The 144,179-nt window shown below is 35.9% G+C and overlaps 1 long non-coding RNA gene across 1 annotated transcript; it reads left to right on the forward strand.

The window, feature by feature from the left end:
- Window positions 1-19,874: 19,874 nt before the first annotated feature.
- On the forward strand, window positions 19,875-104,105 carry LOC132369762 (uncharacterized). The gene is made up of 3 exons (XR_009504473.1): window positions 19,875-19,962; window positions 96,936-97,027; window positions 103,815-104,105. It is a non-coding gene; the product is annotated as an uncharacterized LOC132369762 (long non-coding RNA).
- Window positions 104,106-144,179: the final 40,074 nt, after the last annotated feature.

Consider the following 144,179-nt stretch of genomic DNA (forward strand, 5'->3'; position numbering starts at 1 on the left):
TACTTCATGCATCTGGAGTTTCTTTCTTTATATTGCAGAATAGTATTCCATTATATAGATATGTCATATTGTTTGTTCATTCATCAATTGTTTCACATTTGGATTGTTATTGTTTTCAGGTTTTGGTGATATATATATTCGTGTATATTTATGTATATTCTTTCTGTAAACATGTTTTCTTTTAATTTGGGTAAATACCCAGAAGTGGAATTAGTAGGTCACATGGTAAATGTATGTTTACTTAAGAAAATTCCAAATTGATTCCAAAGTAGTTGTCTCATTTTACATTCTCATGAGTAATATATGTAACGTATGAAGGTTCTAGTTTCTCCTAAGTAGAACTCTAATTATGCCAATCTATAACTCTAGAATGGCATTGTCATTGTTTTTGATTGTAGATATTCTATTGAATGTACAATGGTATCTCATTTATTTTTCACTTTAAATTTGTTTTTTATTTTGAAATAATTTTAGGAAAACATAGACGTTGTAAAAAATATGCACTCATCCTCCTCAAATAAAACACCATACATAACTATGGCTCAACTAGGAAGGCCATGAAATTGACATTGGTTCAATACTATTAACTAATCTACTCATGTTATTTGGATATCACCAGGTTTATATGCACTCTTCTTTGGGAATGTTGTTCTATAAAATTTTATCACAACTGGAAACTAGTATAACCATCACTATAATCAGAAGACAGAACTCTTCCATCACCCCAAAGATGCTCTATCATGTTACCCTGTCACCCTCTTATATTTCCAAATAACTCTAACCCTTGGAAACCATTGATCTGCTCTCCATCACTATAATTTTGCCACTCCATAAATGTTCTGTAAATAGAATCATACGTTATGTACCCTTTTGAATTGGTCTTTTTCACTCAACATGATGCTCTCAAGATCTATGTAGGTTGTTACGTGTATCAGTGGTTCTACATTTTTCTTTTTTTGCTGAGTCCATTATATGAATATATCACAATAAACCATGAAAACATTGCAGAGCATTTGAGCTGCTTTCAGATTTTGGCTCTTATAAATAAAGCTGGTATAAATATTTATGTACAAAATTTCATGTGAATATAAGTTTTTATTTCTCTAGGGCATGAGTCAACAAACTGTGGCCTGCAGGAAAAATCTGACCCATGGCCTGTTTTTGTAAAACCTGTGAGGTTTGTGATACTGACACTCAGTAGAATATCTATAATGAAAAACAACAATAATGCCAAGTATTGAAGATGTTTAAGAGAAACTAGAACTCTCATACTTTCCATATGTTACTTACTGATGGGAATGTCAGGTGGAACTACTTTGGAATCCATCTGACAGTTTCTTAAATAAATATACATTTACCATGTGATTTACCAATTCCACTTCCAGATATTCATCCACATTAAATGAAAATATATGCTCATACAATTGTAAAAATGCTTTTAACGTTTTTAAAGGGTTGAAAAAATAAAATGAAGAATGTGTGATAGAGATGGAATTTGGCTTACAAAACTAAAAGTATTTACTGTCTGGCAATTTACAGAAAAAGTTTGCCAACCTCTGCTCTGGAGTAAACACCCGAGAGTGGGTTGCTGGATTATGTGATATATGCATATTTGATTTTATAAGAAAGAACCAAACTGTATTCCAGAGTGGCTATTACATTTTACATCCTCCTCAGCAGTGTATCAGAGATCCAGTTGCTCCACATTCTCATCAGCACTTAGTAAGAACTGTTATTGCAGCAATTCTAATAACAGGGACGTAGTGGTATCTCATTAAGCTTTCAATTTGCATTTCTTTAGTGCTTAATGGTGTTGATCATATTTTCATGTATTTATTTGTGATTCATATGTCCTTTTTTGGTGAAATGTCTGTTCAAGTATTTTGCTCATTTTCTGATTGAACTGTGTATTTTCTTACTGTTGCAATTACAGATTTCTTTATATAATCTGGATACAATTCCTTTGTTGGCCATGTGATCTTTAAATATTTTCTCCCAGTGTGTGGCTAGTTCTTTCTTTCTCTTAAGCTATTTTTTATCCAGTATATATTTTAATTTTGATGAATTCCTATTTATTGATATTTTCTTTTATGTATTTTGTTTTTGGTGTCATGTTTAAAAACTCTTCATCTAACTCTAGGTAATGGAGATTTTCTCCTGTGTTTTCTTCAAAAAGATTAATACTTTTACATTTTACATTTAGATCTAATAGTAGTGTGATTCCTATAATTATAGTCTTCTTTTTCAAAAAGGTTTTAGCTATTTGAATCTCTTCAGCATTCATATTTTAGGAAGAGGTTATCACTTTCAATAAAATGACACTGAAATTTAGATAGAGATTACATTGAATCTACATATATATTTGGAGACAAGTACATATGAAAATTATAAAATCTCCACATATAGTATTTTGCTCCAGTTTTTAATGCCCCTTTAATTTTGTAATCCATATTTTGAATTATTAAATGTGCAGGTATTTCACTTCCTTTGTTAGATATGTCAAGTATTTTTATTCTATATCAATGATAATTTGACTTTTGGATTTTTTGTAGTAGCATTTAGAATGAAATCAATTTTCTTGGATATTGATTGTATATTCTGTGACCTTACTAAGCTTGCTTATTTGTTTTAGTAGGATTTTGAATTTTGGTAGATCCCCTAGGTTTTTTTGCATATGAGATTATTTCAGCAGTGGATGAAGGCATTTTACTTATCCCTTTCCAGTCTTAGTGTTTTTGATTGGCTTTTTGCAGTGACTAGACCCTCTGGAAAAATGTTTAATTGAAATGGTAAAAACAGACATCCTTGCTCTGTTCCTGATCTTAGAGAGAAAACAATCAGTCAATTACTATCAAGTATGAAAGCAGCTGTAGGTTCTTGACCTTTTCAAAGAATCAGTTTTTGGTTTCATTAATTTTCTCTAATGTTTTTCTGGTTTATATTTTATTAATATCCCCTGTTGTTATTATGTCTAATAATAATTTCTAAATTATTTTTAATAATAATTTACACTCATTATATTTCCACCCTTATTATTATTTCTTTCCTTCAACTTACTTTGAGATTGATTTGCTCTATTTTTCTAGCTTCTTGAAGTAAAAGTTTAGAATATTGATTTAGATTTTTATTCTTTTCTAATATTGGTTTAAATCTATACATTTCCCTCTAAGCCTTGCTTAAAGCTTTAGCTGCATCCTACACATTTTGAATGTTGTGTTTTTTTAATTTAGTTCAGTTTTATTTTTTTTTAATTTTCCCTGTGATATCTTCTTGAACTCTTGCGTTATTTAGAAGCATGTTGTTCAATTTCCAAATATTTGGGAATTTCCTGCATTTCTTCCTGTCATTGATTTCTATGTCAATTCTATTGTAGTTTGAGAATATTTTTATTCTTTTCTGATTTTAATCTTTTTAAAGGTACTGAGAATATAACTTAACATATGGTTTATTCTGGAGAATAGTACATGTGTGCTTGGAAATAATGTGTATTCTGCTATTGTTGGGTATAGTGTTATATATAAACATTTTTCAGGTAAAGTTAGCTGTTTTTTTTTTTTCCTGTTTTGTTTTGTTTCCAATCTTCTCTGTTCTTTCTGTCTGTATATTCTTTTTCTATCAGTTAGTAAGAAAGGAGTATTAAATCTCCAATTATAATGAACAAATTGTCTATTTTTACTTTAAATTCAGTTAGTTTTTTTGTGTATTTTGAGCCCTGTTATTGGGTGCATACTTATTTATATTTGTTGTATCTTCCTGGTATATTTACCTTTTCATCATTATGAAACATTCTTGTTTGTCTTTAGTAACATTTCCTGTCTTAAAATCTTTTATATTTATATAGCTACTCCAGCTCTCTTTTGATTGCTGCTTTTGTGATGTATCTTTTTTATCATCATATTTTCAATCTACTGTGTCTTTAAACCTGAAGGTTGTCTCCTAGTTAAATGTGTTTTGTTTAGAGTGTTGTAACTTCCTTGTTCTAACTAAAAAAGTCTACCTTTTACCCATATATAACATAATAATTGTTATGTTTGGACTTACACCTTCCTTTTGCTCTGTTTTCCATATATCTCATATATATATATTTTTTGAAGAGGTGGGTTTCTCTGGTCTTCTTTTTGCCTTTTTTTCTTAAATCAATATTTTTAATATGGCATCTTAATTTTTCTGTTGAATTGTTAACTATCTTATGAAATATATAATCATTGATATAGGTATTAAAATATGCATATTATAACTTTTCACATTCTACTTCAAGTTAATACTGGCTTGATTCTGATAAAAATATAGCTACATTGCTCACATAAGCTCTATTTGCTTTTTTCCCTTTGTACTGTTTCACATATATTTCATCTATATATTATAAACCCAAGTATAGAATTTTATAATTATATTTTTAAAGGAATTTAAGAAATGAGAAAAGTATCTAAATGTATTTTATATTTATCATTTCCACTGCTCTCCATTCTAATTATTATAGTGTTGTTAGTGGATTGGTTGACAGTGTTTCTCGCCCAGCATTTTGTATGCCATTCTGCTGTCTCTGGCTTCCATTATTTTGATGAGAATTCTGCCATTAATTACATTGTTATTCATGTTTTATATGATAAATCATTTTCTTTTTGCTATTTTCAAGATTTTTCACTTCATCTTTTTTTTTTCAGCCTTTTGATTCTGATGATTTTAAGTGTAAATCTGTTTGTAATTATCTTAGTTTGGCATTTGTTGAGCTTTTTGGATGTATAGATTAATTTTTTAAATCAAATTCAGGAATGTTTTGGCCACAATTCTTCAAATGTTTACTTTGAACTTTTTTCTTCTTCCTTTTCTATTGGTATGTGATTACATATTTATTGGTATACTTGACATTGCCTCACAGATCCCTGAGGCTATGTTCATTTTTATCCAATATATTTTTCTTCCTGTTCTTTAGACTGGATAATATACTGGACTATCTTCAAGTTGACTGATATTTTCTCCTGCTATATGAAATCTTCTTTTGAGCTCATCCAGTGAGCTTTTATATTGGTGTTTATACTTTTTAACATAAAATTTTCATTTGATACTTTTTTATAATTATATTTCTCCATTGACATTAATATTTTGTCGAGTCCTCGTCATATTTCCTTTAGTTCTTTGAACCTATTAGAATAGCTATTTTGAAGTCATTGTCTGCTGAATCCAACCTCTTGGCCCACTGACAGATTTATTGGCTACATTTTTCCCTGGGTATAGATTACATTTTCCTTTTTTTTAAACTTCAGTTTTGTTTTTTGTATGTTTCATAATTTTTTAAATTAAATATTGGACACCGATAAGATGTATTGTAGTAAATCTAGATTCTGTTTTATTTTTGTAAGTTGTTTTTTGTTGTTGTTGTTTTGTTTTGTTATTCAGTCCTGTCTGTACTTATACTGAAGAATCGACTGTGGCTGCTAATGTTTATACAGAATTGTCATTATTACTTTGTTTTAGCCTTACTTCCAAGGGATCACCCTGATGTCTATATAACTTAACAGTAAGCCAAGTAAGGTGCTTTCAAACATCTCAAGTTCAAAGATTTTAAGGCTTCTGCCCTCTGCCAAATGATCTGTGTTGATTGGAAAACATATTAAAAACTGCAGTCAGTTTCTAAGTTTCTCCCTTAGCTTTTACTTCTCAATGAGCTCTTTATGGGTGTCTCTGAAATACACTTTGTTTCCCAGTCAGCCAGTATTTATGGAGAGCTTCAGCAGCCCTTTTCTGGCTCTTTAATTTCCTGAATCTCTCTTAAATTTCTGGTTTATCCATTGCTTGTCCCAACAAAACCTGCAACATCAGACTAGCAATGCTTGGGGTTTGTTTGTTTTCTATGGAATTAATTGGCTTTAGAGCAAAGCAAGGGTTTCACACCCTCTTCCTTCCCCAAATCAAGTCTGCTCCCACCAGCAACAAAGTTACTGGTTTTTGTGTCCAGACTCATGTGGTAAAAATGCAATTCTCAACAACTGAATCCAGTGCAGGGTTGGAGAGTTAGGGAGTGGGGAGAAAGAATAAGGATAGGAGTAGCTCCAGGCAAAATTATCATTAACTTCCACTCACCTGTAGCTCTAGTAGTTTATCAAGAATAAATACTTTTCAATCTTTTTCTGCCTTTGGTTTATCTACAGTGTCCTGTTGTAGTTTATACTTAGTTAATGATATCATTGTCAAAATACTCATCCAAGATCAAAACTTGTGAATTAATTTTGACTTTTTCCTCACATTTTTCATATTAAATTTGTTGCCAAATTCTGTTAATTTTTCTGCCATTGTTTCTCTTATATCCATAAACCTTTTTTCTCTACATTCTCACTATTGCTCCATTAATTTAGACTTCCATCTCTCCCCTTGATTACTGCAATGGTTTTCTAATTGGTCTTCAAAATTCTCCATCTCTAACCTTTATTTTATGCACTGGGAAATTTGAAGACCAAATTCCTAAGTGTAACTTTTTTCATTCTCCGTATTTGACCAAAGCCTAACTTTGTATCCTTGTCCCACATTTTATGCTATGCTAACAACTTCAACAATCAGACTGAAGTATTTGCTGCAGATATTTTCCCCTTCACCTGACAGAACCCTACTCTTTCTTCTTCCTATAACCTTCACAACATGGACAATTGGAAAGAGTCATTATCTCCTCTGAGTGTCCAACAAACTCATATTTGCTTTCCTTAAAGCAAATATGAGTTTCATTTTTGTATTTTACATATTTTGCATTATATATACTGGCAGTCTCCCTCCCACTTGGTGACAGATATCTTGTTGTAGCCATCTTTATACAATTAATGATGCCTAGGCACTTAAAAGGCATATGTCTTTGTAAGATAAGAATAGGCAATATTTTAGAGAAATAAGAAAAATTATACTGTCATGCATATTGAAGGAAAAAAGAACGGCTTTATATATTTTTAAAATAACTACCATCTGTCAGTTCTCAGGGGAACAATTCAACCTATTGAATACCTCCTTGACTTGTTTAATAATTTATTAAAGTAGATATTTTGTGTTGTTTATTCCTATTTCCAAAAAACGTGTATTCGTAAAGGCTTATTTTAGATCTCTGTCACAGACTATGCAGGTTTTCAGGACTTTTGAAAGGTATGTGCCTAGGAAAAATATACTTTAAGTAAAAAATCTTTTGACATTTTGGAATTGCCTTATGGAACTATTAAGTTGAATAATAAAGGATCATATTTTTATGTTTTATGTTTATGTTGAATACAAAATACTATTTTTTCACCTAAAGACTAAGATGGTTTATATAATTAACCTATTAATATTCTGAGAGTCTCCAAATGCACATTGTAATGCAAGATTTAATAAGCTTATATGTTCTTGTTTTTCTTCATATGGAACTGGAATTTAGAATACTTTTGAAAATAAGTTGCAGATATTGGCTCCAGCTTCATGAAGTATATTATTAAAACCACATCTATTTTGTGAATGACAGTCTTTTGAGAGGAAACATTGAATCAAACTTTCTAATTCAATAAAAAGCTTGCTTTCCTTTAAGAGGTTATGATAGATAAAGAAAAAAATGAGATAATTAATTCTTCTTGAATAAGTGCCATTTGTTAGACAGACATCTCTGAAGAATGTGGAATTTTGTTTCAATTTGTTTCCTCTTTATCATTAGTTTTCAAAAGTTCTTCCTGATCCAAAATAGCCCTTTACTGAATTGCAAATGACTGCCATGAGCAATAGAAAATTTTTGTTCAGAAGGCTTAGGAAAAATCAAAACCTGCCATGATAAAATTTATAAGTTGTTAGGCTTTTTACATAGCTATAAAAGTTGTCATTTATAAAAAAAAAATCCTATGAAATATATCTGGATACAAGGGCCAACTGTGGTGCCTCTCAGGCCATATGATAGTATTATGAGATTTATTTTGTCACAGGAGCCAACTCGGCATAGCCAGCTTTCTTACTGAGGTCTTCTATGCATTGTTACTGCTAATGGTAGAAAAGACAGCATTTTCAGCCATCTGAGCGCAAAGCTTAGATGGTAAAACCAGAATTATGCATTCTTTAAAAGATTAAATTCTCTCTAATAAAAGATTAAAGTCTCTCTAATAAACTCCTTGGTGTAAGAGTTATTCTCACCCTATCCCCAGTGCAGCACTGCTAAATATTACTTTTTCTAAGGTTTTAATGCCTTCTCAATCAAATCTCATGTATTACTCGTACCTATTCTAAGGGGACAATGTAAGAGAGGATATTTACAATATTTATTAACTGAAAGTGTTTATTATAAACCTAGAATATATAAAGTGCCTTTATAGACATGGAGGTATGATAGTGAGTAAAAAAGGCAAAAATCTCTGTCTTCACAGGTTTAAGACGACTCGTATTTTTCTATTTCTCTTTTCAGTCCTATCAGATTTTGCCTCAAGTATTTTGACATTAGATGCATACAACACATTTAGGATTATTTGGTCTTTTTTGGAAAATTGACTCCTTTATCATTGTGTAATGTCCCTTTTTATTCCTGATAATTTTCCTTGTTCTGAATTCTGCTTTGTGCTAAGTTAATATTGCTACTCCAGCTTTCTTTTGATTAGTGTTAGCATTTCTTCATGCCTTTACTTTAACATATCAGAAATTTTATATTTAAAGTGAGTTTCTTATGGATGAAAGATAATTGATATTGTCCCATAGTTCTTGGATGTTAATTTATAGAAGTTCTTTTTTCTATTTGCATATTAGTTTGAGAAGTTTCTGTTGACCTATCTTCAAGCTCACTGATATTTTTCCTTGGCTGTGTCCAGTCCACTGATGAACCTGTCAAAAACATTCTTCACTTTTGCCAGCTGTTTTTTTTTCCCTTAGAATTTGCATCTCTTTGCTTATATTATCCATCTGTTCTTTCATATTGTTTACTTTTTCCATTAGAGTCCTTAACTTATTCAATCATAGTTATTTAAAAATTCTTTGATAATTCCAACGTCTGTCTCATATCTAAGTCATCTTCCAATACATGTTTTGTCTCTTCTGACTTTGTTTTTTCTGTCCTTTTCACTTGCCTTGAAATTTTTGTTGACAGACAGACAGACATGTTGAATTGTCTAATAGGAATTGAGGTAAATAGGCTTCACTGTGAGGATTTTGTTAATCTGGTTAGGAGTTGGACTGCGTTTGTTGCACCTAAAGTACCAGAGTCTTCAAATTCCTTTAGTGTCTTTGTTTTTGTTTCCCCTCTTGGCTTTGGGACTTTTTTTACATGCTGCTCCCCAGAAAGCTGTGTCTTTCACCTCTTTAAGCTGTAACCTATTATTTTTGAAGGGCTTGTTGGTGTATTGGTAGGGATGGAGGGAGGGGAGGACATTCTGTAATGTTCTGATTAACTCGTAAGTTTTTAGTGTACCTGTGTCTTGGAGTCTTGGTTTTCACAAGGGTTTCTATCATTCCTGCAGTGGTTCAGCTTTTTCCCTTCCCCCTAACACCTTCCCTGGCTCCTAAATTTCCAATCTATCATTTTTGAAACAAAGACATACCTTCTGATGAGGCTGTCTTTATAGGGAAAACAATGTGATACAACACTAGGGACAAGGAGATGGAAATCTTTTGATATATGATTTTAAAGGACAAACTTTTTCATTACCAAACAAATTCATTTTAAATAAATGATTTTGTATCTAGACAGCTGACAGTCTCACCTGTAATGCCCCTCTACCAAAGCCTCTCCTATCTGGATTAAACATTTATTTACATAAAGGAATCATTTAGCTTCATTTTGTCTCTCGTATTATCATTCTTCTCTAATTTATAAAACATGCTTCCATTACTTATACAGGAGTTAGGTGTTAGGAGAACCTTGATGAGAGGAGAAGCCTCCACAATATTAAGAACCAACAGAAAGGCCTTCCAGTGAATCCTGAAAACAGTGCTTGTTGGACCCTGATGATGGGCCCTGATGATTCTACTGCAGAAATTTTATCCCCTGCTCTGAGACTAAGGAAACTGCTGCTTTACCTCCAGGATAGACAGTAGTGTGGTATTCAAGCTGGCAGTGTCTCAGATTATACTGTCTAAATCTCATCATTTTATAAATAAGGAAACTGAGGTTTAAAGAGGCTAAGTGACTGGAGTAACTAAAGATGAGAACTAGAGCAACAATTAAATCTCCTGGATAAATGATCAAATATTTACTGGGTATTGGGCATTGAACTAGGCACTAGGGTTTACAGAATTGAGTATGAAACTGAGGTTTGTCCCTTGAAGCTCAAGTTCTTGGGGGAGGAGAAATATAAATAGATGTTTACAATGCACTATGTGATGTACTTACTTTAAAATCATAGAGGCAGAAAGACAAATTAGAAGCTCAATTCTACTTCTTATTAGCTCTGCCACTGTATGATCGTGGCAAGTCACTTAGCCTCTGATATTAATTTTCTTGTCTGTTAAATGAGGGTAGTATTACTCATCTTAGATTTGTTATGCTACTCAATGCAGTAATTCAGTTAAAAGTTCTTTAAAAACTGTAAAGTTTAATAAAATGTAAATGATTATTATTTCTATTCTTGTACTTATTAATCAAACTGCAAACACACAATCATAACTATACTGCTTAATCTGGGTCCCACCCAATATAGGAGCAGGTAGATATAAAAAGTGATGCTACACAATTTTCATATTTTTCTTTGGATGGTTCTATTAGAAGATTAATTGATAAAATTCAATCACAGTTAAAAGGGATCTTTTGCAAAATTTCTTCTTTCCTGTTAAATAAATTAACAGAGAAATAGCTAATTCTCCTTTATTGAAAAATCAGCCTTTCATGCTCATCTTAATTAAATCTCATCATATTTCTGTGTGCTTTCTAAAGAATGATTTTTAACAATTAGTAGTTTTTTAATAATAAAAATTCTTTTAAGGATAAGTGAATGTATCAAATCATGTGGCAGCCTAATAAATCTACATAATCTCTCCAAGGCAGGATTTAGATGTACCCATGGTGACAAGAGAGGTTCTGTTGTAACTTGACTTCAGGAAATTATGAAATATAGCAAAATAGGAGCCTATCGAAGTGTAAGAGGAAAAAAGAGACCATGGGACAGATACAGGGAATGGTTAAGGAAACAATTTGTTTACTTCAGAGTATGTCATGATTTATAATAGTGGCTTTTATTTTGTGCCCATTATACAGCTATATTATATAATAATAGGCTCATTGTTCTCAAATATGATTTGCAGATGTGCTATGGAGCAAGAACTTTCATTCAGAAGGGCAAGAGCAAGCATCTGTTTCATCCAAGGATTTCCATAGACTATCTCATCTGAGTTTAGAAAATAGGAATTACCATCTCAGTTTACAGATGAGAAAACTAAGCCTCCGAGGGATTTTAGATAGTTGCTCAAGGTCACATTGCTTCTAAGTAGCATTGGGATTCTATCTAAAGCTACAGTCTTCTACTACCCACATTACTTTCCTTATGATAAACAATATGATAAACCTAGTTGTAAGAATAGATGATTCATTTAATTAGTGTTTTAATTAGTGGTGTTTATGATTAAGATCAGTATTTCCAAGGGTGACTATGTTCTTTCCAATGAAGAGCTTGGTCACTTCTTGGCAAGTGTAATTATTTTTCAGCTAACACAATTTAATACAACCACCATTTTTATGAAAAGCAGTATTCTAACTGAAATAGACAAGATGATCTTTCAGAGATAAATGAGACATTTTAAGAACTCCAATATATTATTTTTATTAAAATAACAAAATATTTTCTCATGATAAAAAAATTTCCCTTGATTTCTAGAAAAATCAAGGAATTCTACCAGGCTTCATTCTATATACTATGTGGCTTTATGAAGAGACCAATTCATGACATCAATACAAATATCTGGACTTACAGTAGGACACATCTTTCTAGCCAATCTCAGGATTCTCACCCATTCATAAAAAAGCTTTGATATATTACAAGAAAAATCATTAAACTCAGAATCAGAATTCCAGGTGCTAGGTCCAGCCCTGTCACTTCCAGTCATTTTTCTTGCAAAAAAAAAAAAGGGGTTTTTTTCCTCTTCCTGAACCTCACTGTCCTCATATGAAAACTGAGGGACCAAGATGTCATTATTTCTGAAGTGTTTTTTGGCTCTGATATCTTAAGAGTAACAAAAAACAAACAAAAATGAAAACCCACAAAACTTCTGTGAAGATAGTAAGGTGGGTAAATTCATGCCCAAACTAAGCTTTTCCCTATGGCATGCTTAGGCATATTAAAAAATGAGATACCTGATATAAAACAAGAACAAAACAGAGCAACAATAAAAACAAAGTCTTCCAAACAGATCAGATTTAGAATTCAGGGTAGATTGGAGGACTTTATAATGTATAATTAGACCAAGGGTTGCAAGTATGCAAATATTGTTATGTCTATATTAATAGCTAGTTATGTTACCAAACCAAACTTGGGTCTGCTTACCCACAAACAGGAAAGCTAACCTACCAACACCAGGTTGTGGTGAAGGAAAGTACAGTGTTTATTGCAGGGTGCCAAGCAAGGAGTCTAGGCAGCTAGTGCTTAAAAGACCCAAACTCCCCAGTGGCTTTCAGGAAAGGGTTTATAAAGACAGGGTGAGGGAGAGGGTTGTGGGGTGTGTGATCAGCTCACAGACATTCTTCTGATTGGTTGGTGGTGACGTAATCCAGAGTCAACATCATCAACCTTCTGGCTCCAACCAGTCTGTGGTCTACATTCCTGTGGTCAGCCTACAGTTAACTTCTTACACCTGGTGGGGATTTTAGTATCTGCAAACAGCTCAAAGGACATGGCTCAGAATATTATCTATAGCCCTTGAGGAGGAACTAAAGGTTCTTGACTTTGTTTAATGGCCAAACTATTATTATTTTGTCTTGATTGTTTTCTTTTGTTTCCACATTTTCTCACTTCTTTGGTTACATTTATTCTTTGGAACTCAGGGAAGGCCTAGGAGACTAAAGTTTTTCTAAAACAAGAGTCAGGTAGAGGCCATGTAGGTGGGTGGTCTGTCCTGGGAAGGCACCATGGGGTCCTGCTCTGTTAGAGTTACACTTACACTTTCCAATGTGTATGTGTATGTGTGTACACTTTGACTAACTTGTCATGAAAACAGCTGTGTTCCTAATTAATTAAAAAGGAGGAAAGACTAGCAAAACTTAGTTCTTTCATATTTAGCATAATATCATTTAGTCTCAATTTAGTTGAGTCCTCACCTTAGTTTGGTTTACTTATTGTCACTGTTTTTAGATATCTTACATATTTAAGGGCTTTTTTTGTGGCAAATGATTATAATAAGACTTATCCCTTATAACCTGGCACTTAACAGACATGGCATTGGATCATCACATGGGAAATTATGTAAATACTAGAAGAAGGAAGGCTGGGAGGGATGAGGGGATGAAGGAAGGAAGAAAAAAACCCAAATATACAGGAACAGAAGATAGAAGGGTTCAGAAAAAGAAAAATTAAGAAAGGATGGAAGGAGAAAGGAGAGACAAAAAAAAAGAAGGGAAAGAAGGAGAATGAAGAAAGGAGAAAGAAGCATTATTTGGCAGAAAAAGCATTATTTGGATAAGTCTAATCCAAAAGCAAAAATATCAATACCTAGAAACCTATACATCCCAGCCAAATGCCTATTTCTACTACAAGTTCCTGTGAATAAAGGAGACTACAGGCTAAAGGGGTTAATATCCAAAATATATAAAGAGCTTCTACAACTCAATAGCAAAAAACCACAAATAACCCAGTTAAAAAATGGACAATGAACTTGAGTAGAACTTTCTCCAAAGAAAACACACCTACACAGAAAATATTGCTTTGAAAAAGTTAATTTTCTCCTCCAGTTCTCACAGAGAAGCATACTCAAGGGAGAGAAAACATAGGAAGTCTTTAAAATTTTGTCTTAATTTGGTTATTAACCCACCCATTCCAACTACCAAGGCTGGGGTCCACTATCTGAGACCTTTACATTTATCCAGAAATTTGTCCCATCAAAGACAGTTGTGATATGTGCGATTAAATATCCAATATCTTGGAAGCAAAATCCCCAGCTCATAAAAGTTTGCTTTCTTTCTCTAGAAAGACTCTTCTGAAACAATTCTGTATTCCTTCAATCAGGTATATAACATGCACAGGGAGAAAGGCCAATTTTCCCATTATATTTTAGGTGATTTTTTTTTTTTTATCATTGACACAAGATTAATATAGGTAAAGGTAAAAACAAAACGAACAGACAAAAAGCTTTCTTCCAAAGTTCATGCAATAATTTATCCATTGAAATATAGTACTTTTAGCTTCTGGTATCGGGCAAATAACTAAGTGGAATAAGTCTGCAACAGCTTATCTGTCACACAGATCATGACTAAAACTCTGCACAAAACATAAAAGCCCGAGGACTGTGAGAAATTAACAATATCAGCCAGATTGAGAAGGGATGCCAAATCTTGAAGAATGGCATATTATGGGAGTAAGTTTCCTTATTTAAAAAAAATCACTTGTCTCCTGTCTTTGGCAAGAGGATGGCCCAAGCATAGAAATGCATTGCAGCAAGAAGGTCAGCAAATACCCCTGGAGAAATTCTGCCTTTTTGGCTATGGTAACTAGGAAAAGGGGACCCTAAGCCAGATTGTAAAGAAAATCCCATTATTACTGTTTAATTTTCTTTCTTTCTGCCTTTTTTTGGGTCTTCTTCAGCTCTGTCCATGAAAAAGGAGGAAAAGGTACTCTGTGGTACAAATCATGGAGAAACTCTATTTTTTATTCATTAGTTGAGAAAATGGGGTCCTTGGTTCAGAGAGAATGAGGGGGAAATATTGGAGGTGAGAAGGCTTAAGAAATGGATCCCCTAATCTTTTGCATGAACCAACACAAGCTCAGGCTCATACGTGAAGCAGACCCAAAGACAGCAGACACTTAATATAGAATTTTAATAGGACTCAATGTTTCACAGCATACTATTCAAAATGTTCAGGTTACAATTAAGAATTCCTCCACATAGAAAGAACCAGGAAAATCTAACCAATTCGCAGGGGGAAAGGGAATCAACAAATGCCAATCAAGAAAGAATACAAGTGATGGACTTATCAAGCAAAGATGTTAAAGCAGATATTTTTAGCATCCTTATGAGGTAAACGAAAGCACTATTGAAATGAATGCAAACATAGATGTTATCAGCAAATCCCAGAAACTATAAAATAAATCAAATAGAAATTTTAGAACTGAAAAATAAAATATCTGAAATGAAGCATTTACTTCTCAACTCAATAACAGAATGGAGATGAAAAGGAAAGAGCTTGAAGATAGGTCAATAGAAATTATCCAATTTGAAAAACAAAGAGTAAAAAGATAGAATTTGAATAGAGCCTCCACAGCCTATGAGACAATATCAAAGTATCTAAAATTTGTTATTGAAATTCCAGAAGGAGAAGAGAAAAATACAGTGAAGAAACAAATATTTGAAGAAATAGTTGCTGAAGTTGTTTCAAATTTGTTGAAGTACATGAATTTACAGACTTAAAAATTTCATCAAAACTAAAACAGGTAAAATCAAGGAAAATCATGCAAGGACAAACAATTATAATCAAACTGCTGAAAACCAAAGAAAAGAAACAAAATCTTGAAAGCAACCAGAGAAACGTGATCATTACATATAGGAAAACAAATTGAATGACTGCAGATTTCTAAGAAGCCATAAAGGCCATAGAACATTGGAACATTATTTTTCATATGCCCAAAGAGAAGAACTATCAACACACAACTCTATATCAAGAAAAAATATTCTTCAGAAGTGGTGGAAAAATAAAGATATTCTCAGATTAAGAAAAAAATAATAGATTTCATCACCAATAGACTAATATAGAAAGAAATGGTAACTTATGTTCTTTAGACTAGAGAAAAATATCAAAAAGAAACTTGGAGTTGGAGAAATTAAGAAAGGACAAATGGTAAACATCTAAGTAAATATAAGAGATTTTTTCCCCTCCATTTATATTTTTAAAGATAAGTACCACTGTTTTTTTTGCTTTAAGCAAAAAATATATAATATTGTCTTGTGGGGCTTTTAATAAATGTAAATGTAAATTTATGACAATTGCAACCTAAAGTTGGAAGGAATACAGACCTGTATATTTGTAAAACTTCTCTATTTTACTTGGAATGGTAGAATATTAACTCTAGGTAGACTGTAAAAGATTAGATATGTATATTTTAATCCCAGGAGCGGGTACTATAAATAACACAAAAAGATATAGCCAAAAAAATCAACAGATAAAATGAAATTCTAAAATATTATTCATTTAATCCAAAAGGCAAAGGGGGAGCAGAGAAGTAAGAAACTGACTAGAAAAGCAGATAATGAATTAAAAAATGTTCAACCTAAATCTGAACATATTAATTATTATTGAATACATTAAATGGAAATGGTCTAGGTTTCAAATTCCTGGTAAGATGTTTTAAGCACACTCTACCCTGTCTCTCCCATTGAATGTGATTATAAATCCTGAAAAAATGCATTGAGTAAAAAAAAAAAAAAAAAAAAAAATGCATTGAGTAACTATTTGAGAAAACTGAAAAGTAAAGCGTAGCAGGCAGATAAGGGAAGACATGAATTTATAATGCTACCAAACCAGCAGTGAGTTTACCACTTTTTCCTCTTCCAGTTCGCCTGGTCAGAGCTCAGTGCATTGGAAACCTGGACGTTCAATGCATTGGACACTTTTCTGTGATCTGCAAGTACCAGAGCACAGAAAATGTTCCAAGAGATTTACTCTATTTCTGGTTTAATGAATGAACAAGGGAATACCTAATGCTCAGAGGCAGTTTGGAATCTATCCCATTTTTCTCTTTCTTTTCTCTGTTCTCTTATTGTTCCATGGTAGTGATTGCAACTTGTGGCAGTGGCAGACTGCAGGAGCTGAAACTCTGATGGAGGAGAAACTTTCCTGGATTGTGGTTTGGTGTTTGACATTAATTTAGGGAATTCTCAGTCATTATATTTCAAATATTTCTTCTGTTCCTTTCTCTCTATTGTACTCCTTCCCATTGCATGTATGTTACCACAGTCCTTGGATATTCTGTTCTTTTTTTCTTTCAGTCTTTGTTCTATTTGCTTTTTGGTTTTCAAGGATTCTACTGATATATCCTCTAGCTTAGAGATCCTTTCTTCAGCCATGTCCAGCTTACTGATAAGCCCATCAAAAACATTCTTCATTTCTGTTACAGTGTTTTTTATCTCTAACATTTCTTTTTGTTTTTTTTCCTTAGGACTTCCATCTCTCTGCTTACATTGCCCATCTGTTCTTGCATGCTGTCTACATTATGCTTTAGAGTCTCTAGTATATTAATCACTGTTGTTTTAAATTCTTGTCTAATGATTCCAACATCCCTGCCATGTCTGGTTCTCATGTTCTGTCTCTCAAATTCCTTTTTTATTTCTTTTTTTTTTTTTGCCTTTTGTTATGCCTTGTGATTTTTTTTTCTTGAAAGCCAGATATGTGTCCTGGGTAAAAGGAACTGCTGTAAGTAGTCCTTAAATAATGTAGTGGTGAGGTGGGGGGTGGGGTGGGGAGGGGAAGCAGTCTATAGTCCTTTGATTAGGTCTCAGTTTTAGTGAGCCTACACCTCTGGAATTTTAAAATTGCAAGTGTTTCTCAGTTTTTTTTTCTTCCTCTCTTAGGTGGGACAGAGTGGCTAGAGTAGGCCAGGGTTCGATATTTGGATATTTCCTTGCCCTGGTCAGATAGGCTCTGATAATACCCAAGTAGGTTCGGTTGAGCTAATTAGTTTCTCCTGGAGGCAGACCTTATTAAGAAGATCAGAGTTCTCTGGTGTATTTCAAAATGATTCCTTTTCCCCTCGTCCTGCCAGAAGACTGAGGAGATTTTTCTCTGTTTTATAGCATGGGCAACTGGCTGAATTCACAGAGGTAAAAGTCATAGTATGTGGGGGATCCTCCTCTGATGAGGTGCCCCTGAAGTTTTACCCTCTCAAGAGTTGTTTGCACTGAGCCTCCAGCAATTTGTCAGCTACAGTTCAGGTTTTCCTACCCTTTACTGCTTCCTAAGGCACTTCCTGCTCATGCATCTCTGCTCTGGTGAGTGACAATTCCCTTTATTCACCTTTCTGTCTCTCTTATCTTGGGAGCAGTCAGCTGCCCTGTGTCTTCCCCCTCTCTTATGGATCTAAGAAGAATTGCTGACTTTTTTCAATCTGTTTAGCTTGTTGCTAGGGTGGAGTGGTGCCTTCAAACCTCCTTTCATTCAAAACCAGAAGCCAATAACCATCATTTCATTTTAAGAAGTGGACAGATGTGTTCTATTTGCCATGATTAATGAATACCCACGTATCCAGGGACTCACAATATTTTTCTCTTGATTTTCCATTTTATACTTTAAAAACTTACATATGGTGCCTACTTGTTTGTGACCTGTCTAGCCCTGTCAATAAAATCTACAACAGGGATTCATTTCTTTAGTTTTACTGTCTGTCATATGCTTCATTAAAGGAAAATATATAAAATAATTCCAGTTAAATAACAACTAACATTAACTTGCAAAAACATGAAAATTCTTACATGTAGATATTATTAGTTATTATTGTTTTCTTTTGATAAATAACAAGATTGGAGTACTGGCAACAAAATTCTAACAGCAGTTTCACTTGAAGTTAACCTTTTTTAGAAGCACACCATTAATCAAATCCAGAAGAATTCTTTTTCAGGACTAAAAAAAAAAAAATGGAGCTTGACTGGATACATAAAAAGCAATGAATTACTATAGTTTTAGGAATAATTTTGCAAAAGAGTTAGGGGGTGGAATAAAGAAGCACAGCCAGACTTACTTGATTGTAAACATGTGCATGTGAAGTGAACATCAGATTATGTATTGTATACAAAGATGTAAACATAGCATGGTTCTAGTTTTAATTCAACTCATTCCTCACTAAGGAATGGGTGAAATTGTCTAAGTGCGGCTAAGGCAATTGTAAAATTTTTTTTTTTTTTTTTTAATACTGCTTTCCCCAGTTTTGAGGCCCTAGCTGGAGTTCCTGTTCTTGAGCAGCAGTGGATTAAGTATACACTCCAACACCTCTCTTGTCAGGGCTGGGGCTCTCAGAATCAGGGAATGCTATGTACTAACCCTAATTGCCCCAGGACCAGATGTCAGATAACTAAGGACAGTTTCCTATGTCCCTCAGCCTGAAATTATTCACATTGGCCAGTCCACAGGGAGCCTGTGAAACCTCGCTAGCCCCACCCCATTTGCCATATATAAGCTGTGCCCTATAGCACAGCATGCTGTTACCCTGTCTGCAGAGACTACTCCCTGTGTGGCCCTGCCTGGAAGCCTTCTCTTGTTTGGAGCTCTAAGTAACAAAGAGTTCTGCCTTTCATCCATCTGAGTGTCATTGTGTTGTGCCCACCATCAAAAGGATCTTTAAATATTGTAAAAAAGAAATTCTCAGACTTTGTACTCTCTATCTACTTACTCATCTGCCAACCAGGCTCAGCATTTCATTTGTGTTCATTGAAATATCTGCTTCCTTTTCTCATCATTGAGGACAAACTCTGTGATCAATATGCCAGTGTACGATATATAGTGTGAGCAAGGAGCTCCAGGTAAAGAGTAGTAGGAAATGGGGTGGAGAAATTTTGGAACGGGGAAAATGAAAAGGGACTCTATGTTATATTACTGTCCAGAAATGCATATTTTAAGTGAGACACTGTGTTTCATCACTGAATTCTCATAATTGCTCTGTTAAAAAGAAATAACAGGCCCAAAATGAAGTTACTTGTGCTAAACCCCACATCAGCGAACCAAAATTTAATACCTAACCTAACTGCAGTTTCAACTTCTTCCAGGAATGTAAGCTTAAACAGTCATTCTGGAATTTCCTGGTCAGCAGTAGAGAGGTAACCTGCCTGACAGACCACTTCTATCCTCCAAAGAAGGATGAGGTAAATCCACTTTTTCCTTGTCCCTGTCTCCTTCCGTCTATAAAAACTTTCTATTTTGTATGGCTCCTCAGAACTCCTTTCTATTTGCTGGATGGGATGCTTCCAGATTCATGAATTGTTGAAAAAGCCAATTTGATCCTCAAATTTACTCAGTTGAATTTTGTTTTAAACGACCTGTTAGGTAGATGTTCTTATTTAACTTTTTTTTTTTAGATTAAGAAATTGAGGCATGGAAGGTTTAGGTAATATATTTAAGATCACAAAAATAAAAAGTACTGCAGCTGAGTTTTGAAACCGCATTGTTAGATATCAGAGTCTACCACTTAATCCCTGTGGTCATCGTTAGCCAGTCACAAACAATTCTGGAGCCCAGAATCGCTGTGACCCATTTAAATTAGGCCCAGACATGTGACTTTAGCCAAGGTAATGCAAGCAGCTGGGGCATGTATAACTTCACAGTAGAAACTTAAAGTTGTGCAGTTACTTGGGGCACACTTTTCCTATTTTAATAGTGATCTTGGATTAAGGTTAAAATTAAGCTTCTGTCAACTTTGTTCCTTGAGTGACTGTAATGGCTTATGTTGGGCAGGTAACAGGGATGAAAGATTAAATTTTGTTGCAATAAGTCTCTGAAATTGTGAAGTTGTTTGTTATTTCTACACAGCCTTGTCCACCTTGACTGACCAAACAACTCTGTAACATGTTTTTGTTACAATAAGAGAAGCTACTAGTAGAAATACCTTGGAAGTCTGGCAGGAGAAAAAGTAGAAGTGCCTCTCTGAGGGGAAAAAGAAAGGGAGCACATAGAAATCTTGAGAACATGAGGAATAAGAAAGATGAGGCAATTATCAATAAAATGAATTGTGTTCCACTCCAACTTACTACAATTAGTAGAAATGCGGGGATCTGAAATCAAGTCAAGTGACTAGAGTGGATAGCTGTTAAGGATTACCTTGTCCATAGATTTTAGAAGGTGGCTAACAGATTATAAATATATGGGATAAATCTGAAATAATTGTGTGATAGGGACTATATGTTAAACATACAGTTTCATTCTGTGCAGGAAAACAATAAAGCATTAGGATTTACAGGTGGGGTTTATGAATGGGTATATGAATAAAGTTTACTCAAGGCTTTGAAATTTCTTTATGAAATTTAGACAACTAAACTAGTGTTTGGTATGTTTGTGTCCATATGGGTTTATTAAAGTTAACTAACATTTTAAAATGTTACCACATAGAGGTTGCTTATCCTAAACTTCAGATATTCCCAGAAGTGCTAGTGAAGGAAGATTTGGATGTTGTGATTTGACATTTCAGGAAATTAATCGCCTGGAGAATTCATACAATGAATGCATTAAAGTGTTACCAAGTTTAACAGGAAAACTTACCTGAGAAGGATATTCACAGACAAATGTAGTATGTGTTTGAACATCAGATTAGATTGATTTTGCAAGTTGATTGTTGAGAAATCCTTGGGAACAGTGCTACAAATGAATGCTCTTTTGTCATTAAGATGGCCTCCTTAATGGATGACTTAGATAAACAAGACAAAAGATTGATTTACCTAGGGAAAAAATTGAGTACTGTGAAAGAATACAAAAAAAAAAAAAAAAATGCAGAACAGACTTCTGGTACTGCTTTTGTTGCTCATTCTGCTAACCTCACGACAGGCCAATAAATCGGGAGACAAGTTGTTGGGGCAAGGAATAATGACTTTATTTGGAAAGCCAGCAGACCAAGAAGATGGCAGACTAGTGTCCCAAAGAACCATCTTACCTCAGTTAGAGTTCAGGCTTCTTTTATACTAAAAAGGGGAAGGGGGGTGATGAGTTGTTGCAAAGTTCTTGGGCAGGAATCCTTGGTTCTTGCAGCTGTCCACAGAGGATAGGTCACATGTTCCTATAAACCTCCAACAAGACAAGTGTTATTCTCTGTTCTGCAACTTTTTATCTCCCTACGAATGGACTCTTCAAGATCAGAGCCCTAAGAATAGGCTGTCCTGTGTATTTCAGGCTGTAGGCAACATTCTTTTACAAAAGGTGCAGAGCCAGCATGACTAAGCACAGGTAACAGAGCACAAAGGTTAAAGAAAAACAAACAGATCCAACTTGCAGTCAGATTTTCTCTTCCCTATTACAACTTGAGAACAACTTACCTAAAATAAAAAATGTTTTGATAAAACTCCAAACTTAAAAAATTTAGAATTAGAAAGATGAAAAGCCTCCAGGAGCATGTTGGTCTCATCAAGCAGGTGACCACCGTTTTCCATGTATGCCCTACCAGGAGTACACTTTCTCTACCTGTGAGAATAACTCTGCTCAATTCAACTTCATAGGTAACATGGTTGTGGTGAGATGTTAAACCTAATGAACAGAATAGTTTTCAGAAACATATTTGAGGCTCAAGATGGTATGGTATTCAATTAGAAGTGAGCCATGGCAAAGTTTCGGAAGTCTATGATTACTTAAGGTTTGTAGAATAGAATATCCCGTGTAGCACTGAGATCGAAAATGTAGGATCAGGAGTTGGTTTTAGGGAAGATGTGAAAGTAAAGAGACCAAGTTATCTATCTCTCCTCAACACGGAATGATAGAGGAGGCCTAGAGTAATCATAATAAATATTCCTGCTTCAAAAGGGAAAACACAAAGGAGTCACTGATCCAAAACAATTTTAAAATCCAGCCATGAAAATGTTGGAAGATCCTTGACTATGTCCCAAGGCCTCAGCATTATACTGTACGGTTTTTTTCTCTACCCTGTGGGATATTTGATTAAAAATGATAAATATTCCTCCTTAGCCTGTGATAGTCTCCTTTTAATGCATTAATACTGCTATAAATGTTATTTTCCCCACACCTTTAAATGTCATTTATATTTCATAAATCATAGCATCTCCTCCACCAGTATTCCATTCCATTCCAGTTCACCTGAGGTGAAAATCTCAAAGATAGCACTTCTAGAACATGCCAGGACTTACCCATATTTTCCCTACTCCCGACAATGGGCTTTATTGCCATTCAGCCAGTGAGTGATCCAATTCCATGTTCTCTTCTTCAGAGTTGGCTTCCTGGGATTGAAGACTCCTAGATTTGGTCTCTAGTAGTTGAATCAGAGGATTTTCTTGTACCAGGAATTTATCAGGGAATGTCTCAATAGAAATTATTAAGGAAGCAAGGGCGACCAGATAGGGGAAGTAAAGAAATGAAGCTGTCAGGTCTGCAACATATATTGTACCACAGAGGTTTCTTTGTGTTTGTTTTTGTTGTATGTTGTTTTGCTTAGAGGAAAGAAAGAAGATTTGGGGGTCTTTTTTAGTATCCTCAATTAGACTGATCATTGATTATTGGTTAAGGAAGGTTGTGAGGCATAACCTTCCAGGCACCTCCAAGCAAGACATCACCTGCAGCTCAAGGGTATTGCTCTGGAGAGCCTGCAGGTGTGAGCTGCAATTTCCAGTTGCAGATATGTAAATAGCATGAGACACCAAAAATAGTATCTGGTACATGGCCAGAGGCATCCTAATTGATGTAGCTTTAAAATTATAATAAATTCTCATTTCTTTCTACCATAACAATTTCCTTTCAATTACAGCTGTAATCCTTCATAGTTATATGTTGTTTGAGGTGAGTATATCATGCATCCTTTATTACGTTTCCTGAAGTACACATTTTTTTCCTCGAATGCACACAATGGGAATTTATAAGTTTGGTTCTGAATGCCAAACCTCAAAAATCCTAAACATAGATATTTCAGATAGGAGAAAATATACATCCTAATTTTCATATCGATAGTTTTATTGACTACTGTAAATCCCAGGTCTGAAGATTTGCTTATTTAACAGAGATCTTTTAACTCAATCAGCTAGGAGTAAGTATCAGAGAAAAATCATTGTGTCTAGCCACTCGAAACCACTTTTCCTTGAATATATCAGGAAGGAAATGAGAGAAAGAGACACACATTTAAAATAATCTTCCTGAGATGAGATTGTGTCAAATTCTGTTGTACCCATTTTCAACTTTATCATCATCCCCACCACCACCATCATCATCATCATCATAGAAACTGTAATGCAATAGTAAGCAATGTGCAGATGTCAATGGAAGTAACTTGCAAAAATCAGGTCACAGTATCACAATCCCTACTGAACACACTGAGGAGTGGGAAAGAGTTTAGTTCTAGAAGGAAATTCATGTCTGGCATGCTCGGGGGATCATGTGCAGGGATGTGCTTTACACTAACTAGATCAACATAGTGAGAGATACAGAATTACGTCTCTATATCCTAAGGGAGGATAAACTGATTCACACTTCTTCAAACTGTTATATTTTTAGTACCTAGAGTGATAGGTGGCACATAGAATCTTTGCCTTAAATAAATGAGCAGATGGAACTTGGATCTCCTGAGTTCCATGGGTCACCATGTCTGTGACAGCAGAAAGAATTCCAGATCCTCTTTCAGCTTCCTTTTACCTCTTCAATGCCTCCTTGCTTGGTCAAAGAAGGGAAAGCAGAAGGAGCCAATATTTTTTCCATGCATGATCGGAGAAAAACAATGTGCTTCACTTGTTATATACATAATTTCATTTAATTTTCAGAATGATCATGCAAGATCAATACTGTAGTTTCTATTATAAAGATGAAGAACTGTACCCCAGAAATACGAGATGGACAAAATAGTAGCTCTCCATTACCATATGTATTTTTCCATGGGATTCACTAATACATAATTGTCACAGATTATTTTCAGTGTCCGTTATTTTAAAAAGGAGAGGAATGCTGATGCTGTGATTCTCACATGGAATGAAGCTTCTTATGCAAGAAACAAGATGAGTCCTCTTATACCAGAATCCGTGCTAGGGCAAACAGGGAAATAAAATTAATGCATACAAACACACACACACACACGTACACAAACTATGTTTCAAACTCAGATGTATCAGCTATGGAAACAGGTTCTGACATATAGCTAGTGCTGAAAAGAATTTGTACGGCAAGAAAAACGCTTCTTGGGCAGCAGACCAACCTAAATTTTAATATACTGAGTTCTCCTCTCTAGAGAAGCAGTGTTGGTAGGTGGCATACTGAATTATGTGTTCCAAGCATATGCTTGTATTTCCTACACCCGCTGATGTGGAGAGAGATATAGGGAAAAGTAAAACAAGAAGTTTCAGGAAGAGAGATATGTAATGTTGGCAAACATGACCTGAGAATCACGAGGAAAATAATTTTTGTAAATGATAAACAACTGTTTTGGAACTGTGATTATAATATCCATAAGTGTAGCATTGAGTTCAGACACAATAGAGAGATTTCCCAAAAAATTCAGAAAGGTCTGGTGTAACATGAGATAATCCCAGTGAAGGTCCTGTCTCTCAGAGGGGCTTGTATACCTGATGTCTCTGTATACCAGAATCTTACCTCTAATATTTAGTAAGTGCTCATTCATTGTATAGTCGTATAAATAAAATTTGGAGAAGTTCCTAAGTTAGGGGTTTATGAAGATAACCAGGATAGACTAAAAGTGGCTGAAGCCTCCCTGTGACTGAAGAAATGAATACAATTTATTATACATATGTTCATACAATGAAATATAAGATAAATTGTGGGTTCTGAAATGAATCCCGATGTTCTTCTCTGTGAAGAGCTAAGAATTCTTAACTATTGATGAGTATATAGTGTGGGTGAGGATGCATTCTATATCATTTTCTGGTCACTTTATGTTCTTCTTGTTCTGTGAACTATTCTCTGGAATGTCTTTTGTTTCATGGTCCTTAGTATTCTGTCTCCATTTGTGTGTTTGATCGGTCAGCAGTCGGCACATAAGAAAGTTATAAATCTCAGTGGATTTCAAAAATAAGTATTTCTTTCCATGCATCTCAGAGTCAGTTGGGAGAGCTCAGTAAACTTTTATCACTGTTTTGTTAGGATTTTTCATCCATAAGTATGCCCTCAAAAGGCCAACTTCCATCTTCACATGTTAATGGAAGTAGCTGGATGATTCTGCAGATCTCTGTCTCACTCTTCTCTATGTACTCGTGTATATATTCTTTCTTTTTGTTACTCTCTCTCACTAGGTAATAAGCATTGTGACAGCATTAATGACATTTTTTTTTGGTTGTTTGGGTTTTTTTTTGAAGTTTATTTATTTATTTTTATACAGCAGGTTCTAATTAGTCATCAGTTTTATACACATCAGTGTATACATGTCTATCCCAATCACCCAATTCATCACACCACCAGCCCCACTGCCCGCCACTTTCCCACCTTGGTGTCTATATGTTTGTTCTCTACATATGTGTCTCAGTTTCTGCCCTGCAAACCCGGTTCATCTGTACCATTTTTCTAGGTTCCACATATATGCATTAATATATGATATTTGTTTTTCTCTTTCTGACTTACTTCACTCTGCATGACAGTGTCTAGATCCATCCATGTCTCAACAAATAACCCAATTTCATTCCTTTTTATGGCTGAGTAATATTCCATTGTATATATGTACTACATCTTCTTCATCCATTCGTCTGTCAATGGGCATTTAGGTTGCTTCCATGACCTGGCTATTGTAAATAGTGCTGCAATGAACATTGGGGTGCATGTGTCTTTTTGAATTATGGTTTTCTCTGGGTATATGCCCAGTAGTGGGATTGCTGGATCATATGCTAATTCTATTTTTAGATTTTAAGGAACCTCCCTACTTTTCTCTATAGTGGCTGTATCAATTTATATTCCCACCAACAGTGCAAGAGGGTTCCTTTTCTCCACACCCTCTCCAGCATTTGTAGTTTGTAGATTTTCTGATGATGCCCATTCTAACTAGTGTGAGGTGATACCTCATTGTAGTTTTGATTGGCATTTCTCTAACATTTAGTGATGTTGAGCAGCTTTTCATGTGCTTCTTGGCCATCTGTATGTCTTCTTTGGAGAAATGTCTATTTAGGTCTTCTGCCCCTTTTTGGATTGGGTTGTTTGTTTTTTTAATATTGAGCTTCATGAGCTGTTTATATATTTTGGAGATTAATCCTTTGTCCGTTGATTCGTTTGCAAATATTTTCTCCCATTCTGAGGGTTGTCTTTTGTTTTGTTTATGGTTTCCTTTGCTGTGCAAAAGCTCTGAAGTTTCATTGGGTCCCATTTGTTTATTTTTGTTTTCATTTCCATTACTCTAGGAGGTGGATCAAAAAAGATCTTGCTGTGATTTATGTCAAAGAGTGTTCTTCCTATGTTTTCCTCTAAGAGTTTTATAGTGTCCAGTCTTACATTTAGGTCTCGAATCCATTTTGAGTTAATTTTTGTGTATGGTGTTAGGGAGTGTTCTAATTTCATTCTTTTACATATAGCTGTCCAGTTTTCCCAGCACCACTTATTGAAGAGACTGTCTTTTCTCCATTGTATATCCTTGCCTCCTTTGTCATAGATTAGTTGACCATAGGTGCACGGGTTTACCTCTGGACTTTCTATCCTGTTCCATTGATATATGTTTCTGTTTTTGTGCTAGTACCATATTGTCCTGATTGCTGTAGCTTTGTAGTATAGTCTGAAGTCAGGGAGTCTGATTCCTCCAGCTCCGTTTTTTTCCCTCAAGACTGCTTTGGCTATTTGGGGTCTTTTGTGTCTTCATACAAATTTTAAGATTTTTTGTTCTAGTTCTGCAAAAAAATGCCATTGGTAATTTGATAGGGATTGCATTGAATCTGTAGATTGCTTTGGGTAGTATAGTCATTTTCACAATATTGGTTCTTCCAATACAAGAACATGGTATATCTCTCCATCGGTTTGTATCATCTTTAATTTCTTTCATCAGTGTCTTATAGTTTTCTGCATACAGGCCTTTTGTCTCCCTAGGTAGGTTTATTCCTAGGTATTTTATTGTTTTGTTGAACTGGTAAATGCGAGTGTTTCCTTAATTTCTCTTTCAGATTTTTCATCATTAGTATATAGGAATGCAAGAGATTTCTGTGCATTAATTTTTTATCCTTCAATTTGACCAAATTCATTGATTAGCTCTAGTAGTTTTCTGGTGGCATCTTTAGGATTCTCTATGTATAGTATCATGTCATCTGCAAACAGTGACAGTTTTACTTCTTTTCCAATTTGTATTCTTTTTATTTCTTTTTCTTCTCTGATTGCCGTGGCTAGGACTTCCAAAACTACGTTGAATAACAGTGGTGAGAGTGGACATCCTTGTCTTGTTCCTGATCTTAGAGGAAATGCTTTCAGTTTTTCACCATTGAGAATGATGTTTGCTGTGGGTTTGTCATATATGGCCTGTATTATGTTAAGGTAGGTCCCCTCTATGCCCACTTTCTGGAGAGTTTTTATCATATATGGGTGTTGAATTTTGTCAAAAGCTTTTTCTGCATCTATTGAGATGATCATATGGTTTTTCTTCTTCAGTTTGTTAATATGGTTTATCACATTGATTGATTTGCGTATATTGAAGAATCCTTGCATCCCTGGGATAAATCCCACTTGATCATGGTGTATGATCCTTTTAATGTGTTGTTGGATTCTGTTTCCTAGTATTTTGTTGAGGATTTTTGCATCTATATTCATCAGTGATATTGGTCTGTAATTTTCTTTCTCTGTAGTATCTTTGTCTGGTTTTGGTATCACAGTGATGGTGGCCTCATAGAATGAGTTTGGGAGTGTTCCTTCCTCTGCAATTTTTTGGAAGAGTTTGAGAAGGACGGATGTTAGCTCTTCTCTAAATGTTTGATAGAATTCACCTGTGAAGCCATCTGGTGAAGAATACTCTGATATGAGTATTGCTACTCCAGCTTTCTTTTGATTTCCATTTGCATGGAATATCTTTCTCCATTCCCTCACTTTCAGTCTGTATGTGTCCCTAGGTCTGAAGTGGGTCTCTTGTAGACAGCTCATGTATGGGTCTTCTTTTTTGTATCCATTCAGCAAGCCTGTGTCTTTTGGTTAGACCATTTAATTCATTCACGTTTAAGGTAATTATCGATATGTATGTTCCTATGACCATTTTCTTAATTGTTTTGGGTTTGCTTTTGTAGGTCCTTTTCTTCTCTTGTGTTTCCTACTTAGAGAAGTTCCTTTAGCATTTGTTGTAGAGCTGGTTTGGTTGTGCTGAATTCTCTTAGCTTTTCCTTGTCTGTAAAGCTTTTGATTTCTCTATCGAATCTGAATGAGATTCTTACTGGGTAGAGTAATCTTGGTTGTAGGTTCTTCCCTTTCATCACTTTAAGTATATCATGCCACTCCCTTCTGGGTTGTAGAGTTTCTGCTGAGAAATCAGCTGTTAACCTTATGGGAGTTCCCTTGTATGTTATTTGTCATTTTTCCCTTGCTGCTTTCAATAATTTTTCTTTGTCTTTAATTTTTGCCAATTTGATTACTGTGTGTCTCGGCATGTTTCCCCTTGGGTTTATCCTGTATGGGACTCTCTGTGCTTCCTGGACTTAGGGGGCTATTTCTTTTCCCATGTTAGGGAAGTTTTCTCTGGTCCTTTCTCTCTCTCTTCTCCTTCTGGGACCCCTATAATGCGAATGTTCTTGTGTTTAATGTTGTCCCAGAGGTCTCTTAGGCTGTCTTCATTTCTTTTCATTCTTTTTTCTTTATTCTGTTCTGAGGCAGTGAATTCCACCATTCGGTCTTCCGGGTCACTTGTCTGTTCTTCTGCCTCAGTTATTCTGCTATTGATTCCTTCTAGTGTAGTTTTCATTTCAGTCATTGTATTGTTCATCTGTGTTTGTTTGTTCTTTAATTATTCTAGGTCTTTTTTAAACATTTCTTGCATCTTCTCGATCTTTGCCTCCATTCTTTTTCTGAGGTCCTGGATCATCTTCACTCTCATTATTCTGAATTCTTTTTCTGGAAGGTTGCCTAGCTCCACTTCATTTAGTTGTTTTTCTGGGGTTTTACCTTGTTCCTTCATCTGGTACATAGCCCTATGCCTTTTCATCTTGTCTATCTTTCTGTGAATGTGGTTTTTGTTCCACAGGCTGCAGGATTGTAGTTCTTCTTGCTTTTTCTGTCTGCCCTCTGGTGAATGAGGCTATCTATGAGGCTTTTGCAAGTTTTCTGATGGGAGGGACTGGTGGTGGGTAGAGCTGGGTGTTGCTCTGGTGGGCAGAGCTCAGTAAAACCTTCATCCGCTTGACTGCTGATGGGTGGGGCTGGGTTCCCTCCCTGTTGGTTTTTTGGCCCGAGGCGACCCAACACTGGAGCCTACCTGGGCTCTTTGCTGGGGCTAATGGCAGACTCTGGGAGGGCTCAAGCCAAGGAGTATTTCCCAGAACTTCTGCTGCCAGTGTCATTGTCCTCATAGTGAGACACAGCCACCCCCTGCCTCTGCAGGAGACCCTCCAATACTATCACGTAGGTCTGGTTCAGTCTCCCCTGGGGTCACTGCTCCTTCCCCTGGGTCCTGATGAGCACACTACTTTGTGTGTGCCCTCCAAGAGTGGAGTCTCTGTTTCCCCCAATCCTGTCAGAGTCCTGCAATCAAATCCCACTACCCTTCAAAGTCTGATTCTCTAGGAATTCCTCCTCCCTTTGCCAGATCCCCAGGTTGGGAAGCCTGACGTGGGGCTCAGAACCTTTACTCCAGTGGGTGGACTTCTGTGGTATAAGTGTTCTCCAGTTTGTGAGTCACCCACCCAGCAGTTATGGGATTTGATTTTATTGTGATTGCGCCCCTTCTACTGTCTCATTGTGGCTTCTCCTTTGTGTTTGGATGTGGGGTATCTTTTTTGGTGAGTTCCAGTGTCTTCCTGTCAGTGATTGTTCAGCAGTTAGTTGTGATTCTGGTGTTCTTGCAAGAGGGAGTGAGAGCACATCCTTCTACTCTGCCATCTTGGTCTAAATCCCTATGAATGACATTTTAAGTAATAGTTTTCCTTTTTCCTCTCCCTCACTTTACTTCCGTCAGAACCTGCATTCAGGTAAGGAATTAATATTGATCCTTCACCAATCATGCAGTAAAGTAACTATTGGCTTACTTGTTTATTACCTCCTCTGAACAATGAACTACTTTGCAGGAGGTGTTATGTATTAATTACCTTGTATTACCATTTTCATTGTCCAGGATAGTGCCTCTCAAATTTTCATATGCATAGAATCACCTGGGGTGTTGTTAAAGTGGAGAAATGGATTCAGTAGGTTGGGATTTGGGCCTGAGGTTCTGTGTTTCTTATAAGCATCCAGGTAGTAATGATGCTTCTGCTTCACAGACCACAATTTGAGACATAGTATCGAGTTGCGTTTCACAAATAACTGTAAAGAAATATGGTTCTTTCACCTGTCAGATTATCACTAATCTCACTATTATATTTTAAGATGTGTCACTTAAACGGAACATTTGGATCCTTGGTTAAATATATATTTTTTAAATTTATTTATTATTTATTTATTATTTATTTTTGGCTGTGTTGGGTCTTCGTTTCTATGCAAGGGCTTTCTCTAGTTGCGGCAAGCGGGGGCCACTCTTCATCGCAATGCGCAGGCCTCTCACTATCGCGGCCACTCTTGTTGCAGAGCACAGGCTCCAGACGCGCAGGCTCAGTAGTTGTGGATCACGGGCCTAGTCACTCCGCGGCATGTGGGATCTTCCCAGACCAGGGATCGAACCCGTGTCCCCTGCATTGGCAGGCAGACTGACTCCCAACCACTGCGCCACCAGGGAAGCCCCTTGATTAAATATTTAATGAGAATTTGTTAACATGTATTGGGGTGTGTGCAGAGGAGGTAAGTACAGCTCTGTCTCCTCCTTGTCCTCAAATCACAAAATGTAACATTCTTAGTCTACTGTGTTTGAAGGAGTCTTTCTAGAAGGAAAAGACTTACTACTCTTTTCCAGGGTCATTTTTTTTTTTATGAATGAGAAACTTAGTTATTTCTACAAGTTTTCTTACCCAAACCAAGGCTACTTAACATTAATGACACAAAATTTTGTTCTCTTTGGTCATATAAGTTGAGGAAACTTTGCATATTCTGCATAATTTGCATAATTAATCCTCTCTTATAGAGGATTTCTCAGTTCTGTGTTCATTACTTTTCTCAGTAAGCATAATATCTCAGCTTCTCTTATACCTAAGCCCATCAGAGACATAGCACCTTATTTCTCTGTGACTTATATGGTTTCCTTAACTTTTACGTATGATATAATCTCAGGGTAAAGGTAAATCAAGGGTGGCTATAAGAAAGACTCTTTGAGGCCTTTCAGATGGTACTTAGAACATCCTCTCAGTGGAAAAGGGTTTTAAAATTTTTTAAGGGCATCATCCTAGAAATCTAATCCCTAAAATAACTATGAGTAAGTCTAGAGATAAAACGGCTTGTCTCCTAAAATATTATAGGCTTGGATTTTGTTTAGTGAAGAGTTATATAATCTGATAGATAGAAAACCCACAAAGATTTAAGGGTATTTTTTTGGCCTGGACTAAAAGGTACTGGGATAGCTCAAATTACTTGGGGGTCTCTGGACTCTCAATTTTCTGTGGAATGCAACAGGCTGAGAAAGCTCCTTAGTGGCAATCATGGGCCATTTCTTACAGTCAAGGAAGAATATGTTAGAGGGTGGAATCAAGAATATTGGAGAACAATGGACAAGGGGATACTGGCAAGCAGCAGAACTGGGCCCTAATCAAATAATATTTTCTGCTCGTGGAAAAGGGTGATCCAGTAATATGTGTCCAGGTGGATTTCAGAAATTCTATGGACCAGTGATTGACATATGCTTGTTATTCCTCTCCTTTTAAATAAGCACATCCATTATTGTTATCTGCCACTGTCTCACCATAGTTTGCTGATTGTTTGCATATCATATAACTTGCCTTTCTAAGTTCAAGGTCTCTGGATCAGAGAAACTATAATCACAGGGCTGAGATATTGGAGTCCTTTATACATCTGGACTTAGAGGATTAGATCCTAGATTTCAATTCTGATGCAGTAATGGGAAATGACTTTTTGAGGTCCTGGAGTAGGAGTAAATATATTTTACATGTAGGAGGAATGTGAATAATTTGTGGCAGTGAAGTATACAGAACAATCCTTTGGTTTACAGTCAAGAACAATGATGCTACCTTATAGGATTATTGAATATATTATTTCTGTAGTATCTCACACATAGAGGATGCTTAAAATGAAGCAAGTATGATTACAGTAATTTGTGTTTATGACATCTCTATAACAACAGTGAAAGGTAAACTCATGGTCAGCATTTGGGAATTTAAAGTTTTAAGAGAAGGGAGGAGTCAAGATGGTGGAATAGGAGGATGTGGAATTCGTCACTCCTCACAGGTACATCAAGAATACATCTACAAATGGAACAATTCTCTCAGAGGACCTGCTGAACATTAGCTGAAGACTTTGGACACCCAGAATGACACGAAAAATCCCCTTGCAACCGGGTAGGACAAAAGAAAGAAAAACAGAAAAGAGGAATCAAAAAAGGGACCAACAATCCTGGCGGGAAGCTGAAGGTGAGGGGAGGTCCCCACACTCAGAAAAACTCCCTTAGAGTGGGGAAATCAGCTGGAACAAAAATGGACCTTCAGGGGATCAAAGGAGAACAGAGCCGATGGTCTGTGGAAGGCAGGACAAAGTAAGAACTGCATGCGTGATCTGCACCACAGCTCTTTGAATCCCAGCCTGACTCTTCGGTTTTGTATTTATCATTTGTCTTGGATTTGGTGTGTCTGTTTGTTTGTTTTCTTTCTTCTTTTGTTTTTTTCTTTTTATGTGTATGTGAATTGTGTTGTTGTTGCTTTTTGCTTCTTTTTGTTTTTGCTATTTGTCTTGGGTTTTGTTTATCTGTTTCCTTTTCCTTTTTTTTCTTTTCTTTGTTTTTTCACTGGCAATGCAGCACAGCTTGTGGGCTCTTGGTTCCCCAGCCAAGGCTTGGGCCTGGGTCTCCAGAGTGGGAGCACTGAGTGCAGGATGGTGGACCATGAGGCAGTTCCCAGGCCCAGGGAATATTAATCAGCATGTGCTCTCCTGGAGGTATCCATGTGAAACCAAGACCTGGCTCCACCCAACTGCCTGCAGGCTCCAGTGCTGGACATCTCATTCCAAACAACCAGTAAGACAGGAACACAGCCCCACTCATAGAAGACAGGCTGCCTAAAGTCATATTAAGCTCACAGACACCCCAAAACATGATACCTGACGTGGCCCTGCTCATCAGAGGGAAAAGACTCAGCTCCACCCACCAGAGTGCAGGTACCAGTCCCTCTCACCAGGAAGCCCACAGAAGACCCTGCACCAACCTCACCCACCAGGGGGCAGACAGAAGCAAGAGGAGCTATGACCTTGCAGCCTGTGGAAGGAGACCATAAACACAGTAAGTTAGACAAAATGAGGTGACAGAGAAATATGTTGCACACGAAGGAGCAAGGTAAAAACCCACAAGAGCAAATAAATGAAGAGGAAATAGGCAATCAACCTGAAAAAGAATTCAGAGTAATGATAGTAAAGATGATAGAAAACCTCAGAAATAGAATGGAGGCACAGATAGAGAAGATACAAGAAGGTTTAACAAGGACCTAGAAAAACTAAAGAACACACAATCAGTGATGAACAGCACAATAACTGAAATGAAAAATACACTAGAAGGAATCAACAGCAGAATAACTGAGGCAGAAGAACAGATAAGTGAGCTGGAAGAGGGGATGGTGGAAATAACTGCCATGGAGCAGAATTTAAAAAAAAAGAATGAAAAGAAATGAAGAAAGTCTCAGAGACATCTGGGACAACATTACACACAACAACATTCGAATTATAGGGGTCCCAGAAGAAGAAGAAAAAAGGGAAAGGGCCTGAGAAAATATTTGAGGAAATTATAGTTGAAAACTTTCCTAACATGGGAAAGGAAATAGCCAATCAGGTCCAAGAAGCACAGAGAGTCCCATACAGGATAAACCCAATGAGAAACATAACAAGACATATAGTAATCAAACTAACAAAAATTAAATACAAACAACAAATATTAAAAGCAGCAAGGGAAAAGCAACAAATAACATATGAGGGATTCCCTTGATAAGGTTATCAGTTGATTTTTCAGCAGAAACTCTGCAAGCCAGAAGAGAGTGGCAGGACATATTTAAAGTGATGAAAGGGAAAAGCCTACAATCAAACTTCTCTAAGCAGCAAGGATCTCATTCAGAGTCAGTGGAGAAATCAAAATCTTTACAAACAAGCAAAAGCTAAGAGGATTCATCACCACCAAACCAGGTTTATAGCAAATGCTAAGGGAACTTCTCTAGGTGGGAAGCACAATAAAAGAAAAAGAACTACAAAAACAAACCCAAAACAATTAAGAAAATGATAATAGGAACATACATATCGATAATTACCTTAAATATAAATGGATTAAATGCTTCAACCAAAAGACACAGAATGGCTGAATGGATACAAAAACAAGACCCATATATATGCTGTCTATAAGAGACCTGCTTCAGACCTAGGGACACATACAGACTGAAAGTGAGGGGATGGAAAAAGATATTCCATGCAAATGGAAATCAAAAGAAACCTGGAGTAGCAATACTCATATCAGACAAAAAAGACTTTAAAATAAAGACTACTACAAGAGACAGGACACTACAAAATGATCAAGGGAACAATCAAAGAAGAAGATATAACAACTGTAAATATTTATGCACCCAACATAGGAGCACCTCAATACATAAGGCAAATGCTAACAGCCATAAAAGGGGAAATCAACAGTAACACAATCATAGTAGAGGACTTTAACACCCCACTTTCACCAATGGACAGATCATCCAAAATGAAAATAAATAAGGAAACACAAGCTTTAAATGACACATTAAACAAGATGGACTTAATTGACATTTATAGGACATTCCATCCTAAAACAACAGAATACACTTTCTTCTCAAGTGCTCATGGAACATTCTCCAGGATAGATCATATCTTGGGTCACAAATCAAGCCTTGGTAAATTTAAGGAAATTGAAATCATATCAAGTATCTTTTTTGACCACAACGCTATGAGACTAGGTATCAATTACACGAAGAAAATCTGTAAGAAATACAAACACATGGAGGCTAAACAATACACTGCTAAATAACCAAGAGATCACTGAAGAAATCAAAAAATACTTAGAAACAAATGACAATAAAAACACGATGTCCCAAAACCTATGGGATGCAGCAAAGCAGTTCTAAGAGGGAAGTTTATAGCAATAAAATCCTACCTAAAGAAGCAAGAAAAATCTCAAAAAAACAACCCAACCTTACACCTAAAGCAATCAGAGAAAGTAGAACAAAAACGCCCAAAGTTAGCAGAAGGAAAGAAATCATAAAAATCACATCAGAAATAAATGAAAAAGAAATGAAGGAAACAATAGCAAAGATCAATAAAACTAAAAGCTGGTTCTTTGAGAAGATAAACAAAATTGATAAACCATTAGCCAGACTCATCAAGAAAAAAAGGGAAAAGACTCAAATCAATAGAATTAGAAAGGAAAAAGGAAAAGTAACAACAGACACTGCAGAAATACAAAGGATCATGAGAGATTACTACAAGAAACTATATGCCACTAAAATGGGCAACCTGGAAGAAATGGATAAATTCTTAGAAAAGCACAACCTTCCAAGACTGAAGCAGGAAGAAATAGAAAATATAAACAGACCAATCACAACCACAGAAATTGAGACTGTGATTAAAAATCTTCCAAACAAACAAAAGCCCAGGACCAGATGGATTCACAGGCGAATTCTATCAAACATCTAGAGAAGAGCTAACATCTAACCTTTTCAAACTCTTCCAAAATATAGCAGAAGGAGGAACACTCAAACTCCTTCTGTGAGACCACCATCACCCTGATATCAAAACCAGACAAAGATGTCACAAGGAAAGAAAACTACAGGCCAGTATCACTGATGAACATAGATACAAAAATCCTCAACAAAATATTAGCAAACAGAATCCAACAGCACACTAAAAGGATCATACACCATGATCAAGTGGGGTTTATCCCAGGAATGCAAGGATTCTTCAATATGCGCAAATCAATCAATGTGATACACCATATTAACAAGTTGAAGGGTAAAAACCATATGATCATCTCAATAGATGCAGAAAAAGTTTTCAACAAAATTCAACACCCATTTATGATAAAAAACCCTCCAGAAAGTAGGCATAGAAGGAACTTACCTCAACATAATAAAGGCCATATATGAGAAATCCACAGCCAACATCATCCTCAATGGTGAAAAACTGAAACCATTTCCACTAAAATCAGGAGCTAGACAAGGTTGCCCACTCTCACCACTATTATTCAACATAGTTTTGGAAGTTTTAGCCATAGCAATCAGAGAAGAAAAAGAAATAAAAGGAATCCAAATCGGAAAAGAAGAAATAAAACTGTAACTATTTGCAGATGACATGATGCTATACATAGAGAATCCTAAAGTTGCTACCAGAAAACTCCTAGGGCTAATCAATGAATTTGGTAAAGTAGCAGGATACAAAATTAATGCACAGAAATCTCTTGCAACCGTATACACTAATGATGAAAAATCTGAAAGAGAAATTAAGGAAACACTCCCATTTACCATTGCAACAAAAAGAATAAAATACCTAGGAATAAATTTACCTAAGGAGACAAAAGACCTGTATGCAGAAAACTATAAGATACTGATGAAAGAAATTAAAGATGTTACAAACAGATGGAGAGATATACCATGTTTCTGGATTGGAAGAATCAACATTGTGAAAATGACTATATTACCCAAAGCAATCTGCAGATTTAGTGCAATCCCTATCAAACTACCAATGGCATTTTTCACAGAACTAGAACAAAAACTTGCACAATTTATATGGAAACACAAAGGACCCCGAATAGCCAAAGCAATCTTGAGAAAGAAAAACGGAGCTGGAGGAATCAGGCTCCCTGACTTCAGACTATACTACAACGTTACAGTAATCAAGACAGTATGGTGTGGGCACAAAGACAGAAATATAGATCAATGTAACATGACAGAAAGCCCAGAGATAAACCCTTGCACTTATGGTCACCTTATCTTTGATAAAAGAGGGAAGAATATACAGTGGGAAAAGACAGCCTCTTCAATAAGTGGTGCTGGGAAAACTGGACAGCTACATGTAAAAGAATGAAATTAGAGCACTCCTTGACACCATACACAAAAATAAACTCAAAATGGATTATAGACCTAAATGTAAGGCCAAACACTATCAAACTCTTAGAGGAAACCATAGGTAGAACACTCTATGCCATAAATCACAGCAAGATCCTTTTTGACCCACCTCCTAGAGAAATGGAAGTAAAAACAAAAATAAACAAATGGGACCTATTGAAACTTAAAAGTGTTTGCACAGCAAAGGAAACCATAAACAAGACGAAAAACAACCCTCAGAATGGGGGAAAATATTTGCAAACGAATCAACTGACAAAGGATTAATCTCCAAAATATTCAAGAAGCTCATGCAGCTCAATATCAAAAAAACAAACAACCCAATCCAAAAATGGGCAGAAGACCTAAATAGACATTTCTTCAAAGAAAACATACAGATTTCCAAGAAACACATGAAACGATGCTCAACATTACTAATCATTAGAGAAATGCAAATCAAAACTACAATGAGATATCACCTCACACCAGTCAGAATGGCCATCAGCAAAAAAATCTACAAAAAACAAATGCTGGAGAGGGTGTAGAGAAAAGGGAACCCTCTTGCACTGTTGGTGGGAATGTCAATTGATATAGCCACTATGGAGAACAGTATGGAGGTTCCTTAAAAAATTAAAACTAGAACTACCATATGACCCAGCAATCCCACTACTGGGCATATACCCAGAGAAAACCATAATTCAAAAACAGACATGCACCCCAATGTTCATTGCAGCACTATTTACAATAGCCAGGACATGGAAACAACCTAAGTGTCCATCGACAGATGAATGGATAAAGAAGATGTGGCACATATATACCATGGAATATTAGCCATAAAAGGAAACAAATTGAGTTATTTGTAGTGAGGTGGATGGACCTAGAGTCTGTCATAAAGAGTGAAGTAAGTCAGAAAGTGAAAAACAAATACCGAATGCTAACACATATATATGGAATCTAAAAAAGAAAAAAAAATGGCTCTGAAGAACCTAGGGGCAGGACAGGGATAAAGACGCAGATGTAGAGAATTGACTTGAGGACATGGGGAGGGGGAAGGTTAAGCTGTGACAAAGTGAGAGAGTGGCATGGACATATATGCACAACCAAATGTAAAATAGATAGCTAGTGGGAAGCAGACGCATAGCACAGGGAGATCAGCTCGTTGCTTTGTGACCTCCTAGATGGCTGGGACAGAGAGGGTGGGAGGGAGACGCAAGAGGGAGGGGATATGGGGATATATGTATACGTATAGCTGATTCACTTTGTTATACAGCAGCAACTAACACAACAATGTAAAGCAATTATACTCCAATAAAGATGTTTAAAAAATGTTTTAAAAACAACAAAAAAAGGTTATTTAAAATATAGTATACTAGCTTAACATTATAATAAAGTTTATTTCAGAGTTAAAAAAAAAAAAAAAGAAGAAGATGTAACTAGAATGAGGGTTGTGTAGCAGGAAGCCTGAAGAAAAATCCTGAGAAAGAAAACTGGGACAAGGGGCAAACACATAAACTGGTGGTGAGTGATAGAGCTACCTCTTTTGAACCAAAAGGTCAGATGTTATATGAGTAGTCCCCAAACTTTTTGGCATCAGGGACTGGTTCTGTGGAGGACAATTTCTCCATGGACCAGGTTGGGGGGGCGGGCTGTGGGGGGAATGGTTCAGGCGGTAATGTGAGTGATGGGGAGCGGCAGATGAAGCTTCACTTGCTGGCCCGCCACTCACCTCCTGCTTTGCAGTCCGGTTCCTAACAGGCCGCGGACTGGTACTGGTCTGTGGCCTGGGGGTTGGGGACCCCTGTTATACAATAGTGAGAAGAAATTGGAGGCTGTCATCATTTCTGCATGTTTTTATGTCATTTGTTCATTCTACCCAAATCATTGATGAGACAGAACTTAAATAAATGCTATAAGCGTAGTTAAGATAGTCTCTGTGTCTTTTGAAAATTTCAGGGTATTGAAGTTGTTTAGGTATTGGGAGTTTCTATTCATGAAATAACAAAACATCATTCAATCCCATCAACACAGAGATCCCAGGTACTGGTGTAAATTACATCCTTTAAAATCATGACTCAACAGAAATGAATTAGCTAATCTCCACATATGAGTCATCAAGAATAATGTATAAATACTGCTTTTAAAGGCTGAAATAATTAAATATTATTGTTTATAAAATATAATTTTCTTGACCTAGGACAGATTCATTCTACACATTAATACTTGGGTGAATACCGTGTAATTGTGCTGTAGTTGGGACTCAAGGCGCCCATTTATTGTGGAAGTTAATGGCTACTAACGAAAAGCTCAAGGCAGGGCTTAATATTGACAGGCAGGCCACATTCTTTTAGAGACATGTTTCAAAAGGCTGCAAATTTTCTGCTGCTTAAGGTTTATTCAAAGGAAATGAACATTTAACATTACTGGATTTTTACTCCCATTTCATCTCATTAATGTATTATTTTAATAAGGATTAGATGTTGATTAGATGTAATGACTGCTAATGATGGTATGTACTAAATTTAGGCAGATATTAAGGGATTTATTCTAAAAAAATACCTCTCATAATAAATCTCAGGAGAAGGTAGTGTGAGAAAGCAAGAGCCTTCTGCATTCACCATAATAATGAATTAATCGTGACCTGAAGAGGCAAAATGATATCTATGGCATATGATTTGGCTCACACACAGGATGGAAATGACAGGTGCTCTGAGTGCTTTAAAATTCTAACGCAAAATATTTTTAGAAGTATTGACAAACTGAAGGAGATTAAGGTTTTCACAATAGAACAAAGCAGCCTTGGATTGCCATCGTATATTTTAGAGCTAGAAGTGCCTTCATAGATGTATTAGTCCAACCTCAACCAGTGAAATTTCTAATTTCAAATGAAGTCAAATAGGGCATGTTCAAACTAGATACCAAGTCTGTGCTTTCATTTTCCAAATGGTTCGTTTGCTTGTGCAAATTTCTCAGATATTTAATTCAACAAATTCCATTTTATTCCACTTTATGTACTGAGCATTTATGTGAAAGCACAGTAGTAAGTACTGTACCATGATCCATATAAAGAAATTCCTTTGCCACTTTAAGTGTTCTGAAGATTGAAGTGGAAAATAAAACAGATGGTTAACCATTCAACAGAGGATCAATATCAATATCCTTGAATTTGAAGGTAGCAATATGTATGGTTACCCCACAATCCCTGTATGGTAGGCTAACATTGTAAGAAAACCCCAGATATCTGCAGTTTAACCCATTAAGGTTTAATACTCATTCATGTCTCAGTTCAGTGAGGGGTTTGGTGGGTGGTTTTCCTCACAGTGACTTGCAGGCCCAGGTATCTTCAACATAGCTGATTTGCTAATCTACGAGTGTTCAGAGTCCTCCACTGGATTAAATGCTGATTACACATAATGGCAGCTAGTGAACGGGAGAGTCACAGAAAAGGTTTTAAGGGTCATGGTGTATTAGTAAAATACCTCACTTCCTTCCACGTTCCATTGGCTAGTATTTGGTCACATGGTCCCACTGAACTACAAAGCAGGATGGAAAATGAAGGCTTTTCATTTGATGAGGAAGAAAGTTAGTTGGAAAGAAAGCTATGACTCTGCCATAATCCCTTTGTCCACTTAAAAAAATAACTAGCTCCCATGTTTCCCATGTTTCTGTGTGACAACAGAGTGTTAGTACTCTATTACTATTCATGATATTCTCAATAGTTCAACAGGGAATGGGGATCTTCCTCTACATAGGAAAGGACATCAGTTAATTTTTTTGGCATGGATTTGTGTGTGTGTGTGTGTAGAAAGAGGAGTTGCTCAGAAGTCACAGGTCTTCAGCTCTAATTCCAGCTAAAACACCTTTAGCTGTATGATTCAGTAAGCTCACATCACCCCAAGTGGGGATAATAATACCAGATTTATCAACCAGATGGTTTAATAATTTTTTTCACTTTTAATAGACTTTAAGAGTATTTTTAGTTCACAAAAAGATTAGGAAGAAAGTAAAATGAGTTCTCCTATATCCCCTGACACTCCCTCTACACACACACACACTCACACACACACACACACTCTCCCCCACTATCAACATCTCCCACCAGAATGGTACATTTGTTATAATAGATGAACCTACAGTGATACATCATAATCACCTAAAATCCATGGTTTACATTAGGGTTCACTCTTGGTGTTATACCTCCTGTGGGTGTTGATTAATGTTTTATGACATCTCTCCAACATTGTAGTATCATGCAGAAAAGTTTCACTGCCTTAAAAATCCTCTGTGGTCTGTGTATTCATACCTCCCTCCCCTCTAACTCCTTCCTGATCTTATGCTGTCCATAATTTTGCCTTTTCCAGAATGCCACATAGTGGTACTCATGCAATACATAGCCTTTTCATGTCGACTGCTTTCACTTTGGAGTATGCTTTAAATTTCCTCCATGTCTTTTCATGGTTTGATAGCTCATTTCTTTTTAGTGCTGAATAATGTTCCATCCACCAGTTTATTGATCCATTCATCTACTGAAGGATATCTTGATTGCTTACAAGTTTTGACAATTATGAATAAAGCTGCTATAAACATCCATGTGCAGGTTTTTGTACAGACAAATTTTCAGCTCTTTCGAGTTAATACCAAGGAGTGTGATTGATGGATTGTATGGTAAGATTATGTTTAGTTTTGTTTCCAAAGCAATTGTAACATTTTGCATTCCCACCAATAATGAATGGGAGTTTGTTTGTTTGTTTGTTTAATCAGTGATATTTTTCTGACCTCACTGGTATTTCTCTTCCCTTCCACATTAGTCTCCATTGTGTTCCTGCCTCAGACCACTTTCTCTTGAGTTCATTGCTGCCTGGGATGTTCTTTTCCCTAGATCTTTACATAGCTAGTTTCTTCTCAAATTTAGGTGTTAGCTCAAACATAGTCTTTTCCAAGAGGCTTTTCCTGACCAATCTTCCTGAGATATTACCTTTCATGTGACTTTTATTTTCTATGTCACCCTGTACATTTTCTTTGAAGGGCTTATCAAAGTATAAAAATAGAGTCCACTAGAATGTAAGTTCTCTGATAAGGATTCTGTCTGTCTTGCTCAATGATAGATATGTGGACACTGAATATATATTTTAACTGAATTCATTGAAGGAATAGAAACCCATAGCCAGAAGTGTACATACATTATTGAAAAAATTTGTTTGATCTTGTGCAAATTTTGTCCCCTCTCTGGACATTCTCAATTTTTAGGCGACATATCAGACTCTTTCTAAATATAAGGTGGAGTTCTGCTCTTTGTAGGTTCTCAGGGATCACTTTGAGCAAGTAGGGCCTTTTCTTATATGGTTTATTTAAGAATCATGGGTATAAGTAACAGCCTACTGAGGAGCTCTACAATGAATCTCTTATTAATTGTATGATTTGGGTTTTACTCAAGCTTCCCATGAACAGTGGAAAAACCAAGAGATTTTTAAAAAATTCTTTTCCACTATGGTTTATTACAGGATATTGAATATACTTCCCTGTGCCATACAATAGGACCTTGTTGTTTATCCATTCTAAATATAAGTTTGTAAACCAAGAGCTTTTGCTTGAAGGAAGGTCAGCGTAACTAGGTGGTATTATGTCTACATCCTGTGTTACTTTGACTCTGACCAATTAGGGTTCACAATTATTCTTTGGAAGATTTGCCCACAGGTGCTTCATCCATGATTTGTATCATCTAATTTACAAATTAAAGCACAACTTACCTCTAGATAGACAAGTTTAAAGCAGTTCAACTTAAGAAAATCTTACAAAAGTTTTTTTTTTTTTTTTTTTATGGCCTACTTTGTTGTAAAGAAAGGCATGATGCAGGCTTTTCAAAGGGTAAAGTACTGTAAAAAAAAAAAAAAAGCATTTGAATATAAGTGGGCATCAGAGAAAAAATGGAGATCATTTTGTTCTTTTGCGATGTAAAAAATATTTGGAGAATAAAGCATTAGAATGAATGCCCAATATGATGTAATTAGAAAGGCTTGTATCCTAGTGTCAAGTGAATCTGAGTCTCTGGTTTCCTATCCTTGAATTCTCTGTGTGCAAGGCTAAGGATAAAGAAATTCCTTCTGTTTTCAGAGAGATAATAACTAATATTTACCAGGTAGCTTTACTAATGTCATCTTATGTAATTAATCAGGTAGGCTTATAAATTAGATATTATTGGACCTATTTTATAGCTAAATAGACTGAAAAATGGTGAAGTAGCATAACTATTAAATGAGATCTAGTACTCAAGCAGAGCCTTGGATGGATTCTGCCATCCAATCACTATCTACATATTTCTTCTACATTATCTCATGAAAGGTGAGGTGAATATATTTCCTTTATTTTGCACTTGTGGCTTCTGCAGCTCAGAGATGAAATAAAAGCTTTAAGGTCACATTTAAAGTTAAGTGATTTAGAGTTGATTAAAACTCATGTCTTTTGGTTCCAAATTTCAGAATATTTCACTGTAGGTTTGCTCCAGATAAGATTCAAAAGGGATAAAGTTTATTAATTCCATTCATACATCTGTGAAGACCAGAATCAAGTCTTTATTTTAGTTTCTATAGTACTTTGTTCATATTATTCTAAAATAGTTGTTTCAAATATTTTCCATAAAAATTACAAGTTAAGAAAAATGAATTGTACATTAAGAAAAAGATTGTTCATCTCCAGAGATTCTATTTCAGTAGTTGTGGATTGAGGCCCATAAATCTGCATATTTAACAAGCAGGTGCTCCTGAAATAAGAGGCCTGCAGATGAAACTTTGGGAAGCACTTATTTTAGTGCATGCCGTATTATAATTTATTGATTTCATTACATAATTTCCATTAACCTTAATTTTTTACTCAATGAGTAAATTCTTATTAAAAGTCTCACAAAATCATGTTGGATAATGACATTGATAAAATATTTCCTTTACATTTATCAATAATGTTACAATGTACAGTAAATCTTGCTTTATTTTCCACTGTTGAATAATTTCCTTAGGTGATAATCCTAAAGGGAGGGATTGCAGGAGCAGAAGACATGGGCATTGTGTTGACTCTTGATAATTTAAGTCACTTGTTCAGTTTTTGGTTTCTCAGGCAGCTTATATCAAACTCTTTCCAGATTTATCCCACTGTCTGGTCAATGGCGTTGTCTCCATACAACTGGGCTCCTTATATGTTTCCATTTTCATAGCCTGTTCTTTGACACAGACAGTTGTCTACAATAGGGCTGTTGGAGTCTGATATGTTTACGTAATTAAAAAATAACTCAAAAAGAGATACAAAAAAGAATATAGAATATTTCTCTTTTGTTTCTTCTTGACTGAAAACTCTAATGACTTTTTTTTGGTTTTGGTAGTTTAATTCTGGAATTGAAACACTATTAAAATAAATGGACAAGTTACAATAGACTTCAAGTTGAATATTGTTTATAACACCTCCAAGGCCATAATTAGGATATCAAGAATTCTACTACTTGTTTCTTTATGCATCCATCAAATGGATATTTATGCAACACTCACAATGTTAGCTACTAGACTAGACAAGTAAGACTGAATGGTACCTTTTTTTCATAACACTGATAATCTAATGAAGAAGATTGGCACTAAACAAGTAATTCTAAAGTGTGAAGAGAATATATGGTACTACAAAATAACTGACATGACATGCATCCCACTACACAGTCCAAAACATTCTTTCAGATGAAGTGACATATGAGCTAATGCCTGAAGAACTAGGGAGAAATTATCTACACAGAGAGTGAGTTGGCCTGGAGAACAACTTTAACAGAGTCTAAGAGAAGAAAGAGTCCACTGTAACTGAAGGAATGAAATAATTTCTATTTGGTTCAAGGTACTTGAGTAGTAAGAGGAAACACTGAATGGAATGGTAGTGTCTGATCAAGAAAGGCCATGGTAAGGGGCTTGCATTTCATCTGAAGGACAAGAGGCAAAGATTTTTTTAAAAGGGCTGTCAACATATACAGATTCACATTTTGGAGAAATCCTTTTCATTGTTCTGTGGAGATGTGATCTGAACAGATCAGCAGTGGAGTAGGAGACCATTCACCAGGTTGTGGCAGTCGCCCAGGTGAGGATTGATGGCTGCCTGACCTTGGATATTGCCAAGGAGGCTGGGGAGTAGTGGGAGGAGTTGGGACTTATTGGGGGAGTGGAACCTGTAGGATTTGGTGTTTGAATGAATGTTGGAGGTGAGGAAGATGGAGTTTCAAATTACATCCTGGGCTTCCAGTTCTTTAAAGGGAGGTATTAATTTGTGCTTATTTTTGCTATTTCAGAAAGACAAGCAAAGTAAAGCCACTTTTTCTTCCTGTTTCTCTACCTTCCATTTCTGAGGGCAAGCAAAGCTTTGAATCTTGACAATCATTTCACAATATCTTCTGAAAAGAGTAGAGGTGTCAGGGGAGTAGTTCTGAAACTTGGATAATAGGTAGGCCTACATTTCCTGAGGCTGAAAATAGCTTTCTCTTCAAGGTGAAAAAGGGTAGGTGTTGAATGGATTGGAGTATTATTTGATCAGTTTCCAGTCCCATAGGAACTTAGATGGAGAGAGCTATAGATAACTTGGATGTCTCTCTGAAAGATATCCAGGCTAAATCCAGCACAGAGCAACAGATAATGTTGAAATAGAAACCAAAACTTTCACAAGGGATGTTGATACATTGTGAACCATTTTTTTCAGGCAGGCATTATATAAGCCTCTTGATTCCTCTTGGATTCTAGGGTGGGAGAAGAATCTAAATATCTCTGACAAAACATTTTACCACCTAACCTTTCCAATATCCAGATTTTTCAGAGTACTTAAGAAGTATGGCCCTGAAGTTTAAAAAAAGTTAAAGAGGACATTAAGCAGTTTGGACTATAGGTATTGAAAGGCCAGATATAAAGGACGTTAGTGCCCACTAGGTACCAGCTCAAGGCCATGGGCAATGATTCAGCTCTGCTATCTCCACTGTTCTCTGCATTTGGCAAATGAGCCAAGTGAGGCTCAAGGTGTTGGATGACTTTATGCATGGCCACATGCTGGTAGTGGGAGAGTACATTTACTGCCAAGTCACTGCATAATGGCTTCTGAAATGCTCCTCAAAACTAGCCGGGCCTAATAATCAAACACCACTTGACCCAGGGGACAAAACTCTGAACAGGAATTGTGCCTCCTTTTAACTTTGATGCCGTGGAGCGCTGGTCCAAACTACCAGGTTAACAACTATAACTCTCTGTTGTAATTATCCACACAGTTGGGTGCATCTATACAGCCTGCCTCCTATTCTTAGGCCTAAGATTTATCTTCTGTAATATTAAACACAGTTTGCTGGTTAAAGGTAATTCAGTTTCCCTCACAAAAAGTTAACTTTTATTGCTCAATAAATATTGTGCTTATTTTTCTCCTTTCACATTGGAGAACACATGTTTCCCCAGGCATTCAAAAGTCAAATGCATTATCTTCTTTGCTGTGTTGGTTACTTTATAGACTGTAAGGAGTATGGCTGCTTCTCTAAAAGAGCTGGGTTTATACCTCTTGGACCAGGGTATGCATGGCCCCAAAAATATTTTTATGAGGCCTCATTTTGTTAATATAAACAATTTGTTTTAAAAATATAATATGCAATTCATGGGTCCATGTAGAATATAGTGATTTATCAATGAAGATTATACAATGAATGTGTAGAGAAGAGGTACTCATTTGTTTATTGTCCAATCAATGCATTTGAAGATTCTTCATAGTGTTCAGGCACCATTTCTTCCTGTTCAGGTCCAGAAACCATCTCTTTGTGTTCTTTACTGTCAAATGTGCTATTCCTGGCGAATTTCATCTCCTACCATGAAGAAAATGGAGCAGTGGTCTCATTACTCAAAATGCCATGGCTCTTCAGGACTTATTTGCTTAAAATAACATAGATTTACTTGCCTTTTCAGTTCCCTAATTCCTCTTATTTGATGCTGGTTACGCCATTATTCACGATGCTGCATCATCTAGCACATTCATTATTCACAGTGCCACCTGTGAATACTGGCTTCCAATGACTCTCTCAAAAATTGCTACTGTGGCTCATTGATGGTGACCACAAATGCAAGTCGTACCCAGAGTATGCAGTGCATATGATTAATAATTAATTTTCTGATCGTGTTAAGCATATCATTCAGTACTTTATAGTATAAGTATAGAGAAAATTCTTTCAATCATGTCTCCAGTTGAACTCGCATTTACTGGGTTCTTATATAGAATGTGGTCTCTCTCATTCAGTGTTGACCATGATGCTACTTTCTGCATACTGACACCAGTGGGGCGGATAGGCAAGAGTCCACAGGAGAATGAGAAAAGTGGTCCTAATCAAATAAGAAATGTCTGCTCCTCACTTGATAAAGCATAAGATCAAATTTGGAGAGCAGTACCCACAGAATAAAGTAGAAGAAATAGAGAACATTAATCAGGAGAACCAACTGACTTTGCAGAGAAGACAGGGGGAGCTACCCCCAGAATCCTGATAGACATGTGGCCTGGATCCTACAGAGGGAGTAAGGTGACCACCCTGGGTGCCTGTGTCAGGGCATGCACAGGGTACAGGAATCCTGGCCACCATTCCTGCCACCCTTGGCTATAGACCAGAGGCAACACTGTGATCAGAATTCAGACTAGTGAGAGAGAGTCCTGTATGACACAGGGGGCTCAATCAAGTTCAAGGGCCAAGTGTGGACCGTGAGATGGGGCCCAGGAATCTGCATGTTGAATAAACAGGTGTTTCTGAAATAGGAGGTCTTTAGACCACACTTTGGGAAGTACTGTCTTTTAGCATTTATTGTATTGGAATTTATTTATCTCCTTTCTGTAATTTCCATTTGCCTGAATTTCTCACTAAATCAGTGGCAGAAAATGAAATAGATAAAACATTTTCTCTTACATTTATAGAAAATATTACAATGAATAGGAAATCTGGACTCATTTTCCACTGTTGAGTCATCTCCTTTGGCTATATCCCAAGGGAAGGGATTGCTGGATCAGAAGACTTGGGCACTATATTGAATCTCTTTTTCAATTTTTGACTTTTCAGAGCTGGTTGACCCTGTGCTCAAAGGTGGCCATAGAAGGTCAGAGGGAAAAACTTGGGACCAGGTGGTCCTAGGCTCATGGCATTCTACCCTGATGGTACTGCCAGCCCCACCCAGTCTCACGTGCAATAGTAGGATCTAGAGAATTTCAAGATTTTCAAGACCCCACATCGTGGGGTCACCTGAGGCATAGAATGGCAATATTGTCTTAGGTATAAAAATTTATTCCAGCCCTCAAAATAATCCACTTTGTGAAATTAGGTAAAGTGTCTTACCTCTCTGAACTATAGCTTTCTTCAGTAGAGGTAAGGAAGGAAAAAACATATCTCTGATAGTTGTTGAGAAAGGTAAAATGAAATATTACATGTGAAAGAACAATGTGCCTAGAACATTTCATGTATTCAAAATGTTATTTTTTTCCCTAAAAAGTCAAATTCTTATTTCACTTTTTGAGAATCTTTTTCTAGGTTTTTTAATAGAGGAAAAATGACTCCAAGGAAAATTTTGAAGGTGAATTTTTGTGCCTCTGGCTTCCTCTATTTCATTCCCTTCTCTCATTGATTCACTGTGCCTTATATTCTCTCCATTTTTCTCCTCAAAATGTGTTCCTTGGGAAGATTCTGAATAAGTTATTCACTTGCTAGTATAAAGATGTGTCACTATATTTCATCAACCAGTAGTTTATTCATTACATTAAATGTGTTTATTCAGTTCTTCTTTACCAGTTACTGTGGTAGACCCTACATGTAAAGTGACCACAAAAAGGCAAAGAAAGGGCAGATTCCCTCTCTCTCTCTTCTTGAACTGAGCCATCTAGGTTTTCCTGCCCTTGGACATTGGAGCTTCTGGTTTTCAGGTCTTTGGCCTCAGATTGGGAGTTACACCATTGTCTCCCCTGGTTCTTAGGCTTTCTGACACATACTGAATTATACCGTTGACTTACCTGGTTCTCCAGCTTGCAGAGGACAGACTGTGGGACTTCACATTCTCCACTAATGAGTGAGAAATTCGTATAATAAATTCCACGTGTAACTCCTATTGATTCTGTCTCTCCAGAGAATCTTGACTAATGCAGTAGAAGAGATAACAGCACATTATCAGAAGAATGTTGAAGAATTTCCCCATTCAAAAATTGAGTAGATGTAAAAGTAGCATACTTATATAAAAACAGCTTCAATTAAAGATTAAAGACAGCTAAAGGATTAGTCTTAGTTAATATGGGGCAAACCCATACTTTGGATATTGTATAAACATATAAATTTATTAGCAGTTAACATATGTGCATATAACCACTGTATGACCTTGAGAAATTTATTCACTCCTCTAAGTTTCAGGTTACTCAAATGAAAATGCGTATAAAAATATCTTCTTGGACTCTTTTACTTTAGTAATCTTATCATTCAGCTCTGCAAGCCTTCCTTGGCAGCCCCTGATCTTCCCGCACCTGGCTTAAGTAGTGCTACTCCTATTTGCCTTTGTAGCATTCTGGGCTTTCTTCTGGAAAGTCTTATTTTGCTGTTTTGAAATGGCCTGTTTACTTGTCTGCCTCCTCCTCCAGAGTAGATTTCCTGAGGGCTGAAAGAACGTAATCTCTGTATCCAGTACCTTGGACAGTGCTCATGGTAGTGCTTAATCAACTATTGCTGAATAAATGAATGAATGAGTTAGTTCCACATAGAGGCATTATGCAGATTTTTAATCAGGCAATACATATAAAAATACCGAGAATGGTAGCTCAATGACTGTAGTCAATAAATGGGAGTTGATATGGAATGTAAACTTCTTAAGCTCTTTATGGCTTTGATTCTGTGTGAGGAGACTTGTAAATCCAAAGAAGTAAAGACATGCACCAATCCATGACACCAAGTCTGCCAGGAAAGCTGGTCTAAGGAAGGAACATGATTTGCAGAACTTAATCCTTTGGAAATATTTATTTCATTGATTTCATCCTCCTTCTGAGACTCTTAAAAACATGTCCATCAGAAGACTTTCTCAGAAGAATCCTTTTATAAGGATTTCTCAGTCTCTTTGAAAATGGGTAGGATTCTTTTTTGTTTTATGGATTTTTTTGTTTGCAGAAATTACTAAGTGACAAAGACTGCTTCTAATTGGATTCAAAGCAATTATTTTTAGTAACATTTTATTACTTGTTTTATTAATAGAGTATATTTTAGACTATTCAAGTCAGGACCAGGAGAGCATATTTTCTGCCTAGTCACATTGCTAACTTGTTCTATGATCATAAGCAAGCTGCAAGCTGCTTCACCTTTCTGGTTCTACAAGGTATTGTTATGCACATCAAGAAATTTTTATTCTCTTTCTTTCTCTGTCTTTTTCTTTCTCTTCCCTCTTTTTAATTCTAGTAAGGAAGCTGAGAATTGGAAGACATATTTAAGTGTTCATTTTAGTGCACTATACTTGTATTTCAGCAATGAGAACATATCTCAGAGGAAAGTAATTTATATTGCTTTCTAGAAATTCTTAAGAATTATATATTTTCAATAAATATCCATCCTAAATTTCTATCTCTTGGTTAAAAAATTTTTACAACACCCTTTCATGGCCATTAATGGCCTAATAATAACATGTATTAACTATTTTACTGACAAAAAGAAGCAATGAATAAATATCACATCAGAATTCCTAAATTTCAGAAAGTTGCATTGCTCTGCAATCTTCTTGTTGGCAAGGTGACTGACCCCTTAATTGGTCCCATTTAATATAAAGGCAGAATGGTGTAAAAAAAAAAAGTCAACATGGAAAGAAGGATCAGAACTTGATAGAACACCAGACAGGCTGATCAAAAGGTAAGGCCAAAAAACAAATGTCAAATGTTGATAATACTATTCTATGCCATGTCTCCTTGCCTGCCCCACAAAAGAGCTTCCAGAGACTCACAATTCTACATATAATCCATAACAAGTTGTTCTCTCACAAGGCCAAATTCTAAATAATCAGTTTTCACAGCCCACCTCTGCCTATCTGGGAAAGAAAATAGGAAGAAAGGTTTTTCTACCCCTAAGTTTCTCAGAGACTTTCCTTTCTTTTCCTCTTGGGTAGATGGCTATAATTCTAACTCCATCCCATGTGGAAGCATTGCCATTATAAGCAGATGTTTTGTTCCAGCCGTGGATCCTCTAGCTACCACTACTGAGAATGTGGCTGCCTGAGGGCTACTGCTTGCATTCCTTCAGGATAATTGAAATGGTCAAGGCATCATCTCCAAAAAACAATTGTCTCTCCTATTTTATGCCAGTTTTCTTTCCATCATTTTTGGCTTCATCAAACTCAAGGGGAATCCTTTTTCCATCCTGTGTCTTTGTGATCTTCTTTGGCAATTCTAGATGGGAAATCAGTGCTAAATTTAACATAGTTCCTTGGGCAGCTCTAGTACCTGATCCAGGACCAGAAAAGTAAAAACTAGTGAAACAGGAGTGGAAACCTGCCCTCTACCTCAGAACATGTCAAAGTGAGATTAGTATGTTTCACAGAGAAAATCCTATTTATTTCGGGGAGAGAGAATTTTTGTTTTGCTGTTTTTTTTTTTTTAAATTTATTATTTATTTATTGAAGTATAGTTGATTTACAATATTATATTAGTTTCAGGTGTATAGCATACTGATTCAGTATTTTACAGTTTATACTTCATTAAAAGTTAGTACATTATAATGGCTGTAATTCCCCATGCTACAAAATATATCCTTGTTGCTTATCTGTTTTATACATAGTAGTTTGTATCTCTTAATCCCATACCCCTATCATGCCCCTCCTCCCTTCCTTTTCCCCACTAGTAACCATTGGTTTGTTTTCTATGCCTGTAAGTCTGTTTCTGTACTACTATATAGATTTGTTTGTATTATCGATATTTTTTAGATTCCACATTTAAGTGATAGCACACAGTATTAACCTTTGTCTGACTTATTTCACTATAATATTCTCTAGGTCCATCCACATTGCAGCAAATGGCAGAATTTCATTATTTTTTATGGCTGAGTAATATTCCATTGTGTATGTATGTATATGTGTGTGTGTATATACATATACACATACACACCACATCTTCTTTATCCATTCATCTGTTGATAGACACATGAGTTGCTTCCATATCTTGGCTACTGTAAATAGTGCTGCTATGTACATTGGGGTACTTGTATTTTTTTGAATTAGTGTTTTCTTTTTTTCTGGATATATACCTAGGAGTGGAATTGTTGGATCATATGGTAGTTCTATTTTTAGTTTTTTGAGGAAACTCCATACTGTTTTCTGTAGTGGCTGAGCCAATTTACATTTCAACCAACAGTGTACAAGGGATCCCTTTTCTCCACAACATTTTTTTTGCATCTGTTTCCTAAGGCAAAAGAAATAAAAGCAAAAATTAACAAATGGGCAAAAGCTTTTGCACAGCAAAGACTAACATTGACAAAACGAAAAGACAACCTATGGAATGGGAGACTATATTTGCAAATAATGTGAAGAACAAGGGGTTAATATCCAAAATATCTAAACAGCTCATATAACTCAATATAAAAAAATCCCAAATAACCCAATTAAAAAATGAGCAGAAGACCGGAATAGACATTTTCCCATATATATATACATACACACACACACAGATGGCTAACAGGCACATGAAAAGATGCTGAACATCACTAAGTATTAGAGAAATGCAAATCAAAACAATAATGAGATATCACCTGACAACCTGTCAGAATAGCTATCATCAAAAAGTCTACATTTGTTTATTTTTGTTTTTATTTCTACTACTTTGGGAGATGGATTGAAAAAGATATTGCTGTGATTTATGTCAAAGAGTGTTCTGCCTATATTTTCCTCTAAGAGTTTTATAGTATCTGATCTTACCTTTAGGTCTTTTAATCTATTTTGAGTTTATTTTTGTGTATAGTGTTAAGGAATGTCCTAGTTTCCTAGCACCACTTATTGAAGAGATCCATTTTATAGTCTTGCCTCCTTTGTCATAGATTAATTGACCAAAGGTGTATGGGTTTATTTCTGGGCTTTCTGTCCTGTTCCATTGATCTATATTTCTGTTTTTGTGACAGTACCATACTGTTTTGATAACTGTAGCTCTGTAGTATAGTCTGAAGTCAGGGAGCCTGATTCCTCCAGCTCTGCTTTTCTTTCTCAAGATTGCTTTGGCTATTCGGGGTCTTTTGTGTCTCCATTCAAATTTTAAGATTTTTTGATCTAGTTCTGTGAAAAATGCCATTGGTAATTTGATAGGGATTGCACTGAATCTGTAGATTGCCTTGGGTAGTATAGTCATTTTAACAATATTGATTCTTCCAGTCCAAGAACATGGTATATCTTTCCATCTGTTTGTGTCGTCTTTGATTTCTTTCATCAGCATCTTATGGTTTTCAGAGTACAGGTCTTCTGTCTCCTTAGGTAGGTTTATTCCTAGGTATTTTATTCTTTTTGATGCGATGATAAATGAGATTGTTTCTTTTTTTTTTTTTTTTTTAAAGCAACTAGTTTTTATTTATTTATTTATTTTTAATTTATGGCTATGTTGGGTCTTCGTTTCTGTGCGAGGGCTTTCACTAGTTGCGGCAAGTGGGGGCCACTCTTCATCGCTGTGCGCGGGCCTCTCACTATCGCGGCCTCTCTTGTTGCGGAGCACAGGCTCCAGACACGCAGGCTCAGTAATTGTGGCTCACGGGCCCAGCCGCTCCGCGGCATGTGGGATCCTCCCAGACCAGGGCTCGAACCCGCGTTCCCTGCATTAGCAGGCAGACTCTCAACCACTGCGCCACCAGGGAAGCCCCGAGATTGTTTCTTTAATTTCTCTTTCCGATCTTTAGTTGTTAGTGTATAGAAATGCAACAGATTTCTGTGTATTAATTTTGTATCCTGCAACTTTACCAAATTCATTGTTGAGCTCTAGTAGTTTTCTGGTAGCATCCTTAGGATTTTCTATGTATAGTATCACAGCAAAGGAAACCACAAACAAAATGAAAAGATGGCTCACAGAATGGGAGAAAATATTCACAAATATTGCGACTGACAAGGGATTAGTCTCCAAAATTTACAAACAGCTCATGCAGCTCAATATCCAAAAACAAAATAAACAAAAAACAAAACAAAACAAAACAAATCAAAAAATGGGCAAGGGACTTCCCTGGTGGCACATTGGTTAAGAATCTGTCTGCTGATGCAGGGGACACAGGTGTGATCCCTGGTCCGGGAAGATCCCACATGCTGCAGAGCAACTAAGCCCATGTGCCACACTACTAGCCTGTGCTCCAGAGCCCATGAACCGCAACTACTGAGGCCACATGTTGCAACTACTGAAGACTGCATGCCTAGAGCCCATGCTCCGCAATAAGAAAAGCCACCTCAATGAGAAGCCCGCGCACTGCAACAAAGAGTAGTCCCTGCTCGCCACAACTAGAGAAAGCCCGCACACAGCAACGAAGACCCAATGCAGCCAAAAATAAATAAAAAATAAATTAATTAAAAACAAAATGGGCAGAAGATCTAAATAGACATTTCTCCAAAGAAGACATGCAGATGGCCAACAAACACATGAAAAGATACTCAATATCACTAATTATTAGAAAAATGCAAATCAAAATGACAATGACATATCACCTCACACCAGTCAGAATGGCCATAATCAAAAAATCTACAAACAATAAATTATGGAGAGGGTGTGGAAAAAAAAGGAACCCTCCTACACCATTGTTGGGAATGTAAATTGTTCTCCACTATGGAGAACAGTGTGGAGGTTCCTTAAAAAACTCAAAATAGAACTACCATATGATCCAGCAATGTCCATCCTGGGCATATATCTGGAGAAAAACATGGTTCAAAAGGATACATACACCCCAGTGTTCATTGCAGCACTGTTTATAATAGCCAAGACATGGAAGCAACCTAAATGTCCATCAACAAATGAATGGATAAAGAAGATGTGGTATGTATATACAATGGAATATTACTCAGCCATTAAAAAGAATGAAATAAGGCCATTTGCAGCAACATGGATGGACCTGGAAATTATTATACTAAGTGAAGTAAGTCAGACAGAGAAGGACAAATATTACATGATATCACTTATATATGGAATCAAAAAAACAAGATACAAATGAACTTATTTACAAAACAGAAACAGACTCACAGGCTTAGAGAATGAACTTATGGTTACTGGGGGGAAGGCTGGGGGGGAGGGGTAGATTGGGAATTTGGGATTGACATGTACACACTGCTATATTTAAAATAGATAACCAACAAGGATGTATTGTGAAAAAAAATAAAAAATAAAAAACAGTAAAGGAAAAAAAAATGGCTACAAATAACAAATTTTGGCCAAGGAGAGGTGCTTTATTTATTTATTTGTTTTAAAAATTTATTTTATTGAAGTATAGTTGACTTACAATTTTGTGTTAATTTCTACTATACAGAAAAGTGATTCAGTTCAACATACATATACATTCTTTTTCATATTATTTTCCATTATAGCTTATCACAGGATATTGAATATAGTTCCCTGTGCTATACAGTAGGACCTTGTTGTTTATCCATTCTGTATATAATAGTTTGCATCTGATAATCCAAAACTCCTAGTCCATCCCTCCCCAACCTCCCCTCCCCCTTGGCAACCACAAGTCTGTTCTCTATGTCTGTGGGTCTATTTCTGTTTTATAAATAAGTTCATTTGTACCATTTTTTTAGATTCCACATATAAGTGATATCAAATGATATTTGTCTTTTCCTTTCTGACTTACTTCACTCTATATGATAATCTCTAGGTCCATCCATGTTCCCGCAATTGGTGTTATTCATGTTTTTTGTGTGTGTGTGTGCCTGAGTAGTATTCCATTGTATATACGTACCACATCTTTATCCATTCATCTGCTGCTGGACATTTAAGTTGTTTCTATGTCTTGGCCATTGTAAATAGTGCTGCAATGAACATGGGGTGGATGTATTTTTTCAAATTATAGTTTGTCTGGATATATGCCCAGGAATGGGATTGCAGAATCATATGTCAATTCTATTTTTAGTTTTTCGAGGAACCTCCATACTGTTTTCCACAGTGGCTGCACCAATTTACATTCCCACCAACAGTGTAGGAGGATTCCCTTTTCTCCACACCCTTTCCAGCATTTATTGTCTGTAGACTTTTAAATTATGGCCATTCTTACCAGTGTGAGGTGGTACCTCATTGTAGTTTTGATTTGCATTTCTCTAATAATTAGCGATGTTGAGCATCTTTTCATGTACCTGTTGGCCATCTGTATGTCTTCTTTGGAGAAATGTTTATTTAGGTCTTCTGCCCATTTTTCAATTGGGTTGTTTGTCTTTTTTTGTTATTGAGCTGTATGAGCTGTTTGTATGTTTTGGAAATTAAGCCCTTGTTGGTCGCATCATTTGCAAATATTTACTCCCATTCTGTGGTTGTCTTATCGTGTTGTTTATGGTTTCCTTTGCTATACAAAAGCTTGTAAGTTTGATAAGGTCCCATTTGTTTATTTTTGCTTTTATTTCTATTGGCTCGGGAGCCGGACATAGAAAACTGGTACAATTTGTGTCAGAGAATGTTTTGCCTATGTTCTCTCTAAGAGTTTTATGGTGTCATGTCTTTAAGCCATTTTGAGTTTATTTTTGTGTATGGTTTGAGGGTTTGTTCTAACTTCATTGATTTACATGCGGCTGTCCAACTTTCAGGGAGAGGTACTTTAAATGGCTTCTTCCTAGTCAAGAAAAGAAGCCAAATGAGCTACATAGAAACCGAATGCAGTCTAAACCCTGTTCCAGGAAATTTGTTCAGGAGCTGTCTCTCAGGCACTGTCTTACTGTTTTGTACTTGGTCTAACTAACTTGATCTTGATCTATCTCCTTTAGGATGATAACGTGTTTGAATAATCTGCCTAAGTAGTCATTTTGTTTGTGTGTGCCAATATACTCTCTCCATTTGGCCCCCTTGGGCTCCATGCACTGCAGATCACAGGAGTGTTGCCTCATCTTGTGTATTTATGCTCTCAAATAAACACACACACACACACACACACACACACACACACATATATATACAATATTTTTCTGAACTGTTTGAGAGCAACTTAGATACATGATGCCCCTTTATTCCTGAATTCTTCAGTATGTGTTTCTTAAAAACAAGAATATTTTCCTACATAATCTAGGACAATCATCTAATCAAGAAATTAAAATTAATGCCATAGACCTTATTCAGATGTCAAAAATTACTCCAGTAATATCCTCTATATATGTGTGTGTGTGTGCATGTATGTGTGTGTGTGGGTGTACATTTTTTTCCCTAGTTTAAGATCTAGTTTGGGATTACACATTGCAATTATTTGTCACAATTTTTTAGTTTCCTTTAACCTGGAATAGTTTTTTTATCTTTGTCCTTTTTGACCTTGACATTTTTGAAGACTACAAGACACTTATTTTGTAGAATAGCCTTCAGTTTGTGTTTATCTGATGTTTCCTATGATTAACTGTTAATTTTACATTATCTGGCAGGAATACCACAGAAGTTTTTCCCTCCCTCCTCCCCCTCTTTCTCCTCCTCCTCCTCCTTCTACTAGCATTATAATAGCAGTTACATTGTGTTGATTAGTATGATTGCTGTTGAAATTAACATTGATCACCTATTTATGTGGTGTCTGTTATATTTCTCAATTTTAATTTTGTATTTTTTTCTTTTTGACAATGGGTGTCTTATAAGGAGATCCTTTGAGACTATCAATATCTTGTTATTCCTCAAACTCTAATTCACTAGTGTTAGCATCCGGAGATGATTTATAGTGGAATCAGTTATTACCATGATGTTGCTAATTGGTCATTTTCTAATTCCATCATTCTTTCCTCAATTAGCATTTGGCATTTTCCTTCTCTCTCATCTATTTATTCATTTATTTACATCAGTTTGTGCTCTTACATTCTTATTTTATTCCGTAGACTATAATCTCAGATTTGGGATGCTCAAACTGTCACAGATTTGGCCAGGGTGAGGCTTCTTCATTCTGGCTCCCATTTCTTTTAGATATGTCTCTGTAATTGTTTAAAGACTTTTTTTTCCCCACAAGATGATCCAGACTCATACTTTTTCAACCTCAGTTCTGGAATTAGCTATTTCTCCAGAAGCCTTGTTTTTAATTAATTTTTTAGTAGAGATTTTGGATTAGAAATCATAATTTTGGACCTGGTGGTCTCATTGTTATGTTGTCACTGCTCCCTGTCTCTCTCAACAAACAGAGATAGGCATGTAAGTACACACACACACACATTTCTATGTATCCATCTGTATATCTGTTTACCTTTCTATCTGTATTTTTAAAAAATGCCTATACTGGTACCTCCAATTCCAATCCAACACCACAGAATTCATTCTACTCTTCCCCCTTTCACAGTGTAACTCCTTTCCCCAGCAGTAAGAAACCTACAACTATACTTACTCCAAGAAAATTACTTATTTTATGAGTCCTGAATACACAGAAAGTAGTTTTGGAATTGCTTACACATACCACTGAGAAAAACAATTCCACTAAAAAGAGTTCAAATTTTATTTACAGTTCTTTTTGCCTTCAGCCTGAGGATATAATGTCAAAATACTGGGTACAGAAAAGTAATCACTTTTCTTTTTTCTTTACTTTTCTTTATCTTTTTTTACCTTTTTTAATGTGGTTATTGATTTAAAGCATATAAGGCTTATGTTTGTAAGATATTTTAATATTTGTCCCATCTTTGATTTAATTAATTGATTGAATAATTGATTGGACTATGGGAAATCTTAGCATAGTTCCAAAAATCAGAAGTATACATTGAGGTATACTCAGAGCCGTGTCACTCTCCTGCCTTATATCCCTTACCCTTTTCATCCTGTTCCTATCATACCTCCTGTAAGTAACCAATCTCATTAGTTTCTGGCTTATCTTTTCTGTATTTATTTTGTATAAATGAGCAGATACATGACGAAGTCATTTTGACTGCACATTTGACACTGTTATTTCCAGATCTTTCTTCTCCAAGGACATATGATTCTGTAGAATTAGTATAGCATTTTGTTCATGTGTGAATTCACTGTGATTTACATAACCTCTTCTTGAGATATAAGCTCTTATTTAATTCATAAATCAGCACACTTTATATATATGTGTGTGTATATTATATATATGCTGGGGTCATGATTATTCTTGCTTATCTGTATGCTTTGTCCCTCATTTATTGTATTACTTCTGCCTCATTTTCTAAGCTGCTTTGTTTGCTTTTACCTCCCTGTGATTGGCATTAGAGCTTGTGTATATTAATTGCAGAGTGCTTTCAGAATCACTGACTCATTGTAATTTTTTAATGCTATTTTAAAGTTTAGAAGATATCTACCTCAATCAAAGAAACTGGTATTTCTATTGTACTTTTTTCTGTTCTCATTTTGAATTGTACTAATCCAGAAAATGTACACAATTTAGGAATGGCTACTCTTCGCAAATGTCCTTGATGTCTTTGATTGCCTTCTGCAAAATGCCTACTACTTTGAGGAAGATTAGAATAGAGGGAGAATAAACTGATAACTGACAGAGCTTTAGGCTTTTTGTCTGGAATTTGTTTCCCAAGAATGTTTTTAAGCTTGTGTGGACTTTTAAAATGAGTAAACTGAGGCTCAGAGAGGAGGGATATTTCTTCTGAGATGTTTGTCTTTGTTTGCCAGTTGCCATTATCCTTGGACGGCATGAACAACAAGAACGTGGGGTATAAAATAAGAGGCAGGGAAGAGGGCAGACATTACAGATTTCCTCCTAGGTCATTTAGTTCAGTTTCCTAGGGCAGGAAAGAAGGAGCTAGAATGGAGTTGAGGGTGAGTACTGACAGAGCGTCTGCTGAATTACTTGACTCTGTGCTGTTTTACACTGTCACTAATCTGTACATCACTGTTCCCTTTATCCAGAACGCTCCCTTCTTGCAGCTGCCTGACAAATTGTGGTGTATCTCCCCAAAACTTGCTAAGACCTCATCTACAATCTCAAACTGTGGCAGATTCCTTCATAGCAATAAATAAGTCCTTCTTTAATAACATGTGAGATAAAATCTATTACTGTTTTCTTTTAGCACATGTGGGCAGTATGACTCAAAAAAGTTTATGACTTCTTTGATCTACAAAACTTTATAATGGCTTGGCCAAGATTCACACCGTCACCTTTCTGATTTCTCCTTTCTGACTCTGCTTCACACCAATCAGGCCATCTCTATTACTGCATGGATCACACTGCATTTCAATTATGCGATTTCCCTTCCATCTTCTGTATTATTCTATAAGCTCCTAGATAGTCAAAACCTTGTTTGTGTTTAATAACGTTTCAAATTGAGCAGTGTTTCTGAAGCTCCTGGAAGGCTAAGGTGTATGAGAGGGTGAAACTACTAACAGTGGTTAGTTTTACAACATTTTAGAAACCATTGCTTTCCTATTATGTGAATTTTTAAAATCGGAATGCTTGTTTTTCTTTTGTTAATTTCTCCAGCGGCCAAGTAAAAACTATTTACAGAGAATGCAGGAACTCTACAAAATTCTCACAACTCTGCATTTGCCTCCTGGGTTTGATTATGTGGGAGCAACACCTTTATTCTCTCTGTCAATCACATTCACCCAGCAGAATGACTATAAGTGGTTTTTTTTTTTTTTAGATTGAAGGAGAGCATTTTATTTTGCCCTCTAATATGTGTATGTGTGTGTGTGTGTGTGTGTGTGTGTGTGTGTGTGTTTTCTCTCAAACTGATCATGGGATGCTGATAATTAGTCTTTGCATCTGATCTTTTACCTGCTGTGCAAAACTTAGGAACAGCTTGATGGATCCACTCACCAACTACATGCCCTCATTAATTATGATAATTTTGTAGATTATGAGATGCCCCATGATATCTAGTAATTTATTAAGGGGAAATTCTGTGCATATCTTCTTGGTTAATTTGGAACTGGAGACCACATAATTCATGTGGACTTCATTAGGACTGAGACAATGAAAAAGGAGGTAATAAGCAAGAAATAGGTTGATGCAGTGAAAAGAGCACTGGAATGTGGTGAAAGGAACTGTATTTCAGCCTATGTTTTTGTGCTTACCTGCTAGGTAACCTTGACCAGTTGCTACAACCCATCCTATATAATATTTCTTATCTGTAAAATAGATATAAAAACCTCTACTTTTCCTTCCCCTCAGAAATGATGTAAATGTCAAATGAAGTAATATCCAGCAATTTATCATTCATTCACTTATTCATTCTTTCATTTATCTTATACACATTTATTGAATATTGGCTAAATTCTAGGGCTACTAAAATTCATCAAAAGCCCCTGATCTCAAAGTGGGGGAGAAAAATACAAGTAACAGTAATGTAATAACTGTTTAGACAATTCTCTGTGCGTAAGCACTTTTTAAATTTTACTGACAAAGAAATAGAAGTGGTCCCTCCTTTCTTAGGGAATAACATCACCATTCATTCTGTCCTAAAAGATGGAAAACTTGAGGGTCATCTTACTATCCCCTCTTCCTTGTCACCTTTCACACCATCAAATAAGGAGTCCTGTTGAGTCTTCCTCCTTAATCATTTAAAATGTATCAGTTTATCTCCACCCCATGTCTACACTACAGGTACTCCCTCTCACCTGGATTACCACAAAATTCTCTTCACTGACCTGTCTGCTTTCTGTCTATTCCCACTACTCCATTTTTCTTGTGGAGCCTTGATGGCCTTTCTAGAAACAAGTTTTTATCACTTTCCTGCAAAAATCCTTCAGAGAGTTGTATTTTGTCTTCAGAATAAAATCTAAGCTCCTTTACAGGAATTAAAATCTTTTTCATATCTTTTCTATCTGCTGTTAGAGTACCCTATATTTCCTCATCTATTTTTATTGTTTCATCCCCCAAATAGTATGTAAACTCTCTGAGGGATCATGGTTGTATTTTTATTGTTATATTTCTGACAGCTAGCCTGTTTTTATCCTGTAGTAGGTATTCAATAAGTCTTATTGCAACAATGGGTTTCCCTCTTTTTTTTTTTTTTGGGTAGAACTTCTCCAAAGGTGTGTTGAATTAGAGTGATTTCCTAGGCTGCCACGACCCTATTATATCTCTGTTGGTGATTGGAATGGAATTTAACCCACGGAAAGAATAACAGGGCTCAATTACATGTTATTTTAAATCACTGATACTTTCAGGTGCATAATCTGTGTGTTGCTATCATACCAACAGGAGATTAGACATGTTTTATATACCTCATATGACAGTGGGGAGCTTAAAGAAGATTAATTAGTGAAAGTACATTAGCATTCAAGGGTTCTAAAGTGTTAAGGCGTTATTAAAATTATTGTTAATTATGATTACTTTACTCATATGATATGTTAGAAATATGACTAAAATGTGACCCATAGAATTTGTTCATCTAGTCATACTGTTGATTTTAAACTACTGTTCATCCATATCCATACTGTCTCTTCATTCTGATGGTTTTAATTTCCCCAATATTCCTCTAATATATGTAATATATGTAAAAATATACACTGCTAACCTAAACAAGGACATGATGAGTCAGGACATACAATAACTTTATTGATCCTTTTACGCTGTTGCTGTGTAATGATTTTACAAATTAATAGCACCTACCACCACATGCTAAGCCAGCTGCCCTACGCCAATAAAGATCAAGTTAAGAAAATTGAGCAAAATGATTAAACTGCTGAAATATACAAGGACAATATTACTACACTGTTATTGTGCTGGCATTAAATGAACTGCAGCTATTTTCAATGTCCAGAACTGTTTGGCATTCAGTCATTTGTAAACCATTCTAAATGTTTAAGCATTTCTTTTGCTAACAGGGTAATACAGGTGAGGGGAGCTTTAGTGTTTTCCTTCCTTTTTTTTTTTTTTTACTTTTTAAAGCCAATATCTGTTCTTAGGATCCTTTCTTAGTTAACTCCCTTCCTCTTGTAAACTTGCTACCTAAGACTGATTTAAGAGTCTTTCTCTGTCCTTTCATTTACCCTGTGCTCTTTGTTACCATAAGACTTGCTGCATTTGTGGAATTATTTATTTAGATGCCACTCTTTATCACTAGAACGTTAGTTCCTTGAGGGTAGACAGTGTATCTTTATTCAGTTTACTTATGAATAATAAACGATGTATTGCTCCGTGAAAGTTGTGAGATTTGGGGCATGGAGAGTGATACAGAAGCAGAGTATCATTGGAGGGACCCTACAAAATCTAAACAAAACATATCTAATTGTCTACTTCGTGCCAACATTATTTGACAGATAAATGATACACTGATTATTAAAATAGACTCAATCCAGAGTTAATCATCTTTCCAAGTTGATGCTTATTTTTTGAAGAAGAGTTACATTTTATGTCATATTGCTTTTGTGTCAATATCAATAGACAAAAACACAAAGTTGTTTTTTAAAAAATAAGTAGGAAGTTCCCACAATATGACTGGATTTGTCTGTAAACTGAATTAAAGGGTAGAGCTGAAGTTAGAAAACGTTTCAATATAATAATTTAATATAGAAAGTAGGTAAAAACAATCATATTAGAAAGAGCATAGGCTGTAGACTCACAACTCTAAACTGTAGCTTGTAAAATGAGATGCCTGGTTTCAAATCATGATTCGGCTACTCACTAGCTGTGCAATCTGGAGACAATACATGAGTCTCTCTGAGGGGATGAGAATGATAATCTTCAGGCCAATTTGGAAATAAAAATAAAGAACAATAAATAAAATAATATCTAGCATTTACTATGCTCTTATAATTTGTCACAGAGCCTGGGCAACATTTCTTACATACATGATTTTAATCTTCACAACAATCTCATGAATTTGGTATTATTCACATTTTAAAGATAAATAAAGAGATTTAGAATGGTTAAGGGACTTACCCAGATGTGAACTGCAAGTAAGTGGCAGAATCAGGATGAGAGCTCAGGGCTGTGTGGCTTCATGATCGGTAGCTCTGACCAACATGTCATGTGGATAAGCTACATTGTAGACTATCAAAAAATGATGCCCAGTGTTATTATTATACATTTATAGCTGCTGAAAATGAAACAGGCACTATCTGGCCTTCCCTTTAGCCATAGCCACTACTTATGTCTTTTTAGTAAAAAATCCACTGTCTCATATGAACTTTTTTCATCAATTGGTGAGATGCATGGATGAAGAATGATGTCATTATAAAGATATTGGAGTGAAATCAGAGGTTACAGAGGCTTTGGCTGACTCTACCAAAAATACCTGAATTCTTAGTGAGTCTATTGACTCAAAGTCCAAAATCTCAGGCAGAAAACACCTTGTATTGAAATTTCTATTCCATCGGTTTGGGAATATTCATGTTTGGATGTTTTGAGGCATAGAATCATTTGTCCTTCTTTTCAACCACATTTTACATGCTGAAACATAAGCTGTTTTTGTTTACAGAATTCAGAGATCTGATGACACCTGACTGATTATTCAAGGTGGATGACACTGAAATTGATCAATGTCCAATGAGTTATTAAAAATTGAGCAATGGTTGGTGGCAGCAAGGGCAAATATAATTTATACTTAAGATATCTGAATTATAAATGCAATTGCATTGACTTGACATAATTCCTTAAATTCTTGGGAGGGGTGTTAAAGGATGTGTTAAGGATTAGGGTAAGCCTATAAAGGTTTATAAACATGTGAGTTTGAGGGATCTCAGAGATATTCCAGAATTTATTCAAGAAGTTTGCATTTTTTGCACTTGAGTAACTCAGAAACTCTCAAATCAATTGTGAAACCCAAGTAGAGCAGGACTTCAAACAAGTTGCATCATGGCTTGTCATTTTTTACTGATTGAATTCAACTCTTGGGGCATGGATAAACACATGAGCACTAGTCTAAAAGAGAGGAGATATAGGTTTAATTTTATGACCTACCTATATGTCCATGACTTTGGGCAAGTTAATTTGCTTTTCTAGATACTAGTCCTTTCTGAAGAGTGAGGTTATTGTCTGGATATTCAGGATCCTTTATCTGTAGCAAAGTCTGAAATTCTTTCAACTCTGGTAGGAATGCTGGAAACGAACTTTCATCTCTTGTTTCCAGAAAAGTACATCCTATGATGTCCAGGGTAGAACTGGGCTCAATGTTAAGTAGACCTTAACATTAGTCTACTATGAGGAACACTTTTGAAAGCTTAAATTGTTTAGCCAAACATCTTGTACATAATGGGAGATCCCCTTTATGACAGGAGATACATAATGAATGCAAATTGAACTGAATAAATGAAAAGCGAATGAAGTCAGTTAATTATATCACATTCTGGGTATTCCCAGAACAATCCATTGAAAGAGAGAAACAATTGGACGGTTCTATATTGCACACCAACCATGTGAAGTAGATTTTTATTACTTCACTTTATAAATAAAGAACCCAGTGGTCAGAGATTCAGTTATATTTTGGCAGCTTGTAACTCTTTAGACAAAGACTTAGTCTTCTGAAACCAATTCCAGTACTTTTTTCTAATATACTGTACCTTTATCTACTATTTCTATTATCTTTTAAATATTTAAAGAGCTTCCTGGCATATTCTAACCACTTCAGAATTAAAATACTTATTAGTTCACTGAAGTATACTGATAAAGTCATTCCTTATAGTTACTTTATAATCTAAAGAGAATCTTAAGAAAAATATTTCCCACATGTATTTCTCTGATGGTTATTGAGGAGATAATAAATAAATGAGAGAAAATTACAAAAAGTGACTTGCATTTTGAGGAATAAGGGACAATATATGGTTCCTCTATCTATAAACACAAAAAGAAATCTGAAGCTCATAAAAAATCAGTTTGTAACCTCATTCTTTGTCATATGGCGATGTTAACCACAGCCTTTTGGGCTATCCGTGCTTGGCCAAACTTCCCAAGAAATCCTTCTTATTTCCTAAATAGTTTATTGAAAAGGGTAAAGTTCTTTAGTTAGATGAACTACAGCTTAAATCCTGTCTTGACTCTACAGATGTAATTAAATATCAAAAATCTCAGCATACTGGCTCCAATACCTACTTACTTGATGATCTGGGAGGTAATGCTTAACCTCTTGTCTGTGAAATGAGGGGAAAAATATATCAAAACAGGTATTGGGTACATTCAGTAAGTCAAGTCTTTGGATATACTATCTAAAATTTTTAACTTCACTGAGGATCAGCTCTCTCATCCATAAAATACGAGTGATTACTATATAATGGGCAACTGTAAAGGTTTAAAGTGATAATTAATATACAACACCTAACACATAAGAGGCCTCCAATTATGATATTATTGTCATATTCTCAATTGTCAGTCCCCAACCAGGGGTGTGTATGAAAAAATCACCTGTAGTGATCGGGTACTTGCCCAGATGATACCTGATTGACAGACTCAGAATCTCTGTGGAGTGTATTCAGGATAGATATTTTTTTTAAGCTAAACAAATAATTATCATTACAACTCTGGTTAGAAATAAGCAGTGGTCTAATTTTCTGGATCATACCTTTTCTCTTCCTTTTCCTACATTCACTCATTTTAGATTAGAGATTGTTCCAATATAGTCCTGAGGTATTTATACTCTCTTGAATTTGGCCAATATAGCTGCCACCTCTGTCTATATTTAATAAAAAGAGCAATTAGATTTATCTGGATTTTGGAGAGCCCTTTCATTTTATGTGCATGGATCTTTGTTAAGAGAAGTTTTATTTTATTATGTTTTTAACTTTTGCTTTTGTTATAATTATTCTGGTTTCTACTTGAGAAAAAATAATAAATCTTATGTTGGATTTTCATTTTCAAATTTTTCATTGTTCTTTTTTAAAAATTTTTATTGGAGTATAGTTGATTTACAATGTTGTGTTAGTTTCTGCTGTAGAGCAAAGGGAATCAGTTATACATATACATATATCCACTCTTTTTTAGATTCTTTTCCCATATAGGCTGTTACATAGTATTGAGTAGAGTTCCCTGTGCTATACAGTAGGTCCTTATTAGTTATCTATTTTATATATAGTAGTGTGTATATGTCAATCCCAATCTTCCAATTTATCCCCTCCTTTACCCCCAGTAACCATAAGTTTGTTTTCTACATCTGTGACTATTTCTGTTTTGTAAATAAGTTCATTTGTACCATTTTTTTAGATTCCACACAAAAGCGATATCATATGATATTTGATTTTCTCTGTCTGACTTAAGAAGTCTGTAATTTCTGTAATTCAATCTGGCCTTACATTTAGGCTTTTAATCCATTTTGAGTTTATTTTTGTGTATGGTGTTAGGGAGTGTTCTAATCAAAACAGTACGGTACTGGCACAAAAACAGAAATATAGATCAAAAGAATAGGATAGAAAGTCCAGAGATAAACCCACACACCTGTGGTCACGTAATCTATAACAAAGGAGGTAAGAATATACAATGGAGGAAGGACAGTCTCTTCAATAAGTGGTGCTGGGAAAACTGGACAGCTACATTGTTCTTTTTATTTTCATACTCTTAATATTTATAATAAACTCAGAAACTGATTAAATCTGTCCTCCACATTCTGATTTAATTTCCGACCCAATTACCTTTGATATTTACTACCTTTAATGCAGATTTTCATTTTGATATTTGAATTTGACTTTTAAAAATTTCCTATTTATCCTTTTAATCTCTTCATCTTCCTTTTCACTTCAAGCTGCTGACTTTTTTTTAATTCAGCCTTTTATTTGCTTACGAATTTGTACATGTTCTAGTTGTTGTAATAAATAACTTTCAATGATTTGGTTTTCATCTGCAACTGTGGGATATTTGCTTTCTCTTTATTTCCTTTTTTTCCCCATTAGTTACATGTAACTCAAGAGCAAGCAAATACGTACAGTCCCAAGTAGATACCCCCTATAGATCTAGATTTGGCAAATCATGAACTTTTTTTTTTTTTTTTTTAATTTATTTATTTCTATTTATGGCTGTGTTGGGTCTTCGTTTCTGTGCGAGGGCTTTCTCTAGTTGTGGCAAGCGGGGGCCACTCTTCATCGCGGTGCGTGAGCCTCTCACTATTGCCTCCTCTCTTGTGGAGCACAGGCTCCAGACGCGCAGGCTCAGTAATTGTGGCTCACGGGCCCAGCTGCTCCGCGGCATGTGGGATCTTCCCAGACCAGGGCTCGAACCCGTGTCCCCTGCATTGGCAGGCGGATTCTCAACCACTGCGCCACCAGGGAAGCCCCTCATGAACCTTTTAAGTTGCCCTTGCCCCCATGTTTGTCTTGATCACATCCCATTCTCAAGTATAAAGATGAATGATAGGTTAAGACATAGGGCTTCACATAGGGCTTCTAGCATAAGTTTAATGCCTTCTATATGGAAGAGCTTTAAGTAGTCAAATAGTGGGAGTTGAAAGAAATAATTAACAATAACCTCTAGTGTGATGCCTCTATCATTAACTCTCAATCTGAGATTTCTCTACTAAGTTGAGGGCAGAGGTGCGGAAAAGATTTAACAATCAGTTATCTCTTTAAAAGGTAGTTCTGGAAGACAACTCTTCTATGAATATGTAAACAGTAAAAATTTAGACTTTCATTGCTATCTTTGTTGCTTTTTCAATTATAATTGTCTTCCTTTGTGATTATTATGAATAAGTAGATTACCCTTCAAAAATAATGTAAATAGGGTTGACAAGACTTATCTAAAGTTGTTTTCCCTCAAGCAGAACACTGTACCATATGTTTCAGAGATAATAGCAATTGAAATGTACACAAGTTAATTGACTATGGCCTTTGTCCTCATGGCTAAGTTGCAGACACACAGATGAGACATAGCTCTCAGTAATGCCTAAATCATATAATTAGTCCACCTTAAACTATAGTGTCTATTCCCTTAAGATCCTTAAGAGAGATGCTTGGCAAGAATCCTTTGATATCAAATCTATATTTATATCCTATAGTTCCAATCTCTTATGCTCTCTTGTGCAAAAGAGGAAGCAGAGATAAGTTTTTTTTTTAATCCTCCTAGATGTAGATTTCAACAGTCTTTATTACCTGTCTTATCACAAAATATTCATCCTTTTGTCAATTAGAACTTAATCAGTCACTGTCTTGAGAAATGGCCATTTTTTTTCTAGCTACTTTAAAAATCTAGGAAATCCCTGAATTATGTGCAGTGTGATGTAGTAGAAAGAACTCAGAATTTCGAACCAATCAGACTATGTTAAAATAGGTTCATATAACACTTCTGCTATTTATTAGCTCTGATGTCTTGGTCAAATGATGGAACATCTCTGAGACTCAGTTACTTTGTCTCATAGAAGAAGGAGGACAAGGAGAAGGAAAAAGAGGGAGAGAAAAAGGAGGAGAAAGAAAGTGAGAAAGAGGAGGAAGGAGGAGGTAGGAGGGAAAGAGAAAGAGAAATAATTCAAATTTCAGGATAGTGATCACTGGAAATTGGATGTGTAAAGAGACTGGCACATAGTAGGCTCTTATTTTATTAAAGCAATTTCTAGTCTTTCAAAGAAGGACAAATAAGCCACGTCTTTCTCTATGATTCTTAAGGCAACATAATGGAGCAATTCAGACCACTTGAATCTGAATCTTACTTTCCCACTTAATAGTGTGACCTTGGACAACATACTCAAACTTTCTGCCTCAGTTTTCTCTTCTATAAAAATGAGGAAAATCACAATAACTACCTCATTGCATCGGGAAGATAGAGTGAGTAATTTTCTGTAAAACACGTAGTAAGTCTTACTTAAATTTTTACTATTTTTTCCTAACAGTGAGAAATGCCTTTCTATACCAGGCAGAGATAAAAAGTACCAATCAGATCATTGGTTTCTTATCCTGTAAAACTAATATTTTCCACTTCGGTAGTGTTTTGCAAATTGCGAAGCACTAGCAGAAAAGATGAAAAGCATGCACTTTGGTGTGAGTTAGTTTCGGAATTTTGTCTAGGCTCTGTCATTAACTAACTATGACATTTTGAGCAAGTTGCTTAACATCAGACTCAGTCTCCTTGTTTCCAAAAATGGTCTTAATGACAGTACTCACTCCATAGAACTGCTGTGAAGATTAAAGTATACAACGAAGTTAACCTGGTGTGGGCATTGCTGACCTGTTGAAACTCATAATAATGAGAATAATAATAAAAACACTATCAAGAATGAGATTTAAAAAGGGAAAAATGTCATCTATTATTATTCCTATTTTAATTTATTTTCTTAACAGTAAAAATATATGTTATCCCTAATTTTTCCATCATTTTCTACACAGAGGTCCAGGGAAGTGATTTGCTTAAAATCAAATGAGTAATGGATTGTAGTAGAAATTGAATTCTTCTTAATCACATTTTAAGACTATGCTACCTCTTAGATTTAATAAAAATAAATATAACTGACCTGAGAAATAGTTTTCAGGACTAAAATAATCACATTTTCCAAAGCTGCATAAAATAACTGGAAAAAGACTAGCAGTGTACCATCGTTAAAGTCATTCTAATGATATTTTGAAATAAAATTAGCCTTCAGTGACAATTTTATACGACACTAGACATGACATTTGTCCTTTAATTTTCTCAACAGTAATAAAAAACTAGGCATGACTGCCCTCATTTGTGATGTTTCCCCATCATAAATATGAGGAAACTGAGGCTCAGAGAGTTTAAGTAACTTGCCTTAGCAATCAGGTCAGATCTACCTGACTCAGAACTCCAGACTGTTTCTATTATTTAATCCTGATGCAAGATTAAAAATAAATAAATTCAGTTAGCCTCCCTTCCAGGTCTAGCTAAAAATCACTTAGAAATGCTTGCTGAGTGGTTCTTCTTTTTTTTCTCCCCCATAAAGGATTCTAAGGGATATAATGGTTTGAAACCCCTTTGTCACTTAACATTTCAAATATACTAACAGATGGCTTCTCCCAACTCTAGGCAGATGATGGTTCAGAAATAAGTGGTGTTGGGAGAGTTCTTGGGAACGCTCAGGGACAGGAAAGACAGCTGTCACGGAATATCTTAATTACAGCGTTTACAAAGTTCTAATTAATGTAATGGTACTTTTATGATTATATTAATGTTATGACCATCAGGGCGTTTGTTGCTGAACTCATTTGGCTGGATAATTTGGAAGTCATTTCATATTTTAAGGCTAACAACTGTTATATGAGCTTTAAGATCTTTTGCTTTCCAGTAGAAAGATAAAGCAAAAATTATTTTATACCTAACTATATAGCTGAAAAATGTGTTTTTTAAAATGTTTTTTGCTGAAAATATGAATTGAAAAGGATAGACATTTATATATTACAATAAAAAAAAGAACTATTATAGAACGTATTGGAGAAAGAAGAGTGCCTTTAGTGTCTAGATGCTTGTGCCATATACTGGCTGTGTGATCCTGGGCAAGTCATTTCATTTTCTTTTGTTTGTTTCCCTTACAATTAAATGGGGATGATGACAATAATATCTACTTTTCTTGATTGTGATAAGAACAGTTTAGGTTATATCTAAATCATGTTTAGTTTATAGGGTTTTTTTAATATATAAGGAATTGTAAATTCTATTATATTTTAATCTCTCAGTGGAAGCTAGATGAAACTAAAATGAAAATTTTGAATTACAAATGTCTCTTTTATTCAAACAAATACATTATGGCTTTTAAAAAATTGTTTCTTTTTTTATTATTTGCAGTAGAACATATTAGGTGAATAAGAAGGGTCTTGAATTAAACAGCTGAGTTTGAATCCTGCCTCTGCTATGCAGCTGTGATCCAGGGTGGGCAGGTTGCTTATCCTCTCTGAGTAATGGTTCCTTTAAAGAAAAGTTGTTTGAATAACTGCCAAACACAGGGCACTATTGTGAAAACAAATGAGTTAGCATGTGGTATAGCATCTACATATAGATACATTCTATCTTATCAGATACATACTATTTTAACAGATATAGCACTATTTTTATCTACCATGTGTTTTTTTTCTCCTTGTTTTAGTATGGCTGTGATTTAGACCATTAGGTTTATTTATAATTCTCAAATCAGAGATAGTAATAAAGATCTCATCAATTTTAAACATAGGTGTATAATAAAGTTTCAATTGCAAATAATGATTATTTATGCAGTTATTTTTATCTTATCTCTTCCAGTAGTTAAGTTCCATGAGGGGAGAACCATGCCTAAATTACTTAGTAAATGTTAAAATGTTTTGAATGAATCAAGAAATTCCACTTTGAATTCCATCTTAAAATTGATTTAATCATTTTAGGACACTGTACAGGGCAATGCGAGTTTAACAAGAAAACAGTTCAACTGAATGCACCTTAATTTCAGGACAATCATTAGTCCTTTTTTATTGTTAGTTGAATACATTCACTAACTATTTTGATAAGCCCCTAAAGTAGTCCTGCCCATTATTTTCTATAATACCACCTTAATTTAGTATTTATCCATAAACATACTGCAATCTGAAATTATTATTATTGTTTGTTTCCTTATAATATTATCTATTTCCTCATCTGTACCCTTGAGGCTGCGAGCTTTGTCTGCCTTATTTAATATTATATCCTAATTTAACTAGGAGCGCTGTGGGCACACAGGAGGTCAAGAACCAACCAATAAATATCATTTGCATGAGTAAGTCTCAGGCAATTTAGGCTCTCCCTACTGCCATGACATACTGGTTTTTAGACTAAACTGATGAGCCAAAATAAATGATTTAATGATTTAGCAAGAGACAATATCACTAATAAAGGTACTGTTTTGTTATAAAAGTAGAATATTTGTTATAGAGATATACTGACTGACCAGAATAATTTTTACAATCTTAATTTTTTTTAATGCTTATAGATTATAACAGTGAATTAAGCCAAATTGAAGATATGCTTATATAACCAAGTAATATCATTTTTAGAGAATTAACACTGTAAATCACAAACTTAACAGGGCAAATAAAAATTCAATTAGAATTTTATTTCATTTTTTTTCCCCCAGTAAGCATTTTTGAACATCTATATATGCCAGGCAATGTGATAAATGCTGCAGATACAAAGAGTAGGGAACAATTCTGACCTTGGAGGATCTCAATGTCTAGCAGCTTTCTGTAATTTAGAATGGGAAATTCTGAAAGTATACATAGGTCTGGAAAATGTGGAGGAGGAAAAGAAATATTTAAGAAGATTCAATGGAGCAGATAACATTTGAACTGAGTTAGAAGAATGCAAAGGGATTGGGGAAGATAAGAAGCCGGGTGTTGAGTGGTTGTGGGTGGAGATTTCCAGGTCAGGAAGACACCACAGGCAAAGGCCTGGGGCTATGAGATAACCTGACCAACTGAGGAAACTAAATACTGTAGCTTCAGTAGTGGAGCTCAAGAGCTTCTGGGAAGTGGCAGGCGATAAGGCTGGGAAGTTAGGGATGACTTGAAAGGCTTTGAGTCTCTTTCTAATGAAATAGGCCTTTATGACAATGAGAAATAAATAAAGGATTTGCAGTAGGGAAAGTTTGGATTTTGTTTTGTTGTTGTTGTTTTTAGGAGAGTCAGTCTGCTGTTGAAAATAGGTGTGAATGAGGAGAGCAGGACCAGTTAGGAACACAGATCTTCCTCAACTTAAGATGGGGTGATGTCCTAATAAACCCACCACAAGTTGAAAACATAGTAAGTCAAAAATTCATTTAATACATCTAACCAGCCAAATATCATAACTTAGCCTGGCCTACAGTGAACATGTTCAGAATACAATAGCCTGCAGTTGGGCAAAATTATCTAACACAAAGCCTATGTTATAAGAAAGGGTTGCATATGTCATGTAATTTATTGACTACTGTACTGAAAGTGAAAAACAGAATCGTAATATGGGTACAGAATGGTTATAGGTGTATCTGCTGTTTACTGGCGTGACTGTGGGGCTGACTGGGAGCTGTGGCTGCTACTGTGGCCCGGCCTCCTGAGAGAGTATCGTACTGCATATCGCTAGCCCGGAAAAAGGTCAAAATTCAAAATTTGAAGTATGGTTTCTACTGAATGCGTATTGTTTTCACACCATCATAAAATCGAAAAATCATAAGTCAAATCATGTTAAGTTGAGGACTGTCTGTATATTGCAGAGTCCAGGGTAGAGACTGTGTTGGCAGATTTAAAGTATAGACTGTGGGAAGGAATATGAAAGAATATATGAAATAAAGAAGTATGGTGGATAGGATGGGGTTACTGGTAAGATGGAAAATGATGTAAAAGAGGAACAGTATAAAGGGCACCCCTAAGGGACAAGGTGTCATTTGGTGGGAAATCAGGAAACGTCTACACCTAGGTCTTATTTGAGCCAGCCTGTGAAGGATGGATGGATGGATGGGAAAGGTTTTAATAGGCAATAATGGGAGCAAACAGTGTTTTAAGTAGAGGAACCCTGTATGTGCAAAAGCACCCATTTGAAGGGGCACATGTAGGAAGGAGTTATTTGGATCACTGTTTGGTCGGTTCAGCCACATGTTCCAATCAGGTACCATCATGCAAAATGGGTTCTGTTTTATTCATCAGGAATTCTTCTATTAAACCACTTGCCTGTATTGATGAGTTGCTGTGATATACTTGCTTTTGTCTCATAATACTCCATAATAAATGAGAAAATTAGGACAGATCCAGTTACTCCATTGTATTTTAATTACTTTGTGTCAAATGTTGAAAAATGAGTACGCATTTAGATGATAACTTACTACTAGTATCATTAAGTCAGGTCGCAGGCTCTCTTGTTTAACAGTCATGGCCAAATTATTGAAGGGTATTGGACTTCCACAGGGCCAGGTGGCTTAAAGACAAATGCAGATGAAAACCTTTGGCACCCATAGTATTTCTTTTTAAAATATATATTTTCTGGAAAGAGAAGAAAGGAATTATACAGATTAATCTCCACTCAATACCCCTAGATTCATTCTCTGTCCTCTCTGTCCTTGTCTTCTCTGCTGTGTGCGCGGAGGAGCTGACCTCTAGAAGTGTGTCACCCATATCTCCCTGTCTTTTGGCTTCTGATTGGATTCATTCAGTGGGACTTATCAGCAGGTCAGCACAGGGTAAGAGAAAACAGAGGTCACAGCATTTCTTCCCCCATTCCTTGCCCAAATCATCTCCACAGTTGTGGCAAGCAGTGGCTAAGTCACTCCACAACTGCTGCTCTTGTTGGCCAACTCCTGCTCTGTGGTAACAGCATTCACTGAGCTCCAGAAACACTGCTTCCTTCCCTTGCCCATTCAACATCATACCCCTTTTCACAAGATTAGACTCTCTAAACCCTGAACACTCCTCTATAAATTGTTTCTTCATTAAAATAATTTCTTTGGAGAAAATTTAAGTGAAATTCAGTTTGAGACTAAGTCTCAAATAACAATTGTCATTTACTGAATTCCTTCTCCGTGGTATCATGCTATTGACTCTCACATACAATACCTCAATCTTTACATTATCACTGAGAGTGTGAAAAATTCACTCCATGTTTACTGATGTGGAAACGTAAGCTCATAACAAATCTTTTCCAATGCTTAATAGATAAGAAACAGATAAGACACATTACCACCCAGAGTACAGACTCTTATATATTTTGTATATCTTTTCATAGAATTATCCCAAAATATTTCATAATGTGATATTATAGCTGGCATTGTTTTTAAATTGTAATTTTGATTGTTTGCTGCTAGTATACAGAAATATAATTGCTATATATTGTTCTTGTATCTTGCAACTCTGTAAAATCTTTTAGAAGGTTTTTCTATAAATTTCATAGGCTTTTCTACATAGATGATTATGCCATCTTTCTTTGAAATCTGAATACTATTTGTATTTATTTCCTTGCATATTAGCATTGCCTAACCTTTAGTACAAAGTTGAATGCATAAAAGTGGTGAGGACAAACATCATTGACTTTGGGGAGGGGGTTAACTCAATCTTTGACTATAGATTTTTTTATAGATTCCTTTTATGAAGTTAAGGAAGCTCCATTGTATTCATAGTTCAATGAGGTTTTATCAGGAGTGGATCACTGATTTTGCAAATACTTTTTCTGCATCTATTGAGATCATATTGTTTCTCCTTGCAGTTCTGTCAGGTGTTTTTCATGTATTTCAAAGCTGTGTTATTAGTTGCCTAATCTGGCCCATTAACATATATACAAAAATTCTAAATATATTAGTATTAGCCAAATTCATCAATAAGTAAAAGAATAATGCCCCAAAATTATGACGAAGTTTGTTCTTTTCCCAGGAATACAACATTAGTTTAACAGTTGAAAGTCAATCAATGCAGTTCACCATGTTACCAGAATAAAGGAGAAAAGCTATGATTAGTGTACCTCAATAGATAGAGGAAAAGCAGTTGCTAAAATTTAACTCACAGTCATAATAGAAATTATTAGGAAACTAGAAATAAGCAGAAACTTTCTTATTGTTATATCAGGTATCTATAGAAAAAAATCTAACAGTAAATGTCACACTTAATAATAAAATACTGACATTTTCTCCTTTGAGTCAGTAATAAGGCATGGAAGCCCACTATTGCCATTTCTATTCAATATGATACAGGATATTCTATCCAGAACTAAGATAAAAAAGTAACTAAAAGGCAAAATAATTGCAAAGGGAGAAATAAATAAAATTCCTATCAATCAAAAATGCCACTATTGTATATGTAGAAAATACAATACAGTTTGTAGACATCTAAGTGATTTAGAAAGATTTCTGTCTACAAAGTTCTTATAAAATATCATTCAATTTCTGTATGCAATGAACAATTAGAAAATAAAATGTAAAATATACAAGTTTTAATAATACAAAATATCATATGTACAGTAATAAATCTAATGAATGATGTGTAAAATAGTTTCATAGAGAACTACATCATATAATTGAAAGAAAATAGAGAAGACCTAAAAGGAATGGTATTCCATGTTGATGGATTGGCAGGTAATACCATAAAAATGCCAATCTGTCCAAATTTATTTATGTATTTGATGAAATCCTAGTTAAAATTCCAGCAGGAGTCTGTGTGTGTGTGTGTGTAGGGGTATAGAGGATAATTCTAACATGTATATGAAAATGCAGAGGGCCAAAAAAAAAAATACCCACGTAGTCTTGGAAATGAACAAATTTGGGTGACTTTTATTATCAAGACTTTAAAAAGTACTGTTGATTTAAATTGTATAGGAATGGCACAAGGAAAGAAAAAATTAAAAAGAGTTCAAAAAGAGACACATATATAGAAACATTTGATATATGACAAAAGTGAACTGGAAGAGAGTGGGGGGGGAAGTAATCTTCTAAATAACTGGTGAAGTGCCAATTTGGATATCCATATGAAAATAAATGAAACTGGACTCATGTCATGCCATATGCAAAAATATATATAAGTGGATTGAGAGAATATCTTAATTAGCTTGGGGTAGCCAGATAAATCTCATAAAAGACACGCAATTAATGAACTATATAGGAAAGATTGATCAATTGAACTATATTAGAATTAAGAACTTTTTATCAAAATATTCCACTAAGAAAAGTAAAGAAAAAAATACAGATTGGGACATGTTCTTTGCAATGTTTAATTTATATTCAAAATATATTAAAAAGTTATGCAAATCAATAAGAAGAAGACAGCTGTATTAATTTTCTTTCATGAACCTAAAAACTTACGACAAACTTAAGGGCTTAAAACAATATTAACATAATATCTTGCAGTAGTGCAGGTCAGAAATCTGTTATAGCTCTGAGGGGGCTAAAATCAAAGTGTTGGCAGCGTTGCATTCCTTTCCACGGGCCCTAGGTGACAAATCCATTTCCTTGTTCATTCAGAATTGGAATTCAGTTCTGTGCAGTTGTAGGGCTGAGGTCTCCATATCATTGCTGTCAACTGGGCACTGCCCTCAGCTCCTAGAGGGATCTCTCCAGTTCTTTTAGGTGTACATCTCAGAATTGGCAACAGGATGTGTCAAATCATTCTCACACTGTCATCACTCTGACCTTACTTATCTACCTTCCACTTCCACTTTTAAGATTTCATGTGAGAACGTAAACTGGACCCACCTAGATAACCAGGATAATTTTCCCATCTCAAGGTCCTTAACCATATGCACATCTATAAAGCTATTTTTTTCCATGTAAGGTAACATATTTACATATTTACCTTATTTACCTTATTTAACATATTTACCTTAAGTTCTGGAGCTTAAGGTGTGGACATTTTGGGGTCCCTAATTTCTGCCTATCACAACAGTCAACCCAGTTTGAAAAATGAGCCAGTGAGTTGAACACGAACATCACAAATGAGGATATCCCAATAGCTATTTAATGTATGAAAAATGAATCATTCTCATTAGTGATAAGGAAAATGCAAATTAAAACCGTAAATCAATGCTACTCTACACTCATCAGAATGACTAATATTAAAAAGACCAAAAGTATCAGGTTGCTGAGAATAAGGAACAACTGAAGCTCTGATCCACTCTTTGTATGTAAAATTGTAGAACCATTTTGGAACACTATTTGTCTGTATTTACTTAAGGTGAATGTATGTCTATCCAAGAGTCCACCAATTCAAATTCTAGGTACATTTCCAATAGTGTACATATGTGCACCAATATATGTACAAAATATTCATGGTAGCATTATTTGTAACAGACAAAATCTGGAAATAACGTACCTACTAATAGTAGAACTCATAAATAAAACATTGGTGCATTCTTACAATGCAGTGATGTGCAGTAATGAGGATGAATAAACTGCCTCATTTAACAAAAGGGGTGAATCTCATAATATTGAGTATGAGAGACCAGAAATAAGAGTATATATGTTATATAATCTCATTTTTATAAATTTAAATACCAGCACAATTTATCTGTGGAGTTAGATATTAGAATAGTGATTACTTTTGAAAAGGAGGGCGAGGTGCTCTTGAGGTGCTTTCAACATTCTATTTTTTTTTTTTTATAAAGAACTGTTTTTAGATGGCTATTTTAATTAATTAATTAATTAATTTATGGTTGTGTTGGGTCTTCGTTTCTGTGTGAGGGCTTTCTCTAGTTGCGGCGAGCGGGGGCCACTCTTCATCACGGTGCTCGGGCCTCTCACTATCACGGCCTCTCTTGTTGTGGAGCACAGGCTCCAGACGCGCAGGCTCAGTAGTTGTGGCGCACGGGCCCAGCCGCTCCGCGGCATGTGGGATCCTCCCAGACCAGGGATCGAACCCGTGTCCCCTGCATTGGCAGGCAGACTCTCAACCACTGCACCACCAGGGAAGCCCCAACATTCTATTTTTGATATGTATAAAGTTTATATGGATATGTTCATTTTGTGAGAATTCATCAAGTTCTACATTTATGATTGTTTTTCCTTTTTTTTTTTGTATTAATTATAGTCTTAAAAGATTGAAGTGCATACATCCCTGGGAAATGGGTGGGAAGACAAAATCTAAAGTCAGAAGCACAGTCTGGAAGCTATTTCTCTCAAGCTTTAGTAATATTCAGACTCATTTAAATTGAAAATATGTCTGGTAAATCCTTTATGTTCTGTGGAGTTCAGAGCAAACAGCTTTAGATGCAATGATTCAGATATTTTGCAAAAGAAACAGACAAAAACAAAACTAAAACTGAGCACAGAGGCAAGAGTCTGTGGATTGGGGCTTGGGGAGATTAGGGGGCAGGGGGAGAGGAGGGTGAGTATAATTGATCCAAGAGTATATGGGCAGTTTCTTGTGCCCTGATCTAACTCCGGTACTTGCTTTCTTGTGTGTATGGCAGGTAGAAATGACTGGCTCAACTGTTTGTATGTTGCTAGAGATAGAAAGCATGTTTTGGATTGGGATATAGTGTCCTGAATGCTCCTGTGCCTTTTATGGGAGTTCCAGGCTGGTGAGAATTAGTTATGGGCACAAAATAAGACTGACTCTGATATTAACACATTTGTTTGTTTAAACACAGCAGAAGAAGAGGTTTTGAAAAGTATGAGCTAACTCCTGGTTTTACACTTGTGCAGTAATATAAAAAACTAGCATTTAGATGTAGACCACTAGGACCAGTCCTCCCATATACTGTTGTATTTATTCCTAATAATGGCCCTGCTAAATACATATAATTATCTTTATTTACCATCTATAAAGATGTATTTCTCAAGCATTATCTTTCCTTGGAAGCCTATCCTATTGAAATAAAATTGATAACTCTCTTTTTAATGGTTCCTCTCCCTTCACCTCCACACCATCTTACTCCAGTATTGCAGAGCTTATGACCCTTATTTAGGTTTATATTATCCTGTCTTTAGACTGGGAACTATGCTAGGAAGGAATTCTATGTAGTTCATCTCCAGAGTCTTATCCAGGTGACTGACATGTAGGAAGTTCTCAGTAAACGTTTGCTGAAAGAATGAAAAAGATACAGACACAGGAAGTAAGAGAGGCCAGCTTCATGGAGGGCAAAAATCATCCTTATCAAATGAGAACCCAGCTCTTTCTAATTCCAAACTTTTCTACTAAATCACACTAAATGGACATCAAACCTCAATGTATTTGTCAATTTCTGATATTGACAATGAAAACTGCTTCTATCCCTGATACTTTTCCTCACATCCACATTTGGATTTACATTGAGCTTTTCGGTGCCAGTCAAGGTTCCTGCTGCCCAGGAAATAATGCACATGGGCAAATGCCAGTTGCATATAATTTAGAAGAAAGAACTGCATTAGAGGTGATTTACATAAAAATAAAATTTGTGCCCATCTCTACTGAATAGGCTCTGGTCAGCAAAGCACAAATCAATCTGTTTGCTCCTAAATTTAAATTTCCATAAGCCATTACATAGTTCATAATCATATTGATGTAACTGAATTGAATTTGCAGAGATTATTCTGTGTGAGAAGGGACTTTCAAGCTATTTAAACTGCTGCTATTCAGTAGAAAAGGCCTCTCAAGTCTGACCTCTGTTTTACATTGAATTTGTGGCCTAATTTTCATTTCTCTCTGACTTCTCAATTTCTCAGATGAAGAGGTCTCAGAAGCTTTCACACCTGGCACTTTCATATTGGCAGATGCACAGACAGGAGTAAAGAAAGATGTGCATTTAGAGGGGAAGGAAGGGGGCGTGGTAGCAAATTGGTTAATCAAATGAACTTCAGGGTCAGTCACTCCTAGCTTTGAATATGGATTCCCACACATAATACTTATTCATCTTTGGAGTTGCTGAGCCTTTCTAAGCTTCAGTTTCCCCCTCTCTTTCATGTAGATAGTAATAGTATTTACCTCATGTAATTGTAAGAATTAAAGGTAAATACCTAAATCAATGCCCGTTAAATGGTATGCTAGCCACTACTGTGCTAGCCACTACTATTGTCATATATGGCTGTTAGAAATTTGGATTATTAGTTCTAAAAGCAAAAACAAACCAACAAATAAAAAAACACAGCTGGAAAGCAGGGTGATTTAGGAAAGATCCAGGCAAAATGTTGAGCTTTTGTTTCAGCTTTTTGCCATAATAATTATACATTTTCCTAGCACCTTAAAAATTTTTAAACTTTCCTTTAACTTATTTCATTAGATATCTCGAAAACAGATTACACTATTCTTCCAACTGAATAGATTGAATAGATGAGGAAACCAAGACTCTAAGAGGTTAAACAAATTCTCTAAAGTAGTTGGTAAACTGGGACCAAAACTAGAATGTTCTAAACGTCAAGACAAGTTATCTTACTCTAAATGAGCTTTGCACTGCTAGCCCTTTGAATAAGTAAGTGAACAAAAGTGAAAGGGTTATATTAGTCTTTCTTTGAATGTGACTCCAGTGAGTGACCAAAAAAACTGGGGAGGAATGAATTTGGGAATGTATCAAGTATGACACACAAAAAAGGCAACAGTTGATGTGGTTTTCAGGCCCATATGTAATTTCTTAGGGAATAATATGTAATTCCTTCCTTCACTGATACTGTATTCCAGGGCAAAATTATTGAAGCACTACTATGTGCCAGACACTGTATTATTGTACTAAATGCTACAAGGAATTATAAAATAAGTGACAATAAAGCTTATTTTTTAAGTTCTTTAATTCTGAAGATTTAGGCAAAATCAAAAAATCAAAGTAAAAAAAAGGGAAGTTTTGCATAGCTGAGACAGGAATTTACAGGATCTATCTGAGGAAGTGAGAGCTCTCCTTGAATTATGAAGTTATGAAGGCATTATGGGTAGATAATATTTCCCAGGATAGAAAGCCCAGAGATAAACCCACAAACATATGGTCACCTTTTCTTTGATAAAGGAGGCAAGAATATACAGTGGAGAAAAGACAGCCACTTCAATAAGTGGTGCTGGGAAAACTGGACAGGTACATGTAAAAGTATGAAATTAGAACACTCCCTAACACCATACACAAAAATAAACTCAAGATGGTTTAAAGACCTAAATGTAAGGCCAGACACTATCAAACTCTTAGAGGAAAACATAGGCAGAACACTCTTTGACATAAATCACAGCAAGATCCTTTTTGACCCAACTCCTAGAGAAATGGAAATAAAAACACAAATAAACAAATGGGACCTAATGAAACTTAAAAGCTTTTGCACAACAAAGGAAACCATAAACAAGATGAAAAGACAACCCTCAGAATGGGAGAAAATATTTGTAAATGAAGCAACTGACAAAGGATTAATCTCCAAAATTTACAAGCAGCTCATGCAGCTCAGCAACAAAAAAACAAACAACCCAATCCAACAATGGGCAGAAGATCTAATTAGACATTTCTCCAAAGAAGACAGACAGATTGCCAACAAACACATGAAAGAATGCTCAACATCATTAATCATTAGAGAAATGCAAATCAAAACTACAATGAGATATCATCTCACACCGGTCAGAATGGCCATCATCAAAAAATCTACAAACAATAAATGCTGGAGAGGGTGTGGAGAAAAGGGAACCCTCTTGCACTGTTGGTGGGAATGTAAATTGATACAGCCACTATGGAGAACAGTATGGAGGTTCCTTAAAAAACTAAAAATAGAACTACCATACGACCTAGCAATCCCACTACTGGGCATATACCCTGAGAAAACCATAATTCAAAAAGAGTCATGTACCAAAATGTTCATTGCAGCTCTATTTACAATAGCCAGGACATGGAAGCAACCTAAGTGTCCATCATCGGATGAATGGATAAAGAAGATGTGGCACATATATACAATGGAATATTACTCAGCCATAAAAAGAAACGAAATGGAGTTATTTGTAGTGAGGTGGATGGAGTTAGAGTCTGTCATACAGAGTGAAGTAAGTCAGAAAGAGAAAAACAAATACCATATGCTAACACATATATATGGAAACTAAAAACAAAAAATGGTTCTCAAGAACCCAGGGGTAGAACAGGAATAAAGATGCAGACATAGAGAATGGACTTGAGGACACGGGGAAAGGGAAGGGTAAGCTGGGAAGAAGTGAGAGAGTGGCATTGACATATATACACTACCAAACGTAAAATAGATAGCTAGTGGGAAGCAGCTGCATAGCACAGGGAGATTAGCTCAGTGATTTGTGACCACCTAGAGGGGTGGGATAGGGAGGGTGGGAGGGAGGGAGACGCAAGAGGGAAGAGATATGGGAACATATGTATATGTATAACTGATTCACTTTGTTACAGAGTAGAAACTAACACACCATTGTAAAGCAATTATACTCCAATAAAGATGTTAAAGAAATAAATAAAATAAAAATAAAAAAAATAAAAAATCAATGTAAAAAAAGGGAAGTTTTGCATAGCTGAGACAGGAATTTACAGGATCTATTTGAGGAAGTGAGAGCTCTCCTTGAATTATGAAGTTATGAAGGCATTATGGGTACAAAAGTAATATTTATAATTTGTTTTTATAATTATAATATATATAAATATAATTATATATTTATAATATATTTATAAATAAGAATACCTACAATGTGCCAGATCCTATCCTACACTGGTCAGTTCTTAAAGTAAATTAAGAATAACTATATTTCCTAAATATTGCCAGGAAAAAAATAGCAGTATATATTTGGTACTTAATGAAATGCTGAACCCATTCTAATATTTCAAGATGGAAAGAAAACTAAAGAAAAGAATAAATGTTTTACAGGGACATTATAGGCAAATCTGAATTTGTATATGTTTACTAGAATATGAATCTGATGGGAATAAGACTGAGGATATTTAAGGAAGTCCAAATTACAATTTCAAAGTGGCTTCTTCTCATTAAGATGAAATATATACAGGTCCTAGCCAAACACCGATTGGGAAAATGGATTATCTAGGTCTAGGAAATATACTTGTCAGCTAGGCAAGCTGCTAGAATGCTGGACAAAAGAGACACAGAATTGGAACTTTTGGGAGATTTTCCATTCAAACAACCATGAAAGCTTCTGTTTGCCTGTGAGTGTTGCCACTTTGATTGGATCATGAGAGCCCTGAAAAGGAACGTATGTACATCTGTGTATGTGACTCTGTGTGTGTTTTCCAATTAATATGTCCATTGAAAGTATATTTCCCCTGTAATTCATATTTGACCTAAGATATCTACCCTGAGATCTCATATTTATAGAAATAACGTTGGCTTTTAATTTGCCAATATTAACAGAGATCCCAGGAAAGAAAATGTCTATCTAGCCAAGGATTTAATGCTGAAGTAATTAATGTAGATTGGAGAATGAATGATCAGAATAAATACAACTGAAGAAGAACAGAAAAAGGCATATAACCACTCCCAACAATTCTGAGGCTCTTTCATACTCTGGTAATGCAATGTGGATGGTTAAGTTCAGAGCTGTAATGTAGGTACTCGCATTTGGTTGGGCTGTGTATATGTATATATTTTTTGTTAACTGCTAAAGAGCAATGATTAAGAAAGGGAGCTCTGAAGTTTGACTGCCTGAATTTGTATGTGAGCTCTGCTCTTGGCTAGCTGAGTGACTCTGGGTAAATTACTTAATAGCTCTGTGCCTCAAATCCTAATCTTTAAAATGAGAATAATGAGAGTAAGTACCTCAGAGTTTCTTGAAGATTAAGAGATAATAAATGTAAAGTACTTAGAATAGTTTCCAGTACATGTTAAGAATACAGTAAGTGTTGCTACGTTAATGATAATAACACTACATTATTATTATTTTACATAATAAGCCATTCTTCATCCATGACAGGCTTTGCAGCTATGAATGCTACAAGTTGATTTCCTTAACAAGTACTGAGAAGTACTTGCATCCTTCTAAGCTCTTCCCACCCCTCTCTCTCTATATAAATTATATATAACAAAAGCCATAATATTTTCAAAGTTTTTGTCTCAACATTTCCATTGCTGAAACATATCCCAAGGAAATAATCTGACACATCTAAAAGCATTTTGCTCAAATATGTTAATTGCAGGATCGGGATATTATACAACCATTAAAATCAAATATTTAAATTCTCCAATATGTAAAAAAAATTAAAGCACTGAAATGAAGTGCAAAGATATGTAACAGAAATTATATTTAAACAGGTGAATATGAAATAATTTTTCACCAGTTAACTCTATTATTTTTCCAAATTTCTTATAATCATTTATTTATATGTATGTATGTATCATTTATATGCATGTATGCATATGTATATGTATGTTTCTGTGGGTAACTGTCCAAAAAGAAACTGCAAATGAAGTTTTTAAATGAATTTTAAAAGATCTGAATCTATCTTTGGACAAAATGAAGTCTCACAATAAGGGGAGAAAATTTAGCTCTAAATTTTAACTTAAATGCTGCAAACACTATGGTTCAGGCTCTGAGTATCTCTTGATTAGTTCAGTTTTTCCCAGAGTGCATTTCACATTATACTAGGCCTACAGAATTTTCTGTGATCAGATAAGTTTGGCAAATCCTGCAAATTCTGTTTCCTTATTGGAGATTCACAGAACATATTAGCATAACAAAGGTTTTGCATTTTCCTGCAGTTAAACATACACATGCACCTTTACCCTTGCCAAAGCCTGGGTTTCCAAACTGTATTTGACTATGGAAACTTAAAAATATATATATTAGGTATGAACATTCTGCACTCTTAGCTTCCTGAATTTTACCAATAATACAGACATTTATCAGAAACTTGATGTGCACACATAACATCAGCCAGTTTGCATACCTCAGCATAACTTCTCTTGGTCCTTAAGAAGGTAGAGAGGAGAGGGAAAGGGCAGGCCTGGGGTGGGAGAGCTGCAGCCTGTGACACCACCCAAGCAAGGCAGGGCCTTCTCAGGTCGGAAAGCTTACTCCTTGCCGGGCTGCAATTTTTAATTCTCTAAATCAGTGTTACTGTTCTTGAAGAACTTAATCCATTAATTTACAAACTTCAGTATATAGGAATGTGTACAAACCTCAGACTGTCCTAGTTCATAAGAAATCCAGGTATCAGCAAGATCACATCCTCCTCCAGGGGAATAAAGCAATGTCAGGGACAGGTGTCTTTGAACATTATCTCTACCATTAGCTCTTCATCATTCTAGAAAGCTCTTGGCTTCACACAGGAAAAGTCACCATTCTGTGGAACACACTTAGGAACCTGCTGTCTGACTCTTTTAAAATAGACTCGAGCGTTTTTTTGTTTTTTTTCTTTCCCTCTTATTCCAAACCATCCCCCACAGAAGTAAAGTTTTGAAAATGAAGAAAATGAGATGCAAAAATAGAAATGACGTTCCAAACATTATTCAGCTGGAAGACAGGAAGCTAGAACTCTTTCATCTTCACTAAATGTTAATTGAGCCCCTGATATATACAGAGCACTAGGTGTATAAGACAAGAACACTTTCATCATGGTATTCACCACGTAGTGGGGTACAAAAGTGAAACAAATCAGCTATAACACAGTAGGTTGAGTGCTGCGAAAGAAGTAGCCCATGCTTATTCAAATTTGTTCAACATATATTTACTAAATGCCCACTAAGCACCCCAGCTATATGTTCTCATGACAAAAATGAATAAGGTATGCGTTAGAATACGGTATTTGTTTTTCTCTTTGTGACTTACTTCACTCCGTATGACAGACTCTAGGTCCATCCACCTCACTACAAATAACTCAGTTTCATTTCTTTTTACGGCTGAGTAATATTCCATTGTATATATGTGCCACATCTTTTTTTTTCTTTTTTTTGAATTTTACTTTATTTTTTTATACAGCAGGTTCTTATTGTTATCCATTTTATACATATTAGTGTATACATGTCAATCCCAATCTCCCAATTCATCCCACCACCACCACCCCCACACCGCCGCCACTTTCCCCCCTTGGTGTCCATACGTTTGTTCTCTACATCTGTGTCTCTATTTCTGCCCTGCAAACTGCCACATCTTTTTCTTTTTTGTACCTTCCTTTTAGTGACCAATTACTATGTGCCACATCTTCTTTATCCATTCATCTGTCAATGGACATTTAGGTTGGTTCCATGTCCTGGCTATTGTAAATAGTGCTGCAATGAACATTGTGGTACATGTCTTTTTTTGAATTATGGTTTTCTCGAGATGACCTAGAGGGGTGGGATAGGGAGGGTGGGAGGGAGGCTCAAGAGGGAGGGGATATGAGGACATATGTATGCATATGGCTGATTCTCTTTGGTGTACAGCAGAAACTAACACAGTATTGTGGAGCAATTATACTCCAGTAAAGATCTATTAAAAAAATTAATAAAATTCTGTCCTTGCAGTGCTTATGATTTGATGGGGGAGGCCAATATAAACTGATCATTTTAATACACTATGTTAATAATGACCATAGGTAATATTTTTTGAGTGCTTACTACTAGTTAGGTACTATTTTAAGTACTTTGCATATAAATGTATTATCAATCCTCATAACAAAATTTTAAGGTCAACACTATTTTTCTCCCCAGAGTGTAGATGGGGTTAGTAGAGCAGAGAGTGATTAAGGTAAATTGCCCGAAGTTACCCAGCTAGAAGGTGGTGGAGCTGGAATCTGGATGTAAAAGGTCTGACCCTGGAGCCTACACTATTAACTCTATGCCAAATTGCCTTTAAGACTTCTTAGAATAGTACTCAGGAATAAAAAGAACGAATTTGCACCAACATGGATGGACTTGGAGGGTCTTGTGCTTAGTGAAATAAGTCAGACAGAGAAAGACAAATATGGTATGCTATCACGTGTATGTGGAATCCAGAAAAATAAAACAAACTAGTGAATGTAACAAAAAAGAAAAGACTCACAGATATACAGAACAAACTAGTGGTTACCAGTGCGGAGAGGGAAGTGGGGAGGGGTAAGAGGGGGGTAGGGGATTAAGAGGTACAAACTACTATGTATAAATAAGCTGCAACAGTATATTGTACAGCACAGGGAATATAGCCAATATTTTATAATAACTATAAATCGAGTATAACCTTTAAAAAAAAGACTTCTTGGAAACTCTAGTTGATAGAGGCCTGACTCCCACAAAAGCATAAAACACTTAACTGAATACTATCGTTTAGGTAGAGTGACAAAAGTCTTAGTTACAGGTGTCAGCACCATCATCTTACATCTATTACTTGGATATTCAGCTTAGCATTTGTCTCAGATCCTTAATTTATTTCAATAAAGTATCACCATAATGACTGCATTAAAATAACCCAGGATAGGTTTGGTAGTCTTTCATTAGATAGTTCAGAGCCCTGCCATGATCTGATATAATGGTATATGAGATGTATGAGCAGCATATGGAGTTCTCACCCTAACAAACACTTGATTAAATTTGGAAGATGATAACCCAAAATAACTTTTCTTTTCCTGACCCTTTCTAGATACAGGGTAATTTTAAGGGATAGTATGCCGAGCTATGGCTGATAAAAATGATGCACACTAAGAAAGCAGCCACCAGAGACAGCTAGCTCCTTCTGGTCTCAGTTAGTGATATTTGATGGTACTGCCTTTGATGGACACATAGCGGCCTGGACCATGGATTGTGAAAGTCACAAGGCTGCCAGGCTGCCAGTTAGTAGCTAAAGTGAGAAATATGAGGAAATACAGGGTAATAAATGTTAAGTATGCGCAGGAAATTGAGGCTGAGCCATTGCTGCCATAGAGAAAATAATAGAGATTTGTCTAGATGTTCCTATCACAGTGATTTTGTTGTTCACTGAATGACATACATTTATAACCATTTTATTACTTGATAACATCACAATTTGAAATAAATCTTTTCAGCAGTAATGAGCTTAAAAAGGCAAAATAATTTGTGTAAGAATTTATAATTTCTCAAAAAAGCTGATAATGAAATATACTTAGGACAAAATATTTTGAGGCCCTAAATAACTGCCATGGGGGTTGTAATAATACCAATGGCTACATAAAAGCCAGAAGACATAGCACTGCTGAAGAAGCATCAGCATTTACTTTAGCAGTTTGTTTTTATTTTAGAAGATTAAGCTTGAAAACATCAGTTTAATACAGACAATGGCAGAAGGAGCCTTTATACATCACTCTGTGAAGCATAACTATCGATGACCTCAGACAATTGTTTTTCTAAATTTTGCTCACTTTTCAGTATTCTTGTAGATGTATATAAAGTGTAGTAAGAGCTAGTAATCCATTGGTTCTACTTGCAGAAGAACCTCATACATAATTAAATGTGATGTCAGTTTTATATCACTTGTGTCCAAGGCTTCAAATAGAAAATCAATGAATTTGTTTCCAATCATGGTTTTTATCCAGTTATAGAATTAACACAAAGTTTTGGAAATTCATTCTATTAAAAGGGAAGTAACTGATACTATTTTGAATTCTTCTGTAAATTCAGTTAAAAAGTTAAACATGAAGATAAAATTGTTTCTGCATTGATATTTCGTATAAAAATTCCTTTGAACATCATTAAACTACTAAATTTGAAAATTTAGGGATTAGATTCCATAGGTCACTAAATTATTAAATTAAAAACTTGAAGAGATATGTACTTATAACTGGGTTGGTGCACAAATAATTTATTAATTTATCCAGTCAAGCCGCCATATTTAAAAAAGCATAAACTGGGGATGTCAAAACTTAAAATATGTTTACATATAAACAGTAACTTCAAAATTTTAATGACAAACTGATGTTGACTAAAAAAAACTTCAACATTGATTGTGATGTACATAATATCTCTTTGCTGCTATTTATCAACAAATACAAAGTAATTTTTAAATTAGAGGTGTTCTAAATGTAAGGCCAGACACTATAAAACTCTTAGAGGAAAACATAGGCAGAACACTCTATGACATAAATCACAGGAAGATCCTTTTTGACCCACCTCCTAGAGAAATGGAAATAAAAACAAAAATAAACAAATGGGACCTAATGAAACTTAAAAGCTTTTGCACAGCACAGGAAACTGTAAACAAGATGAAAAGACAACCCTCAGAATGGGAGAAAATATTTGCAAATGAAGCAACTGACAAAGGATTAATCTCCAAAATATACAAGTAGTTCATGCAGCTCAATATCAAAACAACAAACAACCCAATCCAAAAATGGGCAGAAGACCTAAATAGACATTTCTCCAAAGAAGACAGACAGATTGCCAACAAACACATGAAAGGATGCTCAACATCACTAATCATTAGAGAAATGCAAATCCAAACTACAATGAGGTATCACCTCACACCAGTCAGAATGGCCATCATCAAAACATCTACAAACAATAAGTGCTAAAGAGGGTGTGGAGAAAAGGGAACCCTCTTGCACTGTTGGTGGGAATGTAAATTGATACAGCCACTATGGAGAACAGTATGGAGGTTCCTTAAAAAACTAAAAATAGAACTACCATACGACCCAGCAATCCCACTACTGGGCATATACCCTGAGAAAACCATAATTCAAAAAGAGTCATGTACCACAATATTCATTGCAGCACTATTTACAATAGCCAGGACATGGAAGCAACCTAAGTGTCTATCGACAGATGAATGGATAAAGAAGATGTGGCACATATATACAATGGAATATTACTCGACCATAAAAGGAAACAAAATTGAGTTATTTGCAGTGAGGCGGATGGACCTAGAGTCTGTCATACAAAGTGAAGTAAGCCAGAAAGAGAAAAACAAATACCGTATGCTAACACATATATATGGAATCTAAAAAAAAAAAAAAAACTATATGGTTCTGAGGAACCTAGGGGCAGGACAGGAATAAAGACACAGAGGTAGAGAACGGACTTGAGGATGTGGGGAGGGGGAAGGGTAAGCTGGGACGAAGTGAGAGAGTAGCACTGACATATATACACTACCAAATGTAAAATAGCTAGTGGGAAGCAGCTGTATAGCACAGGGAGATCAGCTCGGTGCTTTGTGACTGCCTAGAGGGGTGGGATAGGGAGGGTGGGAGGGAGGCTCAAGAGAGAGAGGATATGGGGATATAAGTATGCATACGGCTGATTCACTTTGTTGTACAGCAGAAACTAACACAATATTGTAAAGCAATTATACTCCAATAAAGATGTTTAATAAATAAATAAATAAAATTAGAGGTCTTAATTTTGCTTGTATTTTGAACAAAATCGGTTGGGGAATCTTAAATCAAAATATTCAGTGAGTAGAGATTCTAAAGCTTCCACTTTTTAAGCTTTTGTGGAATTGCATTTATTGAAGACAGAATTTGCAAAGGGGAAAACATGAAGTTGATCTGTACAAAAACAAGGGAGGGACTGAAAATTTGAACTAGTTGTTGAACAATTATAAATCGACAATGATAATTTTATATTAAGTTGGGAATATATGAACTTGAGAGGAAGTTTTTTTTTTTAATTGGATATTATATTTTAATTGTGTATGCTTATACTTTGGCCAGAATGTAAGAAAGATAAAGCCTACAATTCTAATGCTTTAAATTTGACAAAACATTAAAAACAATTATAAACAAATACTTATATGATGATGTTTTTCTTGTAAATATGATAGTACAAAGAGTTTTTAAGTGAAGGCAAAAATACAATAGCTGTGAATATATTTGAGCAAATATATTAATACATTTCAATTAGCCAAATTTTAAAACTAGAATATCTGTTTAACAGAATTTTCTTTCAGTTGACTGTGTAACTCAGCACCCACAGAAAATATTTTTCAATGAAAATTGTTATATTCATATTATATAACTATATAAATGATAAACATTTTATATTAATATTTAAACAAAAATCTTAATATAAATAAGTTGAAAGATTATAACTATAAAATGCAGTGTTAAAGAAGATTGTAGGAAAGTTTATGACAGACTTTCAATTAATAAGACTGTCTTATTAAAAAGTGTTCTATTTTACTCCAGAAACATACCTACTGCAGAGTATTAGAAACAGATATGATTAAGAAAATGATTAAAGTATATGAATATATACCAAAATAATTATTCCTTTGCTATTACTATTATTTAGATAAGCAATATATAGGTGTTTAAAATATATATTTGCTTTAATTTATATGAATTTATTATTTATTTTTTAGAAAAATTTAGTTATGAAAATAGCTTATAAATCAAATAAGAAATTGTATCACACCTCTTACAAAATATCTTGGTTTGGGAGGTAGATTACAGGGTTATGCTACATGTAGGAAACAGAAGGTGCTTAGGAATTGAGGCAAAGATTTCAGCATATTCTGGGATATTTTATGATAGCTTCATGTAATCTGAAGTGAAAATTTCACACTTTCTGAAAATTTGGGGATTTTTTTCGCTGAGGCTAAAATATGTTTTTTAAAAATATTTCACTTATATTTTATAGAAATCTTCCTCATTTCTCACTAAACATTTGTTGTTCTCACAATTTAGATAGTCTGGGCTGGAACAATTTTTCAATAAACCTACAATTATCTCATATGGAATCTGTCCTCTAATCTTTTTTTTACATTGAAGTATAGTTGATTTACAATGTTGTGTTAGTTTCAGGAATACAGCATAGTGATTCAGTTATATATATATATTCTTGTTCAGATTCTTTTCCATTATAGGTTATTATAAGATATTGAATATATCAATAGTTCCTTGCGCTATAAAGTAGGACCTTGTTGTTTATCTGTCCTCTAATCTTATTATAGGACTTGTTGATAGAAATCAAAGGGACAGGGAGAAAATGACATTCTATTTCAAACAATAACACATCCAGTACTGTAATATGCTATTGCACAGGAATGAGATTTGGATATATTGTTTTTGGCAACTGGCTCCTGTCCTTGGGTCAATCCTGTTTTCAAATGTTTGGAGTCATTCCTAACTTGGGGTGAGCGGGTGGAAGGATTTTTGAGACCCTGGCAAGGAAAGATCATGAAATTGGAAGGCTGAGGGTACATCCTGGAATCCCCAGTACTCTCCTAGCACAGTCTCTTTGGTGAATCTAACAGGTGCTAAGTCCTTGGGAGATTTGTGGAAAAGTCTCTGGAATGCCTGATCATTTAGGTGAGGAAATCAAGGCTCAGCACATTAAAGGTGGAAAAATTTGGAGACGGTATGTGTCACTCCAGAGACTGACACATGGCAGTAGCAAAATATTGCAATAATACATTGTTTGAAGTGCTTTACAATATACAGAGCAGGATCTGTTTATAATCCTATGAATGTGGAAAATTAATGGACATGTCTTCTACCTAGACCCATGCCTACCATCTAGTAACTACTATTTTTCAATAAGTTGTCAAATGCTGGAATTAGATAAATACTCGTATTTTCAGAAAAGTCTAGTATAATTGTTAGGTTGACTTTGAACCTAGATACCTAATATAATCAATGCTCTTCCTCTATACTAAGGTAGGCATTAGGTAATAAAAGTCAGAATCTTTATAAATTTTCACCAGAATATAGCTATTTTTATCCCGAAAATAATTCTGTCAATCTAAAGGTTTGTTTTTGTTTTTCTCCATGATATCAAATAACCAGCTGGACTTTTTTCCCCCCATTGAATTGAATAAATTGAATTTAAATAAATTTGAATACATTGGAGTGGTTTTCATTCACAACCTTATTTTGTCAATAGATGCTCTTATTTAAAAAATTTTCAATAAACGAGACCATATGATTTGGGCTTAAATACAAAGATAACTAACTAACTGCTTTGTGTATAAAATGGAATTAGCTGATTTAAATAGATGTGTGGATATAATTAAAACATTATATTAGTACATTTACATAGCTGCAGAGTTTTTTCATCAATATTGTTAACCTCAAGGTTGTAAGTAATTATGTGTAATTGGTTTAGCTTCTATTAAAATAATTAGATTACAGTGATGCAGTTTTGAATGTGTGTGTGTGTGTGTGTGTGTGTGTGTGTGTTTTGGAATTAATTTTTAGCAATTGGCTTCCTCATAGATTCTATCAGCATTGTAATTTGAATTTTTCTTCCAGAAAGTTACTAATAACACAGGTTTGCAAGCTCTGTTGCTTGAATTGCTCTGTTTGATGGAGAACACCACATTCTGTACTGTCAGAGAGCTGATAAGCTCTGATCTGGACCACATTCAAATATATATTTTAAACATCCAATATCAAAGTATAATTGTCCTATTGAATTATTATGTCATACACCTGAAACATATATATCAATTATATCTCAATAAAAAATGGGAGAGCATGAGGGTATGTTATGGGGCAATAGAAATATTCTCTATCATGATTGTGTTGGTGGTTATACCACTATACACTCTATATGTTTGTCAAAACTCACTGAATTATATACTTAAAATCAGTGAATTTTTTGTTATGTGCATTGGACCTCTATAACACTTTTTAAAAAGTATAACTGTCCTCGTCAAAGCTGATATAATGATAGTTCTAACTGGCAATTTACATATTGACAAAATAGACAAAATAAATCACTCTTGCTTTTGTGCCCCTACTGTTTTTGTACAGTCTTTTGTCATGGAAACTTCAACACTTTATTTCATTTCTAATTTTACATGCCAGTTTCCCATTAGGAGTCTGCCACATCCTTTATGGTGGTTTAGCTCATGTTTATCTCAATATGTTTAACCATAGCACACTCTATGGCCACATTTTATATATATATACTAAAGAAAGACGGTATTTCCTTCTTGATTGCAAATAATTCTCTATTTTTTCCCAATTTTTTTCATTTTGCCTAATTTCCTTCTTGTTGTATTCATTATTTTTCTTCTCCATTTCCTTCCTTCATATTTTATTTGATCATAAGCTCTTTTTTTGCTAAGTACTGTAGGGAGGACTGTCAGAAGTATGTCCTATATTCGGGAATTTGTAGCTTGAGCTGAAGGTACAAAATCAGTCAGTGCTTTTCAACACATGCACGTGCACACACACATATACAACACACACACGCTATACCACACCATACCGAGTTTAATAAAGAAGAAAAAAAGTTGATTGTCTCAGTTCCCATTTTTTAGCAGATTAAATTTGCCTTATAAAGGTTCAAGGTAAGACAGAGGCCAAGATTTCCAACTCAAAAACTCTTATTAGCCATACGTAAATATGGCTATTTATATATTTGTACAATATCAAATGTAATTATTTTATCCCTATATACATAACATATGTAGTTCTCCATTAGCCACCACTGCTTTTCCACTTATCCTCACTTTTCAATGTTTCTTGAAATTTCCCCTCCACTATAGCCTGACCACTCTCATGATTTCCTTTCTAATTTTTGTGTTTGCTTGTTATATTTTTAATCCCCTTCCTATGCAATTTTGTTTGGTTTAATACAGGAAAACAGTAAAAGAAAATGTCCTGACCCTCAAACTTAGGATAAGTGTCTTAGTTTCATTTCTGCTTTTTACCTATTTTTGTAAAATTCACTCTGATTCTCTAGGTGTCTCATCATCGTCCACATACTCAGAATGACAACGCTGTCCACCTCACACTGAAGTTGTGAAGATTAAATCAGGCAATGGACTGGCGTTGGTGAGTGAACTGTGTGACTTTAAACATGCCTTCCTTCCACTGTGCAGTCCTGTGTCTTTCATAGATTATCACCTTTTTATGTGGCAAGCCTGTAGTAACACTATTGTGGTAAAACTACCTTTGATTCAGCAAATATTCATTGGGGCTCTATTCTGTGCCAGGTGCTAATTTAGGTGTTGGGGATATAGTAGTGAACAAACAGAAAAGTTTGCTTTGCTTCTGTTAAAAAACAAATTTCAACTGAGTAAATTTTAAAGATCACATTGGCTTTATTCAGTGATTCATGAATTAGGCAGCACACAATCTAGCAGATAGAAAGGAGCCCAAAAGAGCTGTACAAGGCAAGACATTTTACAGGCAGAAGGGAGCAGGAACAAGGAAGAGTACTAGGGTGAAAAGCAGATTGGTTATTGTAGGGTAACTTTCCTTATAGGGAATGGACGGATTTATCCGGCAGATTACCTAACTAATGCTAATCAAGAGATTCCTGATTGACTAGTATAAGATTCCATTTCCGGGATAGCTGAAACTAATTAAGTTAAGTCTTGGTTTGGGGACATGGGTTTTAGCATAAATAACTCCACATTGGGCCAGTTATCTTTAACACTTGAAGCAACAAAGTAGAGGTGAAGAAACAACACTGAATGTATAGCAAAATAAAGAAAAAGATAATTTCATGTAGTGATAAGTGCTATGAGGTCATTGCAACAGGGTGATGTGACAGAGAGGGCCTAGAAGGAAGAAGAGTTAGAATACTACCCTGAGATATTGATAACTGTGTAGTGTAACCTGAAGTTAATTTTTGGATAAGTTTTCGTTGTTGTAAACTAAAACTTTTATTCCCTTTCATTTATGAAAATTGAATGTAGGCAGAGTGTAAGATTCTTTTTAATTTGGTTGTTTTTTATTGATATTTCTTATGCAGGATTAGGGAAGTGCACTTTAAAAAATTCTTTAAAATTGGGTAGTCTCATTCCCAGTTCTGTTCTATTCCTATTCAAACTCTCAGATTTTTTATTTATACATTTGGGAAAACTTTAACTTGCAAAATGCCTAGCATGAAACCAATATTTGACAAAGGTTTGTTTCCTTTGTTTTATGTCCTTAAATTTCATGGGTCCCTAAATTTTTTCATTCCTTAGTTTTCACGGGTCCCTAACATTTTATGATATATAGTGCCATCTCCTATCTAATACATGAATTCATTCTAAAATCTTCCATTTGTTTCAATTCCAAAACCATGCTTACTCATGGCCATTCAATCTCTGTTTTAATATATTCACTGATAAGGGAAAACACATTTCTTATAACTTCTATTCAGTGGTCCATTGTGTCTTGTTTGAGACTGGGAATAGGAGAGGCATAATATGGATTAGAATCATTAATTAAAGTAGAATAGATTATTATTACACATTATTATTAGAATTTATACTATATTATGAATACAAAGTATTATATAATGTTATTAAAATACTAATTGGATATGGTGTTACAGGTTTTTATTATTGTTTCCCAATTCTTTAAATGATATTTTCCACTATTTAAAGAGACAAGTGTTTCTGATGGGATTAATGGTGAAACACAGGTGAGACGCTAAGGAGAAAAGAAGCTCATTTCTTTGTGAAAATCTATTGTTTTAGTAACTGCTGTATTTGAAAACCCTGACAGCCAGTTCCTTTACTCAAGAACATTTATTCCTATATGTTCTGCTGTCCCACAGCATAAAAATTACCTATTGGAAGACATTGCTTCAGGCAATAATGAGACCATAAATCTGTTAGCCTCCATTAAGGTCCCCGGAAATACACGAGAACTTTAGGGACTGTTGTTTCTCTGAAAAGTGTAAAATCATCATTTTTGTTGATATTCATTTAAATCAGGCAAGTTTCTCCACTTGGGGCAGGATTCTTTTGATAGAAACTAAATCATGAGGTCTCTAATCCACAGCAGTTGGAGACACTTTGATTGAATAAAGCAATTATGTTCCAGAAAATAAGATTGCTTGATAAAGAGCATCTAAAATACCTATTAGATGGCATTTGCATTTGGAGATCACTTGCACGCTAGGCAAGCAATGATGCTCTGACTATTTGATTTCTAACTGTCCAACCTCTAGAAGAGATTATGTGGAAGAGATATAGAGGTGGTGTACATGTCTCCTAACTGCTTCTTAATTTCCCTAATAAAAGACGGCTATTTTTCTCTTATTAAAATGGGAAAACTTACAACTCCACAAGCAGGAATAGAAATATAGGGAATTAGACTGATTTATAATGTTGTACCATACTGGAAACAGTATTTGACTTGGAATTAGAAAAACTGGGTTCAGATTAGCTTTCTAACCTTTATTAGCTATGGGAAATTCTGGTCTGCCTGAGCCTGTTTTCTCACCTAAGGAAAAAAAGAAAAGTAAGAGTCACCTTTTACCCAATGGAAGAATTGCTAGGTCACTGTTCATTGATTCTTTTGTATCAAGACTCTGAAACCAGTCTTTAGGCTCAAGGAAGCCTAAGAATACTTCTTCCTTTGGATAGGACTAAATACATAGCCTATATTTATTACAATTTTGAATCTGCTTTTAACTTTCTATCCTTTTGAGTGTTTCTTTATCCATAATTGTTCAGAAAGTGTTCCAAAGAATGCTCGAAGCCTCTCTCTTTAGTATTAGTTTAGGTAGGTTCATTTAATTTTAAAGATATTCTGTTATTAGTTATGACAGAGGTACAAGTGGTGATAAATGAAGGAAATAGTAAATATGAAAGATTTTATAAAGTCAGAAGAGATTTGATATTTATTGAGCATCTACTGTATTTGTACCTCCTTTTACTCTTTACAGTAATTCTGTGAGGTGGTTTTGGAAAAACAGAGGACTAAGAGTTAGGTGACTTGTCTAAAGTAAGACATATACAGTGGAAAGATGGAATTTGAATTCAAGTTTTTCTGAAGGCAAAGACCATGCGTATTATACTATACCATTTTGCCCAGTGGGAATGGCAATTTCATGATCTTTTGTAATTATAACCTTTACTGCTTATGGCTTTATACTCTTTTATTCCTCAGGGTATAATCAACTAGACTGCTAATCTCTTCTCTAGATCTGAATGAACCATTCCTTCTTTATTCCTACTCCCAAGCCTGTGGTTCATAGGAATGGTATAGTGTAAAATACTAGCAATCAGACAGACCTCAGTTGGACTTCTGGTTCTGGTACTTACTAATTGTGAATTTTGGGGTCACCTGGCTCAATCAATCTGATAGGCAGTTTTCTTTTCTATAAACTTCTGACAGTATTTAGCTTGCAAGAGTTTTCACCAATATTAAATGAGTTAATGTACATAAATTGTCTAGCCTGCACATATATGTAAAAATACATATTAGTGATGGTGGAAATGTGCCTAAATGGGAACACACGCAGGTGTGAGAACACGCCCTTGTTTAAGCATAAAAAAATTGTGGGATTTGAATTCTTTCCTCCCACAATTGAGTCACTCGGTCCTGAAAGAACTTTGGATGGCTACACGTAAGAGTGCTGCTTGGCTCATTGACAAGATGATCATGGCTATGTCCTGGTCATTTATACTACTAAGCATGCATTTGACGTGTGTTATTTCAGTCTTGTACTGAAGAGTTAAGCTTGAATTTTGAAACTTTAAAAACATCTTCCTTAGATGCACATAAATTCCTTATGAAAACAATTCCTGGTAAGCTTTTATTCTTCCTCAGGACTTTGTATGGTTAAAGTCTACAAAATTAATTTAAAAGTTGATTCCACAAACATGAAGCCCTTGAAGTTGACAAGATAGGGACAACATGTATATTGGTTTCATCTAATATTCCCAATACTGTATATATTAGTTAGGGTCCAGACAGGTTATAGAAACCATACAAGTTATTTTAGCAGAGAGAATTTAACATAGACAATTGGATAAACAAGTATGGAAAACTGAAAAGGCAAAAATGGAACACAGACTAGGGAAAACTGAGGTCTCTCCAAGCCCCAGTTTTCTCATCTTTGAAAAGAAAATAGTAATAGCTACTGTGTGCCCATTGGAGGGCTGCCAGGCTGGAAGGCTGCTCATTGGCCCCCTGTGTATTAAGTCTCTGAAACCTTTATTTATGCTCAGGGGAGTCCACACATGTATCCCTCTTACTGTACAGGTCATAAATCTCAGCCTATATCCATTACCTTTTTGAACCAGCTTCCACTTTTCTCTTTTTCTAAATGCCTTTTCATAGAGATAACATAGAGGTAATCACTGAATGAGGCAACTACCAGCTCTAAGGCTTGTGAAACAATGGGAAAAGTTTAGGATTATTGGGACTTAAAAGCTTATGACACATATTTCTGAGGAGGGAGTGCTTCCTAGTCGTTGGTCTTTAAGGATTTGAAAATAGCCTGCTTACCCTCGATAGAATTATTTCGTGAAAACTCCTGTGTTACTTTTTAGAAAGTTAAACAAGAGCAAGAGTTGGGGCAGGCATGGAAAATTTCACAAAGGAGAAAGAACTTCAAGTGGGAAAACTTATAAAGAAAGAAACAAGGGTGGACAAGTGAAAGGACAAGTGACAGCAAAACCATGGGACTCAGAGTGAGCATGATGTGACGGAGACAGAAATAGAAGAGATGGAGATGACTGAAATGAGACTGAGTTAACTGAGGGGAAACAAACTAGGGAAGGGTTGGAAACCCCAATACCTTTCACATCCTGGGGCCCATGGACTACAGGAGATATCAAAGCGGGAATATGCTTGTTCTAGATAACTTACATGGCTTATTTTTACTGGATTTATGGACCTTAACTAATCAGTTTGGTTCAAGTGGACATAGGATCACAGGAAATTGTTTTGATGAGCTGTACAAAAGACTAGATTTGCCATTCTCTGGGAAGCACCTGTGGTGTGTCACAAGGAATTCAGGTTGAGGGGATTTCAAATTTTGCTTTATCTTTTATCTGTGTCACTGAGGGCACAAGTATAAAGTTTCATAATTTAGTAGTCTCCTTTTGGCTAGGAAATAAATGATTGATTATCACTTTGAGTTGGATAAAAATCCAAACAAAAAGTTCATGGAAAGGACTACATGGGGGAAATCTTTATGTTTGAGAGGTAAATTTCCATTATTTAATAGTCAGACCGAATTACAATTCCTCATCCCAGCTACCTCATCATCCAGAGAGGCTGGGTGGTCTAAAAGCAGCTCCGTGTGTTATAAAGATCTCTCATGCTTGGTTTATCAGGGTCAGTGCCCTCAGGGTAGAATCTTAGAAGCTTAAGAGGCTCTGTGGCTTAAGAAGGTCACTCTTTCGTGCATCCTTTTTTAAGATAGTGTATCTAGTGAACATTGTTATCATTGCTCATATAATTCATAAATTTAAATATAAATCAAAATCCCTTAAACATTTAGATAGTAAATATAAAATTAGTCAAGTCTCAAAACAGTTCAATAAAGTCATAAATCTAGCATAAAAAATATTTTAAATGCTCCAAATGCCTTATATATACAAAACATTATAGTTATTAAAATTTATTAGAGAACCTACTTCAAAACATCAATCCCGTGGTTTTGTCACATTATTATCTCTATACAAATTTATTTGATATAAACTTATTTGATATATTCCTGGTTATGGTTTTATTCATTTATGGACAATAATTTTATCAATCTGAAAGTCAAGCAATATAAACTAGCTGGTATTGCAGATTTTATTTCATTAACCTATTCATTCCTCATTTGTCAAGGGATCTGGTTACATCTTCTAAGTAGATTGAAAGCTGAGTCAGTGTTTATTGGGTTGGGACTCTTCTCAAACAAAACTTTGATTGTTAAATAACTGATACGTTACAAGACTATGCTTTAGAAAGTGGTGCTGACCCAGCTTTTCCTCCAAGTCACATATATTACTTACAGAGTGATCCACCTCACTTCACGGTTTACTTGACTGTGCCCTATTATCACTGCATAATTAGTAGGATATCCAGAAGTTTCATGCCTCAGGAGATTAAGGAATGAGTTTATATAGACAATTTTCTATTAAGGTTATGCAGATAATCTATCATTTTGTCACAGGTTGTTGGATTCTATATTACTTACTCACTGTTCTTTGAAATCATCCTTTTTGTTAAAACATATTAAAAATGCATACTACAATTTTTAAATATTACATGTATTTAAATGAAATCAGCATTCCCTAATTATTAAAACTAATTACTTATCATGGTTTAATGTACTTGCCCTACTTTTAAATTTTCATATTCTAAATTTTATTTTAAATTTTACATACTTGATGTAATTACAATTTCATGGTCTTTTTCACATATTCAACTCAATTTTATTATTATAATTAAAATTATCTTTTGGATGCATAAGTTAAATTATTACAACTTATCCATTGGAAACCTCAGTTAATGAAATCCTTTGCCTTTTAAGATAGCACTCAGAAAATTTTAAAAACATCTTTGATTTCTGGCAACAACAAGCTAGTTCATCTTGATTTTTTTTTCCTATTTCAATGCATGAGATCATCTGCAGAAAGTCTCAATTCCTTTGAATGGAAAATACTTTTAAAGACCAACTTCAGGATACTATGAAAAGTTACCATACTGTTCTACATATGCCAGACATTATGGAGAGATCTAGAAAATAATGATCATTAAGGTCATGAGTTCATATTGATTTTCCAGTTTAACCACAAAATTAGTATTATTTTTCAAAAACTTATTCTAACATGAATATACACTTCAACATGCCTAGGTGAAAAGTCACTGTGTTCTCTCCATTATCTTCTAGGCTCAGAACCCTTCTTTTGCCAGCACAGTGTGAACAAAGCCATCTCACTGGGACTGATCCCCAGTCACTAAGCTCATAATTCTAATAAAAAAATTCTAATATAAAAAAAGAGGTCAATATGGATGGGCACTTGCCCATGCAGACAGACATAAGAACGGAAGCCAGGTCAAAACCAGCAATCTGTTTGGTGAGTATGGAATCAAAATGAGCATAATTAGTTCTGTTAGATATTTCAGGATGACATATATTCATTAATCTAGGCCCACAGCAGGGTTGGTCTTGCCAATAGAAGGACCATAGATGAAAGAAAGACTACAAACTTTTAGACATATCTAGAATGGGCACTGTCAAAATTAGCAGAGAGATCAAGAGTCAATAGCCAAGAGGAACTGATATATACTTGATAATGTCAATAATGACAAATGTGCAAAAAGAAAAAAATAAAATAGTATAACTCAAAAAGAAAGACAGATAACCAACAAGGACCTACTATATAGTACAGGGGACTATACTCAACATTTTGTAATAACCAATAAGGGAAAAGAATATGAAAAAAAAATACATATATATGTTTGTATACCTGAATCACTTTGCTGTACACCTGAAACTAACACAATCTTGTAATTCACCTATACTTCACTTAACAAAAAGGAAGAGAGATCGACAAGAAGACAAAAATGTGATTCAACAATTCTTCTACAACCTGGCCCCAACACAAGAAACATCCTTATCTCAGCACTTAGGGAAAAGATCCTTAAATGAGTCTGCAATATTGATTGCATGATCAAGAAGAAATCTTCTGGTTATGGGATACAGGTGAATGGAATATTAAAGATCTTGGAGTTTATTATATTTGGATTAAAGCATGCCACCCACTTTAAAAATCCAGAGAGAATAAAAACAGGCATTTTCTGGACAAGTCTCATTTGTTACAATGTCCCATTGTTAATTTTTTTTTTTTCATTTTAGATGCATGAGGTTATCACAACAGTAAAATGGACATATAGCGGATAATTGGAAGGTATAAAGGGTGCTTACTAACCTGTGACCAAGAAAGTAGATAGGCCAGCTTAATATCATTTTTACTTATTTATTCAATAATTAACTAAATTATTATCACTTTTTCAATTGTTTGTTAGCATTTATTCACTTGTATAAATAAGGCATGGGTCATTTCTTTAATGAGCTCACAAGCTAGGAAGCATGAATAATCTATTCAATGATGATTGCTCCATCATAGGTTGGATAATAGATATATGTTTTTACTAGGTAGGAGAGAGGCACAAAGAAGGAATTACTAAAATTGGTAAAATGAGTCAGAGCAGGTTTCACGGAATAGTGGACATTTGAATTGTAACTTGAAAGAAAATTAGGAGTTAGCCAATATGGCAAAAAGCAAGGGGAATTCCAGGTATGGAAACAAACTATGGCACAGTTGAGTGTATGTAAGTTGTGATTTGAATGGGTAGTTCTGTGTATAGAAAGGACAAGAGGGAGAGGAAGCTGCAGAGGAAGACAGGAGTAAGGGTTTGAAGACTTAGCAAAGTGTACGGATGATCAACAGTAAAATAAAAATTATCCAAACTTCTAAACTTTCCAGTGACATAGATAGATAGATAGATAGAGACAAGACAACAATCCTAAATATTTACACAATATTCACCTCATAGTTGACAGAGAGCTTTAACATAATTTAAGTTCCTAATAAAATGTCATGACTTAGGGGAAGGTAGAGAATTGTTTAATCTGTTAGATGAAGCGATTGTTGCCCAGATTCAAGTGAGGTGTTCAACTTCATATGGTGAGAGGATGACCCATGAAAATTGTTTAGATCATCTGACAATAGATCCTAGTACTGCCACCACTTTAGTACTAGTATACCCACTATCACCATCTGTAGGCTCTTGAGAATTTAAAAAATTTTATGTTTCCATACAAATTTTAAAATTTTTGGTTCTAGTTCTGTGAAAAATGCGATTGGTAATTTGGTAGGGATTGCACAGAATCTGTAGATTGCCTTGCAATCCCTATCAAATTACCAATGGCATTTTTTTACAGAATTAGAACTAAAAATTTAAAAATTTGTGTGGAAACACAAAAGACCCCAAATAGCCAAAGCAATCCTGAGAAAGAAAAACTACAACCCACAGAATGGGATAGAATATTTGCAAATGAAGTGACCAACAAGGGAGTAATCTCCAAAATATACAAACCGCTCATGCAGCTCTATATCAAAACCAAACAACCCAATCAAAAAGTGGGCAGAAGATCTAAATAGACATTTTTCCAAAGAAAACATACAGATGGCCAATAGGCACATGAAAAGATGCTCAACATAGCTAGTTATTAGAGAAAGGCAAATCAAAACCACAATGAGGTATCAGCTCACACCAGTCAGAAAAGCCATCATCAAAAAGTCTACAAACAATAAATGCTGGAGAGGGTGTGGAGAAAAGGGAACCCTGCTACACTGCTGGTAGGAATGTAAATTGGCACAGCCACTATGGAGAACAGTATGGAGCTTCCTTAAACTAAAAATAGAGCTACCATATGATCCAGCAATCTCACCCCTGGGTATATATCAAGAGAAAACCATAATTTGAAAAGATGCATGCACCTCAATATTCATTGCAGCACTGTTTACAATAGCCAAGACATGGAAGCAACCTAAATGTCCACTGACAGAGGAATGGATAAAGATGTGGTACATACATACAATGGAATACCACTCAGCCATAAAAAAGAATGAAATAATGCCATTTACAGCAACATGGATGGACCTAGAGATTATCATACTAAGTGAAGCAAGTCAGAGAAAGACAAATATCATATGATATCACTCATATGTGGAATCTAATTTTTTAAAAAATGAGACAAATGAACTTATTTACAAAACAGAAACAGACTTACAGATATCGAAAACAAACAGTTACCAAAGGGGAAATGTGTGGGTGGGAGGAGGGATAAATCAGAAGCTTGGTATTAACACACACACACTACTATATATAAGATAGATAACCATCAAGGACCTACTGTAGAGCACAGGGAACTTTACTCAATATTTTGTAGTAACCTATAATGGAAAAGAATCTAAAAAATAATAGATATATGTATATGTATAACTGAATCACTTTACTGTACACCTGAAACTAACACAACATTGTGACTCAACTATACTCCAATAAAATTTAAAAAATAATAATAAAAAGTTTATTTTAGAGCTTAAATTTTGCTGATTTATATGTGAATTGTACCCTTATTGCTCCCTATTTTCTTTTAGTACAATCAACCATCTGGTTGTAACATTCCAGGATTAAGCCTCTCTCTGACTTGCCCTTCTGCATGTACAGCAGTTATCGTCTATTTGAGTTACCTGTAACTCATCAAACAACTAATTGTTTATCATTTACGTGTGTGTGTATGACATAGCTTTAAAACAGTCCAAGTGTAGTTTAGAAATGGACCTTTGGTAAGCTTCATCTCATCTTTTCTCACAGGTAACTCAGGAATCTGCAAAACATGTCTTTTTTGTCTTCTTAGATGCTTAAACCTTCTGACTAAGCTGGCACAGCTGGGAGCAGCAAGGAATCTGAGAAAGTGGATTTGAGTGTCTCATATTTGGCTGAATATTTACTCTAGGTAGACCATATTCATGTCACCTATGTCCCAATGGGTAACTTTGGCATATATGGTGTCTTAATCCATTCAGGCTGCTATAACATAGCAGTACCATAGGCTGGGTAGCTTATAAACAACAGAAATTTCTCACAACTCTGGAGGCTGGGAAGTCCAAGATGAAGGTACTGGCAGATTCACTGTCTGGTGCTGGTATGCTTCCTGGTTCATAGATGGCTGTCTTTTCACTGTATGCTATGGAAGAAAGGAGGAGGGGTCTCTTATATAAGGGCACTAATCCCATTCATGAGAGCTTCACTCTCATGACTTAATCACCCCCAAAGGTTTCACCTCCTAATGCCATCAGAAGGTGGTATTTGGGATTATTTTTCAACACATGAATTTTGGGGTGACATAAACATTCAGTTTATAGCATACGGAAAACATAGACCTCCATTCAAGAGCATAATGGGAGAGAGTGGCCACCATTGTGGAGCAGAAAGACCCTGTGCTTACCTCCACTCATGAAGACACCAAAATCACAACAATCTGCAAAACAACCATTGACAAAAAAGACTGGAACCCACCAGAAAAGACCTACAACTAAAGAAAGACATAAAGAAGGAACCACACAAGACAGGTAGGAGGGGCAGAATTGGGATATAATCAAATCCCATATGCCCCAGGTGGGTAACCCACAAACTGGAGAACAATTATATTGCAGAGGTTCTCCCACAGGAGTGAGAGTTCTAAGCCCCACGTCAGGCTCCCAGCCCAGGGGTCCAGCACCTGGAAGAGGAGCCCCCACCCAGAGCACTTGGCTTTGAAGGCTAGTGTGGCTTAACTGCAGGATCCCCAAAGGATTGGGGGAAATAGAGACTTCACTCTTAAAGAGCTCACACAAAATCTCATGTGTACCAGGACCCAGGGCAAAAGCAGTAATCTGATAGGAGTCTAGGCAAGACCTACCTACTGGTCTTATAGAGTCTCCTGGAGAGGCAGGGGGTGGTTGCAGCTCATCCTGGGAACACAGACATTGGTATCAAACATATTGGGGAACATTCAACCATGTGAACGCTGCTGCTAGCAGATGCCATCTTAGCTCATTACTTCTAAGACCTGGCACTACCCAACAGCCTGCAGGTAGCAGTGCTGGGATGCCTCAAGCCAAACAACACACTGGGCAGGGACACAGCCCCACCCATCATCAGAGAGGCTGCCTAAAGACTAAAGAGCCCACAGCGGCCTCTGGACTTGGACTTGTCCCTAGACACAGCCCAGCCCACCAGAGTGCCAACACCCAACTTCTCCCACCAGTAGACAAGCACTCACCCCTCCCACCAGGAAGCCTGCACAAGCCTCTAGACCAGTTTCACCCACCAGGAGGCAGACACCAAAAGCAAGAAAACTTTGATCCCACAACACAGGCCAGACACTACCCTGGGATGCTGGGTCCTGGCCCTGCCCACTAACTGGCCAACACAACTTTTGAGACACCCTAGACCCCATACCCAATTGTGTCAAGAACTGCTCTCCACCGCAGTGATCTGAAACAAGCTCTGGGATCCCTGGGCCCTACAGCTGGATTCCAGGAAACAGCTCTGTCTGCCAGTAGACTGGCACTAACCTCAGGATCTGGCTCCACCTGCCAATGGGGGGGGGGGGCAAAAGCCCCAGCGTCTTCGGGACCCTGACTCCACCCACCAGTGAGCCAGCACTAGCCCCAGGGCCCCCTAGGATTTGGCAACCAGCCACCTCATTAACCAGTCCACTAAACAGCAGCCAGCAGCACCTGTAAAAGGGAGGGCCTGGCAACCAACCAGACTAGGGGCCAACCAAGCCTACCAGGCCACCTACATAGTCAACCCACCACAATAGAAGGACCCATGCAGCCCTCTTATGGGGAAACACTAGAGCATATAGTTTAGGTGATGAGAGGGGAGTACACTGCTGGGATGCACAGGACACCGCCTACAGAGGGCCACTTCTCCAAGGTTGAGAATGTAACTAACCTACCACAGACATAAAAACACAAATAGTAACTAACTTAGACAAAATGAGGCAGGAGAGGAATATTTTCCAGATGAAGGAAAATGATAAAATATCAGAAGAACTAAGTGAAGTAGAGATAGGCAATCTATACAAGAAAGAGTTCAGAGTAATGATCTTAAAGATGATCAAAGAACTGGGGAGAGAAGGGATGCACAGAGCAAGAAGTTAGTTTTTAACAAAGAGTTAGAAAATATAAAGAACAACAAAACAGAGATGAAGAATGCAATAACTGAAATGAAAAATACACTAGAAGGAATCAATAGTAGACTAAATGATTCAGAAAAATGGATCAGTGAGCTGGAAGACCGAGTAGTAGAAATCACTACTCCTAAACAGAAAAAAAGAATGAGAAGAAATGAGGACAGAGACCTCTGGGACAACATCAAGTGCACTAATATTTGCATTAGAGGCAGCACAGAAGGAGAAGAGAAAAAGGGCCTGAGAAAATATTTGAAGAGATCATAGCTGAAAATTTCCCTAACCTGGAAAAGGAAAGAGTCACCCAAGTTCAGGAAGTACAGAGTCCCATACAGGATTAACCCAAAGAGGAACACACCAAGACACACTGTAATCAAAATGACAAAAATTAAAGATAAAGATACTAAAAGCATCAAGGGAAAATCAACAAATAACATATAAGGGAACTGCCATAAGACTATCAGTTGATTTTTCAGCAAAAACTCTGCAGGCCAGAAGTGAGTGGCATGATATATTTAAAGAAATGAGAGGGAAAAACCTACAACCAAGAATACTCTACCCAGCAAGGCTCTCATTCAGATTTGATGGAGAAATCAAAAGTTTAACAGGCACGTAAAAGCTAAAAGACTTCAAACCACCAAACCAGCGTCAACACCAAATATTAAAAGAACTTCTCTGGGTAAAAAAGAAAAGGCCACAACTAGAGACAAGAAAATTACAGAATGAAAAAGCTCACTGGTAAAGGCAAACATACAGTAATGTTAGGAAATCATCCACACACAAAGCTGGTAGGGAGGTTAAAAGAAAAAAGTAGTAAAATCGTCTGTATCCACAATAAGCAGTTAAGGGATACAAAAAACAATTAGTTGTAAAATATGACATCAAAAAACAGTAATTGTGAGGTGAGAAGAGTACCAATGCAGGGTATTTAAAATGTATTTGAAATGAAGAGATCAGCAACTTAAAACAATCATATATATATGTAGACTGCTATACAAAAACCTCAAGGTAACCACAAACCAAAAATCTATAATATATATATACACACAAAAAAGGAATCCAAACATAACACTAAAGATAGTCATCAAATCACAAGAAAACAAAAGAAGAAATGGAAAAAAGAAAAAGACATACAAAAACAAATCCAAAACAATTAACAAATGCCAATAAGAACATACATGTTGACAATTACCTTAAATATTTATGGACTAAATGCTCCAACCAAAAGACACAGACTAGCTGAATGGATACAAAAACATGACCCATATATACGCTGCCTATAAGAGATTCACTTCAGATCTAGAGACAAATACAGACTGAAAGTGAGGGGATGGAAAAAGATATTTCACCAAATGGAAATCAAAAGAAAGCCAGAAGAGCAATACTTATATCAGACAAAATAGACTTTAAAATAAAGACTGTTACAAGAGAAGAAGGATACAAAGAAGGATACTACGTCATGGTCAAGGAATCAATCCAAGAAATATATATAGCAATTGTAAATATATATCCACCCAACATAAGAGTAACTCAATATATAAGGCAAATATAAACAGACATAAAAGGAGAAGTCAACAGTAACACAATAACGGTAGTGGACTTTAACACCCCACTTACATCAATGGACAGATAATCCAGACAGAAAACTAACAAGGAAACACAGGTCTTAAACAACACATTAGAACAAATGGACTTAATTGATATTTATAGAGCATGCCACTCCAAAGCAGCAGAATCCACATTCTTTCCAAGTGCACATGGAACATTCTCTAGGACAGATCATATGCTAGGCCAAAAACCATGTCTTGGTAAATTTAAGAAAATTGAAATCATATCAAGCATCTTTTCTGACCACAATGCTATGAGTCTATCAATTACAAGAAAAAAGTGCAAAAAAACACAAACACATGGAGGCTAAACAATATGCTACTAAACAACCAGTGGATCACTGAAGAAATCTAAGGGTAAATTAAAAAATACCTAGAGACAAATGAAAACAAAAACACGATGATCCAAAGCCTATGGGATGTAGCAAAAGCGGTACCAACAGGGAAGTTTATAGTGATACAAGACTACATCAGGAAACAAGAAAAATCTCAAATAAACAAACTAACCATACAGCTAAAGCAACTAGAGAAAGAAGAACAAACAAAATCCGAAGTTAGTAGAAGGAAAGTAATCATAAAGATCAGAGCAGAAATAAATGAAACGGAGACAGAAAAAAAACTAAAAGCTGGTTCTTTGAAAAGGTAAACAACATTGAAAAACCTTTAGTCAGACTCATTAAGAAAAAAAGGGAGAGTGCCCAAATCAATAAAATCAGAAATGAAAAAGGAGAAGTTACAATTAACACCATAGAAATACAAAGGAAAATAAAAGACTACTATGAGAACTACACACCAAATATACACCAATATATGACCAATAAAACAGACACCTAAGAATAAATGGACAAATTCTTAGAAAGCTACAGTCTACTAAGACTGAACCAGAAAGAAATAAAAAATATGAACAGACACATTACCAGTACCAAAATTGAATCAGTAGTTAAAAAACTCCCTACAAACAAAAGTCCAGGACCAGACGGCTTCACAGGTAAATTCTACCAAACATTTAGAGAAGAGTTAACACCTATTCTACTCAAAATATGCAAAAAAATTCAAGAGGAAGGAATACTTTTGAAATCATTCTATGAGGGCACAGTAACTTTGTAACTAAAACCAAACAAAGATAGCACATAACAAGAAACTTACAGGTCAGTATCACTGATGAATATAGATGCCAAAATCCTCAACAAAATACTAGCAAACTCCAACAATACATTAAAAGGATCATACACCATGATCAAGTGATTTTTATCCCAGGGATGCAAGGATTTTTCAATATCTGCAAACCAATCAATGTGATACACCACATTAACAAATTGAAGAATAAAAACCATATGATCAACTCAATAGATGCAGAAAAAGCATTTGATAAAATTCAACATGCATTTATGATTAAAAACTCTACAGAAAATGGGCAAAGAAGGAACATATCTCAACATAATAAAGGTCATATATGACAGCTAACTTCATACTCAGTGGTGAAAAGCTGAAAGCATTCCCTCTAAGATCAGGAAGAAAAAGATGCCCACTCTTGCCATTTTTATTCATCACAGTTTTGGAAGTCCTAGCTACAGCAATCAGAGAAGAAAAGGATATAAAAGTAATCAGAATTGGAAATGAAAAAGTATAATTGTCACCATTTGCAGATGACATGATACTATACATAGAAAACCCTAAAGGTGCCAAAAGAAAACTACTAGAGTTCATCAGTGAATTCAGTAAAGTTGCAGGATACAAAATTAATATACAAAATTCTACCTTCTAGAGTAATAGAAACAAAAGCAAAAATAAACAAATGTGACCTAATTAAACTTAAAAGCTTTTGCACAGCAAAGGAAACCATCAACAAAAAGAAAAGATAAACTATGGAATTGGACAAAATACTTGGGAACAATGCTACCAACAAGCAATTAATTTCCAAAAATATACAAACAGGTTATACAGCTCAATATTAAAAACAAAAACCCAATCGAAAAATGGGCAGAAGACCTAAACAGATATTTCTCCAAAGAAGACTTAAATATGGCTAATAAACACATGAAAAGGTGCTCAAGAATGCTAATTATTAGAAAAATGTAGATCAAAACTATAATGAGGTACCACCTCACAGCACCAGTCAGAACTGCCATCATTTAAAAAGTCTACAGGAGGACCTTCAAGATGGCAGAGCAGTAAGACGTGGAGATCACCTTCCTCCCCACAAATACATCAAAAATACATCGACATGTGGAACAACTCCTACAGAACGCTGGCAGAAGACCTCAGACTTCCCAAAAGGCAAGAAACTCCCCATGTACCTGGGTAGGGCAAAAGAAAAAATGAAAAAACAGAGAGAAAAGAATAGGGATGGGACCTGCACCTCTGGGAGGTAGCTGTGAAGGAGAAAAAGTTTCCACACACTAGGAAGCCCCTTCACTGGTGGAGACAGGGGTTGGGTGGGGGGGAAGCTTCGGAGCCACAGAGGAGAGAGCAGCAACAGGGGTGCAGAGGGCAAAGCAGAGAGATTCCCGCACAGAGTGTCGACCAGCACTCACCAGCCTGAGAAGCTTGTCTGCTCACCCGCCTGGCAGGTGGGGGGTGGGAGCTGAGGCTCAGGCTTTGGAGTTCAGATCCCAGGGAGAGGATTGGGGTTGGCTGCATGGAGACAGACTGACAGGGGCTAGTGTGCCACAGCTAGCTGGGAGGGAATCCGGGAAAAAGTCTGGAACTGCCAAAGAGGCAAGAGACCATTGTTTCGGGGTGTGCTAGGAAAGGGGATTCAGAACACCGCCTAAACGAGCTCCAGAGATGGGCGCAAGTGAAGCTATCAGCACAGACACCAGAGATGAGCATGAAACGCTAAGGCTGCTGCTGCAGCCACCAAGAAGCCTGTGTGCAAGCACAGGTCACTATCCACACCTCCCCTCCCGGGAGCCTGTGCAGCCCACCATGGCCAGGGTGCTGTGATCCAGGGACAACTTCCCTGGGAAAACACAGAGCGTGCCTCAGGCTGTTGCAATGTCATGCCCGTTTCTACTCCCTCAGCCTGCCCCGTATTCCGTACGCCTCCCTGAGTGAGCCATAGCCCCCTAATCAGCTGCTACTTTAACCCCGTCCTGTCTGGGTGGGGAACAGATGCCCTCAGGCGACCTACACTCAGAGGCAAGGCCAATTCCAAAGCTGAACCACAGGAGCTGTGTGAACAAAGAACAGAAATTGAAATTTCTCCCAGCAGCCTCAGGAACATCAGATTAAATCTCCACAATCAACTTGAGGTACCCTGCATCTGTGGAATACCTGAACAGACAACGAATCATCCCAAAATTGAGGTGGTGGACTTTGGGAGCAACTGTAGACTTGGGGTTTGTTTTCTGCACCTACTTTGTTTCTGGTTTTATGTTTATCTTAGTATTTAGAGCTTATAATCATTGGTAGATTTGTTTATTGATTTGGTTGCTGTCTTCCTTTTTTTATATATATATATATATTTTTTCCCTTTATCTCTTTTTGTGAGTGTGTATGTGTATGCTTCTTTGTGTGCTTTTGTCTGTATAGCTTTGTTTTACCTTTTATCCTAGGGTTCTGTCTTTCCTTTTTTTTTTTTTTAGTATAGTTTTTAGCATTTGTTATCATTGGTGGATTTGTTTATTGGTTTGGTTGATCTCTCTTTCTTCCTTTTTTTTAATTAATTTTTTATTTTTTATTTTTAATAATAATTTTTTAACTTGTTATTTTAATAACTTTATTGCTTTTACTTTATTTATTTATTTTTCTTCCTTTCTTTTTTTTTTCCTCCTTTTTCTTCTGAGCTGTGTGGCTGACAGGGTCTTGGGGCTCTGGCTGGTTGTCAGGACTGAGCCTCTTAGGTGGGAGAGCCAGTCCAGGACATTGGTCCACCAGAGATCTCCCACCCCCACGTAATATTAAATGGCAAAAGCTCTCCCAGAGATCTCCATCTCAATTCTAAGACCCAGCTCCACTCAAGGACCAGCAAACTACACTGCTGGACACCATATGCCAAACAACTAGCAAGACAGGAACACAATCCCACGCATTAGCAGAGAAGCTGCCAAAAATCATAATAAGTTCAAAGATAAGCCAAACACACCACCGGACGTGGTGCTGCCCATCAGAAAGACAAGATCCAACCTCATCCACCAGAACACAGGCACCATTCCCCTCCACCAGGAAGCCTACACAACCCACTGAACCAACCTTACCCACTGGGGGCAGACACCAAAAGCAACGGGAACTACAAACATGCAGCCTGCAAACAGGAGACCTCAAATGCAGTAAGTTAACTAAAATGAGAAGACAGAGAAATACACAGCAGATGAAGGAGCAAGGTAAAAACCCACCAGACCAAACAACAGAAGAGGAAATAGGCAGTCTTCCTGAAAAAGAATTCAAAGTAATGATAGTAAAGATGATCCAAATTCTTGGAAATAGAATGGAGAAAATACAAGAAACGCTTAACAAGGACCTAGAAGAATTAAAGAGCGAACACACAATGATGAACAACACAATAAATGAAATTAAAATTTCTCTAGAAGGAATCAATAGCAGAATAAGTGAGGCAGAAGAACGGATAAGTGACCTGGAAGATAAAATAGTGGAAATAACTACCACAGAGCAGAATAAAGAAAAAAGAATGAAAAGAATTGAGGACAGTCTCAGAGATCTCTGGGACAACATTAAACACACCAATATTCAAATTATAGGGGTCCCAGAAGAAGAAGAGAAAAAGAAAGGGAGTGAGAAAATATTTGAAGAGATTATAGTTGAAAACGTCCCTAATATGGGAAAGGAAATAGTTACTCAAGTCCAGGAAGCAAAGAGAGTCCCATACAGGATAAATCCAAGGAGAAACACACCAAGACACATATTAATCAAACTATCAAAAATTAAATATAAAGAAAACATATTTAAAGCAGCAAGGGAAAAACACCAAAAACACCCAAGGGAATCCCCATAAGGTTAACAGCTGATCTTTCAGCAGAAACTCTGCAAGCCAGAAGGGAGTGGCAGGAAATATTTAAAGTGATGAAGGAGAAAAACCTACAACCAAGATTACTCTACCCAGCAAGGATCTCATTCAGATTTGACCAAGAAATTAAAAGCTTTACAGACAAGCAAAAGCTAAGAGAATTCAGCACCACCAAACCAGCTTTACAACAAATACTAAAGGACTTCTCTAGGCAGGAAACACAAGAGAAGGAAAAGACTTACAATAATAAACCAAAAACAATTAAGAAAATTGTCATAAGAACATACATATCGATAATTACCTTAAATGTAAATGGATTAAATGCTCCAACCAAAAGACATAGATTGGCTGAATGGATACAAAAACAAGACTCGTATATATACTGGCTACAAGAGACCCCTTTCAGACCTAGGGACACATACAGACTGTAAGTGAGGGGATGGAAGAAGATATTCCATGCAAATGGAAATCAAAAGAAAGCTGGAGTAGCAATTCTCATAGCAGACAAAGTAGACTTTAAAAGAAAGACTATTACAAGAGACAAAGAAGGACACTACATAATGATTAAGGGATCAATCCAATAAGAAGATACAACAATTGTAAATATTTATGCACCCAGCATAGGAGCATCTCAATATATAAGGCAAATGTTTACAGCCATAAAAGAGGAAATTGACAGTAACACAATAATAATAGGGGACGTTAACACCCTACTTTCACCAATGCACAGAGCATGCAAAATGAAAATAAATAAGGACATGCAAGCTTTAAAGGACACATTAGCAAGATGGACTTAATTGATATTTATAGGAAATTCCATTCAAAAACAAGAGAACAGACTTTCTTCTCAAGTGCTCATGGAACACTCTCCAGGATAGGTCATGTCTTGGGTCACAAATCAAGCCTTGGTAAATTTAAGGAAATTGAAATCGGATCGAGTATCTTTTATGACCACAACGCTATGAGACTAAGTATCAATTACAGGAAGAAAAACTGTAAAAAATACAAACACATGGAGGCTAAACAATACACTACTAAATAACCAAGAGGTCACTGAAGAAATCAATGGGGAAACCAAAAAATACCTAGAAACAAATGACAATGCAAACACGATGACCCAAAACCTATGGAATGCAGCAAAAGCAGTTCTAAGAGGGAAGTTTATAGCAATACAATCCTATCTCAAGAAACAAGAAAAATCTCAAATAAACAACCTAACCTTACACCTAAAGCAATTAGAGAAAGTAGAACAAATAAAAAACCAATGTTAGCAGAAGGAAAGAAATCATAAAGATCAGATCAGAAATAAATGAAAAAGAAATGAAGGAAATGATAGCAAAGATCAATAAAATAAAAGTTGCTTCTTTGAGAAGATAAACAAAATTAATAAACTATTAGCCAGACTCATCAAGAAAAAAAGGGAAATGACTGAAATCAACAGAATTAGAAATGAAAAAGGAGAAGTAACAATGGACACTGCAGAAATACAAATGATCATGAGAGATTTCTACAAGCAGCTATATGCCAATAAAATGGACAACCTGAAAGAAATGGACAAATTCTTAGAAATGCACCACCTTCTGAGACTGAATCAGGAAGCAATAGAAAACATAAACAGACCAATCACAAGCACTGAAATTGAAACACTGATTAAAAATCTTCCAACACACAAAAGCCCAGGACCAGATGGCTTCAAAGGCGCATTCTAGCAAACATTTAGAGAAGAGCTAACACCTATCCTCAAACTCTTCCAAAATATAGCAGAGGGAGGAACACTCCCAAACTCATTCTACGAGGCCACCATCACCCTGATACCAAAACCAGACAAAGATGTCAAAAAGAAAGAAAACTACAGGCCAATATCACTGATGAACATAGATGCAAAAATCCTCAACAAAATACTAGCAAACAGAATCCAACAGCACATTAAAAGGATCACACACCATGATCAAGATGGGTTTATCCAAGGAATGCAAGAATTCTTCAATAAACGCAAATCAATCAATGTGATACACCATATTAACAAATTGAAGGGTAAAAATCATATGATCATCTCAATACATGCAGAAAAAGCTTTTGATATAATTCAACACCCATTTATGATAAAAACCCTCCAGAAAGTAGGCATAGAGGGAACTTTCCTCAAAATAATATAGGCCATATATGACAAACCCACAGCCAACATCATCCTCAATGGTGAAAAACTGAAACCATTTCCACTAAGATCAGGAACAAAACAAGGTTGCCCACTCTCACCACTATTATTCAACATAGTTTTGGAAGTTTTAGCAACAGCAATCAGAGAAGAAAAAGAAATAAAAGGAATCCAAATCAGAAAAGAAGAAGTAAAGCTGTCACTGTTTGTAGATGACATACTATACATAGAGAATCCTAAAGATGCCACCAGAAAACTTCTTGAGCTAATCAATGAATTTGGTAAAGTAGCAGGATACAAAATTAATGCACAGATATCTCATGCATTCTTATACACTAATGATGAAAAATCTGAAACTGAAATTAAGGAAACACTCCCATTTACCATTGCAACAGAAAGAATAAAACACCTAGGAATAAACCTACCTAAGGAGACAAAAGACCTGTATGCAGAAAACTATATGACACTAATGAAAAAAATTAAAGATGATACAAACAGATGGATAGATATACTATGTCCTTGGACTGGAAGAATCAATCTTGTGAAAATGACTATACACCCCAAAGCAATCTACAGATTCAATGCAATCCCTATCAAACTACCATTGGCATTTTTCACAGAATTAGAACAAAAAAATTCACAATTTTTATGGAAACACAAAAGACCCCAAATAGCCAAAGCAATCTTGAGAAAGAAAAACGGAGATGGAAGAATCAGGCTTCCAGACTTCACACTATACTACAAGGCTACAGTCATCAAGACAGTATGGTACTGGCACAAAAACAGAAATATAGATCAATGGAACAGGATAGAAAGCCCAGAGATAAACCCATGCACATATGGTCACCTTATCTTACAGTGGAGAAAAGACAGCCTCTTCAATAAGTGGTGCTGGGAAAACTGGACAGCTACATGTAAAAGAATAAAATTAGAACACTCCCTAACACCATACACAAATATAAACTCAAAATGGATTAAAGATCTAAATATAAGGCCACACCCTATATAACTCTTAGAGGAAAATATAGGCAGAACACTATATTTATTTATTTATGACATAAATCACAGCAAGATCCTTTTTGACCCAGCTCCTAGAGAAATGGAAATAAAAACACAAATAAACAAATGGGACCTAATGAAACTTAAAAGCTTTTCCACAGCAAAGGAAACCATAAGCAAGATGAAAAGACAACCCTCAGAATGGGAGAAAATATTTGCAAACGAAGCAACTGGCAAAGGATTAATCTCCAGTATATACAAGCAGCTCATGCAGCTCAATATCAAAAACACAAACAACCCAATCCAAGAATGGGCAGAAGATCTAATTAGACATTTCTCCAAAGAAGATATACAGAATGGCAACAAACACATGAAAGGTTGCTCAACATCACTAATCATTAGAGAAATGCAAATCAAAACTACAATGAGGTATCACCCCACACTGGTCAGAATGTCCATCATCAAAAAATCTACAAAAAATAAATGCTGGAGAGGGTCTGGAGAAAAGGGAACCTTCTTGCACTGTTGGTGGGAATGTAAATTGATACAGCCACTGTGGAGAACAGTATGGAGGTTCCTTAAAATAGAACTACCATACGACCCAGCAATCCTACTACTCAGCATATACCCTGAGAAAACCATAATTCAAAAAGAGTCATGTACCACAATATTCATTGCAGCAGTATTTACAATAGCCAGGACATGGAAGCAACTTGAGTGTCCATCGACAGATGAATGGATAAAGAAGATGTGGCACATATATACAATGGAATATTACTCGACCATAAAAGAAAACAAAATTGAGTTATTTGTAGTGAGGTGGATGGACCTAGGGTCTGTCATACAGAGTGAAGTAAGTCAGAAAGAGAAAAACAAATACCGTATGCTAACACATATATATATATGGATCTAAAAAAAAGGAAAAGGTTCTGAGGAACCTAGGGGCAGGACAGGAATAAAGATGCAGATGTAGAGAATGGACTTGAGTACACAGGGAGGGGGAAGGGTAAGCTGGGATGAAGTGAGAGAGTGATATGGACATATATACATGACCAAATGTAAAAGAGATAGCTAGTGGGAAGCAGCCGTAAAGCACAGGGGGATCAGCTCAGTGCTTTGTGATCACCTAGAGGGGTGGGATAGGGAGGGTGTGAGGGAAGTGCAAGAGGGAGGAGATATGGGGATGTATGTATAGGTATAGCTGATTCACCTTGTTATACAACAGAAACTGACACACCATTGTAAAGCAATTATACTCCAATAAAGATGTTTAAAAAAAAAGTCTACAAGTAATAAATTGTGGAGAAAAGGGAACCCTCCTACACTGTTGGTGGGAATGTAAATTGGTGCAGCCACTATGGAAAACAGTATGAAGTTTCCTTAAAAAAAGCAAAATAGAGTTACCATATGATATGGCAATCCCACTCCTGGGCATTTATCCAGAAAGTTGAAAACTCTGATTTGAAAACGTACATACACCCTAGTCTTCATAGTAGCACTATTCACAATAGCCAAGACCTGGATGCAACCTAATGTCCATCAACAGATGAATGGATAAAGATGTGTTATATATACACAATGGAATAATACTCAGCCATAAAAAAGAATGAAACAATGCCATTTGCAGCAACATGGATGGACCTAGAGATCATCATACTAAATGAAGTAAGTCAGACAAAGAGAAATACCATATGAAATTACTCATACGTGGAATCTAAAAAAATGAGACAAATGAACTTATTCACAAAATAGAAATAGACTCACATCTAGAAATGAAACATCGTTAGCAAAGGGGTAAAGGGGGTAGGGATAAATTAGGGGTTTGGGATTAACAGATACACACTAGTATATATAAAACAGATACACAACAAAGACCTACTGTATAGCAGAGGGAACTATATTCAGTATCTTGTAATAACCTATAATGGAAAAGAATCTGAAAAAGAATACATATATATCTATATATATCTGAATCACTTCATTATACCAAAAACACTGTAAATCAACTACACTTCAATAAAAAAATAAGCTACAAGGATATGTTGTACAACACAGGGAATATAGCCAATAGCTTATAATAACTATAAATTGAGTATAACCTTAAAAATTGTTAAGCACTGTGTTGTACACCTGAAACATATAATATTGTACATCGACTATACCTCAATAAAAAAATTTTAAAAAAGAGCATATAGCACTGCTTCCTACTTTTTACAGCACTGTCTATACAGATACATTTCCATATTTTTGCCACAAAGAAGCTTTATACTTTTTACTTTTTTCTGTAAACTTAGTTCTTTCAATTATATTATCATCTTCTAATGATGTCTCTAGTTTAACATAAAAGCTTTTGGAAAGCATTTTCCTATGTATCAGGTTGCTACTACACAATAATCTATCCAAAAGGAAAAATTCTAAAATGCCAAAAGGTTTTATATACAAAAGTGTTCAATAAAATGTTATTTATAATCGTTGAAATTAGAAAAACAACATTATTGGATCATCTGTGCTCAATCAATATTTTTTTGAATAAGGTTTTATAGCACAGAAAATTCCTCCTTGTGGATTGTTTTAGTGTGTACTCCATATCTCCCTAAAAAGCCAACAACAATTATGCTGTGATCTTTTAATCATTCATCAAATGCCACACTCATATGGGCATGGGTGATAACGTACTATAGGTAAGTTAAAAACTACAATATATTTTTATGTCTTCTTCCAAGGACAATGTCTTATCACAGGGGTGGCAAGTACATGTCAGAGCCTACACTCACTTCTTACTCTCACACCCACAGACATCACTAATTCTGACACTCATTTCTGCCATACCCAGATAGAGCCTCTGAATCCATTGCAACCCAGGGCTCAAGGATTCACCAGTCAATAGGAGCTCCATGTATGATAAAACTTATAGGCCATAATGAGTGGCTATAAATGGTATGAATGATATATCCCTTTGAAAACCAGTCTGGGCAAGATTTTAAGGTAGTATCACTCTTATGAGTCTCCAAATCAATCATATTCAGAATTTGTGGTCCATAAGACAAAGCTTTGAGACGTGAAAATCTATAATTAAATTCTGGCTCTACTACTGAATGGTTTCTGTTCTTATGTAAGTCATTTAACTTTTCTGGACTCTGCTTGCTTGGTAAAGTAATTATAATAATAGTACTCATTTTTCCAAGCATTTTGTGAGAGTCAAATAAAAATGAGCTTTGAAAAAAAAGTATTGTGCAAATGTGTGATCATTATTTTTATTAATACTCATTCAGTAGTCAACAAATGAGTAACTAATTAGTATATTCCCAGAATAGGGCTAAACTCTGAGGACACAGAGGTTACTAGAACACATACACTTTCGTTGGAGGGATTTGTTGTAGGTATTATTTTATTATGCTATTATTATTAGTGATAGATATCTATATTGCCTAATGGCCAGGGTAGTAGTTCAGATAATGGTTGATTTCATTTAATAAAACAAGCTAAGTCACAAAGGCTACGTGCAGTATGATTCCATTTACATGAAATGTTCAGAATAGGCTAATCCATAGAGACAGAAAATGGATTAGTGTTTGCCAGGGCCTGGGGGCGGGGGGAGGGTAATGGGGAGTGAAGGCCAAAGGGTGTGGAGTTTCTTTTTGGGGTGATGAAAATATTCTAAAATTGATTGTAGTGCTGGTTGCACTACTCTGTGAATATACTAAAATCCACTGAATTGTACACTTTAAATGGGCAAATTATATTGTATGTGAACTATATTTCAATAAAGTTGTCATAAAAAAATAAAGCCACATGTGATCCTCACAGTTGATTGTAAGCAGTGCAGGTTGTATTCATTACCTAGGCTGCACACTGGAGGAAACAGATTAGAAGAGGTAAAAAGGCTTACCTATCTGAAATCTAAGCCTGGCTTCTCCTCTTTCCACTAAATTCCTGTTCTGCTCATCTCTGTACTCCCCAAGGACATGTTTTAAGAAAGGTAGGAGGGCATACTTAATTAGACGAATTACTGGTTAGCTACAGAATGGCAAAATGGATCACAGTGTTATAATTTCATTCTTCCAAAATGGTAATCTTACTATGTAGTTTTGTGGCTGAACCTTCTTCAGTGATTATGAATCACTCCCATCCTCCCTAGCAGGGTACCTAGGACAGACTGGGCTCTGCTCAGTGGCTCTCTCTCCAGCCTCACAGCTTAGCCCTCTCCAAAGCTGGCACTGTATCACTAACACTGAATTACACATGGTTCTCCAGGCTCAACATCTTGTCTCTTACCTCTAGGCTTTGCTACTCTCTTCTTCAGAAATACCTTCCCCAAGTTGTCTAATGGATGAACACCTATAGTCTTGAGCACCAAGATGAAACATCTCTTCCTGGGAGGCCATCTCAGAGATAATGTATATAATGGTTATGAAATGGAGCTTTGGAGACCAACAGATTTGGTCCCTATTACTTACTAGCTATAGAAACATGGGTTTGCTATCACTGCTCTGAACCTTAGTTTGATCATTTATAAAAATGGAATAAGAGTCCCTAATTTGTAGGATATAATTAGGATTACATGCGATAATACCTATGAAGAACTCTACACCATATTAAACATCCTTTATAAAAAATATTCTTGGTTTTGCCTGATAGTCTAAGTTAATCTTTTTTCATTTAATTTATCTCATTTCTCAATTATCTAATCTTTCATTTAAACTGTCATACATTATTGGAATTCTTTGTTTTCAACTCTCTCCCCATATTAAACTGAGTTCTTCAAAAAGCAGGACTATGTCTTTTTTATTTGTATATACCAAGCACCCAGCATAAAACCTGGCACATAGTAAAATATCAGTAAAAATTTCTTGAATTAATTGTTAAATGGACAAAGAGCCCAAAGTCTGAATTAATTAGATTTTGTTTGAATTCTAGTTGTCACTTACTAGTTTGTCAATTTCCTCAACTTCTCTATGTTTGTCTCCTTACTTAAAATATAAATTATGACAATGATGGGGCTATTGTATACTTTCCAAGAGATAGATTCTAAATATGCAAAGTGCTTTGTGAATTTTATTGCTCTGCACAAATAATAATTCATTGTATTTTATATTTTATTTTATGATATTTTTTGTCTTCCATAATTTTCCTAGAGCTATAGGCTGTTCGGTTGAATTTTATAAAAATATTGCTATCATTTAAGAGTAAAAATATGAGAATGTACAATTAAGAAAAGGAAAAAGTCCAGCAACTTTTCTTGGTCTGGATAGATTTTGCAAGTCACAGAACCTGTCAGAGGTGTTGGTTAAATTCTGAAATCTGTAAGTATAGAGGTAGTTGCTTCTCACAGGGGATTCTTTAACACACCTGTCTAAAAAAAGCTTGTTTCACAAGCTCCCTGTCAAATTTACTTCCAATTACTCTGGTTTCTCCAGGCAGCTATTCAGACTTTTAGAACTTACGAACCAAAGTTCTGGTCTTGTCTTGGCCCTAATTTTGTGTACATTTGTTGGCTACTATTACCCTTGTGTCCTGAGTCTTTTTTCATCCTGGATGAGTCCAAACCCAGAAATTTTCTTTTTAGCATCTGAGATCCATTTTGTGAGGTTCCATTATGCTTCCAATTGTGTGGCTAGTTCAGGGACTTGACCAATTCAAGACTTCTGCTAGGGTTTACTAAAATAATCACAGGGCTAAAGGTAGGTGGAAATAGGTTCTAGTCCATGGAAGGGGAAGTAAAAAAAAAAAAAATTAAACATGTATTAAGTGCTAAGTACTGTGTTATAGTATACATTTATATAATTTTATTTAACACTCACAGTAGCTCCAAAGGAAGCCAAGAACTTTGTTCTTTTGACCAATAAATAAAGTTCAGAGATTTTAAGAAATTGGTCCAAAGCCATACATTTAATCACAGGCAAGGCTGGAATTCAGACTCATCTGAATCCAGTGTCTAAAGTCTTTGAATGCATTAGTTTTTCTCAGCTTCTATGGGGTATGGTTTCTGCATTTTCCCCAAGCTCCCCAAGTAAGTTTGATACAAACCAGCAATGTCAAAAACCTACTGAGGTATGTCTTACAGCCTTTCACTTTAGTTGATGATTTGTTATTTGGTTAGACACAATAGTTTGGTATTCATAAGCATTTGTATTCTTATTTAAGAAAGTGTATATATATATATATATGTATATAAAATCTCCCTTACATTCTTCAAAGGACTGCTCAATTCTATCAAACATATCTTCATCAATATTTAACAGTCAACTTGACTTGCCCAGGGAGAATAACACATCTGCATAAAGCATATTTCCTACTAATGCAGATCTCACACCTCAGAAAATAAGTCCCTTAGATAAATAAGCTGCCTGGCCTTGATTAGGGATAAAATGTACTTTTGACTTAATGCAGGTTTCTGTTGCCTAAAATCCCTGTTATGAAAATATTGTCATTTAGAAGGAAATACATTAATTTGCTTAAAGAGGCCAAGGTTTTCTGGGAAGTGAAAGATCAACCATCTACTCCCCAAAAGATTTTTCTTTTTCCTTTATTAGGCAGATATTGTGAGGGCTTGATCATCCCAATTCAATCTGAAATTGACCTGTTCTAGGCTAGCTTCTGAATCTCTAAACCTCTGAATGACTAATAAATATTTTCTGTAAAAGACCAAAGAGAAATATTTTAGCATTTGAGGGTCAGACAATCTCTTTCATAATGACTAAACTCTTATTTTAGCGTAAAAGCAGCCATAGAAAATATGTAACAAATTGGTTATCTAATAAAGCTTTATTTATTGACATTAAAAAATGTCATAATTTCATCAAAATGTTATTCGTATTTTGAATTTTTTCAACTACTTAGGTAAAACCCATTTTTAATCACTCTTTTTTTTTTTGGCCATGCTGTGTAGCTTGTGGGATCTTAGTTTCCCAACCAGGGATTAAACCCAGGCCCTGACAGTGAAAGTGCTGAGTCCTAACCACTGGACCATCAGGGAATTCCCAATAAAACCCATTATTAACTCATAAGTCATCTAAAAACAGGTGGTGGCTATGATTTGTCCTCTGAACCCTGATTTAAAGAATGGCAGAACCATAAGGCAGAAGTAGTTTTGGTCCCGGAATTACCATGAAAAATTTCACATCTAAAATGCCTGTATAGGCCTTCCTCAAAAAACAAGAAAAATCTCAGATAAATAACCTAAACTACTATCTAAAAGAATTAGAAAAAGAAGAACAAACAAAACCTAATGTCAGCAGAAGGAAGAAAATAATAAGGATTGGAGAGGAAATAAATAAAATAGAGATTAAAAAACAATAGAAAAAAAAATCAATAAAACCAAGAGCTGGTGTTTTGAAAGGATAAACAAAATTGGCAAACCTCTGGCCAGACTCACCAAGAAGAAAAGAGAAGACCCAAATAAACAAAGCAAGAAGTTAAAGAGAAGAATAACAACCAATACCACAGAAATACAAAAATACCATAAGAGAATACTATGAACAATTATAGGCCAACAAATTGGACAACCTAGAAGAAATGGACAAGTATCTAGAAATATACAGCCCACCAAAACTGAATCAAGAAGAAATTGATAATTTGCACAGACTGATCACCAGAAGTGAAATAGAATCTGTAATTTAAAACAAAACAAAACAAAACAAAACAAACTCCCAGCAAACAGAAGTCCAGGACCAAATGGCTTCACTGGGGAGTTCTACCAAACATAAAATGAAGAACTCTTCCAAAAGATTGAAGAGGAGGGAACACTCCCAAAGTCATTCTGTGAAGCCACCATCACCTTGATACCAAAACCAGACAAAGACACTACCAAAAAAGGAAGTTACAAGCCAATATCTTTGATGAATATAGATGCAAAAATCCTCAAAAAAATATTAGCAAACCAAATGCAACAACACATAAATAGGATCATACACCGTGATCAAGTTGAATTCATCCCAGAGTCACAAGGATGATTCAACATGTGCAAATCCATGTGATACATCAACAAAAGAAAAGACAAAAACCACACGATCATCTCAATAGATGCAGAAAAAAGCATTTGATAAAATTCAACATCCATTCATGATAAAAACTCTTACCAAAGTGGGTATAGAGGGGACATATCTCAACATGATAAAAGCTATTTATGACAAACCCACAGCCAACATACTACTCAATGGTGAAAAGCTGAAAGACTTTTCACTAAAATCTGGAACAAGACAAAGATGCCCATTTTGCCATTTCTATTCAACACAATATTGGAAGTCCTAGCCACAACATTCAGACAAGACAAAGAAATAAAACATATCCAAATTGGAAGAGAAGAGGTAAAATTGTCATTATATGCTCATGACATGATACTATATATAGAAAACCCTAAAGACTCCACACAAAAACTACTAGAACTGACAAACGAACTCAGCAAGGCAGCAGGATACAAGATTAACATACAGAAATCAGTTGCATTTCTTTACACTAATGATGACATATCAGAAAAGGAAAGAAAAAAATTCCTTTAAAATCACATCAAAAATAAAATAAAACACTTAGGAATAAACCTGACCAAGGAAGTGAAAGACTTAAGTGCTCAAGACTATAAAACATTGATAAAGGAAATTGAAGATGATTCAAAGAAATGGAAAGATATCCCATGCTTTTGGATTGGAAAAATTAATATTGTTAAAATGGCCATACTACCCAAAGCAATCTACAGATTTAATGCAATCCCTATCAAATTACCCATAACATTTTCCACAGAATTGGAACAAATAATCCTAAAATTTATATGGAACCACAAAAGACCCAAAATTGCCACAGCAATCCTGAGAAAAAAGAACAAAGCAGGAGGCATAACCCTCCCAGACTTCAGACAATAGTAAAAAGCTACAGTAATCAAAACAGTGTGGTATTGGCACAAAAACAGACATATGGATCAATGGAAAATAATAGAGAGCCCAGAAATAAACCCACACACTTAGGATCAATCAATCTTCAACAAAGGAGGCAAGAATATACAATGGAGAAAAGACAGTCTCTTCAGCAAGTGGTGCTGGGAAAGCTGCACAGCTGCATGTAAATCAATGAAGTTAGAACACTCACACAATACACAAAAATAAACTCAAAATGGCATAAAAACTCAGATATAAGACATAACATCATAAAATTCCTATAAGAAAACATAGACAAAACACTCTCTGGCATAAATTGCTATGTAGCAATGTTTTCTTAGGTCAGTCTCCCAAGCCAATAGAAATAAAAGCAAAAATAAACAAATGGGACCTTATCAAACTTATAAGCTTCTACACAGCAAAGGAAATCAAAAATAAAATGAAAAGGCAACCTATGGAATGAGAGAAAATATTTGCAAATGATGTGACTGACAAGGGCTTAATTTCCAAAATATACAAACAGCTCATACAGTTCAATATCACAAACAAACAAACAAACTCAATCAAAAAAATGGTCAGAAGACCTAAATAGACATTTCTCCAAAGAAGACATACTGATGGCCAAGAGGCACATGAGAAGATGCTCAACATTGCCACTTATTAGAGAAATGCAAATCAAAACTACAAAGAGATATCACATTAAACTGGTCAAAATGGCCATCATCAAAAAGTCTACAAACAATAAATGTTGGAAAGGGTGTGGAGAAAAGGGAACCCTCCTACATTGTTGGTGGGAATGTAAATTCATACAGCCCCTATGGAAAACAGTATGGAGGTTCCTTAAAAAACTAAAAGTAGAGCTACCATATTATCTAGCAATCCCACTCCTGTGTATATATCAAGAGAAAACTATAATTCAAAAAGATACTGCACCCCAGTGTTCAGTGCAGCACTATTTACAATTGTCAAGACATGGAAGCAACCTAAGTGTCCATTGACAGATGAGTGGATAAACAAGATGTGGTACATCTATACAATGGAATACTACTCAGCCATAAAAAAGAATGAAATAATGCCATTTGTAGCAACTTGGATGGTCCTAGAGATTACCATACTAAGTGAAGTAAGTCAGACAGAGAATGACAAATATCATATGATATTGCTTATATGTGGAATCCAAAAAAATGATACAAATGATCTTATTTACTAAACAGAAACAGACTCACAGACAGAGAAAACAAACTTATGGTTACCAAATGGGAAAGCAGGGGAGGGATAAGTGAGAAATTTGAGATTAGCAGATACAAACTACTATATATAAATATGAATATATATACGGTGTACTTTGCTATACACCAGTAACTGACACAAAATTTTAAATCAACTATACTTCAATAAAAAATAACAGTATGGTACTGGCATAAAGACAAACATATAGATTAATGGAACAGAATAGAGAGCCCAGAAATAAGTCCTCAAACGATCAAGTGTTCAAATGATCTTTGTAAAGGGTGGCAAAGCTACACAGTGGGGAAAGGACAGTCTCTTTAACAACTAAAGTGGGAAATCCGGGTATCTAATTGCAAAAGAATGAAATTGGATCTTTACCTTACACCACAAAAATTCCCTCAAAATGTATGCGACCTAAATGTACTACCTGAAACTATACAACTCTTAGAAGATAACATAGGGGAGAGGCTTCCTGACATTAGATTTGACATTGATTTCTTGGATACAATACCTAAAGCACAGGCCAAAAAAGAAAGTAGACTAATGGGATTATACCAAATTAAAAATTGGAGACTAGAAGAAGATGGCGGAAGAGTAAGATGCAGAGATCACCTTCCTTCCCACAGATACATTAGAAAAACATCTACACGTGGAACTGCTCCTACAGGACACCCACTGAACGCTGGCAGAAAATGTCAGACCTCCCAAAAGGCAAGAAACTCCCCACGTACTTGGGTAGGGCAAAAGAAAAAAGAAATAACAGAGACAAAAGAATAGGGACGGGACCTGCACCAGTGGGAGGGAGCCGTGAAGGAGGAAAGGTGTCCACACACTAGGAAGCCCCTTTGCGGGCGGAGACTGAGGGTGGCAGAGGGGGGATGCTTTGGAGCCACGGAGGAGAGCGCAGCCACAGGGGTGCGGAGGGCAAAGCGGAGAGATTCCCACACGGAGGATTGGTGCCGAGCAGCACTCACCAGCCTGAGAGGCTTGTCTGCTCACCCGCCGGGGTGGGCGGGGGCTGGGAGCTGAGGTTTGGGCTTCAGTCGGATTGCAGGGAGAGGACTGGGGTTGGCGGTGTGAACACAGCCTGAAGGGGTTAGTGCACCACAGCTAGCCGGGAGGGAGTCCGGGAAAAAGTCTGCAGCTGCCAAAGAGGCAAGAGACTTTTTCTTGCCTCTTTGTTTCGTGGCGCGCAAGGAGAGGGGATTCAGAGGGCCGCCTAAACGAACTCCAGAGACGGGTGTGAGCCGTGGCGATCAGCGCGGACCCCAGAGACAGGCATGAGACGCTAAGGCTGCTGCTGCCACCACCAAAAAGCCTGTGTGCAAACACAGGTCACTCTCCACACCGCCCCTCCCGGGAGCCCGTGCAGCCCGCCACGGCCAGGCTCCCATGATCCGGGGACAACTTCCCAGGGAGAACGCACAGCGAGCCTCGGGCTGGTGCAACGTCATGCTGGCCTCTGCCACCGCAGGCTCGCCCTGCATCTGTATCCCTCCCTCCCCCCCACCTGAGTGAGCCAGAGCCCGCGAAGCAGCTGCTCCTATAACCCCATTCTGTCTGGGCGGGGAACAGACGCCCTCAGGTGACCTACACGCAGAGGCGGGTCCAAATCCAAAGCTGAACCACGGGAGCTGTGCGAACAAAGAAGAGAAAGGGAAATCTCTCCCAGCAGCCTCAGAAGCAGCAGATTAAAACTCCACAAACAACTTGATGTGCCTGCATCTGTTGAATACCTGAATAGACAACAAATCATCCCAAATTCAGGAGGTGGACTTTGGGAGCAGGATATATTAATTTTTCCCCTTTTCCTTTTTTTGTGAGGGTATATGTATATGCTTCTGGGTGAGATTTTGTCTGTATAGCTTTGCTTTATAATAGCTTTATTTTACTTCACTACATTATAGACTCTTTCTTTCTTTCTTTCTATTTTTTCTCCCTTTTACTCTGAACTGTGTGGATGAAAGGCTCTTAGTGCTCCAGTCAGGCATCAGGGCTGTGCCTCTGAGGTGGGAGAGCCAACTTCAGGACACTGGTCCACAAGAGACCTCCCAGCTCCATGTAATACCAAACGGCGAAAATCTCTCAGAGATCTCCATCTCAACATCAAGACCCAGCTTCACTCAACGACCAGCAAGCTACAGTGCTGGACACCTTATGCCAAACAACTAGCAAGACAGGAACACAGCCCCATCCATTAGCAGAGAGGCTGCCTAAAATCATAATAAGGCCACAGACACCCCAAAACACACCACCAGACGTGGACGTGCCCACCAGAAAGACAAGATCCAGCCTCATCCACCAGAGCTCAGGCACTAGTTCCCTCCACCAGGAAGCCTACACAACCCACTGAAGCAACCTTAGCCACTGGGGACAGATACCAAAAACAACGGGAACTATGAAACTGCAACCTGTGAAAAGGAGACCCCAAACACAGTAAGATAAGCAGAATGAGACGACAGAAAAACACACAGCAGATGAAGGAGCACGGTCAAAATACACCACACCTGACAAATGAAGAGGAAATAGGTAGTCTACCTGAAAAAGAATTCAGAATAATGATAGTAAGGATGATCCAAAATCTTGGAAATAGAATAGACAAAAAGAAAGAAACATTTAACAAGGACGTAGAAGAACTAAAGAGGAACCAAGCAACGATGAAAAACACAATAAATGAAATTAAAAATACTCTAGATGGGATGAATAGCAGAATAACTGAGGCAGAAGAATGGATAAGTGACCTGGAAGATAAAATGGTGGAAATAACTGCTGCAGAGCAGGATAAAGAAAAAAGAATGAAAAGAACTGAGGACAGTCTCAGAGACCTCTGGGACAACATTAAACGCACCAACATTCGAATTATAGGGGTCCCAGAAGAAGAAGAGAAAAAGAAAGGGACTGAGAAAATATTTGAAGAGATTATAGTTGAAAACTTCCCTAATATGGGAAAGGAAATAGTTAATCAAGTGCTGGAAGCACAGAGAGTCCCGTACAGGATAAATCCAAGGAGAAACACACCAAGACACATATTAATCAAACTGTCAAAAATTAAATATAAAGAAAACATATTAAAAGCAGCAAGGGAAAAACAACAAATAACACACAAGGGAATCCCCATAAGGTTAACAGCTGATCTTTCAGCAGAAACTCTGCAAGCCAGAAGGGAGTGGCAGGATATACTTAAAGTGATGAAGGAGAAGAACCTACAACCAAGATTACTCTACCCAGCAAGGATCTCATTCATATGTGATGGAGAAATTAAAACCTTTACAGACAAGCAAAAGCTGAGAGAGTTCAGCACCACCAAACCAGCTTTACAGCAAATGCTAAAGGAACTTCTCTAGGCAAGAAACACAAGAGAAGGAAAACACCTACAATAACAAACCCAAAACATTTAAGAAAATGGGAATAGGAACATACATATCGATAATTACCTTAAATGTAAATGGATTAAATGCTCCCACCAAAAGACACAGACTGGCTAAATGGATACAAAAACAAGACCCATATATATGCTGTCTACAAGAGACCCACTTCAGACCTAGAGACACATACAGACTGAAAGTGAGGGGATGGAAAAAGATACTCCATGCAAATGGAAATCAAAAGAAAGCTGGAGTAGCAATTCTCATATCAGACAAAATAGACTTTAAAATAAAGACTATTACAAGAGACAAAGAAGGACACTATATAATGATCAAGGGATCGATCCAAGAGGAAGGTATAACAATTGTAAATATTTATGCACCCAACATAGGAGCACCTCAATACATAAGGCAAATACTAACAGCCATAAAAGGGGAAATCGACAGCAACACAATCATAGTAGGGGACTTTAACACCCCACTTTCACCAATGGACAGATCATCCAAAATGAAAATAAATAAGGAAACACAAGCTTTAAATGATACATTAAACAAGATGGACTTAGTTGATATTTATAGGACATTCCACCCAAAAACAACAGAATACACATTTTTCTCAAGTGCTCATGGAACATTCTCCAGGATAGATCATATCTTGGGTCACAAATCAAGCCTTGGTAAATTTAAGAAAATTGAAATCGTATCAAGTATCTTTTCCGACCACAACGCTATGAGACTAGATATCAATTACAGGAAAAGATCTGTAAAGAATACAAACACATGGAGGCTACACAATACACTACTTAATAACGAAGTGATCACGGAAGAAATCAAAGGGGAAATCAAAAAATACCTAGAAACAAATGACAATGGAGATACAGCGACCCAAAACCTATGGGACACAGCAAGAGCAGTGCTAAGAGGGAAGTTTATAGCAGTACAAGGCTACCTCAAGAAACAGGAAACATCTCGAATAAACAACCTAACCTTGCACCTGAAGCAATTAGAGAAAGAAGAACAAAAAAACCCCAAAGCTAGCAGAAGGAAAGAAATCATAAAGATCAGATCAGAAATAAATGAAATAGAAACAAAGAAAACAATAGCAAAGATCAATAAAACTAAAAGTTGGTTCTTTGAGAAGATAAACAAAATTGATAAGCCATTAGCCAGACTCATCAAGAAAAAGAGGGAGAGGACTCAAATCAATAAAATCAGAAATGAAAAAGGAGAAGTTACAACAGACACTGCAGAAATACAAAGCATCCTAAGAGACTACTACAAGCAACTTTATGCCAATAAAATGGACAACCTGGAAGAAATGGACAAATTCTTAGAAAGGTATAACCTTCCAAGACTGAACCAGGAAGAAATAGAAAATATGAACAGACCAATCACAAGTAATGAAATTGAAACTGTGATTAAAAATCTTCCAACAAACAAAAGTCCAGGACCAGACGGCTTCACAGGTGAATTCTATCAAACATTTAGAGAAGAGCTAACACCCATCCTTCTCAAACTCTTCCAAAAAATTGCAGAGGAAGGAACACTCCCAAACTCATTCTATGAGGCCACCATCACCCTGATACCAAAACCAGACAAAGACACTACAAAAAAAGAAAATTACAGACCAATATCACTGATGAATATAGATGCAAAAATCCTCAACAAAATACTAGCAAACAGAATCCAACAACACATTAAAAGGATCATACACCACGATCAAGTGGGATTTATCCCAGGGATGCAAGGATTCTTCAATATACGCAAATCAATCAATGTGATACACCATATTAACAAATTGAAGAATAAAAACCATATGATCATCTCAATAGATGCAGAAAAAGCTTTTGACAAAATTCAACACCCATTTCTGATAAAAACTCTCCAGAAAGTGGGCATAGAGGGAAGCTACCTCAACATAATAAAGGCCATATATGACAAACCCACAGCAAACATCATTCTCAATGGTGAAAAACTGAAAGCATTTCCTCTAAGATCAGGAACGAGACAAGGATGTCCACTCTCACCACTATTATTCAACATAGTTTTGGAAGTCCTAGCCACGGCAATCAGAGAAGAAAAAGAAATAAAAGGAATACAAATTGGAAAAGAAGAAGTAAAACTGTCACTGTTTGCGGATGACATGATACTATACATAGAGAATCCTAAAACTGCCACCAGAAAACTGCTAGAGCTAATTAATGAATATGGTAAAGTTGCAGGATACAAAATTAATGCACAGAAATCTCTTGCATTCCTATACACTAATGATGAAAAATCTGAAAGAGAAATTATGGAAACACTCCCATTTACCATTGCAACAAAAAGAATAAAATACCTAGGAATAAACCTACCGAGGGAGACAAAAGACCTGTATGCAGAAAACTATAAGACACTGATGAAAGAAATTAAAGATGATACCAACAGATGGAGAGATATACCATGTTCTTGGATTGGAAGAATCAACATTGTGAAAATGAGTATACTACCCAAAGCAATCTACAGATTCAATGCAATCCCTATCAAATTACCAATGGCATTTTTTACGGAGCTAGAACAAATCATCTTAAAATTTGTATGGAGACACAAAAGACCCCGAATAGCCAAAGCAGTCTTGAGGCAAAAAAATGGAGCTGGAGGAATCAGACTCCCTGACTTCAGACTATACTACAAAGCTACAGTAATCAAGACAATATGGTACTGGCACAAAAACAGAAACATAGATCAATGGAACAAGATAGAAAGCCCAGAGATTAACCCACGCACCTATGGTCAACTAATCTATGACAAAGGAGGCAAAGATATACAATGGAGAAAAGACAGTCTCTTCAATAAGTGGTGCTGGGAAAACTGGACAGCTACATGTAAAAGAATGAAATTAGAATACTCCCTAACACCATACACAAAAATAAACTCAAAATGGATTAGAGACCTAAATATAAGACTGGACACTATAAAACTCTTAGAGGAAAACATAGGAAGAACACTATTTGACATAAATCACAGCAAGATCTTTTTTGATCCACCTCCTAGAGTAATGGAAATAAAAACAAAAATAAACAAGTGGGACCTAATGAAACTTCAAAGCTTTTGCACAGCAAAGGAAACCATAAACAAGACGAAAAGACAACCCTCAGAATGGGAGAAAATATTTGCAAATGAATCAACGGACAAAGGATTAATCTCCAAAATATATAAACAGCTCATTCAGCTCAATATCAAAGAAACAAACACCCCAATCCAAAAATGGGCAGAAGACCTAAATAGACATTTCTCCAAAGAAGACATACAGATGGCCACGAAGCACATGAAAAGATGCTCAACATCACTAATTATTAGAGAAATGCAAATCAAAACTACAATGAGGTATCACCTCACTCCTGTTAGAATGGGCATCATCAGAAAATCTACAAACAACAAATGCTGGAGAGGGTGTGGTGAAAAGGGAACCCTCTTGCACTGTTGGTGGGAATGTAAATTGATACAGCCACTATGGAGAACAATATGGAGGTTCCTTAAAAAACTAAAAATAGAATTACCATATGACCCAGCAATCCCACTACTGGGCATATACCCAGAGAAAACCGTAATTCAAAAAGACACATGCACCCGAATGTTCATTGCAGCACTATTTACAATAGCCAGGTCATGGAAGCAACCTAAATGCCCATCAACAGACGAATGGATAAAGAAGATGTGGTACATATATACAATGGAATATTACTCAGCCATAAAAAGGAACGAAATTGAGTCATTTGTTGAGACGTGGATGGATCTAGAGACTGTCATACAGAGTGAAGTAAGTCAGAAAGAGAAAAACAAATATCGTATATTAATGCATGTATGCGGAACCTAGAAAAATGGTACAGATGAGCCAGTTTGCAGGGCAGAAGTTGAGACACAGATGTAGAGAATGGACATATGGACACCAAGGGGGGAAAACTGCGGTGGGGTGGGGATGGTGGTGTGCTGAATTGGGCGATTGGGATTGACATGTATACACTGATGTGTATAAAACTGATGCCTAATAAGAACCTGCAGTATAAAAAAACAAACAAAACTAATACTAAACTTTCATTGGGTTATTTGTATGGAAATATGTTAATATAAATGTTTCAGACATTACATGAAATTTCTAAAAATCTTATATTTGTATTTGTATGGAAATATGTATGGAAATATGTTAATATAAATGTTTCAGACATTACATGAAATTTCTAAAAATCATATTTGTATTTGTATGGAAATATGTATGGAAATATGTTAATATAAATGTTTCAGACATTACATGAAATTACTAAAAATCTTATATTTGTACTTGTATGGAAATATGTATGGAAATATGTTAATATAAATGTTTCAGACATTACATGAAAAAAAAAAAAAAAAAAGAAATAAATGAAAAAGAAATGAAGGAAACAATACCAAAAATCAATGAAACTAAAAGCTGGTTCTTTGAGAAGATAAACAAAATTGATAAACCATTAGCCAGACTCATCAAGAGAAAAAGGGAAAAGACTCAAATCAATAGAATTAGAAATGAAAAAGGAGAAGTAACCACTGACACTGCAGAAATACAAACGATCATGAGAGATTACTACAAGCAACTCTATGCCAATAAAATGGACAACCTGGAAGAAATGGAAACATTCTTAGAAAAGCACAACCTTCCGAGACTGAAACAGGAAGAAATAGAAAATATGAACAGACCAATCACAAACACTGAAATTGAAACTGTGATTAAAAATCTTCCAACAAACAAAAGCCCAGGGCCAGATGGCTTCACAGGCGAATTCTATCAAACATTTAGAGAAGAGCTAACACCTATCCTTCTCAAACTCTTCCAAAATATTGCAGAGGGAGGAACACTCCCAAACTCATTCTACGAGGCCACCATCACCCTGATACCAAAACCAGACAAAGATGTCACAAAGAAAGAAAACTACAGGCCAATATCACTGATGAACATAGATGCAAAAATCCTCAACAAAATACTAGCAAACAGAATCCAACAGCACATTAAAAGGATCATACACCATGATCAAGTGGGGTTTGTCCCAGGAATGCAAGGATTCTTCAATATACGCAAATCAATCAATGTGATACACCAGATTAACAAATTGAAGGAGAAAAACCATATGATCATCTCAATAGATGCAGAGAAAGCTTTCCACGAAATTCAACACCCATTTATGATAAAAGCCCAGCAGAAAGTAGGCATAGAGGGAACTTTCCCCAACATAATAAAGTCCATATATGACAAACCCACAGCCAACATCGTCCTCAAAGGTGAAAAAGTGAAACCATTTCCACTAAGATCAGGAACAAGACAAGGTTGCCCACTCTCACCACTATTATTCAACATAGTTTTGGAAGTGTTAGCCACAGCCATCAGAGAAGAAAAAGAAATAAAAGGAATCCAAATCGGAAAAGAAGAAGGAAAGCTGTCACTGTTTGCAGAGGACATGATACTCTACATAGAGAATCCTAAAGATGCTAACAGAAAACTACTAGAGCTAATCAATGAATTTGGTAAAGTAGCAGGATACAAAATTAATGCACAGAAATCTCTTGCATTCCTATACACTAATGATGAAAAATCTGAAAGTGAAATTAAGAAAACACTCCCGTTTACCATTGCAACAAAAAGAATAAAATATCTAGGAATAAACCTACCTAAGGAGACAAAAGACCTGTATGCAGAAAATTATAAGACACTGATGAAAGAAATTAAAGATGATACAAATAGATGGAGAGATATACCATGTTCTTGGATTGGAAGAATCAACATTGTGAAAATGACTCTACTACCCAAAGCAATCTACAGATTCAATGCAATCCCTATCAAACTACCACTGGCATTTTTCACAGAACTAGAACAAAACATTTCACAATTTGTATGGAAACACAAAAGACCCCGAATAGCCAAAGCAATCTTGAGAATGAAAAATGGAGCTGGAGGAATCAGGCTCCCTGACTTCAGACTATATTACAAAGCTACAGTAATCCAGACAGTTTGGTACTGGCACAAAAACAGAAATATAGATCAATGGAACAGGATAGAAAGCCCAGAGATAAACCCACGCACATATGGTCACCTTATCTTTGATAAAGGAGGCAAGCATATACAGTGGAGAAAAGACAGCCTCTTCAATAAGTGGTTCTGGGAAAATTGGACAGGTACATGTAAAAGTATGAAATTAGAATACTCCCTGACACCATACACAAAAATAAACTCAAAATGGATTAAAGACCTAAGTATAAGGCCAGACACTATCAAACTCTTAGAGGAAAAAATAGGCAGAACACTCTATGACATAAATCACAGCAAGATTCTTTTTGACCTAGCTTCTAGAGAAATGGAAATAAAAACACAAATAAACAAATGGGACCTAATGAAACTTAAAAGCTTTTGCACAGCAAAGGAAACCATAAACAAGACCAAAAGACAACCCTCAGAATGGGAGAAAATATTTGCAAATGAAGCAACTGACAAAGGATTAATCTCCAAGATTTACAAGCAGCTCATGCAGCTCAATAACAAAAAAACGAACAACCCAACCCAAAAATGGGCAGAAGACCTAAATAGACATTTCTCCAAAGAAGATATACAGATTGCCAACAGACACATGAAAGAATGCTCAACATCATTAATCATTAGAGAAATGCAAATCAAAACTACAATGAGATATCATCTCACACCGGTCAGAATGGCCATCATCAAAAAATCTAGAAACAATAAATGCTGTAGAGGGTGTGGAGGAAAGGGAACTCTCTTGCACTGTTGGTGGGAATGTAAATTGATAGAGCCACTATGGAGAACAGTATGGAGGTTCCTTAAAAAACTAAAAATAGAACTATCATACGACCCAGCAATCCCACTACTGGGCATATACCCTGAGAAAACCATAGTTCAAAAAGAGTCATGTACCAAAATATTCATTGCATCTCTATTTACAATAGCCAGGACATGGAAGTAACCTAAGTGTCCATCATCGGATGAATGGATAAAGAAGATGTGGCACATATATACAATGGAATATTACTCAGCCATAAAAAGAAATGAAATGGAGGTATTTGTAATGAGGTGGATGGAGTTAGAGTCTGTCATACAGAGTGAAGTAAGTCAGAAAGAGAAAAACAAATACAGTATGCTAACACATATATATGGAATCTAAGGAAAAAAAAAAAGGTCATGAAGAACCTAGTGGCAAGACAGGAATAAAGACACAGACCTACTAGAGAATGGACTTGAGGATATGGGGAGGGGGAGGGGTGAGATGTGACAGGGTGAGAGAGTGTCACGGACATATATACACTACCAAATGTAAAATAGATAGCTAGTGGGAAGCAGCCACATAGCACAGGGAGATCAGCTCGGTGCTTTGTGACCACCTAGAGGGGTGGGATGGGGAGGGTGGGAGGGAGGGAGATGCAAGAGGGAAGAGATATGGGAACATATGTATATGTATAACTGATTCACTTTGTTATAAAGCAGAAACTAACACACCACTGTAAAGCAATTACACTTCAATAAAGATGTTTTAAAAAAAAAACAAAAAAAACTGCATAGCAAAGGAAACAATCAGGGCTTCCCTAGTGGTGCAGTGGTTAAGAATCCACCTGCCAATGCAGGGGACAAGGGTTCGATCCTTGGTCCGGAAGATCCCACATGCTGTGGAGCAACTAAGCCCGTGAGTCACAACTACTGAGCCTGTGCTCTCTGGCCCATGAGACACAACTACTGAGCCTGCATGCTGCAACTACTGAAGCCCGTGTGCCTAGAGCCCGTGCTTCGCAATGAGAAGCCATTGCAATGAGAAGCCCATGCATTGCAACGAAGAGTAGACCCCACTCGCCGCAACTAGAGAAAGCCCACGCACAGCAATGAAGACCCAATGCAGCCAAAAAAAACAAATTAATAAATTAATAAAAAAAGAATTATGTAAAAAAAAAAGAGGAAACAATCAGCAGAGTAAAAAGGCAACCTATGATATTGTAGGAAATATTTGTAAGCTGTTTATCTGATAAGGCATTTATATCCAGAATAGAAAAAGAACACCTATAACTAAACAACAACAAAATAATCTGATTGAAAAAATGGGCAAAGGACTTGATTAGACACTTCTCCAAAGAAGATATGCAAATGGCCAACAAATATATGAAAAGATACTCAACATTATTAATCATTAGGGAAACGCAGATCAAAACCACAATGAGACATAAGCTTATACCCTTAAGATGGCCATTATGAAAGAAAATAACAAGTGCTGACAAGGATGAGGAGAAATTGGAACCCCTGTGCAATGCCAGTAGGATTTTAAAATGGTGCAACCATTATGGAAAACAATATGTAGGTTCCTCAGAAAACTAAAAATAAAATTACCATGTGATAAAACAATCCCACTTCTCAGTATACATCCAGAAGAATTGAAAACAGGATCTTGAAAAGATATTTGCACACCCATGTTCAATGTAGCATGTGTAATAGAGAAGAATAAAACTGACTCCACACTGGATCTATTTCTTTTACTTTAACCCATGTATTCTATTGCTTTTGCTACAAGTTAATCACTAAATGGATGTTGCCTATTGTTTAAAGTATACATAATGGTCCATCTCCAGGAACCTTGACTCCCATGCCTGAGTGTTAAACTAAAATACCATTGTTTAAGCTCACAGGAAACATCATGACTAAGCCCACCTGTGAATGGCTGCAGGAAAGAAGATATTAACATATCCCCTCCGGAGACTAGCTTGAACCAGCAAAAATATGCAGCAATTTATGGTCTTTTTTACTTCTTCTCCTCCTCTACCCCTTCTTTGTTCTATAAAAGAAACTAGCATTCAAACCCCAGCAGGATGGTTCTTTGGGACACTAGTCTATCATTCTCTCAGTCTGCTGGCTTTCCAAATAAAGTTGTTATTCCTTGCCCCAACAATTTGTTTCTTGATTTATTGACCTGTTGTGCGGCAAAGAGTAGGAGCTTGGACTCAGTAACAGATGATTCACAATAACTATGATGTGGAAGCAAAATAATTGTCCATCCATGGATAAAAGGATAAAGAATATGTGGTATATTCATACAATGGCATATTATTTATCCTTACAAACAAGGAAATCCTGTCATACGCTACAGCATGGATGAAGCTTGAGGACATTACGCTAAGTGAAATAAGCCAGTCACAAAAGACAAATACTGCATGATTCCACTTATATGAGGGTTTTAGAGAAATCAAACTCTTAGAAATGGAAAGTATAATGGTTTCCAGGGACTAGGGGAAGACAAAAAGGGAAGCTGTTGTTCCATGGGTATAGAATTTCAGTTCTGCAAGATGAAAAATTCTAGAGATCTGTTGCACAACAGTGTGCATATAGTTAGCACTACCGTACTGTACACTCAAAATTGTTAGGATGTTAAATTTTATGTTATGTGTTTTTTATCCCAATAAAAAATACATATTTTGAATCCTACTTGATACTAATTGTGTAAGACAAGAGACAAACATAAGCTCAGTGCAAACTGAGGCCAGTGCAGACAACCTCAATGTGATCAAAAGACAGCCAAGCTGTGTGGCAGGACTAGTGAGCACTTGGTCCTGAGAAGAGAATCTCTAAGAGGAAAGTTTCCAAGAAAAAACAGGAAATGATAGATTACATAATAAGATTGACTTTGTGAAAAATTGTAGTGAGAGGCTTTAGAACATATAGGAAGAGGACAAACGAAATAACCAAGTAAATAAGAAGACAAATATTTGCTTTCAAAAAAACAAAAAGAAAGGAAATATAATCAAATATACTAAATGCTCAGTTTATGAATAATCTTCCATAAGGATAATATTGTAAAAACCACCTCTATGATATAAATAAGAAATTAATAATGTTATTGGAACAATGGGAGAGGGGAAACGAAAAGGATTCAGTTTTAAGAGAAATAAATTCACATGTACTTCAATAGGAATCCAAAAGATAATTTCTAAAGTTCGTGAATGAAAATAAAGCAGTGTAAACACATTATTTTAAAAGAGTTGAAAGAGCTTGCCTTTGGGAGAGCTAATCAATGTATTAGGAAGATATGGGTCAGAAAACAACTGTATATTTTTATAACACTTTTGCATGATTTGATTTACTAAACCATGTACATTCTTTAGCTTTTTAAATTAATTTTAAAATAGCTTGATCTGGAATTTTATGTAACCATTTAAAGCATAAATTATTTTAAAAAGTTATAAAATTTTATATATAAAAATACCTGCTACATTTATATTCAGAGTAATAAATTCAAGTTTCTTGTCAAAATGTGAAAAATGTTGAGGTTTAAATCTAATATTTTATAATATTTTATTTTCTGTTCCTATTAATGTAATATAAATTTATTAATTAAAAAATCAAGCCCCATGTAATGCCCTCACATGCCTTCCAGTTTTCTCAAATATGCTGTACAAATATTGTTGTTTTTTTCTATGTGCCACAATGTGAACATGTATGGGAAGCACTGTCATAAACTGTCCTTTCAATTCATGTGATTATAAAATTATAAAACTGTTTGCCACAGTTAGTAAATGTTATTTTCCTAGTCCTTTCCTCTCCTGAAATGCTGCCTGAGATTTGAAGAAAATAAAACCTGAGATGTTGGATAACTATTCCAGGATAGACTCCAACGCCTATTTAATCTGTTCTACAGCTGAAAATTATATAAGTGCTTTTGGTCCTAATGACTTTATATTTTTCTATGGCCAGAGTTTCTCTCTCACTTATGTTTATCCCACCTAGCATTGTGTGTGAAACGGAGTAAATGCCTAATGTTTCAACTAATTTCAGCCACACTATAGGATACATAAGTTTTGTGGGCTGGCCTGAATGTTTAATGATTCCTTCAATTATCAATTTCTCTCTGTATGACAAGTATATATTTTTAAACTTCTCTGTACTTCACTATTATTAGAATGAGATAAAGCTAATATCTATCTCCAAAGGCTTGAGTTAACAGTCAAATTATTTAATGGACAGTACAGTATGGGCATTATCCAATCTGAATGGCTGCCCCATTGATGAATATTACATGATTAAAGTATTAGAAAGATTAAAATAGTACAAGTAGTGTACCTAGCCCAGAACAATGCATATTATAAGTGCTTAATGAATGCTAATTTTATTTCTCTTTCTTGGAGAAAATTGTGTTTCAAACTCTAAACTATCACCTTATAAAATTACAGATAAAACCTAGTCATAACTCTGAGTATTCTTGTAAAAGATTGTGAATTTTATGTTCAAAAATGAATTCTTCCAAGGAGGGCTTAGTTTCTCTGA

Source organism: Balaenoptera ricei, chromosome 8 (genome assembly GCF_028023285.1).
Source record: "Balaenoptera ricei isolate mBalRic1 chromosome 8, mBalRic1.hap2, whole genome shotgun sequence".
Taxonomy (NCBI): Eukaryota; Metazoa; Chordata; class Mammalia; order Artiodactyla; family Balaenopteridae; genus Balaenoptera; species Balaenoptera ricei.